General features: G+C 42.6%; 3 protein-coding genes across 6 annotated transcripts in view; 2 read left to right on the top strand and 1 right to left on the bottom strand.

Annotated features, from left to right (window-relative positions):
- Window positions 1-21,716, top strand: part of LOC106577124 (attractin-like protein 1) — a 350,240-nt gene extending 328,524 nt beyond the window's left edge. For all 3 annotated transcript variants that reach the window (XM_014154877.3, XM_014154875.3, XM_014154874.3), the window contains 2 exons: window positions 11,712-11,826; window positions 19,852-21,716. In XM_014154877.3, coding sequence (XP_014010352.1) covers window positions 11,712-11,826; window positions 19,852-19,976 — 240 coding nt within the window. In that variant the 3' untranslated portion in view covers window positions 19,977-21,716. The remainder of the gene's footprint in view (window positions 1-11,711; window positions 11,827-19,851) is intronic.
- A 12,685-nt stretch (window positions 21,717-34,401) lies between these two features.
- Window positions 34,402-121,956, bottom strand: gfra1a (gdnf family receptor alpha 1a). Of its 2 annotated transcripts, XM_014154880.2 has the most exons (10): window positions 121,528-121,956; window positions 120,545-120,847; window positions 119,814-119,897; window positions 105,940-106,071; window positions 53,114-53,465; window positions 50,973-51,082; window positions 49,193-49,327; window positions 41,051-41,250; window positions 37,822-37,869; window positions 34,402-36,883 (listed from the first exon to the last, which is right to left on the bottom strand). In XM_014154880.2, the coding sequence occupies exons 1-10, from the start codon at window positions 121,565-121,567 to the stop codon at window positions 36,728-36,730; spliced, it is 1,560 nt and encodes a 519-aa protein (XP_014010355.1). In that variant the 5' UTR covers window positions 121,568-121,956; the 3' UTR covers window positions 34,402-36,727. The 2 variants fall into 2 exon arrangements, with proteins under 2 accessions (XP_014010355.1, XP_014010356.1); XM_014154881.2 differs by lacking the exon at window positions 105,940-106,071 and having other exon boundaries at window positions 121,528-121,952.
- Window positions 121,957-127,919: 5,963 nt separating this feature from the next.
- Window positions 127,920-136,220, top strand: ccdc172 (coiled-coil domain containing 172). Its single transcript, XM_014154883.3, has 9 exons — window positions 127,920-128,109; window positions 128,482-128,567; window positions 131,444-131,560; window positions 131,697-131,862; window positions 132,050-132,151; window positions 132,348-132,450; window positions 133,573-133,660; window positions 133,743-133,824; window positions 135,340-136,220. The coding sequence occupies exons 1-8, from the start codon at window positions 128,031-128,033 to the stop codon at window positions 133,785-133,787; spliced, it is 786 nt and encodes a 261-aa protein (XP_014010358.1). The 5' UTR covers window positions 127,920-128,030; the 3' UTR covers window positions 133,788-133,824; window positions 135,340-136,220.
- The last annotated feature ends 7,959 nt before the right edge of the window (window positions 136,221-144,179 follow it).

The raw sequence follows: 144,179 nt of genomic DNA, 5'->3' as shown, positions 1-144,179 counted from the left end.
GTTAATTCTTTCCAATGTGTCAAGTAATTATCTTTTTGTTTTCTCATGATTTGGTTGTGTTTAATTGTGTTGCTGTCCTGGGGCTCTGTGGGGTGTGTTTGTGAACAGAGCCCCTCGACCAGCTTGCTTAGGGGACTCTTCTCCATCTCTCTGTAGAGGATTGCTTTGTTATGGAAGGCTTGGGAATCGCTTCCTTTTAGGTGGTTGTAAAATTTAACGGCTCTTTTCTGGATTTTGATAATTCTGCTCTGCATGCATTATTTGGTGTTTTACGTTGTACACAGAGGTTCTTTTTGCAGAATTATGCATGCAGTTTCTCAGTTTGTTGTTTGTCCCATTTTTGTGAATTCTTGGTTGGTGAGCGGACTCCAGCGGACCTCACAACCATAATTGGCAATGGGTTCTATAACTGATTCAAGTATTTTTTGCCAGATCCTAATTGGTATGTTGAATTTTATGTTCCTTTTGATGGCATTGTCTCTCAGATCGTTCACAGCTTTGTGGAAGTTACCTGTGGCGCTGATGTTTAGGCCAAGGTATGTATAGTTTTTTGTGTGCTCTAGGGCAACGGTGTCTAGAGGGAATTTGTATTTGGGGTCCTGGCGACTGGACCTTTTTTTGAACACCATTATTTTGGTCTCTCTCTAAACCACACATCTTAATGCCCTGACCACTTGTCTGTCTGTCTGTCTGTCTCTGTCTGTCTGTCTGTCTGTCTGTCTGTCTGTCTGTCTGTCTGTCTGTCTGTCTGTCTGTCTGTCTGTCTGTCTGTCTGTCTATTTTCCACCCCTCTTTTTCTGTTTCCGTCTCTATCTGTGTATGTTGTTATACCATGGCCCTGTTTTCACCTCCTGTCTATTACCAACTACGAGCATTGTGTTTCGCTCAGTGGACACCCTCTTCCATCACTTTGACCACTTAGAGACCTGGGCCCGTATCCATAAAGCATCTCAGAGTAGGAGTGCTGATCTATGATCAGGTCAAAACCTGTCCATATAATAGTATTCATTATGATCTAAAAGGCAAAACTGATCCTAGATCAGCACTCTTTGTGGATGCGGGTCCTGATATCCTCTTTGTATGTCAGTTTGTAAGAGCCTCTGAGTGGCTCTGGCACTTTGTCTACATCTGGTGTCGCCCTTGAATGCTAACGCTACCTGCAGATTGATGTTTACCGGAGGCCTTGCAGACAGAGTTTAGCGCCCTCTCTGAGTTGAAGGACCTCTGGAACTGATTAGTCAAACAGAATAGATGTGTGTGTGTGTGTGTGTGTGTGTGTGTGAGAGAGAGATTTATACTGCATTCTCTGGGGGTTTTCGAAGGAAAAAGTTAGAAATGTCCCTGTGAATTTTCTCAAACCCGTGTTTCTTGTCTGAGTTGAACAATCCAACAGCAATCTATGACCTCTTCAACACTTCATTATAAGAAAACCACCGAAGCAGAGAGGAATAGTAAAACAGGAGTACAGCAGAAAAGGTAAACCTCCATTCAGCCTGCCCAGCAAACTTCTTAGGCATCTATTCCTCCCACTTTTAAGTCCCTGGGAATTGACCACTTTTCTCTTGGAAGGGACAGGCGGTACTCAAACAGAGCTTTATCTACACTGAACAAAAATATAAATGCAGCATGTAAAGTGTTTCATGAGCTGAATAAAAGCTTATTTCTCTCAAATGTTGTGCACAAATTTGTGTACATTCCTGTTAGTGAGCATTTCTCCTTTGCCAAGATAATCCATCCACCTGACAGGTGTGGCATATCAAGAAGCCGCTCTATAATATGCAGTTTTGTCACACAACACAATGCCACAGATGTCTCAAGTTTCGAGGGAGCCTGCAATTGGCATGCTGACTGTAAGAATGTCCACCAGATCAGTTGGCAGATAATTTAATGTTAATTTCTTTACCATAAGCCACAATGTTGTTTTGGAGAATTTGTCAGTACGTCCAACGTTGTGAACAGAGTCCCCATGGTGGCGGTTGGGTTATGGTATGAACAGGCATAAGCTACGGACAACGAACACAAATGCATTTTATCAATGCCAATTTGAATGCACAGAGATACCGTGACAAGGCCCATTATCGTGCCATTCATCCGCCGCCATCCCCTCATGTTTCAGCATGATATTGCACAGCCCAATGTTGCAAGGATATGTACACAATTCCTGGAAGCTGAGAATGTCCTAGTTCTTCAATGGCCTGTATACTCACCAGACATGTAACCCGTTGAGCATGTTTGGGATGCTCTGGATCGACTTGTACAACAGCGTGTTCCAGTTCCTGCCAATATCCAGAAACTTTGCACCGCCATTGAAGAGGAGTGGGAAAACATTACACAGGACACATTCAACAGCCTGATCAACTCTATGCGAAGGAGATGTGTCGAGCTGCATGAGGCAAATGGTGGTCAATATCTGTGACCAACAGATGCATATCTGTATTCCCAGTCATGTGAAATCTATAGATGAGGGCCTAATGAATTTATTTCAATTGACTGATTTCCTTATATGAACTGTAACTCTTTAAATAAAATCTTTGAAATTGTTGCATGTTGCGTTTATACTTTTGTTCAGTATAGTTCAGGGCTGTTCCATGTCAGTCCTGGAGGGCCAAACCCCTTCTGGTTTTCATCCTCTCATTCTAATCAGGGACTGATTCAGACCTGGGACACCAGGTGAGTGCAATTAACTACCAGGTAGAAACCAAAACCAAAAGTGTTTTGGCCCTCCAGGACAGACATTGAACAGCCTTGATCTAGTTAGTGTTAGCCGGGAGACGAGAGGAATAGGAAAAGATCGGATCCTGTACGTGGATGGGCCAGCCATTTACAAGCTACCTCCTGGAATATCTTTCTCTCTTTTTCACTCACTCACTCACTCACTCACTCACTCACTCACTCACTCACTCACTCACTCACTCACTCACTCACTCACTCACCCTCTTCTTCTTTGTCTCCATGTGGAGTGAAAGGGAGGAGGATGAGCTAGAGAATTTCACCTAGAAAAACCCCTTACCTCCTCAGGGAAGACAGAAACATACGTAATGGGCATATTTGGGAAAATGGCTCCAAGAGGTTTGCCACTTCTACAGTGTCAAGTGCCTTTATACACTACCAGCACTACTAAGTGCCGTTATACACTAGCAGCACTACTAAGTGCCTTTATACACTAGCAGCACTACTAAGTGCCGTTATACACTAGCAGCACTACTAAGTGCCGTTATACACTAGCAGCACTACTAAGTGCCGTTATACACTAGCAGCAGTACTAAGTGCCTTTATACACTAGCAGCACTACTAAGTGCCGTTATACACTAGCAGCACTACTAAGTGCCGTTATACACTAGCAGCACTACTAAGTGCCGTTATACACTAGCAGCAGTACTAAGTGCCTTTATACACTAGCAGCACTACTAAGTGCCTTTATACACTAGCAGCACTACTAAGTGCCTTTATTCACTAGCAGCACTACTAAGTGCCTTTATACACTAGCAGCACTACTAAGTGCCTTTATACACTAGCAGCACTACTAAGTGCCTTTATACACTAGCAGCACTACTAAGTGCCGTTATACACTAGCAGCACTACTAAGTGCCGTTATACACTAGCAGCACTACTAAGTGCCTTTATACACTAGCAGCACTACTAAGTGCCGTTATACACTAGCAGCAGTACTAAGTGCCTTTATACACTAGCAGCACTACTAAGTGCCTTTATACACTAGCAGCACTACTAAGTGCCTTTATACACTAGCAGCACTACTAAGTGCCTTTATACACTAGCAGCACTACTAAGTGCCTTTATACACTAGCAGCACTACTAAGTGCCGTTATACACTAGCAGCACTACTAAGTGCCGTTATACACTAGCAGCACTACTAAGTGCCGTTATACACTAGCAGCACTACTAAGTGCCGTTATACACTAGCAGCACTACTAAGTGCCGTTATACACTAGCAGCAGTACTAAGTGCCGTTATACACTAGCAGCAGTACTAAGTGCCGTTATACACTAGCAGCAGTACTAAGTGCCGTTATACACTAGCAGCAGTACTAAGTGCCGTTATACACTAGCAGCAGTACTAAGTGCCGTTATACACTAGCAGCAGTACTAAGTGCCGTTATACACTAGCAGCAGTACTAAGTGCCGTTATACACTAGCAGCAGTACTAAGTGCCGTTATACACTAGCAGCAGTACTAAGTGCCGTTATACACTAGCAGCAGTACTAAGTGCCGTTATACACTAGCAGCAGTACTAAGTGCCGTTATACACTAGCAGCAGTACTAAGTGCCGTTATACACTAGCAGCACTACTAAGTGCCGTTATACACTAGCAGCACTACTAAGTGCCGTTATACACTAGCAGCAGTACTAAGTGCCGTTATACACTAGCAGCAGTACTAAGTGCCGTTATACACTAGCAGCACTACTAAGTGCCGTTATACACTAGCAGCACTACTAAGTGCCGTTATACACTAGCAGCAGTACTAAGTGCCGTTATACACTAGCAGCACTACTAAGTGCCGTTATACACTAGCAGCACTACTAAGTGCCGTTATACACTAGCAGCACTACTAAGTGCCGTTATACACTAGCAGCACTACTAAGTGCCGTTATACACTAGCAGCACTACTAAGTGCCGTTATACACTAGCAGCACTACTAAGTGCCGTTATACACTAGCAGCACTACTAAGTGCCGTTATACACTAGCAGCACTACTAAGTGCCGTTATACACTAGCAGCACTACTAAGTGCCGTTATACACTAGCAGCACTACTAAGTGCCGTTATACACTAGCAGCACTACTAAGTGCCGTTATACACTAGCAGCAGTACTAAGTGCCGTTATACACTAGCAGCAGTACTAAGTGCCGTTATACACTAGCAGCAGTACTAAGTGCCGTTATACACTAGCAGCAGTACTAAGTGCCGTTATACACTAGCAGCACTACTAAGTGCCGTTATACACTAGCAGCACTACTAAGTGCCGTTATACACTAGCAGCAGTACTAAGTGCCGTTATACACTAGCAGCAGTACTAAGTGCCGTTATACACTATTCTGTTTGGAGGTCCTTTAGAATGTCAAAGCTGAAGACTGCAGTGTTAGTCCACCCTCAGGCTTTTTCCAGTGGACAATGCCACAACTTCAGATCAACGAATGGAGCTGAATGTCTCTCAAATTCTCCTCAGGTCAGGAAAAATAGTTCAAGTCCTCTCCTGTTAGTTCATGCTCGTAAAACTGTTTCTACTATACAGCTCAGCAATCTCCCTCAAGTTTTTTCTCCTCTCTAATCTCTCTCCTGCTCTACTCCCTTGTGCTTTCTACTTTAGCTGATTCATTTAGGAGCGGTGCCAAGGGGCCCTACTCTCCAGGATAACTTTATCACTTACTCATACTCTTTAATGCTACTCGTCTTGAAGGTGTCATTTTAATAAAATACCTATTCATGTGGATTGAAATTAAGTGGACAAATATGTGTGGCCGTGCGGCTGCGGGGAGATGTACGTCCCTCTGGAGCTATCCTCCAGGATGATAAATCGGTCTTAATGATCCCTTTTAAACAGATGATTGTTTCAGCCTTCAGAGACACAGCCAGGGTAGGGTTTCTCTGTCCTGCTGCTCTTCCTGCTCCCAGCAACAGACTGGGCACAGGAAGGAAGCCCTGTTAGAGACGGCAGTACATTCTGAACTACACTCAAGAAAAATCTGTGCCTAGTTACTTATCACTGTTTTAAGTAACTTTCTTAAATTATGCAATGATTACAATCTTTTCATGTCTTTTGGGGAGGGGGCGTGAGTATTTGTGTGTCTTTGATGTAATTACATGCTGGCTCATGGATTTGGCCGGTCAGTGCTTGGGGAAATGAGGAGCGTCAGGTCCATTAGCCAGTCGTTTCCTGAAGGAAATGTCTCAGCTGAGCAAACGTGTGTGTTCAGCATTTAGGATCAAAGGTCCATGTTACACACCAGGTCACACACACACACGAGCTGTCTCCATGGAGACAAGGTGCTTTAAGTCATGCTACATGAATCTGTCCATTTCCTTAACTCAAAAGATTATCATGAATGCAAAGTAAAAACGACATTGGGAATAGTTGAAAATAGATACTATTCTGTACTTTTGGCAAAGCTATGTTAGTAACACTGACATGTGGATGGATTGTGAGATGTATTTTCTTCAGTAGAAGTGACATTCAAATGAGCTGCTTGTTCGAAACCCCTAAGACAGCTGGAATTGCGAGGTTCTGCCAGGTTCCTCAAGCATCTGTTTCTCTCTGACGCTCCAAATGGAAACACATCATGGCCACTAATTGTTGTCTCTCAGCTCTCTTAATTGATAGCATTGTGCTAGCAGCCATCACGCTCTAATAAGAACCTCCTGGATGTTGCGCTTTGTTCTACTAGAGTTGGCTCTTTATGGGGAACCCATTTCCTCTTTCAGAGAGCTGGGGAATGTATAATTTCCTGACGCCCCCAAACACAAACATGGGAGCCCTACCCTGTAATTATGCTCTATGCTTCAGCAGTTAAACTTATTATCGGGAGGGGTGGTGGGGCTCCGATAGTGTGGTGTTGGTGGGCTTTTTGTGTGTGTGTGCGTGTGTGTGTGTGTGTTGTAATTGGCATTTTGATAAAGGTTCATTGTTTTGATGGGTCACCTTAATTAAAGACCACTTGGGTGGTAGGACATCTCACACATTGTACTCCCACCATCTTTAGAGGCTTGGTGTTAGCAATGCTTTCCTTCCTTCATCCCCCTTCCAGCACTCTTTAAGTGCCTCTCTTTCTCCCTTTCTCTCCCTTTCTCTCTCTCTCTCTCTCTCTCTCTCTCTCTCTCGCTCTCGCTCTCTCTCGCTCTCTCTCTCTCGCTCGGTCTTGCTCTCTCTCTCTCTCTCTCTCTCTCTCTCTCTCTCTCTCTCTCGCTCTCTCTCTTCATCTTGTTCTCTCTTTCTCTCTTTCTTTCTCTCTCTCTCTTCGTCTTGTTCTCTCTTTCTCCCTTTCTTTCTCTCTCTCTCTCTCTCTCTCTCTCTCTCTCTCTCTCGTTCTCTTTCTTGTTCTCTCTTTCTCCCGTTCTCTTTCTTTCTCTCTCTCTCGGTCTTGCTCTCTCTCTCTCTCTCGGTCTTGCTCTCTCTCTCACTCTCGGTCTTGCTCTCTCTTGCTCTCTCTCTCTCTCTTGGTCTTGCTCTCTCTTTCTCCCTCTCGCTCTCTCTCGCGGTCTTGTTCTCTCTTTCTCCCTTTCTCTTTCTATCTCTTTCTCTCTCTCTCTCTCTCTCTCGCTCTCGCTCTCTCTCGCTCTCTCTCTCTCGCTCGGTCTTGCTCTCTCTCTCTCTCTCTCTCTCTCTCTCTCTCTTCATCTTGTTCTCTCTTTCTCTCTTTCTTTCTCTCTCTCTCTTCGTCTTGTTCTCTCTTTCTCCCTTTCTTTCTCTCTCTCTCTCTCTCTCTCTCTCTCTCTCTCTCTCTCTCTCTCTCGTTCTCTTTCTTGTTCTCTCTTTCTCCCGTTCTCTTTCTTTCTCTCTCTCTCGGTCTTGCTCTCTCTCTCTCTCTCGGTCTTGCTCTCTCTCTCACTCTCGGTCTTGCTCTCTCTTGCTCTCTCTCTCTCTCTTGGTCTTGCTCTCTCTTTCTCCCTCTCGCTCTCTCTCGCGGTCTTGTTCTCTCTTTCTCCCTTTCTCTTTCTATCTCTTTCTCTCTCTCTCTCTCTCTCTCGCTCTCGCTCTCTCTCGCTCTCTCTCTCTCGCTCGGTCTTGCTCTCTCTCTCTCTCTCTCTCTCTCTCTCTCTTCATCTTGTTCTCTCTTTCTCTCTTTCTTTCTCTCTCTCTCTTCGTCTTGTTCTCTCTTTCTCCCTTTCTTTCTCTCTCTCTCTCTCTCTCTCTCTCTCTCTCTCTCTCTCGTTCTCTTTCTTGTTCTCTCTTTCTCCCGTTCTCTTTCTTTCTCTCTCTCTCGGTCTTGCTCTCTCTCTCTCTCTCGGTCTTGCTCTCTCTCTCACTCTCGGTCTTGCTCTCTCTTGCTCTCTCTCTCTCTCTTGGTCTTGCTCTCTCTTTCTCCCTCTCGCTCTCTCTCGCGGTCTTGTTCTCTCTTTCTCCCTTTCTCTTTCTATCTCTTTCTCTCTCTCTCTCTCTCTCGGTCTCTCTCTCGGTCTCTCTCTCGGTCTTGCTCTCTCTTTCTCCCTCTCGCTCTCTCTCGCGGTCTTGTTCTCTCTTTCTCCCTTTCTCTTTCTATCTCTTTCTCTCTCTCTCTCTCTCTCTCGGTCTCTCTCTCGGTCTCTCTCTCGGTCTCTCTCTCGGTCTTGCTCTTTCTTTCAATTCAATTCAATTTGCTTTATTGGCATGACGTAACAATGTACATATTGCCAAAGCTTACTTTGGATCTTTACAATATGAAAATAATGAGAATCAAAATTGCCAACGGGACAACAGTAACAGCAATAACCAAGGGTCAAAATAACCATACATTTAACAAAAACAATAAGCATACAGTAGAGGACATGTGCAGGTTATTTGGTCTGTCAGACACTGTCCCTCAACTTATGGCAGGCAGCAATGTAGTGGGCTGCCAACACACAGCTCTCTGTGTCCTCCCCCAACAGGACGGGTAGCCTATCCTCATCAGAGAGGTCTTTGAAACGTTGAATAAGGGTTTCAAATTTTGGGAAATTACACTCTCTAATTGTTTTATATTTTTTACATTTTGTCAGGAAATGCAGCTCCGTCTCAGGTTCTGCTGTGGTGCAGTGGTTGCACAGCCTTTCCTCTACAGGGAGCCAGGTTTTCCTGTGTCTACCCTTCTCAATAGCAAGGCTGTGCTGTGTCTACCCTTCTCAATAGCAAGGCTGTGCTCACTGAGCCTGTACTATGTCAAGGTTTTGATCAGTAACCATGGTCAAATAGTTAGCCACGGTGTACTGTCCATTTAGGGCCAGATAGCACTGCATTTTGCTTTGTGCTTGTGCTTGTGTTTCCCAATAAGCAATGTAGTTTTGTTTTGACTGTGTTGTAATTTGGTTTATTCTGATTGATTGGATGTTCTGGGCCTGAGGCTTCAGTGTGTTAGTAGAACAGGTTTGTGAACTCAGCCCCAGGACCAGCTGGATGAGGGGACTCTTTTCTTTGCTCAGCTCTTGGCATTGCAGGGCTTGGTAATGATATGAGAGGGGGGCACTGGTCCCTTTCGGTCTTGGTCTTGGTCTTGCTCTCGCTCTCTTGCGCTCTCTCTCGCTCTCGCTCTCTCGCTCTCTTGCTCTCGCTCTCTTTCTCCCTTTCTCTCCATTCCCCTTTCATTTCTTTCATCTATTTTGTGAAGAAAGCCTCCTATGCATTTCATTTAAAGGCCCTGTAGAAGCGTCTCCATGTCTACTGTGATCAAGGAGCATTCATGAGACCAAAATATGGGAGCAGGGAGAGGTAAGAATGCCAGAAAATAAGAGCTGTACTGCAGGATAGTAGATCTCAGGTAGAGCACTCAACATTGCCACCATTTCTTTAGGCAGAACGAGGTGAGTTCTCTGGAGTGAGAGAGAGTGGCAAGCCACGCTGCTGCCCTGTACAGGCTACTCTCAGGGAGCTCAACCCATGGCACTTCAGAGTGCTATAGAGAGGACAGGCACCCTGACTAAACCCTAGCACCCCTCTATCCACTTTAATCTCACCGTGTTGACATACCTTTGGTGCGTTCCGACTGAAACACAAGGTCTTGTCTAGGTGTAATTGGTAGTGCAGGGTGTAAGGGTGCTGGTACTGTAACCCAGCCTATGTAAGAGGAGGCTGCTCTGCTATTGTCTGCCGACAGGACATTGATCTGGATGACCAGAGGTCAAGACTTCGTCCCTGTTGCTGGTAAACAACCACATCTGTCTCCTCTCATCTCAGGTCCTCCCCAGACCAGACACCGGGAGTAAACACGGTCCAACCCTGACCCCTGTGGTCACCCGACACCTCCCTCTCTGGTGTGGTACCGGGGTCAAACCTGCTGCTCGATATTGTAGTTCAGTAGAGCTCCGTCTGACAGCAGCTGCAGCCAGCACCACAGAGACCCTATAACAAGGAAATCTCAGGTGCATATAGACTTTGTTTGAATAGAGTTGCTGCCCTCAAGGTCAACTGTAGACTGTGGTGTCCTAGCACCACCTCTTCATCTCTCCCATCGACTCCTCTTCATCTCTCCCATCGACTCCTCTTCATCTCTCCCATCGACTCCTCTTCAGCACCATTGTTTCCTCTCTTGTTCTCCTGTAAGCCCCGTGCTGTGCTTCTGTTCTGTGTTTGAGAGCTGTGCGTAGCAGCAAGGCACCGTGGAGGATGATCAAGAGACCACATCATCTCATCACTCTGTTTAATCATCTCACAGCAGGGATCAATGCACCTTAAAGCTGAAAGAACGTGTGTGTGTGTTATGCTTGTGTGTGTTTTTGTTGTTTGTACATCCCATTACATACTACTGGAAATGTATATTGTGCCTTTGACAGTATCTATGCGAGGTCAGTGATGATTAAGTTGTCCTTTGAGAGTGGGGAAAAAAGAACACGTGCTGCAGTATGCAAGTGTGGTATTGCAATGATCACAGCTGGGATGTTAAGTATGCCAGTGTGGTATAGCAATGATCACAGCTGGGATGTTAAGTATGCCAGTGTGGTATAGCAATGATCCCAGCCGGGATGTTAAGTATGCCAGTGTGGTATAGCAATGATCCCAGCCGGGATGTTAAGTATGCAATCACACAGCTGGCGGCAGCAATCACACAGCTTTGGACTATACCGTTTATTTACACACAGCTTTGGACTATACAGTTTATTTACACACAGCTTTGGCTATACAGTTTATTTACACACAGCTTTGGACTATACAGTTTATTTACACACAGCTTTGGAATATACAGTTTATTTACACACAGCTTTGGCTATACAGTTTATTTACACACAGCTTTGGCTATACAGTTTATTTACATACAGGTTGCCTCCTTGGTAGGGACATGTTTGAGACCCTCTCCTAGGAGAAGCTGAGGCTGGTATCTTGAGCCACGCCCTAAGCTACTTGGTAGTCAGGAGGCGTGAGCTGTGAGGAGAGTATGGCTTAATGGAAAGAAATGAGTGGTCCTCTCTAGCCACACCCCCCAGGGTCTGTCCCTCAACAAGCCTAAGTGAAATGGATGTGGTGGCTAGGAGGAAAATACCTCCCCTGCACCTAGCGTCCCCTCCAACCATCCATCTCCGTTACTCGGGCTTCAGGTTGAGCTCTAGGGCTTGTCTGTCAGCCCACTCCCCCATGTGTGAGGCCCTCATCTGGGGGAGGTGGGAGCAGGGTGGGAGCGGGTCCTCCATCCACTGGACATCCAGCCTAACTGAAATCGATGCCCAGTCAGTGACTCACCAGTGCCTGGATATGGGCTGCCTACAGACCTATCTTAGTAGCTGGTGAATGCTGCTGTCCATTCCCTTGCTGGATCCATGCTCTGGTCTAACATTTTGCATATTGTCTGTGTGTGTATTTTAGGGGTCACAAAATCTATGTTTCATCTTTCAAAAAATGACTTTGAATTAATTACAAGGCAACAGCAAAACATAACAAGCTAAGTTTTAGCGGAACACAAGCGGGGTAATGTTCTCATAGAAACAGTGGGACCGTGTGGTGTGTGGAAATCTCACGCACCACTTTGTCATGGGATTTGGGAGTGTTTATTGATTGACATGACTGACATGCTCCTTCCTTCCTCTCTCTCTGTGCAGGGTGTGCCCAAGCCTATAGCAGTGGAGCCATGTTGGGGGAGCAGGGCCGGCGTACTGACCGTCCTCATGTGTCTGCCCAGAGTCCCTTCAGGAATACCTCCACCTGGCCAGTCTGGTAAGCACCCGTCTCCTTTCCACTCACTGTCTGGCCTCTAGACCAGCCCTTCTCCCAGATCTACCACATGCTTCCGGTACCTCTATTTCCCTCTACCATTCCACATATACACTGAGTAGACCAAACATAAGGAACATCTTCCGAATATTGAGTTGCACCCCCTTTTGCCCTCAGAACAGCCTCAATTTGTCGGGGCATGGATTCTACAAGGTGTCGAAAGCGTTCCACAGGGATGCTTGCCCATGTTCACTCCAATGCTTTCCACAGTTGTGTATAGTTGGCTGGATGTCCTTTTTTCAGGTGGTGGACCATTCTTGATACACACGGGAAACTGTTGAGCGTGAAAAACCCAGCAGCGTTACAGTTCTTGACACAAACGGGTGCGCCTGGCACCTACTACCATACAAAGGCACCTAAATCTTTTGTCTTGCCCATTCACCCTCTGAATGGCACACATACACAATCCATGTCTCAATTATCTCAAGGCTTAAAAATCCTTTAACCTGTCTCCTCCCCTTCATCTACACTGATATAAGTGGATTTAACAAGTGCCATCAATAAGGGATCATATCTTTCACCTGGATTCACCTGGTCAGTCTATGTCATGGAAAGAGCAGGTGTTCCCAATGTTTTGTCCACTCAGTGTAGAACATAAGAGAAAAAGTTTCATTTAGAAAATACTTCCTTCTACTATCTCTCTGTCTTTATCTCTGTCTCTCTGTCTCCCTGCCTTCTTGCTTCAACCCTCTCTTCTCACCTCCACCTTGCCCAGACAGCTGCTGACTGAAGCATGACAGCATAGGGAGGTGAAGACTCTCCTCTCCTCCCCCAACCTCCCTTACCTTTCCTCTTTCTCTGTTAGATCTCAGCCCCACCTCCCCTACAACCCAATCTCTGCCAGACTGTCTTTCTCTCCTTCAGGCAGTTACATTTGGAAACCTGTACCATCTGTGTTTGACGGACACAGATCTACCAGCTATTCGGGGCTTTGATTTGAGAGAGAGAAGGAAACTTGTTAGACCGGGAGGAATTAGAAGGCTGTTCCCTCCAATAGGTTTTCCAGCAGAGCCCAGATGACCTCCTGTTTCTCCTAAGAGGATACGTGATATTTCAGAGGTGCTAAATATGCCGCTGTGCTGTGGATAGATGAATAGGGAGATGACCATTTGAATGGCACACAGTGTCACAGAGATGAGCTAGGGACTGCTTTAGAATGCATCACTGACAGCACCCAGCTAAATATGTCTTTCCCTCTGTCACTCTTTCCCCTTCACACAAGCACACATTATCACTCACTCACTGACTCACTCACTCACTCACTCACTCTATCACTCACTCTATCACTCACTCTATAACTCACTAACTCACTCACTCTATAACTCACTAACTCACTCACTCTATCACTCACTCACTCACTCACTCACTCTATAACTCACTCACTCACTCACACTATAACTCACCCACTCACTCTCTCTCTCTCGCTCACTCTATCACTCACTCTATAACTCACTCACTCACTCTATCACTCACTCTCTCACACACTCTATCACTCACTCAGTCTATCACTCCCTCACTCACTCTATCACTCACTCACTCTATCACTCACTTACTCACTCTATCATTCTGTCACTCATTCAATCTATCACTCATTCACTCACTATATCTCTCACTCAGTCACTCACTATATCTCTCACTCACTCACTCACTCTATCACTCACTCACACTATAACTCACTCACTCAGTCACACTATAACTCACTCACTCAGTCTATCACTCACTCTCTCACACACTCTATCACTCACTCTATCACTCACTCACTCTATCACTCACTCACACTAACTCACTCACTCACTCACTCATTCTCTCACTCTCACTCACTCTATCACTCACTCTATCACTCTATCACTCACTCACTCTATAACTCACTCACTCTATAACTCACTCACTCACTCACTCACTCTACTCACTCACTCACTCACACTATCACTCACTCAGTATCACTCTCTCACTCACTCTATCACTCACTCACTCACTTACTCACTCTATCACTCACTCTATCATTCTGTCACTCATTCAATCTATCACTCACTATATCTCTCACTCAGTCACTCACTATATCACTCACTCACTCACTCTATCACTCACTCACACTATAACTCACTCACTCAGTCACACTATAACTCACTCACTCAGTCACACTATAACTCTCTCACTCACTCACACTATAACTCACTCACTCACTCACACTATAACTCACTCACTCACACTATAACTCACTCACTCACTCAAACTATAACTCACTCACTCTCACTCACTCCTCACTCACTCACTCACTCACTCACTCACTCACTCACTCACTCACTCACTCACTCACTCACTCACTCACTCACTCACTCACACTATCACTCACTCTATCATTCTATCACTCATTCACTCACTATATCTCTCACTCACTCACTATCTCTCACTCACTCTTCCTCTCTCTCTGCCTCTCGCTTTCTCTGTTTCTCAGTTTCTCTCTTTCTCACTTATTGTATTCCTCTCCTTTTTCTCTCCTGTTTCCCCTGAAGCCCAGGTCTTTCTGAGAGAGTGCTGTCAGCTCATCATGCAGGTATAATAAACTAGCTGAAATACGAGCAGGTGTTAAAGTGACTGCAGCAGGAAGCCTGTAAAAGACGGTAGAAGTTAAGCACTTTGCAAGGCAGCAGGTTCTCATGCTGGGAAAAGCTGCTTATATTACATTTAGAGGAGCCTTAAAAGCCACCAGTACTGGGAAAATAGTAGCAGCTTATAAGTTCAGCCAGTAAGTGCAGGCTACGGTACTGGCTACTGCTGTTGGGTAAATGCATACTGTATAGTCAGTCCCTTGAGGATTCCAGAGTTTTTTTGTGATAGTTGCAGCCAAAGATGCTTGATTTTGATTTTGCTGCGGTAATTCTGACATTTTGCATGTCAATTTGCGATTTTTATCAAATTTTTCAAGAAATGTGGGATGAGTGAAAAGTTTGTTGACGTGGGGCTTGATTGAACCATTTCATACAGTCAAAGTGCGGTGATTGATTAACTTTGCTAGCCCTCTTTTTGTAGTGCAGTGGTCGGACAGTTTTATGCGGTAATATTGGGGTGATTAAGTATTTGATATGCATATCACACATGGAACTATAGTAATGGAAGTGTCACTGCAGTAAGTCCTTGAAGGAGTGCTGTGAAACCAGGAAGAGGGAGGGGATTGGAATGCCTCAGGGGCTTTATGGGACACTCGGGGTGGAAACTGGAAATGGCTATTTAGCTGGTCCCATCTGATGTGTGCAGACTGGTCAGGGATAGATGCCTACACCAGTTAGTATGTGAGAGCATGTGTGTGTGCCTGTGTGTTTGTGCATAGGTGTGTTTTTCAGTTTGTGTTTGAATGTGTCAGTGTGTCATGTGCCCAGGAACCATCACTCTCCTCTGAATATTCCAAAATACTAGACACATTTAAAAGTGCAAATATAGTAAAATGTTAACCCAGTCACATCATGACTTCAAACGACTAACGACATAGCCCCGGTCTGGTTAATGTGGAGAGGATTATTCTGTGATGTCAGAATTGTCACACTGTGTTACCACTTAGAAACATGTATGGTATGTATGATGATGCTGGACAATACAGTTTTGTGTAGATTAGTTTTTCCCTGAGTACTACGCTTTCATGTGTGTGTCGCTGGAAGTTCTGGGAGGTATGTGAGAAAAGGGTCAGAGAAGATCAGAGAGATCGCTAGGAGTGCAAACGCACACGAACAGAGAGAAAGAGAATGGGTAGATAAAGTCCTCTCTGAATGAAACAGACTATTTCACCCTCCTTCCCTTGCTTTATTTTCTCTCTTCTCGCTCTCTTTCTCGCTCTCTCTTTCTCGCTCTCTTTTCCTCGCTCTCTCTCGCGCGCGCTCTTTCTCTCTTTCTTTCTTTCGCTTGCTCTTCCTCGCTCTCTCTCTCTCTCTCTCTCTCTCTCTCTCTCTCTCTCTCTCTCTCTCTCTCTCTCTCTCTCTCTCTCTCTCGCTCTCTCTCTGGAGAGGCCCTTCTAGGATCAGAGCTGTTCCACCATTGATCTGAGTGTGTGTGGAAGTGAAGTCACTTTGGGCGCACTCAGCCCGTTCCCAGCGCTCTCTGTGGACTCACTTCAAGAGGAATGTTTCATGAGCACAAGTTATTTTTACCTCTCTTTGTTTTTTCGTCTGCTCTCGTCGTTCCTTCCCCTAGTAGCGTCACCATTATCTGACCCCCTTCCTAGAAGCGGGGAAGAGGAATGTATACAATTGTTTGTGTAGTGAAAGGCATCCCCTGCATGCAGTCCTTGTTTTAATATTTAAAAGCGGCAGTTTCAAACTGAGTCTCCTCTCTCCATATGTGGTGGTTCAGAACTGATTTTGGGAAGTGTGTGGATGCTGGGGTTTTTGTGCTGGGTAGAGCAGCCCTATCTGGTCCAGTGCTCTAAAACATTGTTCTGTAGTGCTGCTAACAGCAGAGCCGAGGCTCCCAGGATAGCACAGGTGGATAAAGGGTTCATCTTCATAGGAAAAGGCACATACCGACGATATCCATACAAAACACCAGGGAGGGAATGTCACCTTTCAACTGTAGTTTCTCCATCTGCTATAAGTAGTATATGTTTTTGTTGTATAGGTTGTTATCTGGTATAGACAATCTGCCTGCATGTACACAAACATACCCACAAACACCCTCCTCTCCACAGGCCTGTCTCTAAGTCCACTTCTCTAAGCCCTTGTCGAGGAGACCAGGAACACCTCCAACACACACACACTCCCTTGCGCACACACACACACCTTTCTTATTCTGCCTAAGTCAGTGTAGGGGTGGCTCTATCCAGGCCTATTAATTCATTCAGACTAATAGTTGAGTGGGGAGTTATTGTAGGAATGTGCTAACTCTGATTCCAACCTACTGGGACTAGCTGCTTAGTGAGGAATGTAGGGAAGTTGGTTTCAACATAAAGAAATGTCTGAGGAAGGGTGTGTACTTTTAAAAGTCAGGCTTCTCACACAGATTTACAGCTGGAGCTGGATTGGCACATGGATTAAATATCCGACAGACAGACATGCTCCAATTTGCTGAAGGGACAGAGACTGACAGATAGACAGATGGATGGACATCTGTCTATCAGCCATCTACCTCTGTTTCCCTGCTACCTCTCATCCTTCCATCATGTCTACCTCTGTTTCCCTGCTACCTCTCATCCTTCCATCATGTCTACCTCTGTTTCCCTGCTACCTCTCATCCTTCCATCATGTCTACCTCTGTTTCCCTGCTACCTCTCATCCTTCCATCATGTCTACCTCTGTTTCCCTGCTACCTCTCATCCTTCCATCATGTCTACCTCCTCCTCCATTGTTGTGGGCCCCTAATGGGTGCGAACTAGGTCAAGACAGGGAAGGAACCATCTGCCTGCCAGATACCAGCATGTTCTCAGGGGTTTAAACATAGTCTCCATACAAACACAGCAATCCCCTTCACATCAACGATAATCTGCCTATTCAGGATGAGAGGTGGACCAACCATGACAGAGAGAGTGGGAGAGATAGACAGAGAGAGAGAGAGCAGGATGGAGGTGTGAAGGAGATCTATTGAACAAGTGCAGTCTGAGGTAAGCGTCTGTGGTGGCGCCCTCATCACCCAGCGCCTAGCGATTTGCATTTAGCTGTGGTTCCTGTAGAGACATGTCTTCCAGTCCCAGGTAACCTGCTGGTTGATAAATCCCTTGGCGTTCCCCAAGCCAGCGGAGGAAAATGAAGAAAAAACACAATCAGGGCCCAGTTATCTCTCCTGTTCTGCTCCATCTCTCTATCTCTCTCTCCGCCGTGCTGCCACCAATGTTGCCCCCGTTCCCCATCACAGCTTCGTGGTCTGGTGGTCTGGGCTTTTCCTGAGCGCATTAAACTAACGTGCTGCTGAGTGTGTCGAGGAAAGATTAAGCACACAAAATAAAGATAGAAGTTAAACATTTTTCCTTAATCCCTTTTTTTTTTTTTTTTGGAACGATTTCACCATTATTGGGAATGTAAGGGAATGCTAGTGTATGGTGTTCTGTTTTCAGGCAGAGTGTCTATGAACATCCAGCCTCTGGGCTCTCTTTCTCTCCCTGGCCTACAGTGCAGGCTGAGTCCACTACAGTGTTGTTCTGAGGGTAGCAGAAGCATCACCTTGTCTCTGACCGTTCCCCCTGTGTGAGTGGAGAGCTGGTTGACAGCGATGTGGGAACCAGAGAGGATTGAGCCAGAGTGGACCCTCTATGTAAACCTTTCATTGACTTCCAGTCTAAGATAATATCTGTCCTGAAATGTTTGGTGATGGGGTTTTAAAGGACTATTAATAACTAGTTATTTAACATATGAAAAACAGTATGCATTAAATTCCGTTACTATAGGAACTGCCTTTGGGATGAAGCTAGCACATCTGGTCTACGTTGTCAACCACATTTTCCACATTGTCAGGTGAAGATATCAACCTAGGACAAGGTTTTCACAAGGGTTCTCACTCTCCTGTTTGATTTCATTTTCTGTGCATTTGGGGTCCCTTCCTGTTCGGAAGCACTTTGTACGTTAATGGTTCAGGAACCTCACCTGACAAAACAATCCCATTTATAGGTTTCATTAGTAGGGAGCGCCCTTCACCTCCACTCATCTGTATCCTGATTTGATTATGTTGTCCAATTAATTGAATTTGAGATGGATATCTCATGTCATCCAGAAACCATTGGCTTTAAATAGTACTCTGTCATGACCAAAAAGCTATTTTGTAGTTAGCGTTCATCTTCGGTTGAGTTGCCTCAACTGGCATCTAGAAAGACAACTTTTTCATGAAATGTTTTTAGTTTTTGATAAAAAATATTTTATTTTTATTTAAGTGTGTAAAGTTAGTCTTTCAAGGGTTACACATGGTGGTGGTTTCTATCCAAGAGTAGTGATGGCTTTGAATCTCGTGGTTTTCAAGGTCAGACATGCAGTGTTACATGTAGTGATTGCTATAGAAAAGTGTCAGGTAACTGTGTTGGAAGGATCTAGTTGGGATTTGGAGTGAAGGGGCTGACAGGTAATCTGGTCTGGGATGGTTCCACCGACCAGACACGTCAGACTGTAGACTAGAGTGTCGGCCCAGGCTCTTTTCTCTCCTCCACCCCCGTCTTCATCCCTCCATCCATCCCAGTTTAAGTCGTACATCTTGTTTTATAATCAATGCTGAAGGCCTGCCTTCTGTCCGTGGCAGCGGGCAGCAAAAGACGGTGGGAAAGGGCATTGAAGCGATTTTTGCGATGAAGGGCGCACTGTGGCTGGACCAGACACACACACACACACACACACACACACACACACACACACACACACACACACACACACACACACACACACACACACACACACACACACACACACACACACACACACACACACACACACACACACAATTGGTTTTCCCTCTGCAATAACCCAGGAATCACTGGTGTGTGAAATGCTTAAGCATGTTGTGTCCAAATTGGTGAGCTTTTCCTTGTTTTTCTGTTACGTTTTTTGGCTGCATACAAGAAGATTTAGTCCCTGTCCTAATGAGTATACTAGTCAAGCCTACCGCTGTACAGAGGGCAAGTCATGCTGAAAATCCATATGAATTACAGCATGCCAACAGAACGCAGGAACATCTGCTGTCATTGTGTTCTCTACTTTTCTGCCTTTTGGAGAAAATAGCTGACCAATCAGATTGTTGTATTGAGAGAAATAACAGCCCAGAGCAGCCCAGAGGGGTGTAGAGCTATGCTTCAGTGACCTGTAGGCCGTCATTGCATCCTGCTGAACTCTGATATGTGAGGGCTTGGACTAGAGTTGGGGAAGTGGTGCTAGGGAGTTGGGAATGGGTTTAAGCCGACGGGAGGCAGTGAGCTCATTACTGGTCACTGTGTTTTACCTGCCACGCTGCTGAGTCTGTTTACTTTGAAGCTCACCTTACTTTTTCTGTCTCCCTCCCTCCTCCCTGTAGGCATTGCCATCGCCAGTGCCCTGATCGACACCTCACAGCAGAAACCTGGAGACTTCAGAGACAAGTACCATGGCCTGAAGAACCGCAAACCGCACGCAGTAACGCATCAGGGGACCTGTGTTTGAACCGCCTGACCAAAAGGGGAGCCTGAATACACCTGAAAGGACCGCAAACGCCTCTGTTTTCTGACAAGTTGTTGCTCTCTTTTTACCCGTCTCTCAACAGCACGGCGTGCTGAAGTGAACCTGATGATAACGGAAGCCCTTTATTGTGACGTTGAGTGTCCGCTACGTGTGCCTCCTCACCTCCACACTCTGTAATGGAGTTTATCCAGAGTGACTTGTCTGCTCCCTGGTTGGGTCTCTGCCCAGCCCAGCTGGGGGGTTCTGCACATCCCATTGGCTCTCAGCCAGGAAGTTTGTAGTCTGCACTTCCTCCCTGTGGATACATCTCCTTAAGAGTTTAGGAGGAGCAGGTCGCCACTTGAGGTTTGACTGTCATGTGACGTGAGTCTGAAAGAACAATGCCAAGGGCCTCTTGCTGGTGAGATATGTGCTCATTTTGATACAAAGACATTAGAGAGAAAAAAAGCTCCCTCGTGTTTTCTGTTGTGTTTTCTTTTAATGTATGGTCTGCCCAATTTCAATCCATGCTAAATAAACAGAGCAGCCTATGGGTCTAGAATAACTTGACTTGACTATATGATGGCCTCACTCTGAGTTAGAATATCCTGTGCTGAAAGACGGTTCTGCACTGAGTTCCTCACAGTATGCACCAAGAGCCTTGACTTAGCCTACCAGCAGTAGAGTATGTCACGGGCCAATGAAGAAGTTGGATGCAAAGAACAGCAAAAAAAGAAAGAAAACTTGTATATCAGAAACGAAACCTGCCTGTGTTTATTATGTTAAGGTCATTGTCAAAGCGCAATGGCATAACATGTATTCTGGCATTCAAATGCATGTCCTTTCCATGTTTCATAGCTGTGATGTTTCAACATATTTCTCATTATCTGTCAACACATATCCTTTATACATATCAAGGTTTATTTAATTATAGATTTAGAATATAAAATACTATTTTAATTACTACTCATATTGTTTTATTTTGCCATCTTTTATTGTGAATGATTGTGTTTCTAATGAAATGATGAAGACAATACGATCATAAAAGGTACTTAGTTATAACGTTTTCTTGTACAGTATGTTAATAATAAAAAATAATAAAACAAATAATATTAATTTAACCTCATCCAGGACCATTAATTTGTTTTACACACTTACTCAGCTACAATCATGCAACTCGATTCAGCCTATAACATTCTCAGGCCCTGTTCCAAATTGCTACATTCATTTCCTTTCCTACTCTCTGGGATTACTTCAAGTAAGAGAGGAAGGAAGCATGAATTTTTTCTAAGTATTGGAAGATAACCTCAGTCAGGGTGTGGGTCCTGTGGGTCCTTCATCCCACAGTATCATATGAAGAAATCTTTTTTTGTTTCCATTTTTAGATTTCTTTTACTTATTTTTGGCATTTGGACAGTTTGACTGTTTTCTCTGTATCACTTTGAAGTTCATTGTGTTTACACTTTTATCCGAAGCATCCCATGTTCTGTCTCATTTTGTTCTGTCTTGTAAATCATTGTAAACGTAACCTAATAAATGGTTTACGCTTTTAAATGTACATAAGAAATGTATAAATGTGAGAAATCTGATGTTTTCCGTTTAGGTGAACACTACATGTAATGTATCTTACACCGATCTGTTGAAATGTGTATGAATGAAGAGCTGCTCACCTCATTATTTTCTTCATATGGGCATATTGTGTAAAGTTACAAATAAACATTTTGATGCTTCTTCATACTGTAATTTAGAAATCGCTCCTTCGTATTTTGTTGCCTCAAGTCTCAAGCTTTATTGATTTGATGCTCAGGATGTCAATGTGATTGATTTACAAGCATAGAGTCCATAAAGAAACTGACATCGGACACCTTGATAGAGCCACCTGAATGATGTCTTGGTTTGATCGCTCAGTTGAAGAACGTGTGTTGATTTTGAATGGTTCTTAAGACTGGTTATATTTCCTCAAACACTTACATTGAATGTCTAATGTTTGTGTGCTTGAATAGTCAGCGAATTGTGAAGACATTTCAATGGGCATGGGGACTGTAGATCTCAAAGATTTGAGGTAGTGTTTAAGGTAGCAGTGCACCACCCAATGAGATGCTGTCAATACATGCAGTCTTCTCCATTAGGGAGAGTTTAAAATGTACTGTGTGGCGGGGGCTTTAAAAATATTTACACTGTTCACACATAAGCCAGCTTTTGACATTTTTTTTAAATGTGGTTAAGGTTGGTATGTTGGTATGGCTTTGAGTTGCTGTGGTAGATTGTTCCACTCAACAGTATATAAAAATGTGTTATCAGATAGTCTTATATTTCAAGCAGTGAATATTAGAATCTCTGGCTATGGTATGCTGCTGATGGACATCTCTAACAAATGAACAATTGTAAGATAGGTAGGCTGCCGAGGCTGCCGAGTCCGTGATAATTCTGTGGACCAGACCAAGTTGAAATAATACTTTTATTTTGTTCCCCAGATAACCAGACACTATCTATATGGTTTTTACAATAGATTAAACATGTCACAGATAGGGTTGCAAAGGGTCGGAAACTTTCCGGTAAATTCCCGGAATCTTTCCCAAAATTTTCCATGGGAAGTTAAGCATCAAAATTAGCTTATAACAGTGCATCTTTTTGTGGGATACACATAAGGCAATTCTAGGTCTTGTGGCATATTTTGATGAAACTATCCCCAATTCAATTGAATTTCAACCCTCTGTATGTACAGTGCATTCTTCCATCACATGTACAGCTGATTCTCAAGATCTTGCACACTAATGAGATGCTATTGAGCCCACACCACTACACTGTCTGAGCCAAGGACTACATGCTTTCTGGTAAGTTTTGATTACAGTACTGGGTGGGGTAACTATATCTTATATGACATACATTATTTTTGGTTAAATGGTATTTAGTAGCCTACAGCAAAGTGTGTTTAAATCATTTCTAACTTGTTAACAATTTCTGCTAGTTAGTTTTTGCTACCATGTGGGTTTTAGCTTACTGAAGAGTGTTAATTCATCTGTTTCCATACGTTTCATTTTAAAACATTTATCTTACAAAGGAGTTGTTTAATCTAACTGCTTAACTATTTATCTGTACATGGAATTGTATTTGGTTTTTTTACTACATTTTTTCTAATCTTTAACAGGAAAATGCCACGGGCACTATTTGATGTGTGGAGACATTTCACTGCAGCTAATGTATAAGGAAAAGCTGTGTACATTTGCAAATACTGTGCCAAGCATATGTGAAGAATGCAACAAAGATGCAGAATCATCTGGCCAAGTGCATAAAGTTCCCTCAGAGCTCACAACAAGCAACCTCTGACAAAAGTCCCTCTACCTCTATTCGAGGTGAAAATGATGAATCAGACACCTTATCGATAGCAACAGCTCATGGTCCTCCTGGAATCACTCAATGGAGGAACGTAGTCAGAGAAATGCTGATGAATGTCTTGCTCGAGCTGTGTATGCAACTGATTCACCTCTGATGCTCACAGGCAATGTGTAATGGAAGAGATTTCTGAATGTTCTTTGCCCAGCATACACCCCTCCAACCAGACATGCTTTATCTACTCTTTTTCTGGATACAGAGTTCAAGTGAAGGTCAAGCAAATCATAGAGAAAGCAGACTGTATTGCAATCATTTCTGATGGGTGGTCGAATGTTCGTGGGCAAGGAATAATTAACTACATCATCTCCACCCCTCAACCAGTATTCTACAAGAGCACAGACACAAGGGACAACAGACACACTGGTCTCTACATTGCAGATGAGCTGAAGGCAGTCATCAATGATCTTTGACCACAGGAGGTATTTGCACTGGTGACAGACAATGCTGTGAAGATGAAGGCTGCTTGGTCTGTGGAGGAGTCCTACCCTTACATCACACCCATTGGCTGTGCTGCTTATGCATTGAATCTGCTCCTCAAGGACATCATGGCACTGAAAACAATGGATACACTCTACAAGAGAACCAAGGAAATGGTTAGGTGTGAAGATGTGAAGGGTCATCAAGTTATAGCAGCAATCTATCTCACCAAGCAAAGTGAGAAGAATAAGAGCACCACATTGAAGCTGCCCAGCAACACCCGTTGGGGTGGTGTTGTCATCATGTTTGACAGTCTCCTGAAGGGGATGGAGTCTCTCCAAGAAATGGCCATATCACAGTCTGCCGATATGGACAGCCCCATCAAGAGGATCCTCCTGGATGATGTATTTTGGGAGAGAGTGGTAGCAGCCTGAAACTACTGAAACCTATAGCAGTAGCCATTACACGGATTGAGGGAGACAATGCCATCCTGTCTGATGTTCAGACTCTGCTTGCAGATGTAAGAGAAGAAATCCATACTGCCCTGCCCACTTCACTGTTGCTCCAAGCAGAGGAAACTGCAGTTCTGAAATTCATAATAAAGCATGAAGACTTCTGCCTGAAGCCCATACACGCCACAGCGTACGTGTTGGACCCCAAGTATGCTGGCAAGAGCATCCTGTCTGGTGCAGAGATCAACAAGGCCTATGGTGTCATCACTACCGTGTCTCACCACCTTGGCCTGGATGAGGGCAAGGTTCTTGGCAGTCTGGCGAAGTACGCTTCCAAGCAAGGGCTTTGGGATGGAGATGCAATATGGCAGTCGTGCCGACATATGTCATCAGCCACCTGGTGGAAGGGACTTTGGGGATCTGAGGCTCTTTCCCCTGTTGCCTCCATCATCCTCCAAATCCCACCAACATCAACCACCTCAGAGCGCAACTGGTCCTTGTTTGGGAACACACACACCAATACACACAATAGGCTGACCAATACAAGGGTTGAAAAATTGGTGGCTATTCGTGCAAATTTCTGGCTTTTTGAGCCTGACAATGAGCCATCCTCAACAAGGTTGGAAAGTGACAGTGAAGATGAGGCCTCAGAGTCTGATGTTCAAGAGGTGGACATTGAGGATGTCCATGGAGAAGACATGGAGCCTGAGAGCAAGACAACCAAAACTTTAGTTTGTAGACTATCATTTTACAGATGTATGTTGAAAATGTTTTTGGGAGATGCGATGGATCATTGGGGATCATTCAATATTCCCTTTCTTTTGTTGTTCAGTGAAAACATCCCATGTGAAGAGTCAACTCATTTAATTAAAGGTCAATTCGTAAATATTTTTTTTATTTATATTGGAAGGATTTAATCATTTGCAATTATGTCTACTTATGATAAGGTAAAATGTTTGTCTCCATACGTTATGGTAAATGTATCTACATTTAAGTGGTATTAATATTAATTTGCATATATTTACGTTAATTCCCATACATTCCCATTAATTCCCACATATTCCCATTAATTCCAACAGAAAGTTTCCACCTCAGAATATTCCCCAAAATGTGCAACCCTAGTCACAGATAATGTTTTGAAAATGTTACAAACAAAATGGCAACTTGACCTATATCTGGGCCAACTGGCATGACAATGTAACGCGGGTCGTATAAAGGGGACCAAGGCGCAGTGTGTAGAGTGCTCATATTTACTTTTAATGAATATACTTTTTAACAAAACGACCGACAACAGTTCCATCAGGTGACATACACTAAACAGAAAACAACTACCCACAAAACCCAGGAAGAAAAACCCCTACTTAAATATGATCTCTAATCAGAGGCAATGAGGATCAGCTGCCTCCAATTAGAGATCAACCCAAACAATCCCAACATAGAAATAGAAAAACCAGAACTTAAACATAGAAATAGAAAACATAGAACAACCCAAAACACCCCCTGTCACGCCCTGACCTACTCTACTATAGAAAATGACATCTTACTAGGGTCAGGACGTGAGACAAGCACAAATGAAAAGTTTAAAGTGTACTGTAACAATGACAGTTCAGTGGCATCTGCTTAAAATGCTCGACCTCCAGGTGAGTATGAGGGGGGAGTTTAAGTAGAATTGTTACAAGCTTATTTTGGCTGGTCTGTAGCTTATTCTTTAGATGTTTGGGGCTGCTGGTGAACCATGATGTGCAGACATAATCAAAGTGAGACTGGACTAGCACACTTGCCAGCATCTGAAGGGTGTCTATAGCTAGGTTTCCTTCAGGGTGTCTATAGCTAGGTTTTCATCAGTGTGTCTATAGCTAGGTTTCCATCAGTGTGTCTATAGCTAGGTTTTCATCAGTGTGTCAATAGCTAGGTTTCCATCAAGGTGTCTATAGCTAGGTTTCCTTCAGGGTGTCTATATCTAGGTTTCCTTCAGGGTGTCTATAGCTAGGTTTCCATCAGGGTGTCTATAGCTAGGTTTCCTTCAGTGTGTCTATAGCTAGGTTTTCATCAGTGTGTCAATAGCTAGGTTTCCATCAAGGTGTCTATAGCTCGGTTTCCTTCAGGGTGTCTATAGCTAGGTTTCCTTCAGGGTGTCTATAGCTAGGTTTCCATCAGGGTGTCTATAGCTAGGTTTCCATCAGGGTGTCTATATCTAGGTTTCCATCAGGGTGTCTATAGCTACGTTTCCTTCAGGGTGTCTATAGCTAGGCTTCCTTCAGGGTGTCTATAGCTAGGTTTCCGTCAGGGTGTCTATAGCTCGGTTTCCTTCAGGGTGTCTATAGCTAGGTTTCCATCAGGGTGTCTATAGCTAGGTTTCCATCAGGGTGTGTATAGCTAGGTTTTCTTCAGGGTGTCTATAGCTAGGTTTCCTTCAGGGTGTCTATAGCTAGGTTTCCATCAGGGTGTCTATAGCTAGGTTTCCATCAGGGTGTCTATAGCTAGGTTTCCTTTAGGGTGTCTATAGCTACATTTCCTTTAGGGTGTCTATAGCTAAGTTTCCTTTAGGGTGTCTATAGCTACGTTTCCTTTAGGGTGTCTATAGCTACGTTTCCTTTAGGGTGTCTATAGCTACGTTTCCTTCAGGGTGTCTATAGCTCGGTTTCCTTCAGGGTGTCTATAGCTAGGTTTCCGTCATGGTGTCTATACCTCGGTTTCTGTCAGGGTGTCTATAGCTAGGTTTCCATCATTGTGTGTATATCTAGGTTTTCTTCAGGGTGTCTATATCTCGGTTTCCTTCAGGGTGTCTGTAGCTAGGTTTCCGTCAGGGTGTCTATAGCTCGGTTTCCTTCAGGGTGTCTATAGCTAGGTTTCCGTCAGGGTGTCTATAGCTAGGTTTCCTTCAGGGTGTCTATAGCTCGGTTTCCTTCAGGGTGTCTATATCTCGGTTTCCTTCAGGGTGTCTATAGCTCGGTTTCCTTCAGGGTGTCTATAGCTAGGTTTCCGTCAGGGTGTCTATAGCTAGGTTTCCATCAGGGTGTCTATAGCTAGGTTTCCTTCAGGGTGTCTATATCTCGGTTTCCTTCAGGGTGTCTATAGCTCGGTTTCCTTCAGGGTGTCTATAGCTAGGTTTCCGTCAGGGTGTCTATACCTAGGTTTCCTTCAGGGTGTCTATAGCTCGGTTTCCTTCAGGGTGTCTATAGCTAGGTGTCCATCCACCTGGTGATAGATTTTCATGCAAATATTCTAAAATTCGCATAAAAACAATATGCACAATTTCCCATCATAGTTGTGTTTCCATCAAATAGGCTTGTTGAGGATAAAAGTCTGCGCGTAAATACGTAGTGCAAATATACATAACTTTGGTGGAGAAACTCCCATGTACCGAATAAAAAATACAAGTTAAATGGCTTTCCATTGCATTTTCAACTCTAGGTCTACTGATGGTTTTGTCACAGGAAATGTTGCATAGGTATAGCTAATGTGTCCACACTGGTACTGGCACCTGTGCTCTAGCCAACAGCTCACAAATACAGTGCAGGTATAGCCAACTACATGATGATATTATTATGGACAAAAGTGCAATACTTTTTTTAATTTGTAATATGGCGACCAAGCATCTATCATCATGTCACCAGAATAAGACCCTCAATATTTATTGGAAAGTATTGTCAAGCTCATCACCTTGCACTTTCACCACCCTGTGAAGTTCATCATAACTTATTTTATAAGTACCCTAAAAAACTGCATGCTTTCCCGAGTCATAGTGGAAGAACCACACAACATATCATCGTGTGACTCCAAATTTACTTCGATATGATGGTTATTAAATAAATATTTGTAAAGGCGTTTCCACCACCATTTGTCGCGTGATTAATTTTACCGTCACAAAAAGATCCAACTTTTTCTAGCGTGTTTAGTTTTGTCGACATTTGGAATGTTTACTGACAAATTTTCTGTTTCCATCAGGTCTGTCATGACATTTTTTATCCAACTTTACTCCCATAAAAAGGTTGGATGGAAACTTGGTTAATGTCAAGCCATTTTGAGAATGCTGGAATTCTATTTTTTAACCCCCTTGTGGGCCGAATGTATGACACCCCTGCTTTAAATGGACCGTGACCGGTCGAACACTCACCTCATTGTGAAGACTCGGGGTCAACCGACCCACGTTCACATGATTGATCCCACACCCAGAACTCAATCTTTACATCATTACACCATTATGTTCCAATTGCGGTGGGTAATTTCCACTCTGTAAATGACTAAGCAGGGCCGGCCCTCTTACAAAGCACATGGTTGTCCCCTGGACCCCCATAGCCTCAGAAGAATGGTTCTGTGTTCTATCCCATACAAATCTAACCATTTTTACTTCATGCTCTTCACCATAACAAAAAGAGGCCTTCTCCTCACATCAGACCAAGAACAAAGAGAAAAGGAAAAAATTGAATATAATGACAGAAATTAGTATCTGATTAGATTGGGAAGAGTGATGGGAAAGTCTGGGTCTTTTGGTAACACTTTATTTGGATATTCCATCTGTAGATGCTCTACAGACTATCAGTAACATTTCAACTATCTACTAACCCTATCCCTAACCTTAACCCTAAACTTAACCCTTACCCTAACCCTTATTCTAACCCTAACCGTAACCTTAGCATGCAGTTGCTTATCAACAGGTAGTTTGTAGATAGTCTGACCATCTGATGAGCATCTATAGATGGACTATCCAAATAAAGTGTGACCAGACTGAGTAGTGTTACTGGTTCATGCCGTTGGACAGGGTTTCATCTGAATCAATTAGTAATACATTTTCCCATAAGAGCTACCATGCATGACAATAACATTGGTATTTGGTACTTTATTAATATCCCTATTAGCTGTTGCTAAAACAGCAGCTACTCTTCCTGGGGTCCACACAAAACATTGAACATGACCTAATACATAACATTAATAGACAAGAACAGCTCAAGGACAGAACTACATCAATGAATTTTTTTTTTTACATTGTTATGTGAACTGTGGAATACAAGTTCATTTGTGAGCAAGATTCATCCAGGTCAGTATATCTTTACAATATAATTTAAAGGGACATACAGTACGATTGTAAACTAGCCTCATAATTAGGGATGATAAAACAGTGGAATAATTACAGCCTTAACATTTATTAGTATTCATAAACCATTTGTCCACATGCCGTTAACTGCCCGTGGGGGTTTCAGTGAGATACAGCAACCCACACGTGACATTTTTTTTATAGTTGTGAATGAATGCCCGTGTAAGGTGACTTGAAGTGTTTGATGCTCCCATGACGTCTTTTCAGTTTTTAAAACCTATTAATGTCACGACTTCTTCCGAAGTCGATGCCTCTCCTTGTTCGGGCGGTGTTCAGCGTTCGACGTCGACGTTTTTTTAGCCATCGCCGATCCATTTTTCATTTTCCATTTGTTTTATCTTGTTTTCCCACACACCTGGTTTTCATTTCCCTCATTATGTGTTGTGTATTTAAACCTCTGTTCCCTCCATGTCTTTGTGTGGTATTGTTTATTGTAAGTGCATGTGCACATGTGTTTTACTGGTGCGTGTCGGGTTATTGTGCCCATATGTTGTATTTTCTTATGCCGTTGGTTTTACTATTAAACTGCTCCGGCTATTTACCAAGTTCTGCTCTCCTGCGTCTGACTTCCCTGCCACCAGTTACTCACCCCTTACAATTAAGTAGTTTCAGAATTTACTTGCAGACTTATTCAGAGTATGGGTGTGGTCTCCACTAATAATGGCAATCTTTATGATCAGTTTAGTGCAAAGATTGACATGAAAGGCTGAGAAACAAGGCTGGACGAAGGGGAGCAATATCTGACCAAATCTCTCTAAATTTCAGGGTTGTAATAGATGTTGTTGAAATAATATACAGTGCCTTCAGAAAGTATTAACACACCTTGACTTTTTCAAAATTTTGTTGAGTTACAGCCTGAATTAAATGGACTAAATTGAGATTTGTTGTGTCACTGGCCTACAGACAATACCCCATAAAATCAAAGTGGAATTATGTTTTTTGAAATGTTTACAAATTAATGTCACTAGCTGTGCCAATGTCATACGTATACACACACACGCATGCACGCACACACACGCTCACACACTCAGTGCATAGTTCTAGTGTATGCCTCTGGATACAGATGGACTGGCATAAATTGGGAGCTCATTAAACAGTATTTTACCACTGGTGTGATGGTGATCTTCACTGGGACAGCGTTGTTGTAAGTGATAGCTCTCTCCTGCTGCTGTGCTCTGGGAATGGTCAGGCCTGAGGCACAATGCAGACAGACAGTGTGGTCAGAATGAATGTTGAGGTTATTTCTGCTACTTGATATTATCTGTTGTCTTCATCTCAACTAAAATAGCGTACCATCATTTTTTCTTCCAATACTAACTCTGCCCAGGGACACAACTACTGTAATAACTACTGTAATAACTACTGTAATAGCTTCTTCCAATACTAACTCTACCCAGGGACACAACTACTATAATATCTACTGTAATAACTACTGTAATAGCTTCTTCCAATACTAACTCTGCCCAGGGACACAACTACTATAATAACTACTGTAATAACTACTGTAATATCTACTGTAATAGCTTCTTCCAATACTAACTCTGCCCAGGGACACAACTACTATAATAACTACTGTAATAACTACTGTAATATCTACTGTAATAGCTTCTTCCAATACTAACTCTGCCCAAGGACACAACTACTATAATAACTACTGTAATATCTACTGTAATAGCTTCTTCCAATACTAACTCTGCCCAGGGACACAACTACTATAATAACTACTGTAATAACTACTGTAATAGCTTCTTCCAATACTAACTCTACCCAGGGACACAACTACTGTAATAACTACTGTAATAGCTTCTTCCAATACTAACTCTGCTCAGGGACACATAACTACTGTAATAAATACTGTAATACCTTCTTCCAATACTAATTCTGCCCAGGGACACAACTACTGTAATAACTACTGTAATAGCATCTTCCAATACTAACTTTGCCAAGGGACACATATCTACTGTAATAACTACTGTAATTTCTTCTTCTAATACTAACTCTGCCCAGGGACACAACTACTGTAATAACTACAGTATTGTAAGAAGAAATTACAGTAGTTATTACAGTAGTTGTGACCCTGGGCAGAGTTAGTATTGAAAGAAGAAATTACAAACTCTGCCCAGGGTCACAACTACTGTAATAACTACTGTACTTTCTTCTTCCAATATTAACTCTGCCCAGGGACACAACTACTGTAATAACTACTGTACTTTCTTCTTACAATACTGTAGTTATTACAGTAGTTGTGTCCCTGGGCAGAGTTAGTATTAGAAGAAGAAATTACAAACTCTGCCCAGGGTCACAACTACTGTAATAACTACTGTACTTTCTTCTTCCAATATTAACTCTGCCCAGGGTCACAACTACTGTAATAACTACTGTACTTTCTTCTTCCAATATTAACTCTGCCCAGGGACACAACTACTGTAATAACTACTGTAATTTCTTCTTCCAATATTAACTCTGCCCAGGGACACAACTACTGTAATAACTACTGTACTTTCTTCTTCCAATATTAACTCTGCCCAGGGACACAACTACTGTAATAACTACTGTAATTTCTTCTTCCAATACTAACTCTGCCCTGGGACACAACTACTGTAATAACTACTGTAATTTCTTCTTCCAATACTAACTCTGCCCTGGGACACAACTACTGTAATAACTACTGTAATTTCTTCTTCCAATACTAACTCTGCCCTGGGACACAACTACTGTAATAACTACTGTAATTTCTTCTTCCAATACTAACTCTGCCCTGGGACACAACTACTGTAATTTCTTCTTCCAATATTAACTCTGCCCAGGGACACATAACTACTTTAATAGCTTGCTAGCTGCTTGTTACTGTACATTTCTGGACATGAACATACATCTGAAGATGATGCTTAACACATGTTGAACCCCTTCTATTTCACCGACTAAATATGATACCAGCACTTTTTTAGATTAGACACGTCCTGTGCAAGGCCAGCTTTATACAAAATGAGTTTCAATAGGACTTCCTTATAAAGCCAGCTCATCTAGTTCACCAATCTCCTCATTAGACCAGTCTCTTACAATACTATTTTGTTAGACCATTTTATCCTTGTTAATTGCCTGAAAGATGTCTTCAGGTACTTCTGCTCATAGTCCAGTGTTTTCTTGAAGTGCAGTTAAAGGTCATCTCCATAGCCAAGGTTCCTTTAGGTCAGCACTATATTGAAACCTCCTCAAGGTCTAGGCCAATAGATTAGGTAACACTTCTTAGTAAGCACATCTCCAATGTGAAATGCAGTTTGACTCTCGTTATCAAACATCTAATTCCCCACATTTACGAGAACTAATGCTCAATATCTTTGTTTTCCTGTTCCCTTTTTTGCCAGAGGGATTTTCATTTCAAGGTTGTATATTGCATTTGTTTGACATTTATACCTTTTATCTTTTTGTCTGAAAAGGCATTATCCACCTTTAGCCATTTGTAACTATTTTTCGCTTTTATATGATTGGAAATATTGTGCATGTGCGTTCGAGGGGGCAAGTTACATAACATTGGTATTATTTGGAAAACATTCCATTCAACTGATACATATTCGTCTCGGAAACCCAGGACTAAAATCTTGACTAGTTGTGTTAGATGCTTGATCAATGTTACGTGTGTCTGTCCACGAGAGATTACCCATGTCTGTCTACAGTATGTACAATATGTAATATGTATTGTTATGATATAACTGTCTGGGCAGCAGGTAGCCTAGCGTGTAAGAGCGTTGGGCCAGTAACTGAAAGGGCGCTGGTTCGAATCCCTTAGCTGACTAGGTGGTCACTCTGGATAACAGTGTCTGATAAATGACTATGGCAAATGTGGACCGGATTAATATAAAAGATACATATCAATCCAAGTTCAATAACTTAATGGTAGGCCTGATACTCGCTACAAAAGCAGCATGAACATCTTCAGTGCTCATTTTCAACATCACTTAGACCCATTTCAATGTATGTTTATCTCAGCTGCTGCTGCTGCGTTCTGTCAATGTCTGTATCACATGTTCTAACATATTATCCCATATTCATTATTTCTGTCCATCTTGAGATGAAGAAAATACCTGCAAGAAACACAGACGTACATGAAGTACCAGGTGACAGATGGTACACTGTTGAAACAACCACAGCAGAGACATTTTAGCCCTGTTTATACCTGCCGCTTACATGCGTCCTGATATTGTCCTGATCTTGCCATATCACTGTACACTTATAAGATCTGATCAAAATCAGTTCACAATGCGATTTTTAATGGTCTACACCTGTCTAAAAATGTGGGCACAATTGGAATGAGGAGAAGAACAGGAAAAATGACGCATGTTAGAACCAGGTATAAACGGGGCTTTTATGTTGATTTCTGAAAATAAAACTGAACAACTTGATGTAATAATTGTGAGGCTTTCTCTAATCTGAGGGATTAGAAAGGTCAACCCCGTTGGCTGTCTTTCTACCCATTCCAACTAAAAAAACCCCTCCTGCGTCCAGGGAAAGGCCATAACTGCAGCCATTGGATACTATTTTCTTGCTCCCTGTGGAAAAGTGCATGCATGACATTTACCCTCCTTTCTGTCACGTTTTCTGTGTTTGTGCATCTGAGTTTATCTGTTTTTGCATTCCATGTTTTGTTCCTAGAATATTTCAGGTGTGATTACCTTGAATTTGACCAGATGTGTTCTGAGAATAATCTAGGCCCAGGGAACAGTCAAACATTTTCAGAACTTTTTTGTGTTTAAGTCATGACGCGAAGATAATTTTTCATTTGACGTTGTCGGACATTTTTCCTGGGAACATTGGAGCTGTTTAGTTGACATGGTACTGCCGAGGCTGATGTCCTCCTCTCAGCATGTCATAGATAAACTGTTGTGTGTCAACACGGCCAATCTTTTCAGCACAGCTCCAGATTCCACCACTCACACAGTTCATCCACAGGTACCAGACAATGGCTACACATGTGTCTAATTAAGCAGACTCTCTCTGTCTCTCTCAGCCAGCAAAACAGAGTTATAACAGGCCACAAAACAACCCCTAAGCAACAGAAAAAACAACCTCACTGTTGGATGAGTCAACATTTTAATTATCATTTAATTTAGATTGTACATTTTCACAAGCTAAGAAGTATTGTGGATAGCTGAGGGATTCTTTGTTTTCAATCTGTATAAACATTGCAATTAGTTTCTTCTAGTTAAACAACCAATGTGATGTAAATGAATACAAATACTCTAGGGTATTTTATTTCTTCACCTGCCTCTTAGTGGGCTTGTTATCCTCCCTCACCCACAAATTCCAACACATTCATCCTCTGTCACTGTGAAATATCAGCAATCTGACTGCAGATACCAATGCGTTAAACCACCCAGCTGCCTCAGACCTCATAGATAAAATGTTAGTCTTTATCCTTTATTGCGTTCCTATCACCCATGTGATATTTTGTACTTTAACCTCTGTGTACGGTCCTATATGCTCCTTACTTGTGCGGGATGTCAAAGTATAATAAATAAAGGCCCAAATAGTAAAAGATAGAAAGAATAAGAGGTTATATACCAAAAAACAAGATCATATTCAGGCAACAGCATAAATGAAACTATGGTAGAATGTGTTGGCTCAGGAAATATAACAGGAGAGCTAGATCAATATCATTTACAATAGTTCCGTCATATGTACTGGGGAAAATATGTCGTTTGCTGTAAAACAAAAATGCTATTCTCTAATGTGATGTATTTTATGGGGAATCTGAATCTGATCTAAATTGCTCACAATGCTCCTGAGCAGGATAGAAATAGACCTTTCTTATCCAATTACTGTTTCAATCAAGTACACACACATCTAATTTTAATGCCTAGTAAATAACATGTAATATATATTATGTTTTGAAAAGCCACAGGAACCCAAGCAGCATGTCATAAATGCTTTAAAATGTCCAGTGGCTAAAGTAATTTGCCGCACATGCCACATGTATGTGTGAAGTGACTGTGTGCTGGGTAGTCCACATGAGGAAATCATTACTTCAAATGTATCTAAAAATGGACTGACATTTTCAACTTGCACATTATATCTGAGAAGTTACATATGGTTATGATACAAGGTTGATACTTTCTCAGCGATTCTCAGGAGACATACAAAATGCTACAATTTACGTACAAGAGTCACATGTTCTGCGTCAGCTTGACTCAGATGCCAGTCATATAAGATTTACAAGTCCTTGTTCCAATAAGATTGACAGTTTTATTGTGAAGGCAACATGACAATAGATTGAGAGCAAATTGATGCTAGTGTGTTGAATGGTTGTGTGTAATTAAAGTGTACACAACAAAGCGTTAATTATGAGAATCCATCTGTCACGTGACCTGTTACAACTCTTAACGCCGTCATCTGTACGGCTGTTGTCAACAGCTCCAGAGCGCTTTACGACGCTTACAGAGCAGTTAGAGTATAAACTCATTCAGGTAGGAATGGTCTGTCTACCAGAGAAAAACCCTACACCCATTCCCCCCTTTCATCCAGTATAGAGAAAATATGTCAAACTGCTTTGATAGACCAAAATAATGTTTGATTCCATAATGTACATTCGCCATATCACCCAAATAGCTCATTGCACATGTTAGGGAGAAACTAACCTTGACATGTGGATGTGAGTGTGTACTGCATGTGTCTTTGCGTGTGTGCTTTTTGCATGCGCTACAATGTCAAAGTGAGCTCTTGAAATTAGTGTTTTGTTGCAGAGGGCCGAGTTAGTGACAAAATGGTGGCGTCCCAACAGAATAATGAGTTCTGTAGACCATTCTAGATGAAAGGTTCCATGGTGGTCTAGCCATCTACTGTCTGTGCTCTGGGCCTTTGTAACTCCATCCCCATCTCCATCTCCAAATGATACCATATCAAAACACACACGCACACCACAGATGAGATATATTGACACCTAAAAAGCTGCCTACCTCATTTAAACCACTGCCATCAAAGTGATGGGGATTTTTTGCTTCTTCAAAGACCTCAGTCTTAACACACAAAGTCCCTTGGATAAAAGCGCCTGCCTAATGACCGTACTATTATTAATACAGTAAATCCCATTGTACCAGGAACTGACAAAAAGCCACCCGCCAAAGTGTATTGGAATGTAGCAATGCATCCTATATTCTCATGATCGCCCAGTGACCGACACAGAAGCTTTTACCTTTGTAAAACAGAAACGGGAGAAACACAGCAAAACTGAGTTACATTGAGATCACTTAGGCACACTGCTTCAACGTAAGCCTCTTCAAACTAGAGTTTAAAAATAATCAGAGAGAAGGGAAATAAAAATACAACAGGTATACTGGGAACAGAGAATATCATTTCGTCTTTATACAAATTTAGTCTGTCCATGTTTTTGAAAGGTAGCATGGCTACAAGACTGCGGCGGGGTAGAGCGCCGCCAGGGTGCAGTGTAGCAGCGCAACCAGTAGGGGCAGCAGTGAGTAGAGGTGTGTATTAGATGATGGCAGCCCGGCTGAATTCCTGGCGATGGAGTTGGAGGTACCGGAGTCGTCGATCTGTGGGTCCTGTGGAGGGAGGGAGGGACAGAGAATGTCAGAGGAGCGATAGAGCAAGTTAAATTAGGCCTGATCAAATGCTTTTTCTGGGGGGACATTTGTGCCATCACTTTGCTTGCTTTTGTCCAACTGTCAAATTGAAGCAATCTGACAAATCCCGGCTGCATCTGTAACACCTGCATTTAAATTGTCCACATTCATGCTCTCTTGGTGCTACACTCGCAAAACACTATAATAAAGAAAAATAAACAATTAGAGAAAGCTGATGTAATCCAAATCAAATAAGGATGTCTTAATAATACCACAAAAGTGTGTGATTAAATTGGCCCATTAGATTAGAAAAAAGGTTGTTTTGAGAACTAAAATGTCAGTTGGCTCTATCATATCCATGTGTTGCTTTGGAGATGAGATTAAAAAAAAGAAGGTATTTGACGCACTAATGAAACGTTGAGCTGAAAAGGGGCCATCTCTTCTCAGGCTGTTTGAACCTGCCGCTGCCTCCTTAAATGTCACTCTACGGAATAATGCTGCTTTATTATGTACAATGACATTTACTGAACTTTAAAAGGCACTAGATAAGCAATGCTCACGTCAGCGTAGAGGACTACAAAGACCATGAGCACATGTGCAAGAGGGGTCGCCTTGACTTCTGTCTGTAGGCCTGTGACCTTTGGCATGAGATCAGGGTCTGAGTAGTAATTACCATAGTCTTTCCTCGTAATTGAAAATCGACACTACTGTTCATACGTGTAATTGTACATAGATCAATGATGAGCTAGGACCCACACAGATTTGTCTGGTTAGGTCATGTGTTCAGGAAAAACTCCTGGCCTTAGTCATAATCAACTGTTAGTTGATAGTTCCGGCTTAAACTTAGTATAATCTTTTTTTTCCTCAAACAAGAGTAATCAGGATAATCAAACTATGTACATATGCTGTACACTTACCACGCAAAGCACACCATCGACTGAAACGTTGGACTTCAGTTTCTGAGCCTGTAAAACCAACAGAGATGGAGAGATATGGTCAAAACCACCCTACTGTGTGTGTTCATGTGTGTGCTGAGTGTGTGCCATTTGAATTTGTTGCAGTGCTCAAACATCAGTGATTTGTTGCTTTGGAAGGCTCTCTGCTGAAGTACATGTCACCGTTGATCCTTCTACAGCATTTAGATCCAGTTTGTTACAGATGACTTGAAAGCGATGGGACTTCCTGTATTTCCCAGACTAGACTGTATGAGGATATGTCTCCAGTCACAGTAAACTGAGATTTTCCTCTTCTTAACCTTTTTTATTTATAATTTGCCCTGAATAAGAGCAAGGCTGCTGTAGGTAATTTCATATCCTGAGACAGAGGCTTATCCAGTTTCATCTGGTATTTACAGGGTCTCAAGTGGACAAAGACCTTGAAGGAAAACTGCTGTTGTCAACAGTAAAACAGAAGTGAGGATCTACATGAGTCACCTGTGTTCAGTGCCCTATGTGAGCCAGTCACTCGCATGCTTTACAATAGGCTACTTGTAGTTTTACATTTAGTTAGAGCTAGACAAAACGGTTTGTGTGTGTGAGTCTGAAGTATTACAAACTTGCCTTGCCACTAAGTGTAAAATTGTGTTTCTGTGGAATAATATCCGTCATTCATACTCTGTTTGGAGGACTGTACTTCGTGAACACATTACGACCAACCAAACATCAAAGCAACACAGAATTGCAAGTATAATGCCTAGCCCACCAACATATGACTGGGACATTCAGTTAGACTGATAGCTAGTCCTGATCAATGTGATGTGGGAGTGTAGAAGACAGTGTGAGGGTGTGTGGATTTGGCTGTAGTGGGAGCTGGATGGGACACAGCAGAGGGAAATGACAGATGTTTGTCATTGCTCACTGAACGGAACCCAGAGCTGTCCCACAATTCATTTCTCTCCCGTTGGCCTAAACCATCCATCAGCTTGACTGGGCATGCAGTTATTGTTTCAGATACACCACCATGCATCATCTACGGGACTTCATGTGGAACGGAGGAGAATCAGACCTGCATCCTTACATGTATGTGTAAGGTGTTGAATACTAATAACCTGTAACCAGATTACCAAGTAAAAAACCTTCTAATACAATCAGTATACAACCTGACCAAGATCTTACAAAAGACGTCATTACATCCAATTTCACCCACTGGGGATGTTGATGCAGAAATGCTGACTGAATTCATATGTTTTACTCATTAACTATTCAAAAGTAAAACTGAATCACTTCTGGGGACCACATTGAATGATCGGTTTTGCTGGTCTTAACTTTCAGGCCCAGGTTGGGGAGCGCTACAGGCCCTGCTGGGCTCAGCAGCAACAGAACAGACTCTCCTTCCTTTTGTTTCAGGTTCTTAGATACGCTAGGAGCCACCTGACTTTAATCTCCGACGTGGGACAAAAGGCATTCCTGCCTGCGCCACTTTCAATACACACAAAGAGAGGCAAAGAGAGGCAAAACCCTCTCACAAGACAAAAAGGACCCTTTCTAATTCAGTTTGAAGCTTATGGTAAAAGAAAAAAAAATCCTGGCAGTTTGAGGAATACACAGTGAAGCTAAATTAGATTTTAGAAAATTAACAAAAGGAAGCAGAAAAAAGCACATCTTTCAAGCTGCTCACAGAGATCCTCACACGGGGAGAAGATGTCTTTTGGCTAGTAGTCTAGTGGGGCCCTAAGTCACTGGACGAGTGCTCAAGCTGTCTGGCAGTACCAGCACAGAGGGTTTCTAATCGATGATGAGAGGAGAGAGGAGTGAATGTTCTTACAGGCCCGTCCCCTGTGTGATTAGAAAGAGCTTGTCTGCCTCCGACAGCCGTCCCTGCTCAACACATGCTCCAGAGCAAACAGGGCTAACTGTGTGTGTGTGTGTGTGTGTGTGTGTGTGTGTGTGTGTGTGTGTGTGTGTGTGTGTGTGTGTGTGTGTGTGTGTGTGTGTGTGTGTGTGTGTGTGTACTGTATGTATTTGTGTGTGTGTTGTGTGTGTTTGGAACTCCTTGCGAAGTGAGAGCTTTCCTCTGGTTAGAGAGTGTGTGTATCTATAGCCCAATAAACATTTTAGTGGCTGAGTTTGCTTTGTGGAAGCCTTTTGTATTTTGAACAGAAAGACTAAATTCCCACTGATCGAGTTACAATCTTAGATGTTCATCTTAACCTCAGCTCATGTAAATCATCACTGAATGCCCCATCAACCATTATGAGCTCTGATACAACATCAGTGTCTGTAACATTGACAGATCCATCTCCAGCAGGTTGTCTAAGCCAGGAGTCACCCTGACAACATCACAGAGATAACCCACTCCACCCCTGGACCTGAACACTATTTATCCCCCGTCCAGATCAATTGGGGTAATCTATTCTAATTTGTCCTATTAGCATATGAATGCCCTTTCAAATGGCGCTGGCGGAGCATCCAGGGACGCAGCCAGGGACGGAGGACCTCATCAGGCGGGGGGTCGGCTGGCTGGCAGTCAGGCAGGCAGTCATCTGTGTTAATGGGAGATGGGTGGCAGCCGGTGACATTCAGATCAGTGTGGGTGACCACGCGTCACCTTGTCACTTGGTGACACCACCAAGCCTTTATTCCTGAGGTGAATGAAGCCTACATGCCGGCAATGTGGGATTCTCTAGGGCACTAGAGTGTGTGTATGCTGTGTCAAATAGAATCAAATCGAATGTTATTTATCACATGCTTCATAAAACAACAGGTGTAGGAGTGAAATGCTTGTGTGATGGAGTATATAATATATATATATATATATATATATAATATACTATACTGTATATATGTAGTGTGTATGCTGTTTGTGTGAGTGTTTGAATTGCAGTGTGTAGCAGGACGTGCTGACTGACTCACTGAAGGACAGTGTTCTGTCTATGAGAAGGACTGATTCCACTCAGTGTGTACACCACTAATAGACTAACACTTCCATCTGTGTGCCTCAGACTCCTATACTGCAGAGCAACTGTTAGTCCTTTCCAGTTAATTCAGGCTCTGCTGAAATGAGGCAGTATCAGTTCTCAAATCAAATCAATAATGCTTAAATTAAACCAGCGCCTAGCTAAAATAGTTCCCTCAGAATAGATGCTTGGCTGTTGGCCTCCAGGACAGGAGGTCCATGCGGTATGAAATCAGCTGTTGGAACCCTCACCTGCAAGCTGCCACAGAAGTGGTAGAGGGACTCGTCCCCTGCCTTGAGGTGATTGGTGTTTGTGGCGACATCCAGTGAGTTGGGGGACCGGTCCTTAGCCTTCTGGGAAGGAGTGGTGGTGGAGGTGGTGGTCTGCACCGGTGGTATGGGCTGCCACACTCCCACATCTGTCCCGTTCCCAAATGCCTGGATGGCATTGCCTACAGAAAGACCAAACACTGTGTTAGACATCAATGTTGTAGAGAGAGGGAGAGAGAGAGAGAAAGTCCATATGTGGACTTGTTTGTAAGAGACTACATCTGTCCAAAATCTAAAGCGTTTCATAAAGCCATTACTGGAGTAAAACACTATCCATTTAGGCTATCTTTCCCAAACACTATGGAATAGGTGGGAGACAATTTAATTCTATGGAAATACAGCGGGGGAAAAACTAATGTCTAAACTACAACCCTAGTGAGTGTGCTTAAGTTCGGCTGATGGATATGAATATATTAGCTAAGGCCATAATAATAATAATAACAAAGTGATGATGTGGCCTTTTACCCAACACATTAGAGTGCATACAATGTTCCTGGTCTATCTTTGAAGTGAAGCAGACAGGCAGATGTGAAGCTAGATGGATCAGTGTTATGCACCGCTCACAGAATAATTCAACTATTTCTTCCCTGGGTCATTGAATCCATTTAAACTGTGAGCCAACACTTTGGAAAAGAACGGACATGCTTTTTATTATTATTTTTTACTTGTCAGCTCATTTAGCCTTGAATCGTCTAAGGCTGTATAGGGCCACACCTCTTAAATGCTGGCTGTGAGTGAATCAATGAAAGCTGGTTTCATTATCTTGCGGTGAAGAAAGCGGGTGTGCCACTGAGCCTATCCTAGTGCACTAATACTTTGTGCTAGCACAGCGGAGGCCCGATGAGTGTACTGAATTTGTTGATAAGGTCTTTTATGGAGCTTTGTTCTCAACAAAGGCTAATTAGAGACACCGCATTAGACGGTGTCGTCTGTCACGGCTGATGAGGTGCTTTTCTAGTTCGGAAGGGTGCTTTTTTAGTTTCAAATTTAGGCACAATGCTTGTGCTGTGATAATGTACATGAGTTTAGCTCCTATTTAGCTCTAGCTCAGTGTCAGGGCTTTCAATGGAGTTTGAGGAATCAGCAGCACTTGAGAAATTCTAACATGTATAACCTGCCAGTCAAGCCCCTGAGAATACATACTGTAATTCATTCCTAATAGGATGAGTGTATTCCTACAGGCATCGACTACACTCTTAGGAATAAAAGGTGCTATCTAGAACCTAAAAGGGTTATTTGGCTGTTCCCATAGGAGAACCCTTTAAAGAGACCTTTTTGGTTCCACGTAGAACCCTTTTGTTTCTAGTTATAACCTTTTGGGGTTTCATGTAGAACCCTTTCCACAGATGTTTCTACATGGAACCCAAAAGGGTTCTACCTGGAACTGAAAATGTTTCTCCCTCGAACCAAAAATGGTTCTCCTATGGGGACAACCGAAGAACCCTATTGGAACCCTTTTACTAAGAGTGTGAGTGTACAAACTGGACCCTGTGTCTTATTCTTGCTGACAGACGAGAGTGGGGTTTAACACTGGGCCTTTACTCTGCAAACACTGAGCAATGTTAGAATCCAGACACCCAGGAAGGCCAGGCAGGCTGTTCCAGCTGCACAAGAATGCAGTGTTTGTCTTACCAAGAGGAGAGATAAATCCCATGTTTAAACACAGGGAATATCACACTGTGTGCAAACAGCCTTGAATCTGCCACTTAATCGTTTCTGTTTCCCTTCATCAAGTGCAAACGGCACATGATATCATATCACTTAGTGACATTTACATCAACCAAAACACTGACCGCATGACCGTCTGTTGAACCAAACAAATAGGCCCATTTTGCAATGGCTGTATTCATTAATCTAGCAAGGCAATATTTTGAATAATGTAGAAGTGTGTCGTGTCCACCCCTCTCGACCCTTTTCGCCAACGTAAAAAAAGTTAAGGCGTTCGTAAAATCACTCTAGTTATCTACTCCGATTTTAGAGAACTCTTGTCCGTGTGCCAGAGCGCAGAATAACTGATGAATTTACGAACGCTCAACACCCGTTGAATATGGCCGTGTCAGTAAACGTCGGCCAAAAAGCGTAATTAAATTGTTGCCAGCTGCAGTTAGTCATTAGCGCTCATGAAAACAGCCTTACCAGCTCTGCTAGGGCGAGTAAAATGGTCAAAGTGAGGTGTTCTCTCATTTATGTCTGGAAGTAGCTAGCAAGCTAGTCAACGTTAGCTTGGGTGCTTAACTGCCGTTGTGAGGTCAGAACGCTCAGCCAACGCTCTGAATTTACGAACGGACAATCTAACGCTCTGAATTTACGAACGGACAATTTGACAACGCTCTGAATTTACGAACGTCCAGAGCACACTCGGAGCGCCCTCCAGATTGAATTTACGAGCGACTCGACCTAGAAAGCTAATTTTCTAAGGGCCTCCCCTTTATTTTATTTATTTATTTCACCTTTATTTAACCAGGTATGCAAGTTGAGAACAAGTTCTCATTTACAATTGCGACCTGGCCAAGATAAAGCAAAGCAGTTCGACACATACAACAACACAGAGTTACACATGGAGTAAAACAAACATACAGTCAATAATACAGTAGAAAAATAAGTCAATATACAATGTGAGCAAATGAGGTGAGATAAGGGAGGTAAAGGCAAAAAAGGCCATGGTGGCAAAGTAAATACAATATAGCAAGTAAAACACTGGAATGGTAGATTTGTAGTGGAAGAAAGTGCAAAGTAGAAATAGAAATAATGGGGTGCAAAGGAGCAAAATAAATACAGTAGGGGAAGAGGTAGTTGTTTGGGCTAAATTATAGGTGGGCTATGTACAGGTGCAGTGATCTGTGAGCTGCTCTGACAGCTGGTGCTTAAAGCTAGTGAGGGAGATAAGTTTTTCCAGTTTCAGAGATTTTTGTAGTTCGTTCCGGTCATTGGCAGCAGAGAACTGGAAGGAGAGATGGCCAAAGGAGGAATTGGCTTTGGGGGTGACCAGAGAGATATACTTGCTGGAGCGCGTGCTGCTATGGTGACCAGTGAGCTGAGATAAGGGGGAACTTTACCTAGCAGGGTCTTGTAGATGACCTGGAGCCAGTGGGTTTGGCGACGAGTATGAAGCGAGGGCCAGCCAACGAGAGCGTACAGGTTGCAGTGGTGGGTAGTATATGGGGCTTTGGTGACAAAACGGATGGCACTGTGATAGACTGCATCAAGTTTATTGAGTAGGGTATTGGAGGCTATTTTGTAAATGACATCGCTGAAGTCGAGGATCGGTAGGATGGTCAGTTTTACGAGGGTATGTTTGGCAGCATGAGTGAAGGATGCTTTTTTGCGAAATAGGAAGCCAATTCTAGATTTAACTTTGGATTGGAGATGTTTGATGTGAGTCTGGAAGGAGAGCTTACAGTCTAACCAGACACCTAGGTATTTGTAGTTGTCCACATATTCTAAGTCAGAACCGTCCAGAGTAGTGATGCTGGACGGGCGGGCAGGTGCGGGCAGTGATCGGTTGAAAAGCATGCATTTAGTTTTACTTGTATTTAAGAGCAGTTGGAGGCCACGGAAGGAGAGTTGTATGGCATTGAAGCTCGTCTGGAGGGTTGTTAACACAGTGTCCAAAGAAGGGCCAGAAGTATACAGAATGGTGTCGTCTGCGTAGAGGTGGATCAGAGACTCACCAGCAGCAAGAGCGACATCATTGATGTATACAGAGAAAGAGTCGGCCCAAGAATTGAACCCTGTGGCACCCCCATAGAGACTGCCAGAGGTCCGGACAACAGGCCATCCGATTTGACACATTGAACTCTATCAGAGAAGTAGTTGGTGAACCAGGCGAGGCAATCATTTGAGAAACCAAGGCGTGACAAGGAGCTGACCAATTGGATCGTAATGACGTAGCAGACCACTGGACACATTTATTCAACAGATAATTTGTTTTATTTTTTAACCTTTATTTAACTAGGCAAGTCAGTTAAGAACACATTCTTACAATGATGGCCAACACAGGCCAAACCCGGACACTTGTGTTCCGTCCATATTGTTATTTATTTATTTATTAAATATTTTTTTAACCTTTATTTAACTAGTCAAGTCAGTTAAGAACAAATTCTTATTTACAATGACGGCCTACCGGTGAACAGTGGGTTAACTGCCTTGTTCAGGGGCAGAACACAGATTTTTTAGCTCAGGGATTCAATCCAGCAACCTTTCGGGTTACTGGGCCAACACTCTAACCACTAGGCTACCTGCCGTCTAGGTGTCCTAGAACTGTCTAGTTTCTTGTGTTCTGACTTATAAAACAGTAGGAAATTAATAAAATAAGTAATGTAAACAAACTATCAGTAATTACCAGTAAATCTATTGCCCGAAATTGGGCACTGTAGTCTTTATTTAACAATTTACATTGACATTATTGCAGTAGTCAGAGTTTTGGTGTTTGTTTTGCGTAGTCATACAGAACAAAGATACAATCGATCAGTACAGGGATTGGATATACTATTGAAGGACATAGTTAAAAGCGAGTCTCCTCCGATAAGAGGGTTTTTATAGGAGAGAGCTAACACTAATCTCTGATCTTTTGAACTAGGAGTGAGTGCTTAGACGTGGCATAAAGGAGCCTTGCCAATGTGCCCGCTGGAGTTCCACTCAGGCTGTTGGTCAGAAGAATAGGACCATTACTGATCTCCTAGGTGATTTCTCAGGAGCACAGAGGGTGGATGCCCCCTGGGCACTTATGGATTGCTGATAATGCTGCCGGTTACTCAGTGTGACCGCTCTGTTGGGATATTCTTTCTCACAATGCCACTGCTACCGGCAAATGAACCACCAACCACTCTATATGTACCATCGAGCAGAAGTAACTCTCTACTTCTCTTTTCTCACTTCCTACTTTTTTGGTCACGTAACAACCCTGTAATGCCTTTTGTCATGGCTGAATAAAGCTGTATGACAAACACTGAACCACCATCACTGTACTGGATTGAAGAATGGTGCAAGAGAACAACAGTACTTTACTCTGCTGACCTAGAGGCAAATGCAGGAGAGCATCCTTAACCGGGAACAATGTATGCTTAGCATTAAATGAAGAAAATCAGCAGCTACGCTTTGTCTTCTAATGCCTTCCACAATAGCTTTCCGCAAGCGGACAGAGCCCTCCTGCTGGCCCCCTGGTTAAAGAGCCAGAGCAAGGCCCTGTCACAGTTTTGGAACCACACCAGCACTGACGGTTGTGTGGGAGCATATCTGTCACTGTGTGTTAATGCTGACAAATGTTCCCTCTGAGCTGCGCAGGTAGCCCCGAGACTGCCACGTGTAAAAATCTTCCCAGTGTGAAATAGTTCCCAATCATTCTGATCGTATTCTGATTGTGACGTCATGCTTTAAAATTTCTCCCAGCGTGAAAATATTCCCAGTTCAATAATTGCACACGTAACTCTTTATGTGGATGGATGCGCTCGTGCAGATGTTTCTCACACACCCTCCCTCGATCTTGAAAAATTGTTCTGTGGGCACACACATTTGCTTCACACATCTGCCAATTAATGGTGGCCAGCAGTATTGACTCTGGCTTTTTGAGCCATAAGGTCGGCATATAAATACCCGGACTCGCGGTCAAAGTGCTGAGGGTTGATGTGAGGAGAGAGTTTTTGCGATTGCAAAGACTTGGGCGCTACGTTTTTGATTGAGAGTGCGTATATTTGTTAGTTAGTTAGCTAGCTATGCAAACAAGTTAAAAATGCACACCTCTGAGAACAAGCCATCTCGACCAGTTTACAGCTAATGTTGCTAGTTACTGTAGCTAGATAAATCAAGAGCGAGGTGGTGTGAGAGAAACATCTGCCATCCACACAGACGCGCGTTCAATTATTGACTGGAATCATTTTCACGATGTTTTACAACATGACGTCACAATCACAACATAATCAGAACAATTTTTATTAGTCTCAGAGAGAGAGAGAGAGAGGGGATTTAGCCATGCCTTGGTATCTCTGAGGGGATCAGAGGCTGGGCTCCCCGCTTGTGCCATCAAACCCCTGAAACTCTTCCCGCCTGCTGTTCAACCTTTCCAAGTTCTCCAACATCACCCCGCTCCTCCACACTCTACCGGCTCCCAGTTGAAGCTCACATCCATTTCATGATCCTGGTGCTTGTCTACGGAGCAGAAAGGGGAACTGCACCTCCCTACCTTTAGTCTATGCTCAACACTTGCACTCAGGGCTGGATTACTGAACAGGCACGCAGGGGTTGGGGGTGCACCCCCAGATAGCATATGAACACGTCAGTTGGGATCTCCCTGGAGGTCAGAAGCCCTGGCAAAATGTGTAGAATAGCATGAGATTAGCTACAAAACTGAAAATGGTTCTGTCTGCCACTAGGCAAAATGTGTAGAATTGTAGGAAATTTGCTTAAAATCACCAAATTTTTCTTTCACCCTCATGGCAAATGTGTAGAATTGCAGGATGTGATCTGTTTTCTTACTAGCACTGACTTTGCTGATAGCTGCTTTATTGATGAAAAGTTGTACTTACTATGACTGTGATACGTGGTTGTCTTACCTAGCTACCTTAAGATGAATGCACTAACTGTAAGTCCCTCTGTATAAGAACGTCTGCTAAATGACTAAAATATTAATGTAAAATGGAATAGAGGGAGAGTTGGACACAGTTTAACCCGGACAAGCTTCACAGGCTCTTCCTGGATGTCTAGAGGAGCACAGAGACGTGTAGAGACAAGCAGCACTCCTATTAAGGACAGTACTCGGTCTGGGAATCATGTGAGATTTTCTTGCCAGGAGAACAAATATTCAGGGAAGGTGCTCTTCAGACAGACAGCTCTCCCAAAAAATCCTGAGTTTGGGTAGGGACAAAATAATCCCCTCAGAAACATGACATAGGCAGACTGTGTTTACTGGCAGACACAATGCGGACACAGATGTCTAGGCTAACGTCATGGCGAAATGTTTACGTCAGGAAAAGAACGGATATGACGCTGGACGGATGTCCACACTCCTCCCTTTCCTCTCTGCCATACTGACGTTAGTCTAATTGCAGACGTGTATGCTGGACCATTGGTACATTGTGGGAGGCAACCCGTCTTTCTAGAGACACTATCTCAATGGCTTTCTTTCTCAAAGCTAAAACCCAAATCCTTCTCAATAGCAGTAGGTCAAATAGACTTCAATGACACTGAAATTCCCCTAAAGAAATTGCTCTGTTGTGATAGTGCTGTGTCGTGCACATTGTCACATTGGGAACAAAATGTTATATATAACACTATCTCTATAATACAGTGAAAACAAACTTCCCCATAGGGTCGGTGAGAGCGTGACTATAGTGGATCCTACTGGCTTTGAAAAGGGCTGAGAGACAATGCCATACCAATAACACAGCAGAGGAAGTTGAGCTGTGATTGCACAAAGACAGGCACTACAGCCATGGATCTGCTATCTCCAGAGGCCTGGCACCTTGTGATAGTGAAGGAGCTGTATTTATTAAAGAAGGAATTGCTGTGGCGGAGGAGTAGATGGAGAGAGAGAGAGAGAGAGGGAGGGGGGGTGGTTAATTAAAGCTGTCTGATATGTGAGAGGAGGTCCACCAAGTTAGAAGACAATGCCCAGGGCCCAGTTAAAAAAAAGGTGATATATCTGGATTTTGCCTATCGGATAGGATTAAATGCATAGAAAAAGAATGAATAGAATGGACAAATCATTGGCTTGAATGGGGAATACCATTCTATTCATTCTATTTCTATGCATATAATCATATCTGATAGGCGAAATCCGGATAAATCACTTTTGAAAAAATGGGCCCTGGCTATTGCTGATCTGGGAGAGCTACTCCGTGGAACTATTCACTCACACAAGAACATATATTATTAATGTGCGCACGCACGCACGCCAAAAAGCTCACAGGAGATATGGAGCATCACTTGGGAGAGAGGGAGGATGAAGGAAGGGACAATGAGAGAGGGATGAATAATTGGCAGGAGACCCGCAATGAAAGAGTGGAGGAGACAGGAAAATGGTATGAGAATGAAGATGAGAGGACAGGAGATGCGCGGTCAGTCACTCACGGAGGCAGCTGTTGTCTGTGAAGAACTCTGTGAATTTGTCACATTCCTCCTTGCCATTGCCACTGCTGCTGCAGTCACAGTAGGGGACAACACTGATCTTAGGAGAGCGCAGGTAGTTGGGCGTCATCACGGTACCTGTTGGGAGGGGGAAGAAATACAATAAATTACCCAATGCAGCTGTTTTTATATCAATATCAAATCATTTCCGGGTAACAATTAAGTACCTTACTGTAATAGATTTCCATTAAATTGGGCAAAAATAGTAAGAATTTAGCTAGGACTGTCTGGAAGTGGTCTGAGTGGGGAGGGGAAAACTGAAAACTAGCTGTTATTGGCAGTGAGGTTTGGAACTCTCTTTGTAAAGCTGAAACTCCCGCCCATGCAAAACTGCTGATTAAAAGGGCCTGTGTTAGTTTAAACAATGTTAGTTTAATCAGCTGTTGTACAATATTATACAAATCACAGTAAAAACTGACTTTTGTCTGTACTGAGCCTTTAAAGAAAGTTTTTTTGTTCCATTTTGTTTGCTATAGACATGGTATCCTCTGTGGCAGAGCCACGACCTGGTATTCTTGGCTGGTCATTGGCTGGTTATGAGGTATGGTGAAAGAGGATCTGCCTCCCACTGCATCTAACCATCATGTAATGGTGAATCCCTATCATACTGCAACTGTTAGCAAAAACTTTCTTCCAGCTCTATTTTCATTCAATTCTCTCATCAACACGTAACACTGAAAACATAATGTTTCAAAAGTATTTTCAAAAGTGATAATATGAAGTATTTCCAAATGCAGTGGGAAGAATTAGGTTTCTCCAGCTTTGTAGTAAACTAAATCGCTACAGTCAGTGATTTCTTGCTCCCTTAACGCATTGTTCCCCTACTGGCGTCCGTCCAAACAAGCCCTTCTTGTTTTGCGGCAAAATGAATTGGCATTTTGTTGGTTGCTGTGTGGACTATCTGTAACAGCTGTGCTAGTCAGGAAAATGTGATGGATTGAGCTAGAATGGTTCCCTTAGCACACAGAAGCAGAGAGAAGGGGAAGATAAAGGAGACAAATCTTCTCCCACATTTCCCCTCTCTCTTTATCTCTTTCATACCACAGGAGGCTGCTGAGGGGAGGACAGCTCATAACAATGTCTGGAGCGGAGTAAATGGAATGACATCAAACACATAGAAACCATGTGTTTGATGTATTTGACACCATTCCACTTATTCTGCTCCATTCATTACCACAAGCCCGTTCTCCCCAATTAAGGTGCCACCAACCTCCTGTCTTTCATACGCTCATTCTTTCGCTCTACTGCGTTGTCTGCAAGTATGAGTCTTGGTTTCCTTGGTTTCCTCTGGAACAATGAGCTAATTTCATGAAATGATGTGGAGGGGCAGGATGAAGTGGTGTGACGTTGGGTTGTGCTGCGCTACACTCTTAGAAAATAAACACTTTGAACCTTTTTGGTTCCAGGTAGAACCCTTTTGAGTTTCATGTAGGACCCTTTCCAAAGAGAGTTCTACATGGAACCCAAAAGGGTTCTAAGTGGAACCAAAATGGGTTCTCCCTAGAACCAAAAAGGCTTATCCTATGGGGACAGCGGAATGTCCCCTTTGGAGAGAGGATAGGAGGGGGGTGAAGGGACTCTCTGTGACACATGACTATAACAACAGGAAGGAGTGCCATTCAGGGGACAGTATGAGGATTCAGTGAGAAAATGAAAGACCATAGTGAGACCCATCAATGTGTGTGAGGAAAGGTTGACTAATAGAAACAAGGGAGAGACTCACCGATGAGGCCAGAGTAGGACAGCAGGCAGTCAGCGTAGTTCTCCTTAAGACACCCAGAGAGGGAGCGTGGCTCAGACTGACAGTTCGCAAAGAAATCAGCCAGACGGGACCTGAAAGACAACAGTGAAACCTCTGAACTATCTCATCTCCCTTATAAGACTAACTGTGACTGTCAAATAGACAAAGCAAAAGCAATGGTACTGATTGGTACGGTTTATAAACACACGCACACACACAGTACTCATCAATCTGTTCCTGGGCTAGTTGGAGGAGAAGGAGAGCTGTTGATTCCACTCTGTGATACTGTCGTGGAAATATTGAATCAAATATTTCTCAGATACCGGAGCTTGTGTATTCAAATAGACTTTATTACAAAAAGTAGCAAAGCCGAGCAATTCCATGGAAGAACTGACTCTCCATTCTTAGTACTTGGCTTTTATACAGTCTTACCCTTACATAAGATCGTCACTCCACTTTATGAATCTTGTTGTCTTGCTTAGTTTCCATTCTCTTATTGGCTCAGACACTAGGGCATAGATTCTATTGGTGGCGTGACATGCACACTCCTACTGCAGGTCTAATGGTGCCTATAACTGATTAGCTAATGTTCCTGTCTAAAGGTCTTCACAGGTTCAGGCCGATGTTGTCTATGTATGATTAACGCATGTGCATGTCCAGTAGCCTTCACAAGATCAGCAATGGCCCAGACCAGTCATGTCTTGTTGGTCTACCTTGCCTCATCCACACGGATTCTGCTTATGTTCTGTTTTTTACATGTCTAGTATTTAAACTTATAGCGATTCTTCTTTCTACTTCAAAGAGAACAGTATAGGTACTGAAAATCACCAGATGACTGGAAATTCCACTCTCATAAGGTGATGGAGCAGCCAGCAGGTACACCTGGTCTTATAATCCCTCCCACAAACAGAGAGGAGCTCTGGATACCAAGCTCATGATACAGCTGGAAAACCTACTACCACCTAGTGTTACACATTTGTTGAGAAGGGGAAGAGAGTGGGAGCAAGAACATTTAGCTAAATGAAGAGACATAAAATGGGAGAAAGAGGGAGACAGGAGGGAGATAGAAATAGAGGGAGAGAAAGAGAAGAGAGAGCGCGTGAGAGAGAGAGCACGAGAGCGAGAGAGTGAGACGAGAGCGATAGTGAGCGATTGAGAGAAAGCAAGCACGAAAGAGAGAGAGCGATCGAGAGAAAGAGAGAGCGAGCGAGAGGGAGAGCAAGAGAGAGAGAGCGAGACAGAGAGAGAGAGAGCGAGAGTTCGACAGAGCAAGAGCAAGAGAGACCGAGAGTGAGACAGAGCGAGAGCAAGAGAGAGAGCGAGACAGCGAGAGAGAGAGCGAGAGCCTGATAGAGAGAGAGAATGCACAGCCCTGAGGCTGGAATCCAAATGGACCCAATTTATTTGCACTAATGCCTCCATTTGATCCCAGACAGAGTGCTGTGGTTCTAGAGGCGATGTCAGACGTCACTCATTGAGTCCAGTCCGTTCCGCTGCATTTCAATATGGCCTCTATTACTGCCAATGAAACAGATGCCACTTACCCCAAACACATCCACTCCGCCGCCCAGTAATTCTAGCCAGAATACTGCTACATGACAGCTAAATGAAACACTTAACTCAGAAAAGACGAGCATTCAGAAAGAAAAGCGGAGTGTTTCACTGCTTAACTTGAATACTCTCAGTTATTGTAGGTAGATTTAGTGTTTGCTTTATGCATTAGTGAATAGTGATGGTTTATTTCCCATGCAATCTCCCAAGATAGACTCCAGTTATCTTAATAGGTTTGTTTATGGTCTTTTTCACAGGGCCAGGTATGTTTCTCAACACCTCTGAAGGCATGATAGCACCCTCCATGCTGTTTATTTAGACACCCCTCCATTTTGGTGCCGAACTAGAATGTGTAATCTGTCTCCAGCACCTCTTTACATTACAGAGGATGCTATCGGGAAGGGTTTGAGAAAATGAACTGTTGTTGACTGAAATGTAGTTATCCATACATTGACAATGGTTGGTATGTGGTGTGAGTTTGACATGTGAGACTGTGTGATTGTTAGCCATCTTATATGTTTGATGCCTGTGTACAATCTTGTGTACTGTGACAATTGTTTATCCTGGTGTACCTGCAGATGTAGTTGGTCTTGCAGGAGGTCTGCAGGGAGAGACAGTTGGGCTTCTCCCTGTCCTCATAGGAGCAGACTGGTACAATGGTTTGGCGCCGGCGCTCAGAGCAGGCCGACTGATCGCCGGCTGGACAGGAACAGAACAGCATCCCGTAGCTGTGCTTGGGCGGGACCTTGTCGAAGAACTGCCGCAGGGCCTTGTGGCACTTACGCTTGTTGCAAACCTCCGCAGTGGAGACGCGGCTGGTGCAGGGACTGATGTAGGCCGAGCGGTACTTCTTACACGTGTCGTTCAGGTTGCAGGCCTTGGCCGCGTTCAGACAGTTGTTCTCCCTCGTCACCGCGGGCTCGCCTGTCATAAAAAGAACAACAGGGTTAGTTAATTTTCCATCATCTCTGGATTGGTAAACTCTTTTTATAAAACTGTCTATAATATGACTATAATATGAACAGGAGTGCTAGAGAGAGTTAAACATCACGTGACTAAACTTATACTGGAGTGGATGGAAAAATAAGCGATGTACAGTAAATAATATATTAATAATAATAATAATAATTAATCATTTAGGAACCTTGCCAACTGTATATTAATCTCTTCCTGGCCGCTGCTGATTGATAGCAAGGAGCCCATTTACTGCTACCCTGTTTCTAGCCCTAAATCAAACAGTGCCCCTCCTCTCCGCAGCCTTTAAAGTAAAACAAATATGCAGCTCTCCCGAACTTCAGAGCCATCAAAGCATCCGGCACCACGGCCTGCTCATCTGTCAGGTCTCGCTAATTGCCAGCTTTCTTACAGACGCCACGTTAATTACCGTTTCGAGATACTTTTTTGGGAAAATGGAGCAATAACAGCATTTTTCTTTAATGAGCGCCAATTAAAAATAGGAGCGGTTGGTTGGTAGAATCCGGCTTGGGATGAGCGGTGCGTGTCGTGCTCCGAAAATAGTGTTAATAAGATTCAACACGTCTCTTGATGAGGACAGTGGATGGTCCAGTGGTTTCTCCATGGTAACAGAGGTGGTGTTATACCAAACTAAGAGGCAGCCTTTACACTCTTCTCCTAGGGGTTGTCACAACTCTGCTCTACAGGGGTGTCACACTCGTGTCATCAAGGACCACAGTGTCTGCTAGTTTTCAGGCTTGTATGTGCTTGCCACCAGCAGCAACACCCATAAACCAAGAGGGAGTAAGACTCTCGGACACTTTCATTTCCTTTGATAACCTTAGCTCCAGGAAAGAGAGAAAACTGGTAGATACTAAAGCCTGTGAAGACTAGAGTAGAATATCCCTGCCACACACCCGCTCCTCAGTCAAGACACTAACACACTGCTGTAGACATGAAGTGTCTTCTCTAAAGGTCGTAGATGTGCAGTCAGGGTAGCGGGCCGGTCCCTGCGGCCAATCCCAGATGACTGGCCGGGTTGGTCTGCCAGCCGGGGCTCACGGTGACCTTTCACTGAAATCTGAAAGTTCTCCTTCACTCTGTCTGTCTGTGCTGCTCTCTTCTACTCTGCTCAATGACCAGACACATTAACTCTTTCTGGAAATAAGTACTCTACAGTTGCCTGGGAGCTGCCTCTCCTGTTGGCCCTGAAGTCTGTCTGTCAGTCAGTGGCCATAACAGCTCACCCCAGTCAGCCAGAAACCATCCAAATGAGGACAGCCCTGACCAGACCTTCACCCCCTCCTGTGTCCCCAAAAGGGCATTTCCCCTCAGGGCCCAATGGCAAAAACCAGAGCTCTGGGACAAGAGATCTGTATCTGTATCAGCAGGCTCAATGTTATCTGTGTGAGCATGTGAGTATCTATACTGTATTAGTATGTGTGGACGTGTGTGTGTGTGTGTGTCGCATTTGTGGTGCGGTGTGTGTCTGCGTATGTGGGTGTCATGTGCCATGCAGCTGTCCAGTCACCCAGCCGTCTGTCTCCTCCCTCCCACAGAGGTAGAATGCAGTGTGTCGAGATCCTCTCCTCATCCCTCCCTGCGGCTCCTCCAGTGTCAGAGAACACATCTGCTGAACCCCGAGTGTCTTGCTGGCAGATGGCACTGTCTCTCAAGCAAACACGCACACTCAATACGCAGACCCTAAAAATCCTCACACCCTAAAAATCCTCACACCCTAAAAAGCCCTCCTGCACATGCTCTCCTTCCCTCCCTCCCGTTGTCTCTCCCCACCCCTCCCCTCCACCCTTCACAGGCCCACACATGGCTGGGGCCATCTGGTCTCTTCATAGGGAGCTGGAGCACCCCAGCAGCTCTTGTTTCCGATACAGCCTCAAATTGATTATCATGTCGCCTGTTACCTCCAACCCCCTCCCTAATTTCAATTACGACGGGACTTTAGGTCGAGTAATGACCTCTGCCTCCTCCTCCGATCCACAGGACACGAAAACAAGGCAGAATATTTGGGGGATGATCCCTCTGGAGAGATTGTTATGGATAATGGACTTGCCAAAATATCTTTGTTATCTTTAATTGTCTCTTTATGATCGTTATCCTATCTGTGTATTTCCACAGAGTTACTGGTGTAACTCTCTGACACCAACAAGTTAAATACAGTGTGACATTTCCAATCATATTCTGATTAAAATCTCTCTTTTTTTTCTCTCACCTTCGATCCACATCTGCATTGAAAAGAGAGGACTGACTAAATGGTAAGCAGTAGGTGGGGTTAATCACAAATCCACAAGGAGCCTTACTCTACATTCTTAGAAAAAAAGGTGCTATCTAGAACCTTAAAGGGTTCTTCGGCTGTCCCCATAGGAGAACCCTTTGAATATAACTTTCCACAGAGGGTTCTACATGGAACCCCAAATTGTTCTACCTGGAACCAAAAAGGGCTCTCCTATGGGGACAGCCGAAGAACCCTTTTGGATCCTGTTTTTCTACGTGTAGCTTGCCAGGTTTGGCAGACTGTGAGTCCCATCCCTCTAACACCTTTATGGAGGGACTTGATTAAACCAAGGCTTCAACCTACGTACAGTAAACTGTAATTACACCTTCCATATGGATAGTATACCTTTTCACCTGTACAGCCTTGACCTCCCTCCATATAACCTGCATCTCAGTGGGCGTGCCAGCCCTGATGCGGTTGACTGGCAATGTAACCTGAGGGTAAATAATCGGCTGATCGATAGATAATGATGTGTCTGAACAGAAGGGAGCCATTAAAAAACAAATTCCCACACAAATCCTCTATGCGTCCCCATCTGCTAGCTTTGGGGAACAGTTTGCTGTAGAGACACAGGGGCTCAAGGTGAATTAATATCAGTCACAGATAGTGCTGAATCACTCAAGCGTAGAGGGCATGCAGAAAGTTATCAAATCAAATCAAAGTTTATTGGTTGCTTACACAGTTTTGCAGATGTTATCACATGTGCAGCAAAATGCTTGTGTTTCTAGCTCCGACAGTGCAGGAATACTTAGCAATACAAAACAATACACAAATAATCCAAAAAGAAAGAAATTAAGAAATATCAGAATGTGCAATGTCTGAGTCAGTCCCGAATATATACAGTATATACACTGGGTGTACAAAACATTAAGAACACCTTCCTAATATTGAGTTGCACCCCTGCCCTGTTGCCCTCAGAACAGCCTTAATTCATCGGGGCATGGACTCTTTGGGTGTTCTTGAACCATTCTTGAAACACACAGCAAACTGTTGAGCGTGAAAAACCCAGCAGCGTTGCAGTTCTTGACACACTCAAACCGGTGCGCCTGGCACCTACTACCATACTCCCGTTCAAAGACACATTTTTTGTCTTGCCCATTCACCCTCTGAATGGAACACATACACAATCCATGTCTCAATTGTCTCAAGGATTAAAAATCCTTCTTTAACCTGTCTCCTCCCCTTCATCTACACTGATTGAAGTGACATCAATAAGGGATCATAGCTTTAACCTGGATTAAACAGGTCAGTTTACATCATAGAAAGAGCATAATGTTTTGTATACTCAGTGTACAGTGCATTCGTAAATTATTCAGACCACTTTACTTTTTCCACATTTTGTTGCATTACAGCCTTATTTGAAAATATATAGTTTTTTTCCCCCTAATAAATCTTCACACAATACAAATCAAGTCACATTGTATTAGTCACATGGGCCAAATACAACAGTGAAATGCTTACCTACGAGACCCTAACCAACAATGTAGTTAAAAAAAATACGGATAAGAATAAGAAATTAAAGTAACAAGTAATTAAAGAGCAGCAATAAAATAACAATAGCGAGACTATATACAGAGGGCTACCGGTACAGAGTCAATGTACTGGGGCACCGGTTATTTGAGGTAATATGTACATGTAGGTAGAGTTATTAAGTGACTATGCATAGATGATAACAACAGAGAGTAGCAGCGGTGTAAAAGAGTGGGAGGGCAATGCAAATAGTCTGGGTAGCCATTTGATTAGATGTTCAGGAGTCTTATGGCTTAGGGGGAGAAGCTGTTTAGAAGCCTCTTGGACCTAGACTTGGCACTCCCGTACCGCTTGCCGTGCGGTAGCAGAGAGAACAGTCTATGACTAGGGTGGCTGGAGTCTTTGACAATTTTTAGTGCCTTCCTCTGACACCGCCTGGTATAGAGGTCTTGGATGGCAGGAAGCTTGGCCCCAGTGATACACTGGGCCATTCACACTACCCTCTGTAGTGCCTTGCGGTCGGAGGCCGAGCAGTTGCCGTACCAGGCAGTGATGCAACCAGTCAGGATGCTCTCGATGGTGCAGCTGTAGAACCTTTTGAGGATCTGAGGACCCATGCCAAATATTTTCAGTCTCCTGAGGGGGAATAGGTTTTGTCGTGCCCTCTCCACGACTGTCTTGGTGTGCTTGGACCATGTTAGTTTGTTAGTGATGTGGACATCAAGGAACTTGAAGCTCTCAACCTGTTCCACTACAGCCCCGTCGATGAGAATCGGGGCTTGCTCGGTCCTCTTTTTCCTGTAGTCCACAATCATCTCCTTTGTCTTGATCACGTTGAGGGAGAGGTTGTTGTCCTGGCACCAACCGGCCAGGTCTCTGACCTCCTCCTTATAGGCTGTCTCGTCATTGTCGGTGACCAGGCCATACCCCATAATGACAAAGCAAGGTTTTTAGACGTTTTTGCAAATGTTTACTGTATATATATAAAAAATGCAATATCACATTTACATAAGTATTCAGACCCTTTACTCAGTACTTTGTTAAAGCATCTTTGGCAGCGATTACAGCTTTGAGTCTTCTTGGGTATGATGCTACAAGCTTGGCACACCTGTTTTTGGGGAGTTTCTCCCATTCGTCTCTGGAGATCCTCTCAAGCTCTGTCAGGTTGGATGGGGAGCGTTACTGCACAGCTATTTTCAGGTCTCTCCATTCAGTAGATGTAGATGTTCGATCGGGTTCAAGTCAAATCAAATCCAATTGTATTGGTCACATACACATATTTAGCAGATGTTATTACGGGTGTAGTGAAATGCTTGTGTTCCTAGCTCCAACAGTGCAGTAGTATCTAACAATTCACAACAATACACATATCTGAAGATAAAATAATGGAATAAAGAAATATATAAATATTAGGACGAGCAATGTCGGAGTGGCATTGACTAAAATACAGTAGAATAGAATACAGTATATACATATGAGATTAGTAAAGCAGTAGGTAAACATTATTAAAGTGACTCGGGTTCCAATATTAAAGTGGCCAGTGATTCCATGTCAATGTATATAAAGCAGCAGCCTCTAAGGTGCAGGGTTGAGTAGCTGGGTGGTAGCTGGCTAGTGATGGCTATTTAACAGTCTGATGGCTTTGAGATAGAAGCTGTTTTTCAGTCTCTCGGTCCCAGCTTTGATGCACCTGTACTGACCTCGCCTTCTGGATGATAGTGGGGTGAACAGGCCGTGGCTCGGGTGGTTGATGTCCTTGATTATCTTTTTGGCCTTCCATTAGCGAGAAATATACTTGGAATCGGTGCCCGCCTCCTGAGTCGGACTAGAAGTCCAATCCGAATACCTCTTCTCCGCCGGTGGCGTCATGGAGCAGCCTCTGGGATAAGTTCAATTGCTCTGGGGGGTACGAATAAATAATAACATTCGGGAAAGTTGTATTCCTGGTCGTAATGCTGGTGAGTTACCGCCGCTCTGATATCCAAAGGTTATTTCCGGCTGTATGTAATAACACAAAAAACGTTCAGGGCTAATAATGTAACAAATAATAAGTTGCTTAGGAGCTAGAAGCAGAGCTGCCATGTCTGTCGGCGCCATCTTGAGTAGTGGGCTCTGGCTGGGCCACTCAAGGACATTCAGAGACTTGTCCTGAAGCCACTCCTGCGTTATCTTAGCTGTGTGCATAGGGTCGTTGTCCTGTTGGAAGGTGAACCTGTTGGAAGGTGAAACCCAGTCTGAGGTCCTGAGCGCTCTGGAGCAGATTTTCATCAAGGATCTTTCTGTACTTTGCTCTGTTCATCTTTCCCTCGATCCTGACTAGTCTCCCAGTCCATGCCGCTGAAAAACCTCCCACAGCATGATGCTGCCACCACCATGCTTCACTGTAGGGTTTCCAGATTTCCTCCAGAAGTTACGGTTGACATTCAGGCCAAAGAGTTCAATCTTGGTTTCTACAGACCAGAGAATCTTCTTTCTCAATGTCTGAGAGTCCTTTGGGTAGCTTTTGGCAAATTCTAAATGGGCTGTCATGCGTCTTTTACTGAGGAGTGGCATCCGTCTGATCACTCTATCATAAAGGCCTGATTGGTGGAGTGCTGCAGAGATGGTTGGGGTTCTGGAGGGTTCTCCCATCTCCACAGAGGAACTCTGGAGCTCTGTTAGAGTGCCCATCGGGTTCTTGGTCACCTCCCTGACCAAGGCCCTTCTCCCCCAATTGCTCAGGTTGGCCGGGTGGCCAGCTCTAGGAAGAGTCTTGGTGGTTCCAAACTTCTTCCATTTAAGAATGATGGAGGCTACTGTGTTCTTTGGGACCTTCAATGCTGCAGAATTTTTTTGGGTACCCTTCCCCAGATCTGTACCTTGACACAATCCTGTCTCGGAGCTCTACGGACAATTCCTTTGACCTCCCGGCTTGGTTTTTGCTCTGACATGCATTGTCAACTGAAGGACCTTATATAGACAGGTGTGCGCCTTACCAAATCATGTCCAATCAATTGAATTGACCACAAGTGGACTCAAATCCAGTTGTAGAAACATCTCAAGGATGATCAATGGAAACAGGATGCAACTGAGCTCATTTTCGAGTCTCATAGCAAAGGGTCTGAATACTTACATAATTAAGGTATTTCTGTTTTTGTTTTCCAAACAACATTTTTTGCTTAGTCATTATGGGGTATTGTGTGTAGATTGATGAGGGAAAAAAGTATTTAATCCATTTCAGTATAAGGCTGTAAAGTAACAAAATGTGGAAAAAGGGAAGGGGTCTGAATACTTTCTGAATGCACTGTATATGGACAGTACGGACAGTACATGAATATAATAGAAATGGTGTGTACAGCAGTAGTTATATAGGATTATCCTTGACTAGAATACAGTATATACATATGAAGTGGGTAAAATAGTATGTCAACATTGTTAAGTGACCAGTGTTCAATGACTATGTACGTAGGGCAGCAGTCTCTAAGATGCAGGCTACACACTGATGAGATGGTATTATTGGATGCAAGAAGTAAAGAGAGTTTTTCAGGTGCTTGATCGAGAATCAACTGAGTGGTTCTAGTCAATTGTGGGCAGGCAGTGAATGATGAAGGAGGATGTTGTTGAGCTAGGGAATCATATGATGGGATGTATTGAGTGTCCATAGCAAGGAGTCAACTGAGATTGTAGGGATTAATGTCAGGGTCATTCATTAGTCATTGTGATGAGTATTGACATTGCCGTAGTAACCTAGTGTCATGGGGCTGAGTCGGTGATGAAGGGTCTCAATGGAGTTTCCTAAAGATCTGATGAATTATAAGGGATTTTGGTAATCTATGAACATGTGAACATCTTGGCCATGTTCTGTTATAATCTCCACCCGGCACAGCCAGAAGAGGACTGGCCACCCCTCATAGCCTGGTTCCTCTCTAGGTTTCTTCCTAGGTGCCAGCCTTTCTAGGGAGTTTTTCCTAGCCACCGTGCTTCTACACCTGCATTGCTTGCTGTTTGGGGTTTTAGGCTGGGTTTCTGTACAGCACTTTGTGACATCAGCTGATGTAAGAAGGGCTTTATAAATACATTTGATTGATTGTTTGGTTTTGCTGTATGAAAGACAGTATGATGTCTGTGGCATCGCTGTGATGGATTTTAATGGGTTGTACACTGCTGTGATAATTTGCGGTGAGTCATGTGCATACTGGTAGTCACTAAAATAGTGTGAAGATGTGTGATGAACTTATAAATGGGTGTGAGGAGACGTCAGCTATGATGATTTGTGATCGGTTTCATCAATGTTGCGGTTCATGGCGCAGTATTCAATGCAGTGGTAATTATAAAGCGTCTACTCAGTCTCTTCTTGATTATCATTGCCTTGAGTTACTCTACTCGCCACTTTAATGGTCTCCAACTGAAAGTGCCTGACAAGCAGAAATGAATGAGAGGAGGAGTGGGACGGAAGAGAGGAAGCCCCCAGATTTACTCATCAATTTCTTTCCTTCTTCTGCGACGCTTATTAAATTCCCTGTTTCTCCTGACTGTGTCCCAGTGCAATAAACCCACATGGCAAGGCAGCAAATATAACTTACAACCCCTGTAATGGATCCCTGCAGTCTCTGTCTGTCTCTCTGTCTCTCTGTCTCTCTGTCTCTCTGTCTCTCTGTCTCTCTGTCTCTCTGTCTCTCTGTCTCTCTGTCTGTCTGTCTGTCTGTCTGTCTGTCTGTCTGTCTGTCTGTCTGTCTGTCTGTCTGTCTGTCTGTCTGTCTGTCTGTCTGTCTGTCTGTCTGTCTCTCTCTCTCTCTCTCTCTCTCTCTCTCTCTCTCTCTCTCTCTCTCTCTCACTCACTCACTCTCTCTCTATACACAGTATATACTGTATAAACGAGTATTAACTGTCATTAAAACTCGTTTTCAACCACTCCACAAAGTTCTTGTTAACAAACTATAGTTTTGGCAAGTCGGTTAGGACATCTACTTTGTGGATGACACAAGTAATTTTTCCAACAATTGTTTACAGATAGATTATTTCACTTGTAATTCACTGTATCACAATTCCAGTGGGTCAGAAGTTTACACACACTAAGTTGACTGTGCCTTTAAACAGCTTGGAAAATTACAGAAAATTATGTCATGGCATTAGACGCTTCTGATAGGCTAATTGACATCATTTGAGTCAATTGGAGGTGTACCTGTGGATGTATTTGAAGGCCTACCTTCAAACTCAGTGCCTCTGCTTGACATCATGGGAAAATCAAAGGAATCAGCCAAGACCTCAGAAAATAAATTGTAGACCTCCACAAGTCTGGTTCATCCTTGGGAGCAATTTCCAAACGCATGAAGGTACCACGTTCAACTGTACAAACAATAGTACGCAAGTATAAACACCATGGGACCATGCAGCCGTCATACCGCTCAGGAAGGAGACGCGTTATGTCTCCTAGAGATGAACGTACTTTGGTGCGAAAAGTGCAAATCAATCCCAGAACAACAGCAAAGGAACTTGTGAAGATGCTGGAGGAAACAGGTAAAAAAGTATCTATATCCACTGTTAAACGAGTCCTATATCAACATAACCTGAAAGGCTGCTCAGCAAGGAAGAAGCCACTGCTCCAAAGCCGTTCTTTTTGGAGAAATGGCCTCTGGTCTGATGAAACAAAAATATAACTGTTTGGCCATAATGACCATCGTTATGTTTGGAGGAAAAAGGGGGAGGCTTGCAAGTTGAAGAACACCATCCCAACCGTGAAACACGGTGGTGGTAGCATCATGCTGTGGGGGTGCTTTGCTGCAAGAGGGACTGGTGCTCTTCACAAAATAGATGGCATCATGAGGGTGGAAAATTATGTGGATATATTGAAGCAACATCTCAAGACATCAGTCAGGAAGTTAAAGCTTGGTCGCAAATGGGTCTTCCAAATGGACAATGACCACGAGCATACTTCCAAAGTTGTGGCAAAATGGCTTAAGGACAACAAAATCAAGGTATCGGAGTGGTCATCACAAAGCCCCAGAGGGCACTCGAGTCAGACTCGAGTCACAAATATGGTGACTTGCAACTCGACTTTGACTTTAACACCAATGACTCGTGACTTAACTTGGACTTGAGCCTTTTGACTCGAACTGACTTTATACCCTCCCCAAGCCCAAACAATAAAAATGATGCTATTTAAAAAAGTGTGCAGCGCATCAACTCTTCATTTAACGGATTACAGTTTAAATCGGACAGCAGCCAATCAATGACATACATTAGCCTAAAGTAACCACACACAGAGAGTGTGTGTGTGTGTGTGTGTGTGTGTGTGTGTGTGTGTGTGTGTGTGTGTGTGTGTGTGTGTGTGTGTGTGTGTGTGTGTGTGTGTGTGTGTGTGTGTGTGTGTGTGTGTGTGTGTGGAAGGTTGGGCAGTTGTGTACAAGCCTACATTGCCCGATTGCGCCCCATAGCGATCCTCGATAGTCGATCGCAATGGGGGGGAGTCTTTCTCATGGCTACCCATGTATTTCCATGGAAATATAAAGTTTATTTGGAAAGTAATAAATATATACATTTTTAAAAGCATTCATGATTTGCGTAAATGTAATATACTAACTATTACTCTTGTTAAAAATATGAAATTGTATTACATTTGGTGAAGAGCACATTATGACTTGTTTAGGACTCGAAACTCAAAGTTTAGAACTTGAGACTTGACTTGAGACTTGACTCGGACTTGCCTGTCTTGACTTGGGACTTGACTGGGACTTGAGTGCTGAGACTTACTGGTGACTTGTAAAACAATGACTTGGTCCCACCTCTGCAAAGCCCTGACCTCAATTCTATAGAAAATCTGTGGGCAGAACTGAAAAAGCGTGTGCGAGCAAGGAGGCCTACAAACCTGACTCAGTTACACCAGCTCTGTCAGGAGGAATGGGTCAAAATTCATCCAACTTATTGTGGGAAGCTTGTGGAAGGCTACCTGAAACGTTTGACCCAAGTTAAACCATTTAAAGGCAATGCTACCAAATACTAATTGAGTGTATATAAACTTCTGACCCACTGGGAATGTGATGAAAGAAATAAAAACTGAAAATCATTCTCTCTACTATTATTCTGACATTTCACATAAAATAAAGTGGTGAACCGAACTGACCTAAGACAGGACATTTTTACTAGGATTAAATGTCAGGAATTGTGAAAAACGGAGTTTAAATGTATTTGGCTAAGGTGTATGTAAAGTTCCGACTTCAACTGTATATATATTTTCTCTCTCTTTCTCTCTCTTTATTTCTCACTCTTTCTGTCTCTCACTCTCTCTTTTTCTCTCTCACTCTCTTTTTCTCTCTCACTCTCTTTTTCTCTCTTTATCTATTTCTCTATCTCTCTCTCTCGCTCTCTCTCTCTCTCTCCCCATATATATATATATATATATATATATTTAGATATATATATACTGTTCAACCTCTCTTTCGTGTCGTCTGAGATTCCCAAAGATTGGAAAGCAGCTGCAGTCATCCCCCTCTTCAAAGGGGGGGACACTCTTGACCCAAACTGCTACAGACCTATATCCATCCTACCCTGCCTTTCTAAAGTCTTCGAAAGCCAAGTCAACAAACAGATTACCGACCATTTCGAATCCCACCGCCTACCTTCTCCGCTATGCAATCTGGTTTCAGAGCTGGTCATGGGTGCACTTCAGCCACGTTCAAGGTCCTAAACGATATCTTAACCACCATCGATAAGAAACAATACTGTGCTGCCGTATTCATTGACCTGGTCAAGGCTTTCGACTCTGTCAATCACCACATCCTCATCGGCAGGCTAAATAGCCTTGGTTTCTCAAATGATTGCATCGCCTGGTTCACCAACTACTTCTCCGATAGAGTTCAGTGTGTCAAATCGGAGGGCCTGTTGTGTGGGCTTCTGGCAGTCTCTATGGGGGTGCCACAGGGTTCAATTCTTGGGCCGACTCTTTTCTCTGTATACATCAATGATGTCGCTCTTGCTGCTGGTGAGTCTCTGATCCACCTCTACGCAGACGGCACCATTCTGTATACTTCTGGCCCTTCTTTGGACACTGTGTTAACTACCCTCCAGATGAGCTTCAATGCCAGAGCTTCAATGCTCAAGACTGGTCATTCAACTGAGACTGCTCTTCTCTGTGTCACGGAGGCTCTCCGCACTGCTAAAGCTAACTCTCTCTCCTCTGCTCTCATCCTTCTAGACCTATCTGCTGCCTTGGATACTGTGAACCATCAGATCCTCCTCTCCACCCTCTCCGAGTTGGGCATCTCCGGCGCGGCTCACTCTTGGATTGCGTCCTACCTGACAGGTCGCTCCTACCAGGTGGCGTGGCGAGAATCCGTCTCCGCACCACGTGCTCTCACCACTGGTGTCACCCAGTGCTCAGTTCTAGGCCCTCTCCTATTCTCGCTATACACCAAGTCACTTGACTCTGTCATATCCTCACATGGTCTCTCCTATCATTGCTACGCAGACGACACACAATTAATCTTCTCCTTTCCCCCTTCTGATAACCAGGTCGCGAATAACATCTCTGCATGTCTGGCAGACATATCAGTGTGGATGACGGATCACCACCTCAAGCTGAACCTCGGCAAGACGGAGCTGCTCTTCCTCCCGGGGAAGGACTGCCCATTCCATGATCTCGCCATCACGGTTGACAACTCCATTGTGTCCTCCTCCCAGAGTGCTAACAGCCTTGGCGTGACCCTGGACAACACCCTGTTGTTCTCCGCTAACATCAAGGCGGTGACCCGATCCTGTAGGTTCATGCTCCACAACATTCGCAGAGTACGACCCTGCCTCACACAGGAAGCGGCGCAGGTCCTAATCCAGGCACTTGTCATCTTCCGTCTGGATTACTGCAACTCGCTGTTGGCGGGGCTCCCTGCCTGTGCCATTAAACCCCTACAACTCATCCAGAACGCCGCAGCCCGTCTGGTGTTCAACCTTCCCAAGTTCTCTCACGTCACCCCACGCCTCCGCACACTCCACTGGCTTCCAGTTGAAGCTCGCATCTGGTACAAGACCATGGTGCTTGCCTACGGAGCTGTGAGGGGAACGGCACCTCCGTACCTTCAGGCTCTGATCAGTCCCTACACCCAAAGAAGGGCACTGCGTTCATCCACCTCTGGCCTGCTCGCCTCCCTACCTCTGCGGAAGCACAGTTCCCGCTCAGCCCAGTCAAAACTGTTCGCTGCTCTGGCACCCCAATGGTGGAACAAGCTCCCTCACGACGCCAGGACAGCGGAGTCAATCACCACCTTCTGGAGACACCTGAAACCCCACCTCTTTAAGGAATAACTGGGATAGGTCAAAGTAATCCTTTCTAACCCTCCCCCCCCACCAACCCCCCCCAAAAAATATATAGATGTACTATTGTAAAGTGGTTGTTCCAATGGATATCATAAGGTGAATGCATCAATTTGTAAGTCTCTCTGGATAAGAGCGTCTGCTAAATGACGTAAATGTGAATGTAAAACTAAATGCATGCTCTTCAACCGATCGCTGCCTGCACCTGCCCGCCCGTCCAGCATCACTACACTGGACGGTTCTGACTTAGAATATGTGGACAACTACAAAATACCTAGGTGTCTGGTTAGACTGTAAACTCTCCTTCCAGACTCACATCAATTATCTCCAATCCAAAGTTAAATCCAGAATTGGCTTCCGATTTTGCAACAAAGCATCTTTCACTCATGCTGCCAAATATATCCTCGCAAAACTGACCATCCTACCGATCCTCGACTTCGGCGATGTCATTTACAAAATAGCCTCCAATTCCCTACTCGATAAATTGCCATCCGTTTAGTCACCGAAGCCCCATATACTACCCACCACTGCGACCTGTACGCTCTCGTTGGCTGGCCCTCGCTTCATACTCGTCGCCAAACCCACTGGCTCCAGGTCATCTACAAGACCCTTCTAGGTAAAGTTCCCCCTTATTTCAGCTCGCTGGTCACCATAGCAGCACCCACCTGTAGCACGTGCTCCAGCAGGTATATCTCTCTGGTCACCCCCAATGCCAATTCCTCCTTCGGCCGCCTCTCCTTCCAGTTCTCTGCTGCCAATGACCGGAACGAACTACAAAAATCTCCAAAACTGGAAACACTTATCTCCCTCACTAGCTTTAAGCACCAGCTGTCAGAGCAGCTCACAGATTACTGCACCTGTATATAGCTCATCTATAATTTAGCCCAAACAACTACCTCTTCCCCTACTGTATTTATTTATTTATTTTGCTCCTTTGCACCCCATTATTTCTATTTCTACTTTGCACTTTCTTCCACTGCAAATCTACCATTCCAGTGTTTTACTTGCTATATTGTATTTACTTTGCCACCATGGCCTTTTTTGCCTTTACCTCCCTTATCTCACCTCATTTGCTCACTTTGTATATAGATTTATTTTTCTATTATATTATTGACTGTATGTTTGTTTTACTCCATGTGTAACTCTGTGTTGTTGTATGTGTCAAACTGCTTGCTTTATCTTGGCCAGGTCGCAATTGTAAATGAGAACTTGTTCTCAACTTGCCTACCTGGTTAAATAAAGGTGAAATAAAAATAAATAAATAAATAAAATATATCTCTTTCCGCTCTCTCTTTTTCTCTCTCTCTCTCTTTCTCTTTATATCTCTCTTTCTCTCTCTATATATATCATTGTCTCTCTCTCTCTCCCTTTCTCTCGCTCTCACACTCTTGCCCGCTCTCTCTCTCTACCCTCTCTTCCCCCTTTCACTCAGTCTCTTGCCACTCTCTTTCCCCTCTCTCTTGCTCCTTCCCTCTTTCTCTCCACCATCCTTCTTTTAAGTTGGACCTTTCCTTTCCCTCGTACTCTCTGTGTTCCCTGGTCCCCTGTGGGAGTGGGGGTCCTCGTTGCGAGGACAGACACTGTTCCTCTCGGATATTGCATTACACAGTAATTCATTTCTACTGTGGCTTGTTTCATGACCAACCAGGCTGTGTGGAGATCAGGTGGTAAGGAGAACCTCCTCTGGGAGTGAGCCACAAGGAAACAGCAGGCTAAGAGGGGCCTTTAATAATGTCTACAAATACTACTGCCCTTTCCCCTTTCTCCCCACAGTCTTCCAGCACGCCAGCCCACACAGCCCCACAGCCTTCCAGCACGCCAGTCAACACAGCCCCACAGCCTTCCAGCACGCCAGCCCACACAGCCCCACAGCCTTCCAGCCTTCCAGCCCACACAGCCCCACAGCCTTCCAGCCTTCCAGCCCACACAGCCCCACAGCCTTCCAGCCTTCCAGCCCACACAGCCCCACATCCTTCCAGCACGCCAGCCCTCAGAGCCCCATTGCCCACTCCTTATGAGAAACCATCTGCACAGAGATAGATGAGGATATATCAACAAATAAATCCAGCTTATTTCTCACCGCATACAAGCCACTACTACACAAACACAAACTGTAGGTCTGCAGGTGGCAGGTAGCCTAGTGGTTAGAGCATTGGACTAGTAACCGAAAGGTTGCAAGATCAAATCCCTGAGCTGACAATGTAAAAACCTGTTGTTCTGCCACTGAACAAGGCAGTTAACCCACTGTTCCTAGGCTGTCATTGAAAATAAGAATTTGTTCTTAACTGACTTGCCTAATTAAATAAAGGTAAAATACATTTTTAAAAAGGCTGTGAATGTACTGTATTCAACACCATATCAAAGTGCCAATGAACTTGTTACAATGCATTAAGACCAGGGGATATTTTGGATGATAATTAGCCCTACTGGTGCCCTTTCAGACCATGAATTGTGGGTGCTTATCTGTACGAAAGTGTAAGAGGACTTTGAGAATAGATCTGTCTGAATCTTATGATTTTCTTGAGGCTTCTAGTATGGCTATAATCTTGGTCCAGCGTTGGTCCAGCGTTGTCCGGGTTTGGCTGGTGTATAGTCTGTCATTATAAATAAGAATTTGTTCTTAACTGGCTTGCCTAGTTAAATGAAATAAATAAAAATCATTCCTTGAAATGTGTTCCTATATTTTTTAATCATGTGAAAATACAGTAATTTTGACATTGTCCTAGGAAAGTTAGTTGCAATATATTTTTCGGGCAGTGTGAGATGAAAGACGTGGAGCACTTCTGTTGTGATATGGTCTGACGGTACTGAAATCATTCTCAGTACCACCTTTCATAATGGATAAAGGAATGGCAGTGTGTAGCTACTGTAATGTAAGGACAATAGGATAGCCTGTCCCGTCATGTTTGGATCATACGCCCATAAGGATTATTGTAGCTCAGAGTTGACAGCCATGTGAAATGGCTCAGTTTAGGCCTTAGTTTGATACAGTCACATGGCAGCGCCTCGTCTGCATTGGCCAATCGTCACATTGAGCCCCCATTACTGTTGGAAGGGGACTCGAGGTCACATCGCCCACTACAGAACAGTTCAAACTTGCTTAAAACACAGATCAGCTGAGATTTACATGGTGTTGAATAAATTGCATGTTGTAATGTGACACAACAATTATGTGTTATAGTACTTCTTGGGTTGGCAGTTCCTGTATTTTTAGTCAACACAGACTATATGTCAAAGTTGAACTAATGCAAGAACAGCTTATTCAAATGATATTCAAATGCCTTTTAAACTTTTCATGTATAAAGAATAATAGGATATGAATTGGAGATAAGCTCAACATAAATACTTATTCAAAAGAATCATGTAGCCATGTTGGGGACACAATCTACATGGATGGATGATCAATAAATAAAATGTTAAATCTACATTACCTTTGGACCCTTGTTGTCTCTGGCTGAGTTTATTGATCTAGATTGTTGGATTGTTGGGCTCGATATACAGTAACTTTTCATTGGAAAATAACAATCCAGCTCTCTCACCATGCATTCATTTGTTGCTTTGTGATGACCACATCCATCACATTTGTTTGACAGAGTCCAAATATCGGATGAAAGACAGCCCAAAGGTTCTCCTCTGGGACAGCGTCCTAAAACGAGTGACATTTGGAGACTTTTAGCTGCACAACAAACCAACTTTCCCAACTGTCACCACTATAATTGGCTATGGTGATGCAGCATCAGGCTGGAGCTGTATTCACAAAGCATTGTGGACTGGAGCCTGTGATTGATGATATTTATTTTCTAAACTGTGTCTTCAATACTTTGTGCATATGACCCAGTTCTTTGGGTGATACGTTTTTAATTTAACATCCAGCGTGCCAAAGTCTGCCCTGAAGATGGATTAGTCCCTACTCTCAGACTCCTGGCAGGTGGAGCTGAATAATGTGGATGGGGGAAAAAACTGTTAGGTTTGGCAGGCATATGGAGAGAGCAGATAGAAGGTTTCTAGAAGTATCCATATAAGGAGAACTGAGTGCTACACTGACTCCATCAAGACTGCTGACAAAGGAGGATAAGAGAGCGGGATGAGGAAGAACAAAGAGAGGGAGAAAGAAAGGGAGAGAGAAAGTGAGCGGGAGGGAAAAAAGGAGTGTGTATGAGAGAGAAGCAGAAAGCTAAGCAGACATGATGGCAGCGCAGGGCATCAGGATGAGGCTGTTTGAGGATATTAACCATGTAAGGCTACTGAGAGAGCAGAGAGTGGCTCCCACCGACAGAACAGATATGAGGATAGGAGAGCTAATTGCAGGAGATATTTGATCCCCCGTGAATATGTGCCGCCGTACACTCGGCAGCGAGTCTCAGAGCACAGATCAGATCAGAATACAAAGGCCCAACATTTTGTCTTCCCTCTGAAACCTCACCGCTAATTCATTTCACAGCGCAGACTTTTGGAATCCATCTCTCTGCACAAAACTATTTTTCTTAAAAAACAAACAAACAAAGACATGAAACAGGAAGTCAGGGACACATCATGTTGTTCCCACAATACTCCTCTCTGTGAATGTGAAAGGTACATAAACGAACCATGAGGTCATTACTAAATGAGATTACTTAATGACTTCACAGGCAACCAGCCTGGCCCAGGGCCATATTGAGACAGAATTACTTCCCCTGTCATTATTTAGAAACACGAGAAAAGTCATCGTATGTTGAGGCAAAGCTCAATCACATTGTCTGACTGCTTTAAAAAGCAGGGTTAAGAAATCCATACATTTACTAAGGTTATTGTGATCACTCAGAAAACAAAATCTGTAGCATTTTGAGCATTTTGTGTCCTTAAGCTTCCGTTGCCATGCACTAGAAGAGCTGGACTTATTGTGTAGCTTCCTTTTAAAAGGCTGGGGTTTGAGTAATTCAGGGTGTGTGTTGCTTTCTATCCATTAGGGGAAGGAAGGTGGGAAAGTAACAACGGGTTGATAGAAGGAGAAAAGCAGCTCTGAGGGACCACTCTACAGTGAAAATACATGTACTGTAGTTATTGGCTTCTGATTCTTAATGGCTAGACTGACAATATTTCCATATGTGAACTACTACCTCGTTCCAAAGTAATGTTCACCCTAAGGTTATGAGTTCCCTCCAACTTTTTACCAGTGAGGTAACATCCATTCAACCGTCTCAAAATTATAAGGGAGGAAAACTGAACAGAAATGTCATCAAGCTCCGTACATGTTAAATGAAAAGTATATAAAAAAATGATCTTTAAACTACGTAATCTGTGACTCCGTCTCCAAGGTAACTCAAATCGATGTCATATATAGAGACAGCAACAATATACGAGTTTAGAAGCAGTCTCTTCAGGGATTGGTGGTGCTTTCCGGTTAAGCCATGACCAGGTGAGTGGTGGTTTATGGGGATTCATACAGGCTATTACAGCAGAGGTTACAAAGGACGGGGGACGTTTTATCTACAAACACATAAAGAACAGACATCCCATATTTCTGACATCCCAGGAATATAAGTACTACTGTTGAGTAGGAGCTGAGAGATGATAATACCAATCACCTCAACTATTCATATCTGCTTGTCTCAAGAGAGTTGAACCATAAAGAGATATAATGGCCAATCACATATACAGATGTAGGATCTTAATTTGATCACCCTGTTGCAGGAGAACTTTCCTGCACTGCAGTATTTGAGCTTTAAAAAGGCTTCTGAAGTTCGTCATTTCCACTTTGAAGTTTCAGACTTGATATTCCCTTACAATTTTTTTTATCAACCCCTACAAAAATGTCCATTAATTATAACCCACATAATAATTATCATTTCCTGTTACTGCAACATTATTTTCCTGCTGTAGCAAATTCACTCAAATTAAGATCCTACATCTTGTATGGTCATTTTGAGAGATCAGACCACACAGAGCTTCGCTAGTAGGTAATCACATCAAAAGTCCCCACTGGAAGGTGAATCGATTCCATTTTCTTCAGTGAATAAATAACATTGAACAACATTACATTAAGGTTACATAGCACTAGCTGCTTATAATGAAGCCAGTAGGGCCTCCCGAGTGGCGCAGTGGTCTAAAGCCGTGCCACTAGAGTTCCTGGTTCGAGTACAGGCTCTGTTGCAGACCCATGGGGCACCGCACAATTGGCCCAGCGTCGTCCAATCGCGCACTAGCGACACTAGCAATTCCTGTGGCAGGCTGGGCGCAATGCACGCTGACATAGTCACCAGATGTGTGGCTGGCTTCCGGCTTAAGCAGGCATTGTGTCAAAAAGCAGTGCAGCGTGGTTGGGTTGTGTTTCGGAGGACACACAGTTCTTGAACTTCACCTCTCCCAAGTCTGTACGGGAGTTGCAGCAATGGGACAAGACTGTAAACTACATGTTGGATACCATGAAAAAGGGGTAAAAAAAAAATATGAATGCAGCCAGTAAAACCTACCAATGACCCAAGCCCACCTCTTTGGTCTCTGTGAGATGTGTAAATGATTCAAACATCCAAAACACTCCACAATACCGCCACTATAATGACAACAGTCAAGTGTCCAGCAAAATAATAATCTCTCTAATTTTCAGATTAAATACGCACTGTGAGACTTGTCTGTTCATCAGAGTTTAGTCTCAGAGTGTGGAACTTTGGCCCCAAGCTTTGTGGGCTTCTGGGAAGTGCTTCATTTTAACTGGATCCTGCTGGAACAGGATCTGGTACCTCTCAGTTTTGGACTGTTTCGTTACGGAACCCATTTGCCAGGATCCGATACCTCTTGTGGCATGAATAATATTTTCACCGATTACAATGTAAAAATTTGAATAAAAGTAATCAGAGTTAGTTGACTCTGTAATTCTCCTGGCTGCTACCTAAAAAACGTTATGTGAAAACGTGCCTGATATTATAATAACTGATTAGTGTTGGGCCGGGCTGGATTTATGGTTTGCCCAACACTGTAGCCTATATAGACCAACGCGTGGCCATTGATGTGGAGAGATAGACGCTCGCCTGTATCTCTCACAGAACTAGAAGGAGATTAACTTTCTATGATCTCTCTCCCCCCCTCTGCTCTGATAGACATGACCCTGTAACTGTCATCTTTCCAACATTGCACTTCATCATTTATTTCCTTATAGAATTATAGCCGAGCGAAGGGTTCTGGAGGTGCCGCAGCACCCCTGATAAATTGAAAAATATTTGCCAAATTACTGCTGTCTGTTCAGAAATAAATTAAATCATTCTGAATACTACACCAGGAGTAGGCCTATAATTTAGCCACAGAGGATCAATAGCATATTTAACAAAAATAGTCTAGCTGTGGATTGTGTGTAGCCCAATCACAAGGCATGCCTACAGTCGAGAACGCGCGGCAAATCTGTCAGTGAACAGCATGCAGCCAAAACAGGCCTTTTGCAATATTTCAAATCAAATCACAGGAAAACACAGTTTGGAAAGCAAATGGATCCTGCTGAAAAAAGACTAATCTCTCTGTAAGCTACCAAGTTATCAACTTCCAAATAGGCTTATTGACTGAACAGCATTGTTTTACAAATGAAAACAGGAGAGAGATAAGCTTCTGGCATGAGTGGTGAGTGAGCTGCGCATCACTGGGTGAGTCAGTGAAACTGGAGCTTTTTTAGGACTATAATTCCCTCCTCATACTGTACAATATGTGTGTCTCCACACACCTAGGCCTAGGTTATCGATGGATTCAAGACAAGGTCATTTTTATTGATCAGATTTTGAGTTTGTCAGTGTCAAAGTAGCCACTCATTTTGATAATTATTGATGTATTAAAAAAGATTCTGCTCAAGTCTCCAGTCATCTAAAATTATGTAGAATTGCATGAAATTACTTTTTAAAGGCCACATTTTACCCGGACCCTAGGCTACAAGAAATGTTCCCCATGTGTGCAACTTCTGCAAGTGCTTCAACTCTACCCTACTGCTCTATGTAAAAGCGGGGATAATACATGCATTGCTTTAATATAAAGGTGATTTTCTTTTCATGCATTCCCGTACCTCAGAGCCCCCCAGATCACCCCTCTCTCGGGCTCTCTTTTCGTTCTGCCACCTCCCAATTTACAAATTAAGCACTGCCTTTGGGATGAGCCGTGCCACAGCCCAATAATGTAAGTTACCATGATATAACTGCAGCAGTGGCCACCTCATCAACGCTGGAGCTCTCCAAGGACGCTATCCTTCAGAGGAGGAGAGGGGGAGGAAGGGATGAGGGGTGAACTACTAGAGCTCAGTAGAGATGAATAGTCTGCTATCCTCCATGGAAAAGTGTCATGTCAGGAAAGAAAGAAGGAAAAAGAGAGGAAGGGATGAGGGGTTATGTACGAGGGAGCAGCAAATAGTGAAACGGAACAACAGCCTTGGACTACGAGGGTTGAGATCCTTAGACTACGGGGGTTAAGATCCTTAGACTACGAGGGTTGAGATCCTTAGACTACGGGGGTTAAGATCCTTGGACTACGAGGGTTGAGATCCTTAGACTACGAGGGTTGAGATCCTTAGACTACGGGGTGGCCGCGGGGTTGAGATCCTTAGACTACGAGGGTTGAGATCCTTAGACTACGGGGGTTAAGATCCTTAGACTACGGGGGTTGAGATCCTTAAACTACGAGGGTTGAGATCCTTAGACTACGAGGGTTGAGATCCTTAGACTACGAGGGTTGAGATCCTTAGACTACGAGGGTTGAGATCCTTAGACTACGGGGGTTGAGATCCTTAGACTACGAGGGTTGAGATCCTTAGACTACGAGGGTTGAGATCCTTAGACTACAGGGGTTGAGATCCTTAGACTACGAGGGTTGAGATCCTTAGACTACGGGGGTTGAGATCCTTAGACTACGAGGGTTGAGATCCTTAGACTACGAGGGTTGAGATCCTTAGACTACGGGGGTTGAGATCCTTAGACTACGAGGGTTGAGATCCTTAGACTACGGGGGTTGAGATCCTTGGATTTTCACAACTGTGAAAATTGTGCAGTTGTAAGATTTAGGGCAAAAGTGAAGCCTCTGATTTGACCTGCAGGAAGTATCATATCTTGTTTGCGAGTTCGCTGAAGGGAACATGTTATTGTTATTGTACAAAGGAGTCCAACAAAACAAACTCAGGAAGAATTCACCCTTTTACTCGAACCTCAATTTCTGGCGTTCACACGGTCATTCTGAAATGTAACATGATTCTTGGAAGTTTGGTTATGTGAGACTAAAGTGGTGAAGGGTGGGTTTATTTGAAGGACCTTGTTATGCTTGATTGCTCCTATTGACAGCTCATCTTAGCCTTGTGTGTTCAAAAGACAAGAGAACAAGAGAAACAACACAAGATTAAAGGCAAGAGAATAGTCTATTTTTTGAGTTCATCAATGCAGTTCTGTGTTTAAGGCAGAGAGAAGCCTAGAGAGTCCACAGAGCATCTCCACACAGCAGAGGGGCTTTGATATGTACTTAGAGCTAAGTGACTGGGCCTAGTGATGTATATTTAAACACCCATATGCTATTTAATAAAACTGTCTCAAAGTTTAAAGAATCTATCCTCCTTTAATCTGCAACAACCACCCAAGCCACTGCCTGTTCACCCCCTACCATCCAGAAGGCGAGGTCAGTACAGGTGCATCAAAGCTGGGGCCGAGACACTGAAAAACAGCTTCTATCTCAAGGCCATCAGACTGTTAAACAGCCATCACTAACACAGAAAGGCTGCTGCCTACATACAGACTTAAAATCATTGGCCACTCTAACAAATGGATCACTAGTCACTTTAATAATGCCACTTTAATAATGACGTTTACATATCTTGTATATACATCCGAGATGTATATACTGTATTTTATACCATCTATTGCATCTCGTCTATGCCGGTCGGTCATGGTCCATCCATATGCTTATATGTACATATTCTTATTCCATCCCTTTACTTAGATTTGTGTGAATTAGGTAAAAAAATCATCATAATAATATCAAAAATGGTAATTCTTTTTTGTTATCTAATGTTTCTTCTCAGTAATTCTGGTGGTTTTTATGCTCAAAATTACAACATTTGCTAAAACTGCATCAAAACCACAGGAAAGGCATCAGAGTATGCCTTCCTCCCCAATGTACTCATCCACTCAAATCGTTGATGTGCACGGATGTTCCTGACTGCAGTGACTGTTAATGGACAGGGTCAGCATAGGCCTCGCTGCCCTGCCTAACCAAGTTTGGGAAACCCTGGCCTAACTGACATTTGTTGCATTGAGTGGATTTCATATTTTGCGCATGTCTATCGCCTAAACATGTTGTGTGGGTATTACCTGGGGTAGCTGTGCTCATTTGGGCGTCTACATATCGTGGTACTCGCATACCTGGAACTGAACAACGCAAACACACACACACACACACACACACACACACACACACACACACACACACACACACACACACACACCACACACACACACCCCCCCCCCCCCCCCCCCCCCCCCCCGACAGCACACACCACCCCCGTGACGTGTGGTGAGGTCGGTGGCTGGGTAAGCACTGGCTATTATCAAAGCCAGATTTATAAATATACCACGTTTACCATACAACAGATAACTCCTACAACCAGCGTGACACAGGCTATTAACCAAAATTGACAAATAACTTTCACCAAATGTAAAAATGACACACTGCTCAGCTCAGCTCAGCCTTAAACCGATGTGGCATCCACAGTTACAACCAATAGGTGGCACTAAAATACCAATATATAGACACATTTCATTGGAATAGTTTGCAACGCAAACTTCATAGCCTTTCACAATGGATGTTCAATTCCTTCAATGCGCGGCGGCCGCAAAAATCATTACACACACATATATAATAAAAAAGGTTCTAACGAAATGTACCGATCAACAATCGAAATGACCAAAAAAATCTTAGCAAAACGAAATTAAAATGCATTCAAAGAGATGTTGTCCATTCTCATGATTGAACAGAAGCCTAGCCTGCAAATTGCAAAGGAAAATGCATTTAGGCCTACCTTTACTTGTAAATTAAGTCTATTCGTCTAGTAAACCTCTCAGTGACAGCGTTGTAGAACTCACAGCAGAACCCCATGTCCATTATTTTATTCTGCATGCACAGAGCAGACACATTACCAATGCCTCCTTGGTTCCATTTTCACACTGACACAAAAAGTAATTCCCATTCCTTACATCCACAAAACAAAAGTAACTGTCCAAGATGTGCAAAAGTCAAGGTAAAAAGTATTAATTGGTAATGACGTTTCAGACAAGTGGACAGTCCAGAACTCACTGTTCGCCTTCCCGACAGCTTGAAGTGAGGGAGATGGTGGTTGCCTATCATGTCACGTCTTAGTCTTGTAGAGCTCCTGTATGCTGCCTCTGTCTGGTCTTAACATGCAGGATGTGAATGCAACAAAGCAACCTAAAACAATCCTAACACCTGGCCAATATCTTCACTCACTCAAGCGGCTACAACAGAGGCCACATTGAACATTTGTATTCATGTAGCACACTTTAAAGAGTCGATTCCCACACCCCAGAGTGATCACTGATTTCTAAGCAGTGCTGGAGATTATTAAACACGATTGAACATGTCAGCCACTCTATTTTCTAAGCCGTTTGTTGAAATGACCAGCGCAGTATAAGGGTTAAACTGTCTAAACTCTCGCTTTCTGAAGAGCCTAGCTATGAGGTCTGGGGATATCAGTGCGTTTTAGGGGCCGTAGTCCCATTACAAGGACAATAATAATTGATTCACTACCTCTTTTCTGGTTGATTGTGGGGGAAATCACGCTCCGTACTGGCTCTCTCTTATTGATTTGGAATGCGCTGTCATTGAGTGAGGTGGGAGCTAGAGCGGCCGTAAAGGCCGGTGTGTGTGTGTGTATGTGTGTGTGCATGTGTGCAATACTTGTGCACATGTGTGTGTGAGTGTGTCCACACACTCATGTCTGCAGGCCTCTCCAACAGTAATATCAACACAGCAGCATTTCTCTAAGTGTCTAGATTGAGAGTTGCTGAGCTTTCTCTACAGCCACTAACCTCATATCTGACACACAGGAAACTACCCTTTCTAGTAAAGTACTGTTCCGATAACAAAGTTGTTGTGCTGTTTTATGGTGCCTCTGTGGTTTTACACTCACCCAATGCTGTTAAACTATGACTCCATTTCCATCGCAGTGGTGGAAGGTCAAGATGTCGCAGGTCAAGTTTGAGATCAATCAGACAATGGAATCGTTCCAGAGTATATGCTACGAATAAGCTCAAAAGCAAGACAGAGGGGAATTACAGGCCTTGGCACAGAGCAACCTGAATTTTAAATGGTGGTATTACAAAGCACATTATAAAACCTAAGACAGCTTCTATCTAAGCTCTCTTAGAGCCCCACTTTTAAAGGCCAAACAGTAAACTTACAAACTATAAACACCCTCTTCAACATGTTTATTTCACACAGAGTTTGAGCTTCTCTCAGCCACAGTATGGTGACGTATGGTGAGGGAGAGGGTCCTTTGATCAGTGTTCCTGCAGTGACCATTATGTGAGCTGGCGTGATCCCCTCTGGGTTGGAGGAGGAACCCCCCTGCTGTGACTGAAGGCCGGAACCATCCCAGGTCTCTTACTCTCAGTTATGTTCAAACCACTCCTGTCTGTCACCACCCTCTGCCTTTTGAACACAACATCAAACAGACAGGGGCCTCGCTTGACTTGGTCCACTTTGCATTGTGTGTTGTTCAGGCATGGTGAGGTACATGAGCGGAGAGACTCACTTGGCAGCGTAAAGTCTCACCTGATCTTTAAAATAGGCTAAGAACGGTTGTATACAACCGACACCTCTGGGAAAACCAAACCACAGAAGACAAGAAACACAACCAACAAAAAACACATCTACTTCAGTCAGAATCCCCAGTTCTTGAATCCATCCGCCACTTGAGATCAGATAAGTAGGGTACTGTTAGTCATATGTGACTAATATATAATGCATTAGCAGGCTTATTGTTATGAACACTGATGAAGTAGTGGCTGATGTTACACAGACTTCACCGTGAAGGTATACCAGGTTTGTTTTATATAGATCCTTATCTGTTTGAAATGGGAACGTACACACAGAGCATCCCAGTCAGTAAAAAGCTTAGGTCCATCCATCACACTCCATAACAGAGCTCCATCCCTGACACTCTGTTTAAATAACACCGTCCTGTCTCCCGACGGAACCTGGGGATTGGCTATGACGGAGCTGCTCAGGAAATTACCCCATCCTGTGACCCTGGCGTGATCCCTGTGACCACAGGGAAAGGTGAGAGAGTACCGGTGGGGACTGTCACTGAGACACTGTCCAGATCTTCCACATTCCTCACCTTGAGGGAAGGAAGGTGTTCTCATCCCAACCTACTGCTGTTAAGACGAAGAATAAGAGCTCCATGCATGGGCGCACATGGGAACCACAGTAGGGCCCAAAGGCTTACTGGTCATGTCATGTGGTCAAGGACAACTCAGGATCTGAGTCCAGAACCACATACTGCTGTGTTTGTTACACAATTTAGTCGGCAACATTCTCATCACTGTTATTAAGTATACCATATTAGTGGAGATTGCTGGCCATCTCACCTCAAATGAATGTTGACTGATAAGAAATATGCTTCCGTTTGTGGCTGATATTTTCACTTCTCCAGTACTGAGAAGCACTTAAATAATAATTGGCCCATGGACATTTATAAAACTGTCGCTTTTCATGTTTTCCAGACACTAACTTCCTCATACAACCTCCGGCTGTGAAACATAATATATAGTCTTGCATCTGACCTGTTAGATGTTTCTTTTTTTTATTGCTCTGCAGATTTGAGTTTTCCTGGAGAGACAGACAGACATAGAGAAAGCTGTGATGTAGAGTGGAAGTCCAGCTCTGCAGGCTTCCCATGCTAGGCAAGTGCCAGCTGGGCTATTGATGTATGTGAGCAGCAAAGGAGGCTGCTGAGGGGAGGATGGCTCAAAATAATGGCTGGAATGGAGAGAATGAGATGAAATCAAACACATGGAAACCACATGTTTGATGAGTTCTATACCATTCCATTTATTCTGTTCCAGCCATTATTATGAGCCCGTCTTCCCCAATTAAGGTGCCACCAGCCGTCTGTGGTTAGCATCTGTGTGGAGTTGTTGTGTGGATGGGATGAATGGGTCCCTCTCTTTCCAGAAACACTTACAGGTGAGCACTGGGGGAAATGGACTCACATGACCAGGCCATTCATCAGCACTGGCAGGTGGGCAAGAGCGGGTAGGGGGAGAGAGTGAACAGACACAGGAGGGGAAAGAAAATATATTCACATCTGTGCACACACAAACACCCATGCACCCATGCGAAAGCGAACACACACATGACATTTTTTACTAAATAAATGTACACTCATACGCACATTAGAATTGCATCGGTTTGCTATGTGTGTGTGGAAATTACACTGGAGAGTGGACATTTCAGAAAAGCGGAATATGATGTAAATGAATGCATTCCAGGTGACTACCTCATGAAGCTGGTTGAGAGAATGCCAAGAGTGTGCAAAGGTATCATCAAAGCAAAGGGTGGCTACTTTGAAATGCATTTTGATTTGTTTAACACTGTACTAAATGATTCCATATGTGTTATTACATAGTTTTGATGTCTTCGCTATTATTCTACAATGAAGAAAATAGTAAAAATAAAGAAAAACCCTTGAATGATTAGGTGTGTCCAAACTTTTGACTGGTACTGTATATTAAGTCGTATATTAAGACGTATATTAAGTCGTATATTAAGACGTATATTAAGTCGTATATTAAGTCGTATATTAAGACGTATATTAAGACGTATATTAAGTCGTATATTAAGACGTATATTAAGTCGTATATTAAGTCGTATATTAAGACGTATATTAAGAAGTATATTAAGATGTATATTAAGACGTATATTAAGTCGTATATTAAGACGTATATTAAGACGTATATTAAGTTGTAAATTAAGTTATATATTAAGAAGTATATTAAGTTGTGTATTAAGATGTAGAGTTGAAGTTGGAAGTTTACATACACCTTAGCCAAATACATTTAAACTCAGTTCTTCACAATTCCTAACATTTAATCCTAGTAAAACTTCCCTGTCTTAGGTCAGTTAGATCACCACTTTATTTTAAGAATGTGAAATGTCAGAATAATAGTTGAGAGAATGATTTATTTCCGCTTTTATTTTTTTCATCACATTCCCAGTGGGTCAGAAGTTTCCATACACTCATTTAGTATTTGGTAGCATTGCCTTTAAATTGTTTAACTTGGGCAAACGTTTCAGGTAGCCTTCCACAAGCTTCCCACAATAAGTTGGGTGAATTTTGGCCCATTCTTCCTGACAGAGCTGGTGTAACTGAGTCAGGTTTGTAGGCCTCCTTGCTCGCACATGCTTTTTCAGTTCTGCCCACAAGTGTTCTATAGGATTGAGGTCAGGGCTTTGTGATGGCCACTCCAATACCTTGACTTTGTTGTCCTTAAGCCATTTTGCCACAACTTTGGAAGTATGCTTGGGGTCATTGTCCATTTGGAAGACCCATTTGCGACCAAGCTTTAACTTCCTAACTGATGTCTTGAGATGTTGCTTCAATATATCCACATCATTTTCCATCCTCATGACGCCATCTATTTTGTGAAGTGCACCAGTCCCTCCTGCAGCAAAGCACCCCCACTAAACGATGCTGCCACCCCCGTGCTTCACGGTTGGGATGGTATTCTTCGGCTTGCAAGCCTCCCCCTTTTTCCTCCAAACATAAAGATGGTCATAAAGAGGACATTTCTCCAAAAAGAACAATCTTTGTCCCCATGTGCAGTTGCAAACCGTAGTCTGGCTTTTTTATGGCGGTTTTGGAGCAGTGGCTTCTTCCTTGCTGAGCGGCCTTTCAGGTTATGTCGATATAGGACTCGTTTTACTGTGGATATAGATACTTTTGTACCTGTTTCCTCCAGCATCTTCACAAGTTCCTTTGCTGTTGTTCTGGGATTGATTTGCACTTTTTGCACCAAAGTACGTTCATCTCTAGGAGACATAACGCATCTCCTTCCTGAGCGGTATGATGGCTGCGTGGTCCCATGGTGTTTATATTTGCATATTATTGTTTGTACAGATGAACGTGGTACCTTCATGCATTTGGAAATTGCTCCCAAGGATGAACCAGACTTGTGGAGGTCTACAATTTATTTTCTGAGGTCTTGGCTGATTTCTTTTGATTTTCCCATGATGTTAGGCAAAGAGGCACTGAGTTTGAAGGTAGGCCTTGAAATACATCCACAGGTACACCTCCAATTTACTCAAATGATGTCAATTAGCCTATCAGAAGCTTCTAAAGCCATGACATCATTTTCTGGAATTTTCCAAGCTGTTTAAAGTCACAGTCAACGAATGTATGTAAACTTCTGACCCACTGGAATTGTGATAACGTGAATTATAAGTGAAATAATCTGTCTTTAAACAATCGTTGGAAAAATGACTTATGTCATGCACAAAGTAGATGTCCTAACCGACATGCCGAAACTATAGTTTGTTAACAAGAAATTTGTGGAGTGGTTGAAAAATGATGATTCCAACTTAAGTGTATGTAAACCTCCGACTTATATTGTATATTAAGACGTGTATTAAGTCGTATATTAAGACATATATTAAGACGTATATTAAGTTGTACAGTATATTAAGACATATATTAAGACATGGTATATTAAGTGAAATTTCATGTCTTTTTCCATCATGGCTCATTGTGTATCATACCCTTCATATTTTAGCTTGTCTCAACATCATTATTATAAAATTACTTTATTTCAATTGAAAAAGACAATGATGGAACAGTGGGTGAATTCATTCACTTTTAAGTGTTGCCAACACATTCTTTTTCGATGGGCATAAATATTAAAAGCCCTTGTGAATTGATTAAATTCAAAACAACCACATACTGCAATTTGAGCACACAATGGAATTCATTCATTGGCCTCAAAAATTATTAAACAGCTGAATCTCTTCCCTAACTTGATGTAAAATGTTCTTTCAATTATTCATCAGCTGTCTATTAACCTGGGGCTTTTCTAAAAGAATGACATGTATTATTCACTGATGTTGACATTATAGTGGCGGAACATATTTACTATAAAATAACCGGAGTATAAATTGTTGTCTCAGCTATGATGTGCTGTGTGTGTGTGTGTACCTCTGTTCACAGTGCTGTGACGGTATGTACAGTATCAGTCAAAAGTTTGGACTCACCTACTCATTCAAGGGTTTTTCTTTATTTTTACTATTTTCTACATTGTAGAATAATACTGAAGACATAAAAACGATGAAATAACACATATGGAATCAATGGCGTAACCAAACAAGTGTTAAACAAATTAAAATATATTTTATATCTGAGATTCTTCAAAGTAGCCACCCTTTGCATCGATGACAGCTTTGCACACGCTTGGCATTCTCTCAACCAACTTCACCTGGAATGCTTTTCCAACTGTCTTGAAAGAGATCACAGATATGCTGAGCACTTGTTGGCTGCTTTTCCTTCACTCTGCGGTCCAACTCTGCTCCCGAGTGGCGCAGCGGTCTAAGGCACTGCATCTCAGTGCAATAGGCATCACTACTGTCCCAGGTTGGATTCCAGGATGTATCACATCGGGCCATGATTGGGAGTCCCATAGGGCGACTCACAATTGGCCCAGCGTCTCAATTGGGTTGAGGTCGGGTGATTGTGGAGGCCAAGTCATCTGATGCAGCACTCCATCCCCCTCCTTTTTGTTCAAATAGCCCTTACACAGCATGGAGGTGTGTAAGGTCATCGTCCTGCTGAAAAACAAATGATAGTCCCACTAAGCGAAAACCAGATGGGATGGCGTATCGCTGCATAAAGCTGTGTCACCAGCAAAGCACCCCCACACCATCACACCTCCTCCTCCATGCTTCACTGTGGGAACCACACATGCGGAGATCATCCATTCGCCTACTCTGCGTCTCACAAAGACACGGCAGTTGGAACCAAAAAACTCAAATTTGGACCAAAGGACAGATTTCCACTGGTCTAATGTCCATTGCTCATGTTTCTTGGCCCAAGCAAGTCTCTTCTTCTTATTGGTGTTCTTTAGTAGTGGTTTCTTTGCAGCAATTTCACCACGAGGGCCTGATTCACGTAGTCTCCTCTGAACAGTTGATGTTGAGATGTGTCTGTTACTTGAACTCGGTGAAGCATTTATTTGGGCTGCAATCTGTGGTGCAGTTAACTCTAATGAACTTATACTCTGCAGCAGAGGTAACTCTGGGTGTTCCTTTCCTGTGGCAGTCCTCATGAGAGCCAGTTTCATCATAGCGCTTGATGGTTTTTGTGACTGCACTTGAAGAAACTTTTAAAGTTCTTGAAATGTTCCATATTGACTGACATTCATGTCTTAAAGTCATGATGGGCTGTCATATCTCTTTGCTTATTTGAGCTGTTCTTGACATAATTTGGACTTGGTCTTTTACCAAATAGGGCTATCTTCTGTATCCCACCCCTACCTTGTCACAACACAACTAAATGGCTCAAACGCATTAAGAAGGAAAGAAATTCCACAAATTAACTTTTAAGAAGGCACACCTGTTAATTGAAATGAATTCCAGGTGACTACCTCATGAAGCTGGTTGAGAGAATACCAAGAGTGTGCAAACTGTCATCAAGGCAAAGGGTGGCTAATTTGAAGAATCTCAAATATAAAATATATTTTCATTTGTTAAACACTTTTTGGTTACTACATGATTCCATATGTGTTATTTAATAGTTTTGATGTCTTCACTATTATTCTATAATGTAGAAAATAGTAAAAATAAAGAAAAACCCTTGAATGAGTAGGTGTGTCCAAACTTTTTTCTGGTACTGTACAGTATGTTTGTCTTCTCTCTCTCTCTCTTTCTCTCTCTCTCTCTCACACACACACACACACACACACACACACACACCACACACACACACACACACACACACACACACACACACACACACACACACACACACACACACACACACACACACACACACACACACACACACTTTGAGTGTGCTCATGTCCTGCTCTGTAGACCATGGAGAATTCCAGGAAGTGATGCTACTTTTAATCAGCCTTTTCATCTGAACTGACATCATCTCCCTCTGGCCAAGTGTGGGTTGTGGGCTCGATTCCCACAGGGGGCCAGAACAAAAATGTATGCCCTCACTACTATAAGTTGCTCTGGATAAAAGCACCTGCTAAATGGCTTAAACTGTAAATGTGATCTCTGTTTCCAAAAAAATACTTTTGATGGTGTTAGAGCAAACTTATCCTAATATTCATTTGTAATCTGCAATAGTTGCTACACTACATATTAGGCCCTTTCTTAATTCGGTGGAATCTGTTTTGGTCTAAGAAAATAACTCTCTTAAGCTATGAACACTTTTACTTTTACATACCACATCTTCTTTTACATCCAGCAACCTAAACAGGAACACAACTGAAGCAACAGCCGTCATCACTACGACCCTGAACTAGCGCATGTCTTAAAAAGAACGTTCAGTTCACATTGATCTGTCCTTTGTATTTTATATCATCCATGCTTTCACGTAGTATCTCTCACATGCAATTGGATGTGTTTACCATGTGTTTCTCCGCAGGTGAAAGTGATTAGGGCATTTCACATGCTATTGGATGACTAACGCGTTAGGCTTGTTCTGACCTTGAGAATCCAGTCCTCTTTGCTACACTATTGTGATGGCTCCAGGTGGATACAGTCTGTTCCTAATGGAAATATTCCTGTTTAATTTCCCACTCCTCTCTCTCTCTCTCTGCCTTCCTGAGTTGATATGTTAAATATGTTGGCCCTAAGGATATTTGATTTCACTCGGTGCCGTTTTATCTGACTGCGTGGCTAATTGGGGAATCTGCTCATGTACTGATTATTTGTGTGTGTGTATGTGTGTGTGTGTTTGTGAGACAATGGATCCGCATTTGTGTGTATACCTGCCTGTATGTGGTAAAAATGGCAGTGTGAAAAAGCATACTAGTGTATCCTATGCGATTCTGGGAAGCAGAGATGTAGTGCGTACCCAACAATTGCGGGGCTATATACAGGGATACCGGTACAGAGTCAATGTGTCAATGTGCAGGGGCACCGGTGTCGAGGTAATTTAGGTAATTATGTACATGCAGGTAGGGTTGTTGAAAGTGGCTATGCAAAGATAATAGAAAGGGGGGGGGGGGGGTGCAAATAGTCTGGGTATCCATTTGATTAGGTGTTCAGGAGTCTTATGGCTTGGGGGTGGAAGCTGTTTAGAAGCCTCTTGGACCTAGACATGGCGCTCCGGTACCGCTTGCCGTGCGGTAGCAGAGAGAACAGTCTATGACTAGGGGGGCTGGAGTCTTTGACAATGTTTAGGGCCTTCCTCTGACACTGCCTGGTATAGAGGTCCTGGATGGCAGGAAGCTTGACCCCAGTGATGTACCGGGCCATACGCACTACCCTCTGTAGTGCCTTGCGGTCGGAGGCCGAGCAGTTGCCGTACCAGGCAGTGATGCAACCCGTCAGGATGCTCTTAATGGTGCAGCTGTAAAACCTTTTGAGGATCTGAGGACCCATGCCAAATCGTTTCAGTCTCCTGAGGGGGAATAGGTTTTGTCGTGCCCTTTTCACGACTGTCTTGGTGTGCTTGGACCATGTAGGTTTGTTGGTGATGTGGACGCCAAGAAACTTGAAGCTATCAACCTGCTCCACTACAGCCCCGTCGATGAGAATGGGGGCGTGCTCGGTCCTCCTTTTCCTGTTGTACACAATCATCTCCTTAGACTTGATCAAGTTGAGGGAGAGGTTGTTGTTCTGGCACCACACGGTCAGGTCTCTGACCTCCTCCCTATAGGCTGTCTCATCGTTATCGGTGATCAGGCCTACCACTGTTGTGTTGTCAGCAAACTTAATGATGGTGTTGGAGATGGTGTTGGAGTGCCTGCCATGCAGTCATGAGTGAACAGGGAGTACAGAAGGGGGCTGAGCACACACACCTGGGGGGTCCTCGTGTTGAGGATCAGCATGGCGGATGTGTTTTTACCTACCCTTACCACCTGGGGGCGGCCCGTCAGGAAGTCTAGGATCCAGTTGCAGAGGGAGATGTTTAGTCCCAGGGTCCTTAGCTTAGTGATGAGCTTGGAGGGCACTATGGTGTTGAATGCTAGGCTGTAGTCAATGAATAGCATTCTCACATAGGTGTTCCTTTTGTCCAGGAGTGAAAGGGCAGTGTGGAGTGCAATGGAGATTGCACCATCTGTCGATCTGTTGGTGTGGTATGTAAATTGGAGTGGGTCTAGGGTTTCTGGGATGATGGTGTTGATGTGAGCCATGACCAGCCTTTCAAAGCATTTCATGGCTACAGACGTGAGTGCAACGGGTCGGTAGTTTTTTACGCAGGTTACCTTAGTCTTCTTGGGCACAGGGACTGTGGTGGTCTGCTTGAAACATGTTGGTATTACAGACTCAGATAGGGAGAGGTTGAAAATGTCAGTGAAGACACTTGCCAGTTGGTCAGCGCATGTTCGGCGTACACGTCCTGGTAATCCGTCTGGCCGTACTTGTGTGAGTGTGTATCAGTGTTGGGTTCAATTCAATTTGAAGGCAGTTCAGGAAGTGATTAGATTTTTTTTTTAAATGTAACTTTTGAAATAAATAGCTTCTACTTTGCAGTTTATTGAGAAATAATTGAAAATAAATGCCCCCTTTTTTTTTTATTGACTGCCTTCGATTAGAATTGAGCCCAACCCTGGTGTGTATAAGTCTGTGTGTACACATAAATAATATTGCCATTAGTTCTCTCCACTCGGCTTATAACAGCTTTACAGGACACATTTTAAATTCATAGCGCTTAGTGCTACGATGCCTCTTAATCCAAGCGAAATCAATGTTTAATAACCTATGAACATTTACATGTTCTGTTTTACCATCGCCAGCGGCCTAGTCGTGCACCCTTGGGGCCTAGGCTTTCAATTCGCCTCATTAGCAGTAATAAAACAATCTCAACCAATATAAAAGATTAGTGGGAAGGAATCAAATGAGGTGAATAGTCTGTTCAACTGGGGTCACAGGAGGCATGATCTAAGAGTGATGAAAACCAGTTGAAAAAATACTGCACTGCCCAGCAAAATCATCATATAACCTAGCGGTCAAAGACAGATGTCATTGCCAACCTCCTAGGTAATCTGACACCGGTTACATGTCATTTCACAGTATGTGTCTCCATTTATGTAAGTACATATGTGTGTGTGAAAAGTCATTGCCTGTTCAAGTGTGTATCAATCTAGGATTTGTCTAGTCATACAGTCCATGCATACGCTCATGTTCAAGTGTACATGTGCCTGCTAACGCCTGTGGCCATGTCACTTAATCATTGGTGTGGCAGCACTACTCAGCCCCGTGCTAGATGGATGGGGCTGTCTGGGCTAAGCCCCCATAGTGAATAGTAAAGGTTTGACCTGCTGTGGTGTAAACACTGCTGGATGAATGCTGGGGCTTAGAGGCACCGGGATGAATGCTTCCAGGTCTTAGGAGCCTTCATCTTCCTGCTACGGACACGCCAGCGCCAGGACCAAAAGCCCTCCTTCTTCAGCTCTTATAAATGCTTATACGTTATTATTGCCAGTGGGATAATCCCTACCAGATATTAAATCCATCTGGTTCCCCTACTGGCTGATCTCTACCAGATATTAAATCCATCTGGTTCCCCTGCTGGCTGATCTCTACCAGATATTAAATCCATCTGGTTCCCCTGCTGGCTGATCTCTACCAGATATTAAATCAATCTGGTTCCCCTACTGGCTGATCTCTACCAGATATTAAATCCATCTGGTTCCCCTGCTGGCTGATCTCTACCAGATATTAAATCCATCTGGTTCCCCTACTGGCTGATCTCTACCAGATATTAAATCCATCTGGTTCCCCTGCTGGCTGATCTCTAACAGATATTAAAAACATCAGGTTCCTCTACTGGCTGATCTCTACCAGATATTAAATCAATCTGGTTCCTCTACTGGCTGATCTCTACCAGATATTAAATCCATCTGGTTCACCTGCTGGCTGATCTCTACCAGATATTAAATCCATTTGGTTCCCCTACTGGCTGATCTCTAACAGATATTAAAACATCAGGTTCCTCTACTGGCTGATCTCTACCAGATATTAAAAACATCAGGTTCCTCTACTGGCTGATCTCTACCAGATATTAAATCCATCTGGTTCCTCTACTGGCTGATCTCTACCAGATATTAAATCAATCTGGTTCCCCTACTGGCTGATCTCTACCAGATATAAAATCCATCTGGTTCCCCTACTGGCTGATCTCTAACAGATATTAAAACATCAGGTTCCTCTACTGGCTGATCTCTACCAGATATGAAAAACATCACGTTCCTCTACTGGCTGATCTCTACCAGATATTAAAAACATCAGGTTCCTCTACTGGCTGATCTCTACCAGATATTAAATCCATCAGGTTCCTCTACTGGCTGATCTCTACCAGATATAAAATCAATCTGGTTCCCCTGCTGGCTGATCTCTACCAGATATTAAATCAATCTGGTTCCCCTACTGGCTGATCTCTACCAGATATAAAATCCATCTGGTTCCCCTACTGAAAAAAAATAACCTTCCTTTCCAGGGCATTTTCTTAATAACATACATAACTTCCCCCTGGCAAAAGCACTTCTCTATGGCCTTGACAACTTAGATAGCACTCTGAAAAATCAATGCCTGCATCTGGCCCGGTGTGTAAAATATGGGTATGAGGGAGAAATGTGTCTGTGGGAGAGAGAGCGAGAGAGGAAGAGATGGGGGGGACAAATCTGAGCGATATTCCCTGCCAAATCCAACTGCTCCACATGGCGTATACAGTACATAACCGAAACCCTCCCCAAACAAACAGTTAAGTTAACATACTGAACTATTTCCGTGCTGAAAAACCAGAGGAGCAAAAACAAGAGGTCTTGTGTTCATGACTCAGATCATTAACAGACCAAAAATGGCACAGACAATAAACATATACCTCTTCTGATAACGCTGGTAAAATACAGACCCACCCCTAAGCTAAACTTTCACTGACTGGCTTCTCATCCACTACTGTGGACAAAAACCAAGAGGTCCTAAAAGTAAGACTTGGTGTATATTTACCCCTCAAAAATATATGGGGGATTGGAAATGATGCAGACAATTACATTGATGAAAGCTACAATCTATCCTCAATATTAAACCTGATCTAACCCCTAAAAAAAAGACTCGGTGTGGCTGTCAGACTCAAACATTTCCCCACTCATCATTTCTCCTCTCAACCAGAATAAAAACAGCTATGACTATCAATACCTGTATCACCATGGCAATTGTCTTTCAGACATAAAGGGAAGAAAAACACACCATAAGAGTATATGCAAATTCTGTCACGGTCTTACAGTAGTCTTTATGAATGATTGATGACCCAGCCCGCAATCTGGGAGTATTGTAGGGATAATGTTTTAATACATAGGCACTATCTGGCTTTAGGTCATGGTTTGCTATTAATCATTCTCCCACCTATCACTTATCACAAGGTTATAGGCACGCTGACCACTTCCTGAAACAACTTGTTCCAAATTATAACGAATGCTTACGTGACATAAATATGCTTTATGGAATCTGCTTGACAGAGGGGAGAAGGAATGAAATTTAAGAGGAGGCCCATGGTACTGTATTTCTGCCTATGGTGGGTAATGCAAACCTATGGTCACACCAAATACACAGAATTGACTGACAAAAGTGAACGTATCGTGTTGTTTAGGAAATATATATTTTGTCTACAGTAACTATTGAAATGAAAACTAAAAGTTATGTCAGATTAAATTACGTATTTACATAAATAAATACAGTTTAAAGATAACCTTGTTTGCTGTTTTACCTGGGGCTGGAGAGAGTAGTGTGAGGGAGAAAACTGGACTCATCTGATGTTAAAGTAAAGTCCTGCTATAGGACGGCTTGCTTCCAAAAGACATTTCCCCCAGAGGTTGTACGCTTCACCACTTCGTTCCACCTCCCTCATACATGCAAATGAAATGCTAATTAAATAGAAAGCTTTGCTGCATTACAGCAACAAGTAAGCGTTTTCCAGATGTGCATGTTTTCCTGTCCTCAAAGTGAGTTAGTGAGTCATATTCATCTCAACTACCTTGAAGTGTTTTTTAATGACAGAATAGTACAGACAGACTCACATCAAATAGTCCATCGTGAGCTTGCCATAACAGTGTCTGCCTTAATGGCTATAGGAGCTCAAACTTTGTCCCATTCTGACTGACAAGCGGATGTTAGTAACCTTAAAAGAGGCATTGGGGATTGTGTGTGTGTTTGTGTGTGTGAGATAGAGAAAGAGAAGGGGGAGAGAGAGAGAGAAAGAAAGATAGAAGAAGAGAGAGAGAGAGAGAGAGAGAGAGAGAGAGAGAGAGAGAGAGAGAGAGAGAGAGAGAGAGAGAGAGAGAGAGAGAGAGAGAGCTAAATCTGTCCAAAATCTAAAGATTTTCATAAAGCCATTACTGGAGTAAAACACTATCCATTTCCCCTAAAGGGTATCATTAGGCTATCTTTCCCAAACACTATGGAATAGGTGGGAGAGAACAATGTAATTATATGGAAATACACCGGCGGAAAAACTAATTTCTTAACTACAACCCTAGCGAGTGTGAGAGAGAGGGGGGAAAGAGAGAGAGAGACAGAGAAAGATAGACGGAAAGAGAAGGAGACAGAGGGAAAGATAGAGGGAAATAGAGGGACAGTGTTTCACACAACAGTGAAAAGATGCATCTCTATTCCTCTAACTCGTCAGTCTAAACAGATTACTCCACATGCAACAAACAAATAACTGACACACAGCCTGAAACCCTGGTTAACTTCATTTTGGATGGACTCTCAATTTCAATCTCTACATTAGTGGACAAATAGTCAGCATTTACTCCCACTGATTCACAGTGTGATAGTCTTTAAATAAACCCTTTACATAACTTGCATTGTATTTTAATGTCTATATCATTAACACTTTTGACATCACATCAATTCTCCCCAAAGTGAATCGAATTGGTTGTTTTCTCCCCAGGACCAATCAAAACGGTCATTATGGAGAGAAGGCTCTCTCGTGCAGGTGGAGTACCTATGCATTTACTCCCTTTATTTGGCTTCTGCAGCAGTGTGAGGCCTGTCGACCTTTCGGCAGCCGGCTTGGCTGGGCGCCGTGCTGCGTCCGCTCTACACTGTGCTGCTGGAGGATTATATACTCAGCCTGTCAGTTCCGCCAGGCTAGCGTTGCTGTGGTTCGGTCGCAAGCTTAGTTTCATTGTTGCTGCTTGCTGTAGTGCAGACATCTCAGGGCTGTTCACAGCACTTTGCCTCCTTCCTCACTCTAGTTCATGCTGTATTTAAACAGCCTACTGCTTCTCTTCTCTTTTTCCTACCAAATAGAGGTTGGCTACAAACTACAGCCAGGGGTGGGCAAACTACAGCCAGGGGTGGGAAAACTACAGCCAGGGGTGGGAAAACTACAGCCAGGGGTGGGCAAACTACAGCCAGGGGTGGGGAAACTACAGCCAGGGGTGCGCAAACTACAGCCAGAGGTGGGCAAACTACAGCCAGGGGTGGGGAAACTACAGCCAGGGGTGCGCAAACTACAGCCAGGGGTGGGCAAACTACAGCCAGGGGTGGGCAAACTACAGCCAGGGGTGGGCAAACTACAGCCAGGGGTGGGGAAACTACAGCCAGGGGTGAGCAAACTACAGCCAGAGGTGGACAAACTACAGCCAGGGGTGGGCAAACTACAGCCAGGGGTGGGCAAACTACAGCCAGGGGTGGGGAAACTACAGCCAGGGGTGGGCAAACTACAGCCAGGAGTGGGGAAACTACAACCAGAGATAGGCAAACTACAGCCAGCCGACTAAATGCGTCCCATGAGGGATTACAATTATTTGTATGTATCACTTAGTACTTTAGCAGTAAAATGTTGTTATGTATACTGTAATAGATACTGTAATATGGCAACTGCTCGGCATCTGACCGTAAGGCGCTACAGAGGGTAGTGCGTACGGCCCAGTACATCACTGGGGCCAAGCTTCCTGACATTGTCAAAGACTCAAGTCATCCAAGTCATACATGTAGACTGTTCTCTTTGCTACCGCAAGGCAAGCGGTACCGGTGCGCCAATTCTTGGGCCAAAAGCTCCTTAACAGCTTCTACCCCCAAGCCATAAGAATGCTGAACAATTCATCAAATGGCCACCTGGACTATTTACATTGACCCCCCCCCCCCCCCTCTTTGTTTTTTATACTGCTGCTACTCTCTGTTTATTATCTATGCATAGCCACTTTACAAATGACCTCAAATAACCTGTAGCCCCGCACATTGACTCGGTACCGGTATCCCCTGTATATAGCCTCGTTATTGTTATGTAAATATCTTCTGTTACCTTTTCTTTTTTTACTTTAGTAATATTTCGTAAATATTTTCTTAACTCTATTTCTTGAACTGCATTGTTGGATAAGGGCTTGTAAGTAAGCATTTCACGGTAAGGTCTACACCTGTTGTATTCGGCACGTGACAAGGACAATTTTATTTTATTTAATTTAATTACCTTACATCTCAGGCAAGTCTGTGAAATGACTGCAGTCAGTTACACTTTGAAGTAAAATGAAAAGGCAATTGGTGCGTGCGTGCGTGCGTGTGAGTGTGTGCGTGAGTGTATATTTTATGGTGTATAACTTTTGAACACACAGGGTTTCTAGTATAACACACAGGGTTTGTACACCAGGCGATTTCATGGGGCAAATTGAAGCAGTCATGTTGGTGTGTGTAGGTCTGTACTGGGTGCCGTCTACCACCAGGTGGTTCCTCAGACTGATGACCAACCTCATCCAGCAGGATTGTCTGAGAGCTGAGAGCAGGAACAGGCTCTGGTTTCCCTCCAGTGAAACTCTACCCGTCGCCATGTCTCTCTCTCATTCCCGCTGACATATTCACACAACAGACCCTGCTGTTGCTCTTCACGCCGGACTTTTCCAATTAACCTATTTGCCCCTAAGCGCTGTCACATGAGATGCTATTGGATGTTTTATGTAGCCAACTCAATTGGTCAAAGGGCAAACCGCTAAATGAAATGTGGCTTTTGAGTGATTTATTGCTCAGATTGAAAGTTGAGTGCTTGGTAGAGAAGCAGGGGAGAAAATGGAAAAAGCCTGTTGAGTCAATCAAATTGAATTGTATTTGCAAACAAATCCCAGTTGTTGCCCTTGCCCTATTTACACTTATTGAAATGAAGTCCAAATAACATGCTGGGTGACAAAATAATCCCTCCCTATTGCCTTCGCCGTGTTGTTGGTTGGACGTGTACGAGGTAGTCTGGGACAGTGTGCTTCTGCAGGAGTGAAAATACCCATCTCCTCTGCGGTAAAAACATTCAGATCACATGTAGTGGAGGTATGGACTGTGTCGTGCGCTTCATCATTGGAGGCCCGGGGCTTGATTTGTGGCACAACTCTGAGAGATTGAGTTGGAGAAAAAAACCTGAGGAAGGGAGATGCCATTCCACGCTAGTGGTGCTGGTCGACTCCCACTAGTGTTGATCCTGCATATCATGGCTGGCAGGGACAACCTTTTAACTCCTGATGATATGAAATTCATATATTCATATATACACTACCGTTCAAAAGTTTGGGGTCACTTAGAAATGTCCTTGTTTTTCATGAAAACATACATGAAATGAGTTGCAAAATGAAAAGGAAATATAGTCAATGATTTTTAATTGAAATAATAATTGAGTCCTTCAAACTTTGCTTCGTCAAAGAATACTCCATTTGCAGCAATTACAGACTTGCAGACCTTTGGCATTCTAGTCGTCAATTTGTTGAGGTAATCTGAAGAGATTTCACCCCATGCTTCCTGAAGCACCTCCCACAAGTTGGATTGGCTTGATGGGCACTTCTTACGTACCATACGGTCAAGCTGCTCCCACAACAGCTCAATAGGATTGAGATCCGGTGACTGTCCTGGCCACTCCATTATAGACAGAATACCAGCTGACTACTTCTTCCCTAAATAGTTCTTTCATAGTTTGGAGCTGTGCCATTGTCCTGTTGTGGGAGGAAATTGGCTCCAATTAAGCGCCGTCCACAGGGTATGGCATGGCGTTGCAAAATGGAGTGATAGCCTTCCTTCTTCAAGATCCCTTTTACCCTGTACACATCTCCCACTTTACCACCACCAAAGCACCCCCAGACCATCCCATTGCCTCCACCATGCTTGACAGATGGCGTCAAGCACTCCTCCAGCATCTTTTAATTTTTTCTGTGTCTCACAATGTTCTTCTTTGTGATCCGAACACCTCAAACTTACTGTAGATTTGTCTGTCGATAACACTTTTTTCCAATCTTACTCTGTCCAGTGTCTGTGTTCTTTTGCCTATCTTAATCTTTCTTTTTATTGGCCAGTCTGAGATATGGCTTTTTATTTGCAATTCTGCCTAGACGGCCAGCATCCCGGAGTCGCCTCTTCATTGTTGACGTTGAGACTGGTGTTTTGTGGGTACTATTTAATGAAGCTGCCAGTTGAGGACTTGTGAGGCGTCTGTTTAGACACTCTAATGTACTTGTCCTCTTGCTCAGTTGTGCACCAGGGCCTCCCACTCCTCTTTCTATTCTGGTTAGAGACAGTTTGCGCTGTCCTGTGAAGGGAGTAGTTCACAGCGTTGTACGAGATCTTCAGTTTCTTGGCAATTTCTCGCATGGAATAGCCTTCATTTCTCAGAACAAGAATAGACTGATGAGTGATAAACTTGGATTAGCTAACACAACATGCCATTGGAACCCAGGAGTGATGGTTGCTGATAATGGGCCTCTGTACGCCTATGTAGATATTCCATTAAAATCTGCCATTTCCAGCTGCAATAGTCATTTACAACATTAACAATGTCTACACTGTATTTCTGATCAATTTAATGTTATTTTAATGGACAAAAAATGAGCTTTTCTTTCAAAAACAAGGACATTTCTAAGTGACCCTAAACTTTTGAACGGTAGTGTATACTGTATATCTATTTTTAAATGTATTTAACTTTTATTTAACTAGGCAAGTCAGTTAAGAACAAATTCTCATTTACAATGACGGCGTACCCCGGCCAAACCCGGACGACGGTGGGCCAATTGTGCACCGCCCTATGGGACTCCCAATCACGGCTGGTTGTGATACAGCCTGGAATCGAACCAGGGTGTCTGTAGTGACGCCTCTAGCACTGAGATGCAGTGCCTTAGACCACCGAGCCACTCGGGAGAAAAATATATAGGGAGATTATTTCAGTTATGGAATAACTATTTAGGTCATGGCATAATATTATGGATATTCTTACACAACAGGATATTTTAATAAATTAGCTAATCTGATATGCATCAGCTGTTGATGTGATTTTCTCCATACAAAAAGACTAAAAATCTCAAAGTGAGTGTGACTGACTTTAGAAAGATATCACCCACGTTTTCACTTGTAACAAAATGTGATTGCTTGGTACCAAAGTCCTAAGCACATTTTACATTTCAGACTTCCTCAGTTAGACCTAGCAGCAGTACTTTGCATGTAAATCTAAAAGTTAAGCATGCAGCCCATACATATTTTCCAAAGCTCCAGAGCGAATCCCACTCCACCTTGCCAGACTGTATTTCCTGCTATACAGGACACTTCAAAATGAGTCACTCCCCTGTAAGAATGAATAACAAACGCGAAAGTAGGCTGACGGCCACTTCTCTCCATTCTCATTCATCTGCTGTCTCAACAGGTCACTCCGCAATATGGTGCTTGAAAGCTAATAGATTCGCTTGAGACACAAATATCACCGTGGTGTCTTGCCAAACTGCAGCCATCGGGGGACGCGGCTAAAAGCCAATGCACCAGCCTCGCCACGCAATCACTGCCCACTGGAAGACATTTGGGGATTATTGCTTTGCCCATCATTCAGTCAGCAGAAAGGCACAGTGATGCAGCGATGGGCGGCCATGGCTGGCAGTCTATTGAGGGTGTGAGTGCACCCGCCCTATCAATGATTTTTAATGGAATACCTCCACAGGCAAGCGGGGAGGAGCCATCCGGGGCAGACCACGGCTCAGGAATAAGGCTCTCTTCCATAATGTCTGGGAAAGCCTCATACTGTACACAAGTGCATGCAAGTACACACACACACACACACACACACACACACACACACACACACACACACACACACACACACACACACACACACACACACACACACACACACACACACACACACACACACACACACACACACACACACACACACACACATCCTTCTTCTCTCCCTGACCTCCTCCCTCTAACTGGGTGAATCAGAGTGTGTGAATAATGTATGAAGTACAAGCTGTAAATCCTGGCCAGCCACAACCCTGCCAGATGACGATTTAAACTTTACCTTGATGCGTTCAAATATATTGAAAACACAGTCTGCATACCGAACTGCTTTCTGTTGGTAGGCCTACCATCATATTGCTCTATAGAGAGACCACTGGTTGTAGACATGGGTGTTCCATGATCAAACTACTTTTGGAGTCAGACTGATGCATTATGACATATGGTGTTATGCTGATTCATGTTGGACATAAAGTACATATCTTCTATGAATATCAACATGTTTCCAGTCAAAAGCTGCTGTTTTCCCTCAACTTCACCATGTCCTTACAATAGTAGTTATGTGAAAAACCACTATATACACCTCACTTGCCTTTCCCCTCAGGACTGTTGGTTGCCATGCCAGCCAAAATTCTCTTAATGCTCTATATCTGGAAGATTATTACAAGTTCTTCAAGAATGCTCTTTTTTTCTTTCTTTTTAAAAAAAAGTCACCGGTTGAGAGGCAGAAATCATGCATGTGTGGCTGGTTTTGTGCCACCAAGTCCTCTAGGCATTTCTGGGAGGCTCGGTGACCTGTTCAGCTCTTCATCTTGTGTTTACGTACCGATCACATATGGCCGGAAACGAAATAAACAGTACATGAATGAGTGGAGAGCAGAGCAGAAGGCCTAACAGCAAACAAATCCACCGGTATAAACTGCTTGGAATATTCACACAGGACCTAAGTCTCTCACCGGAGCTAGCTTTATATTATGCTAATGAGGTGAATTTAATTTCCCTGACAAAGTACAACATGTACACTCCAAAAATACAAATATTAACATCGTCGAAGAACTATAATTACACTCAGTCTGGAGTCTATGTGAGAGATTTTCTTTAAAGTAAATTCTTTATTGAGAATTGTCTAAAACAAAGGAAAGGTATTGTCATGGTTGTCGTATGGATTGGACCAAAACGCAGCGGGAATATGTATACTCATCTTCTTTTTATTTGAAGAAGGAGAAACAACTAAACACATATACAAAAAAAAATACAAAAAATAAAAAAATAAATAAAAAAGAACAACCCAAAACAGTCCTGTCAGGTGCAACAAACAGAAAACAAGGAACAACTACCCACAAATCCCATAGACAAACACCCCTCTTAAATAGGACCTTCAATTAGAAGCAACTAGGAGCAGCTGCTTCCAATTGAAAGTCAACCCAACAAACACCACATAGAAATAGACATACTAGAACTAACATAGAAATAGACTAACAAGAACATAACCCAACACCTCCCGAAACACTCTAAACAAACACCCCTCTTAAAACAGAACATAGCCCAACAAACCCCGAAATACTAAACAAACACACCCCTGCCATGTCCTGACCAAACTACAATAACAAATAACCCCTTATACTGGTCAGGACGTGACAGGTATGGCATTTAGAATAGTGTTGAAAGAGACACTGGTCTGATTTTCCAGGCATTTCCCTTGATGATCTGTATATGAGGATTACAAAATCATATAAAAGTACGCAACTTTGATTTATCATCCATTATGATAAAACAGAGATGTCCATTTAATTAATATGGTTAAAACAGCAACAACCTCATCAGAATATGGTACAATACTTCCACACAAAAAGTACACTTACCCACCAGGATGTGATGCTATTAAATGACTAATTACTTAAAACAATAAATCTGCTTTAATAATGTGATTAATATTTCCAAAAAGTCTTTACGGGAAGCCCACAGCTTCATTCCTATTAACTTTAACAATGACTAACAACATTCAGGGGGATTTGAGTTTTAATTCATCTGAACGTTCCTCCCTGAGGGCCCTGGTTCTCACAAACTTGGCAGTGGTATTAACTGTAAGCCGCTGAGAGGTGGAGAGAACTCAACACACTCCCTGCTGAATCCAACACCTATCAAAACAAAATGATAAGGCTGTAGCACATTTAGCAGGGCCACTGGACCTTCAATACCCTGGCAGACCGGTAGAATCCCTGGTTATATTAGCACTGGCTATGTTTGTGTGACATGTTTTGCCTCTTAATCCCATTAAGTCAGATAAAACAACACTTCTGTTTTCTCTCCCACAATGTCTCGGTATAAGACGGCAAACACTGGCGTGAAAGTAACTGTTTTTATTGGAGAGCGCTTGTCACTCTTGTAGGACATGTAGGGAAAACGGTCCTCTGTATCCTTCATTTATAGCGTGGTGAGGTTACTGAATTATCCATTCATTGTGAGTAGGTGGGCCATGATACAACCAACTTCATTGCATGACACTGAATAAGGTGTTTAGTTTTAGATTTAGGTTTGTTTGTGGGAGAGTGACTGTTAGCAGGTATGAAAAACAAAGGATACCTTGTGAAAAAAAATAAATATATATACATATATTATTACTATTATTGTTTCATTATGATATTTTTTAGGGTCAACAATTACTTGTATCATATTACTAAATAAAGTATATTTCCGTTTATTATCCTGTTTAGTTTTTTTAATCTGTTTAGTTTTTTTGTTATTTATTGAATTTTTATTTTTTGGGGGGGGATAATGTATATTTCCTCTGTTGTGATTTTGTTGTGATCTAAAAGCATTTTAAGCGCACAAAATTCTTACCCACACACAATGCCCTCCCCCACAGTCCTTACATTGTGATGCATTTGTTACAGGTTTGCCTTCATGAGTGTTTTTAAATTGTATGTATTCCAATTGCTCAGTGTGAGAATGAACCAGGGTTTTGCCACCTCATACAGTGAGTTATGACCCCCAGATCCCCCTGAACATTCACTGAAGTGATGACCACCCCTTCAGCAACACAGTGGGTGTTTGGTGTGTGTGTGTGTGTGTGTGTGTGTGTGTGTGTGTGTGTGTGTGTGTGTGTGTGTGTGTGTGTGTGTCCTGTGATGTAGTGGTAAAAATAATCGAACGCTCCCTATATTTCTCATGCTTTTTCTGCTATAGTTGGGGAACGATTGTGCAAAATAAAAAAAGTGCGTAGACGGTTTTTATATGAATTTACCCTCCACTACACCACTGACCTTACCCACAAACAGCCACTAAAACAACCATATCAAATATTTACACTCTTTTTAATATTATGAGAATGTAAAATGGTCCATGGTGGTAAAGCACGACTCTCCCCATAATCTTTCTCTCTGCTCCCCAGGGCTTGAGCTTAGAGCACATCTGCTCTAAAATATATTTCCCAAGGATGCTGCAACTCTGGTACGCCTGACTTAGGTACCACCTAAACAACTATTTCTCTTAGGGCTGGATGATATCGACTAAAGTCTACATACTGTAAAGTTTTGGTCATAATCCTATTGATATTTGTTACAAAACCCTATTATGAAAAATAATAGAATAATTTCCTCCCACAGCCATCTTCAAATCAACTACAAACAAATGCAAAAGCACAATATCACAACATAACCCATGTAATATAATACTGATTCTCATCAACATAACCCATGTAATGTAATACTGGTTCTCATCGACATAACCCATGTAATATAATATTGGTTCTCATCAACATAACCCATGTAATATAATACTGATTCTCATCAACATAACCCATGTAATGTAATACTGGTTCTCATCGACATAACCCATGTAATATAATACTGGTTCTCATCAACATAACCCATGTAATATAATACTGGTTCTCATCAACATAACCCATGTAATGTAATACTGATTCTCATCAACATAACCCATGTAATGTAATACTGGTTCTCATCGACATAACCCATGTAATATAATACTGATTCTCATCGACATAACCCATGTAATATAATACTGATTCTCATCGACATAACCCACATGATATAATACTGGTTGTCATCAACATAACCCATGTAATATAATACTGGTCTCATCAACATAACCCATGTAATATAATGCTGGTTCTCATCAATATAACCCACGTAATATAATACTGGTTCTCATCAACATAACCCATGTAATATAATACTGATTCTCATCGACATAACCCATGTAATATAATACTGATTCTCATCAACATAACCCATGTAATGTAATACTGGTTCTCATCAACATAACCCATGTAATATAATACTGGTTCTCATCAACATAACCGATTTAATGTAATACTGGTTCTCATCAACATAACCCATGCAATATAATACTGGTTCTCATCAACATAACCCATGTAATGTAATACTGGTTCTCATCGACATAACCCATGTAATATAATACTGGTTCTCATCAACATAACCCATGTAATATAATACTGGTTCTCATCAACATATCCCATGTAATATAATACTGGTTCTCATCAACATAACCCATGTAATATAATACTGGTTCTCATCAACATATCCCATGTAATATAATACTGGTTCTCATCAACATAACCCATGTAATGTAATACTGGTTCTCATCGACATAACCCATGTAATATAATACTGATTCTCATCAACATAACCCATGCAATATAATACTGGTTCTCATCAACATAACCCATGTAATATAATACTGGTTCTCATCAACATAACCCATGTAATATAATACTGGTTCTCATCAATATAACCTACGTAATATAATACTGGTTCTCATCGACATAACCCATGTAATATAATACTGGTTCTCATCATCATAACCCACGTGATATAATACTGGTTCTCATCAATATAACCCACATAATATAATACTGGTTCTCATCAACATAACCCATGTAATATAATGCTGGTTCTCATCAATATAACCCACGTAATATAATACTGGTTCTCATCAACATAACCCATTTAATATAATACTGGTTTTCATCAACATAACCCACATGATATAATACTGGTTGTCATCAACATAACCCATGTAATATAATACTGGTTCTCATCAACATATCCCATGTAATATAATACTGGTTCTCATCAACATAATCCATGTAATATAATACTGGTTGTCATCAACATAACCCATGTAATATAATACTGGTTCTCATCAACATAACCCATGTAATATAATATTGGTTCTCATCAACATAACCCACATGATATAATACTGGTTCTCATCAACATAACCCATGTAATATAATACTGGTTCTCATCCACATAACCCATGTAATATAATACTGGTTGTCATCAACATAACCCACGTAATATAATACTGGTTCTCATCAACATAACCCATGTAATATAATACTGGTTGTCATCAACATAACCCACGTAATATAATACTGGTTCTCATCGACATAACCCATGTAATATAATACTGGTTCTCATCGACATAACCCATGTAATATAATACAGGTTCTCATCAACATAACCCATGAATTATAAGTCTGGTTCTCATCAACATAACCCATGCAATATAATACTGGTTCTCATCGACATAACCCATGTAATATAATACTGGTTCTCATCAACATAACCCATGCAATATAATACTGGTTCTCATCAACATAACCCATGCAATATAATACTGGTTCTCATCAACATAACCCACGTAATATAATACTGGTTCTCATCAACATAACCCACGTAATATTATACTGTTTCTCATCAACATAACCCATGCAATATAAAACTGGTTCTCATCAACATAACCCATGTAATATAATATTGGTTCTCATCAACATAACCCACATGATATAATACTGGTTTTCATCAACATAACCCATGTAATATAATACTGGTTCTCATCGACATAACCCATGTAATATAATACTGTTTCTCATCGACATAACCCATGTAATATAATACTGGTTCTCATCAACATAACCCATGTAATATAAGTCTGGTTCTCATCAACATAACCCATGCAATATAATACTGGTTCTCATCAACATAACCCACTTAATATAATACTGGTTCTCATCAACATAACCCACGTAATATAATACTGGTTCTCATCAACACAACCCATGCAAAATAATACTGGTTCTCATCAACATAACCCACGTAATATAATACTGGTTCTCATCAACACAACCCATGTAATATGATACTGGTTCTCATCAACATAACCCATGTAATATAAGTCTGGTTCTCATCAATATAACCCATGCAATATAATACTGGTTCTCATCAACATAACCCATGTAATATAATACTGGTTCTCATCAACATAACCCATGTAATATAATACTGGTTCTCATCAACATAACCCATGTAATATAATATTGGTTCTCATCAACATAACCCACATGATATAATACTGGTTCTCATCAACATAACCCATGTAATATAATACTGGTTCTCATCCACATAACCCATGTAATATAATACTGGTTGTCATCAACATAACCCACGTAATATAATACTGGTTCTCATCAACATAACCCATGTAATATAATACTGGTTGTCATCAACATAACCCACGTAATATAATACTGGTTCTCATCGACATAACCCATGTAATATAATACTGGTTCTCATCGACATAACCCATGTAATATAATACTGGTTCTCATCAACATAACCCATGAATTATAAGTCTGGTTCTCATCAACATAACCCATGCAATATAATACTGGTTCTCATCGACATAACCCATGTAATATAATACTGGTTCTCATCAACATAACCCATGCAATATAATACTGGTTGTCATCAACATAACCCATGCAATATAATACTGGTTCTCATCAACATAACCCACGTAATATAATACTGGTTCTCATCAACATAACCCATGTAATATAATACTGGTTCTCATCGACATAACCCATGTAATATAATACTGTTTCTCATCGACATAACTCATGTAATATAATACTGGTTCTCATCAACATAACCCATGTAATATAAGTCTGGTTCTCATCAACATAACCCATGCAATATAATACTGGTTCTCATCAACATAACCCACTTAATATAATACTGGTTCTCATCAACATAACCCACGTAATATAATACTGGTTCTCATCAACACAACCCATGCAAAATAATACTGGTTCTCATCAACATAACCCACGTAATATAATACTGGTTCTCATCAACACAACCCATGTAATATAATACTGGTTCTCATCAACATAACCCATGTAATATAAGTCTGGTTCTCATCAATATAACCCATGCAATATAATACTGGTTCTCATCAACATAACCCACGTAATATAATACTGGTTCTCGTCAACATAACCCACGTAATATAATACTGGTTCTCATCAACATAACCCATGCAAAATAATACTGGTTCTCATCAACATAACCCATGTAATATAATACTGGTTCTCATCGACATAACCCATTTAATATAATACTGGTTCTCATCAACATAACCCATCTAATATAATACTGGTTCTCATCAACATAACCCATGTAATATAATATTGGTTCTCATCAACATAACCCATGTAATATAATACTGGTTATCATCAACATAACCCACGTAATATAATACTGGTTGTCATCAACATAACCCATGTAATATAATGCTGGTTCTCATCAACATAACCCACGTAATATAATACTGGTTGTCATCAACATAACCCATGTAATATAATGCTGGTTCTCATCAACATAACCCATGTAATATAATACTGGTTCTCATTAGCATAACCCATGCAATATAATACTGGTTCTCATCAACAGAACCCATGTAATATAATACTGGTTGTTATCAACATAACCCACGTAATATAATACTGGTTCTCATCAACATAACCAATGTAATATAATACTCGTTCTCATCAACATAACCCATGTAATATAATACTGGTTCTCATCAACATAACCCATGTAATATAATACTGGTTCTCATTAGCATAACCCATGTAATATAATACTGGTTCTCATCAACTCCTGAAAAACCTTATTAACCCCCACCCACCCATCTTTATTTCTTTCTCCGTCTCTCTCTCTCTCTCTCTCTCTCTCTCTCCCTCTCTCACTCTCTCTCTCTCTCTCACACTTGCACACAAACACACACGCACACACCCGTGCACACACCTTTACACACACACTTCCTGCCATGCATACAAGTCTTGAGGTTAATTACCCAGAATTGCCCAATTGGGATGAGCTCTCCTGTTTCTACTGGGGTCTTCCACTGCTCGGCCCCTGACTTGGGGCCCCTTCCCTGTGGGCACTGTGACAGTGCCGCTCCTGGGGTCGCCGATGACCCCTTCCTCTGCAAGAAATGTGCTTCATTCAGGACCACAGGGTGAACAGAGCTCACAGTACAGTGGACCAGGGGACATGCCACACTCAGAGGGTAAAGGGGACATGTCAGAGGCAGGAGAGTCACCAGGCGGGGAAGGGAAAGGTGTTAAAGAGGAATACAGCTTGCTGAGGTCTTGTTAGCAGAAGGTTTGGTATCATACAAAGGAGAATAGGGGAGGTCTTGTTAGTGGAAGGTTTGGGACAGTACAAAGGAGAAGAGGGGAGGTCTTGTTAGTGTAAGGTTTGGGACAGTACAAAGGAGAAGAGGGGAGGTCTTGTCAGTGGAAGGTTTGGGACAGTACAAAGGAGAAGAGGGGAGGTCTTGTTAGTGGAAGGTTTGAGACAGTACAAAAGAGAAGAGGGGAGGTCTTGTGATGGGCAGCATTTTGCTGAGGGAGTATAGTTCTTAGAGACAGCTGGTTGACAACCAGTTTCTGGTTAAGCTGGTAGCACCGAAGACAAGGAAATGGGGGATAGATTTGGTGTGCTTTGGTGTGCTTATCAATGCACAAGCACGATAAAATAAGTCATACAAAGGTTTTACTGTGGGTGAAGTTTCAAATGCATCCTGTCATTACTAAGTGTGTAATGTGATAGGTATTTTAATGTAAACAAAAATGTACACACAAATATTTGGTAAGTAAACTGTACATTCAATTGATGGATTTACACAAACTATACCCAAATGGAACATCTGAAGATGTTTGTATATTAATGGCACACAGCACAGATGCAAATCTAGTATCAATGCCCTCATTTAACATGCTTGAGATCAAGAATGTCGCAAAGCCAAAAACAGCTGGACACTGGAGATATGTATCTTTTCATGGTCGTCTGTTTTCCAGGAAGTTTACAGAGTGAAAATGTGATTAAAAGTGTTGGGGGGGGGGGGTTGTTCTCTCGAGACAAGAGCTGCAGCACATTGTCTTGTACAATCAGAGGACTACTAGCATTTCCAGCCATGATTAGAAGAGTCATAGACACACAAAAACAGACCATTACCTCCTTCTTGGCTGGAAAGCAAAACAGCTGCAGCCTTAAAAAAGGATCAACATCTAGATTCTCTCACTTCATTTGAGGGCTTAGGACTGTCGCTTCACCCAAGGCTAACATCTCTGAGTCTGGCAGTATGTATGCTCTTGCATAATGATCAATTGAATCCCAACCAATGCAACACTAACTGTATTGTATCAAAAAAATAAATAAATGGGGGGGTGTATGACGCAAGTGACAATTTGATCAAACGTGGTTACTCACAACATTTATCCGACTTTAGACTGACACCTCACTGTTTGCAGTATAGGTAATTATGCAAATGTGAATGCATCTGGGCAGAAAAGCATTAGAGGTAGCTGGCACATGTGATGCCCCTGGTGAATCGAGCTGTCAGGAGCATCAATTAACTATGATGAATCACTCTCCCACTTTATATCCAATCAGAAAACTCTCAGGACTCCATTCTGGTCACCTTTAACTCAATTATTTTTTGGCCGCATAGAGCTAGACGCAGGGACAAGGCTGGAACCCGATGATGCTGTTGGCATTATTCTGCCATTAGGATGCAGCTGTGAGAGTAATGTCTGGAACGGTATGCGCATTTAGCAGCTAAAGACCCCACGACCTGTGGCTAAATCCTCCGTGTGACTTGGAGGGACAGCTATAGACTTTTGGATGAAAGTCAGACGGACAGACACCAACAGACATCCTGGAAGCTATGTAAAGCTTTGGTATAAAAAACATATTTAAAACCTTCTTCGGGATCTAATCTTGAAACACCCTTGCCTTTCGTGAACTAACACTCGCACTTGACTTTTTCCGACTAGCACTGGCTTATTACTATAACTGAGACATGGTTGTCTCACCTAGCTATCTTAAGATGAATTCACTAACTGTAAGTCGCACTGGATAAGAGCCTCTGCTAAATGAAAAATGAAATATATATATATATATATATATATATAATCAATCTCTACATCAGGGTTGCCCAACTGGTTTCATTTGGAAAGTTTTCTGAGCAAAAAAATCTAAAATAAGCTTTTTTTTAAATGTTTTTTCTTTTCATTGTTGGACATAAAAGACTGTAAAAACACATGGAAATCAGCTCCAAATGATTTTAGTATAAGAAATCTGTTCCCAAGTATTCCCATACATAATAGAGAGACACGTAATCATGAACAAATGTAAGCAAGGTTTGAATTGATTATGTTGTAGTCAAACATTATAATCTGGAGGCGGAAGAAATGCACACCTGTTTAGGCGAGGTGCTGGCTAGCGGAGTAGAACACTTGAAAAAGAAAAGGAGAATCAATAGCCAGCCACTCTAGGAGCTCAGATGCAACAATTTAATAACCTGATAACCAATGTTTCGACAGTCAAACATATCTGTTTGGGCTTCTTGCGGTCAATTTGCAGTCTACAAATTATTAGTAATTTTGTTTCCGCCTGCCGACCAGCCACTCATCAAAAAATTGACCCGCGGCTGAATCAAGTGGATGATCCCTGTTCTACATTTTCTAATATGGCCGATAAGAATGGAGGAGTCAAGACAACACAATGGCGGCAGGTAGCCTAGTGGTTAGAGTGTTGGACTAGCAATCGAAAGGTTGCAAGATTGAATCCCCGAGTTGACAAGGTAAAAATCTGTCATTCTGTCCCTGAACAAGGCAGTTAACCCACTGTTCCTAGGCTGTCATTGTAAATAAGAATTTGTTCTTAACTGACTTGCCTAGTTAAAAAAAATAAACTTCTTCAGAACGATGTGCATTGTGCACCCTGCAACAGAGGGATTATATTTTTATCCAGTCCAACGGAAGAGCTAGGGTGAAAAGACAAATCAATAGTTTCTTGTACGCACAGCCTCAAGTTTCTATTTTAACATGGCTGGCTATTGATTCGCTTTCAGATGTGATGTCTCCCTTCGACAGCAAACACTCTAGGAGGATTTGGAAGTCTTTAGTGAAACAGAATAACCTTGTAAAGTTGGAAGGAGGGAGTAAGGGAACGTTAACATAGAACCGCTATCTCAGTCAATGCTCACTAAGGAGGCTGAGGCCACAACTCTGACAGATAGAGCACCGCTGTACCCAGACTTCAGAGGCCTGTGATTGACACATCTTGACACAAACAACCAGACAGCGGCAAAGGGAGCTGCTTTATCAAAGTAGCCATTTTAATGACATTTGTTTGTCAGCTTGCACAGGGAAAATCGATATGGAAACGCTGCAGATGGTTTTCAAACACGTCTCCTTTTCAATTCTCTTTATCTCACACAAACATTTTAAGTTGGGGAAAGTACAGAGAGTCAAACACCAAAGCAATACCATTGAGAAGGGTTTTGGTTGGTTGTTGGAAACCAGAGTTGAAACTGTCAAAATACTTCTACCAACGCACTATTAAATGCAGAGCTACTCCCAGGTCCAACCATACTATCAATAGCAGAGCTACTCCCGGGTCCAACCACACCATTAAGAGCAGAGCTACTCCTGGGTCCAACCACACCATCAAGAGCAGAGGTACTCCCGGGTCCAACCACACCATCAAGAGCAGAGGTACTCCCGGGTCCAACCACATCATTAAGAGCAGAGGTACTTCCGGGTCCAAGCACACCATTAAGAGCAGAGGTACTCCCGGGTCCAACCACACCATTAAGAGCAGAGTTACTCTCGGGTCCAACCACACCATTAAGAGCAGAGGTACTCCCGGGTCCAACCACACCATTAAGAGCAGAGGTACTCCCGGGTCCAACCACACCATTAAGAGCAGACCTACTCCCAGGTCCAACCATACTATCAAGAGCAGAGCTACTCCCGGGTCCAACCATACTATCAAGAGCAGAGCTACTCCCGGGTCCAACCACACCATTAAGAGTAGAGCTACTCCCGGGTCCAACCACACCATTAAGAGCAGAGCTACTCCCGGGTCCAACCATACCATCAAGAGCAGAGCTACTCCCAGGTTCAACCATACTATCAAGAGCAGAGCTACTCCCGGGTCCAACCACACCATTAAGAGCAGAGCTACTCCTGGGTCCAACCACACCATCAAGAGCAGAGGTACTCCCGGGTCCAACCACACCATCAAGAGCAGAGGTACTCCCGGGTCCAACCACACCATTAAGAGCAGAGGTACTCCCGGGTCCAACCACACCATTAAGAGCAGAGCTACTCCCGGGTCCAATCACACCATTTAAAAAATATATATATATATAATAATTTAACTAGGCAAGTCAGTTAACAACAAATTCTTATTTACAATGATGGCCTACACCGGCCAAACCCAGACGGCGCTGGGCCAATTGTGCACCGCCCTATGGGACTCCCAATCACAGCCGGTTGTGATACAGCCTGGATTCAAACCAGTGTGTCTGAGATGCAGTGCCTTAGACCGCTGCGCCACTCGGGAGCCCCATTAAGAGCAGAGGTATTCCCGGGTCCAACCAACATATGCTATTCTCTTTCCCATTCCTCCCACTTGGCACAGACATCAATTAAACGTCTATTCCAAGTTGGTTCTAATTAATTTATTGAAATGATTTGGAAACAAAGTTGATTTAACCAGTGTGTGCCCAGTGGGCTCTCCCTCCTCTCACTCTATAAGAACCCCTAGCAGCAGTCTGCTCTCATACACCGCTGGGATCTGAGTTCATTATTAGAGTGGCATTCCAACAGTAGTGAGCTGTGTTGACAGGCTCTCAGCATCGTGTCAGTACGGGGATTTAAGGTGTTGTGTGGTCTGTCTGCAAGGTTGGGACTAATACTGATGTTTTCACACATACACAGCTCAAGGTCGAGGACTTCAGAGAGAGAGAGAGAGAGAGAGCATAGGATTGGCTCCAGTTTGACAGAATGAGACAAAATATTGCTTCTGAGCAGCGAATGACACTTGTAGTATTTTCCTTAGCACAGTTTCTAACGATTTATGCTGAAGGAAAATAAAACATGGAAAGAGGGAAAGTAGGAGAAGAAGGACAAGGAAATTAGGAGACAATGTCAGAATCGGCTTTTATCCCAAATACAGCCACCTTAAATTAAAATAATTGAAATGCCAAGTTGTGTGTTTATGTGCTGAGCTCATAATCATCATCCTGATACAACATCAGCTCAGACCACAAAACTTAACAGGAAAAGGTCATCTACAGGTCTCAGAAAATAATGGAGTGATATAGAAACTCATCTTCATTCATAATAGTACTTCACAGATTTGTTGATGTCCTTATCCTTTTTTCACCGCTACCTCATCATTTAGGCAATTTCAGTCCAGCCAGCCTCGCCTGCACAGCAGACTCACTATTCCATTTTGTGCCACATTTTTCCCCCTGTTTCATTTTTCTCATTGGCGCACTGAACATTAAATGACAATAGTCTGACATTTAAAGGGGCTTTATCTACAAACAGAGTGATTGTACCATAGCTATATCTCCATGGCGATAAGCCAGACCATTTAATAACATATTTTAGTTTCCTTCAGTTTAAAGCTACAGTACACTTCCACGAGTCAACCTCCAATGAGTTTACACTTTCACGAGTCAAACTCCAATGTTATGCCACGCATACAGCAAACAAACCTTTAGTTATTCTAGTTCTCAAGATCGAGGAAAAGAAAAGTATGCACATTGGTCAGTATGAAAGGCTCCAGACCAGTGAGTGTTCCTGAATACGTTCATATGTAACTCTGCTGTGTATTCATCCATTAACTCCACTGCTTGCCTCTTGGGCAGGGGCAAATGGCCTGGGAATAATGGAAGTCCACTTGAATCTGTGAGAAATTGGTTCTTACTGCCTTCTCTATGGATCAGTGCATCACAAGATGGCAAACTGGTGGGCGGAAAAGGAACCATTTCATTGAATGCTCTTCCTCTATTCCTTGTTTGCGTTTTCGCTCATGCATACACACATACACCCATACAAACATGCCAACATACACAAAATTGTGTACAAAACAAGTTCAATGGTCTGGTACTTCATCCATGAGCATTCCACCTCTCTGTGTGAGTAAACCATTTCCCTTGATTGAAATGACCTACCTTGTCTGTCTTATGACAGCAGTTGTAGCTTTCGTGACCCTTTACCCAGGAACCACTCCAAACTAAGTATGTTTCACCGATACCCTAACCTGGCGCACAGACAACAGCATGGCACTTCTTGCTAATAAGAAGCAATGAGCTCTGCAGACACCGGAAGCCCAGAAGCATTTAATGATCCATTTAATCAAGTAGAAACACAGACATCAATACAGGTAGTTCTCCCTGAGAAAGACTTAGGGTTTCTGTAAGGAAATGGAGGGGAAAGAAACAAGCTGCACCACTTGTATTAGAAGAAGAAGAAGAAGAAGAAGAAGAAGAAGAAGAAACACATAATTCAGCTACAGCCTCAAAGCATGATGTGGTCACTGATGTGATAAATGAGTGTTGCATCAAAAAAGGCCCAATTCGCTATCTGCTGATTTTATTCATTTGTGTTTCGAGATGTTATTAAAGTATTTTTTGTCAATGTGACTGAAATGGAAAATGGAAATCAAATAAAAAATGTGATTGTGTTCTGTTCTTCAGATGAAGTTTCTCATGTGGCAACTTCCACCACATTAACCTCTTGAATGTAAAGTCCCCATATTTGGGGACCTTATTAGATGTTTTTTATTCAATTCCGTCTGATATGAGAACGGTAGCCCCTATCTGCAAAAGCAGGGTGTCTGTGGAAATCGGAGTATCTTGGCTATTGATCTGTGCCTTAAAATCCTTGGTGTGACCTACAACAATATATGGGGAAACAAATGTATAAGGACAGGCCGAGCCGATGACCTAATTTCAAGATGGCTGCTAGCTACATTCTGGTTAGCGTTGTGAAGCATAAATGAAATAAACACGGAATACATTGATACACACCGAAAGCTGGGACGCCACAGATCATGAGAATGTCTTATTTGTCTGCCTGTGACCTACCGTCATTGATCACCAGCCCAGAGAGTCAAAATATTTATTTTACACAACGTTAACACCAAACAGGAAACATCTTACAAGGTAAACTTTGATTTGGTCTGTGTTTGAGCTAAAGCTACATGGCCAGTATGAAATGAATCCTTAGCTCGGTAGGAGCAAATCTAGCCTATTGCCAATGTTATCTGATGATGTATGACTTAATGGCAACATTGAATGTCTACCGAGTGACTATATCGTTGCCCATTAAAAATATGATGTTGCCTGCTTACGCAGGGTATTGGCTACTATGGCACCTTGACAGTCTTGTAGCCAATGAGATAAGCTTTCCAGGGATATGTAGTTGACCTGGGTGGGACAAAGCAAGACCTATAACCTTTTATGCGTAATGCGAACTATTGCTACCTGGCTCAGAGACGAGATGCACCAAGCATGCTACATTACATTGTAAATAGATTTAATAGCTTTCATTTCATAGCTTCAGCATAAAATATGGATTCTCATGGGGGAAAAAAGGTCAAAACTAACAATATCGAACAGGAAGCTTAAAAGAAGACAGCTATGAATAAGTATACCGACATAGAAGCTTTGAATAAAATACTGGTCAGACTCGGATCAGGGGAGCGATTTGGACAACGAGGATTTTGATTTAGTTTACATAGGCCTATGTAACAAGTAATTTTAATGTTATATAATTCCAAAGTAGTTATTGTCTATCTTTCATATTAGTTCACTGTTTGCTGTTCTAAGTTTCATCCTTGTAACTTTGGAGAGGCCACTAAACTCTCATGGCCATTGTTAATTTGTGGTTCTGTTTGCATTGTGTGTGTGCTTGACACCTTCTATGTGAGTCACTGTACAGATAAAGTTTAGGCTTGGTGTTTTTACTTTACATTAATGTTGTTTGTAAATTTAGTCAACTGTAATTCTGTGTGTCTCAACAATATATCCCTTTATTTTATTCACTACAGAGTGGAGGATGCAGAGGTTTTGGATAATGACGTTTGGGGGCCACCCCTCCCCAGCAAGCGCCCCCGCCGGTCAAGGTCTTCACCCCCCACTGCTATGTCAATCACCCCATCTGATGGTTCGATATCCACTTTTCATAGACATCTTGAAAAATAAAATTGGGGCTTGTGGCATCATTCCTCCTAACAGAATTGGTTTCCCCAAGATCAAGTTAAACGACAGGTTAATGACAGCGGAGAGGGGGACCGTACGTTTGATCAGGACTAACAAGCTGCTTTTTGTAAAATGGAAGGACATTAGGGAAGTAACCATGCTCACCACACAGCATAAGGCATTCAATAACGACCATGTCTCAAGGAGGGTGAAAAAGGAAGAATGTCCCAGTTTCTGTGAAGGACTACAATGCCAGCATGTGGGGTGTCGACCTATCCGATGCTCAGATAGGCTACTACCAGGTCCTCCACAAGACCAGGAAGTGGTGTAAGACTTTTTTTTACCACTTTGTGGACATTGCTACAGTAAATACTTTCATTCTCCACAAGCAGATGGCCAAAGCAAAAGGTCAAACCCCTCTCTCCCAGTTGGCCTTCCGAGAGCAGCTGGTGTTGGAAATGGCTGAATTGGGGGCCCAAAGCAACCTCACAACCCTCACAAGACCCCCCCCCACTCAAGGTGAGCGCCACTATCCAACACACATTCCAAAAGACAAAAGGAAGAACTGCAAGCATTGCACAAAACACGGGGAAAAAGGGGGAAATGCCAGATCTTCTGTCCAAAATGCCAGTTCGCTTTTTGTTTCCTGGCAGAGAGGGACTGCTTCAAAGACTATCACGATATGCGCAAGCTACGGTGAAAGTGAAATCTAATCATCTACACCTGGGATGTAAAACAAACACATGCCATTTGTAAATAGTTCAGCTTTTTTCGATTTTTGCACCTTTTTTTAGTGAATGACACATGTGTAACCAAGTTGGTGTTTGATAAGACATTTTTATATATTTTTTATGTATACCCGTTGCTTTTACACTGTTTTTGTAAAAAGTCAATTTGTATGTGCGATCAATACAGTGGATATGCCTAAGCTAAACGTTCAGGTACTTTGGAGAGGTTGAAAAAATGTTTGAGTGAGGTTGAAATGGTAGAAATTGTGTTTTTATAATGAACAAATAGCATTTAGGGGTTGCAAATATGTAAAAGTACTGGAATGATCTAATTTACAGACATAAGCCACATTGGAGAGGTTCAGGGACACTTCGAAACGTCCCGTGACCACACCTGACACCACTTACTAAAACATCTGCTCATTTCTAGTTGTTAGGTCTATCAATCCCATTTTTTTCTGATATTGTTGAAATATTGCAGAAGCCATCTGATTTGTTTCCAGCTCTGGGCATCAATCATTCACTTATAGCTTGTCAATGACAGATGACTTTTAACATAAAAAAACAAAGAAAAGGTTATTTTGTGTGTGCTTGTGTATCCTGAACTATGTAACTTCTATCTATCTTCTGATCATTTCCTCATAATCTCCCAGATGTTTTCTTTCCAAATATACAGAGTCATGTAATTACACATGAATAACAGTTACTTTAGGGTATGTCTATTTAGGTTGAAATCTACATTTTTCTATTACATTTAGGAGGTTTTAAGACTGACTTACTAGGAACAGACGTCATTTCAATGTTTAGTTTTGATTTACATTTGGTTGAGTTGTCAATTTATGTGAATTCAACATTAAATAAAAAATATATCACCATGTCATTGGATTAAGTTTAAAAATTGGGTGGAAAAAAAGATTCCCTTACGTTGATGACTTTTGGCAAATCCAATCAGTTTTCCACATTAATTCAGTCATCACATTGAATTTTTTGCTTGAAATGACGTGAAAACAACGTTGGTTCAACCAGTTTTTGCCCAGTGGGAAGTGACACACCCTGACTCAACATAAGGCTAAAAGCATTCTATCTGCCTGGAGAAAATATTTGAAAATAATGTAATTAACTTAGAACTGGATGTACTCTGAGTGTATAAAACATGTTAAGTTTTGCCCTCAGAACAGCCTCAATTCATCGGGGCATGGACTCTACAAGGTGTCGAAAGCGTTCCACAGGGATGCTGGCCCATGTTGACTCCAATGCTTCCCACAGTTGTGTCAAGTTGGCTGGATGTCCTTTAGGTGGTGGACCATTCTTGATACACATGGGAAACTGTTGAGTGTGAAAAATCCAGTAGCGTTGCAGTTCTTGACACACTCAAACCGGTGCACCTGGCACCTACTAAAATACTCCGTTCAAAAGCTCTTAAATCTTTTGTCTTGCCCATTCACCCTCTGAATAGCACGTGTACACAACCTGTCTCCTCCCCTTCATATACCCTGATTGAAGTGGATTTAACAAGTGAAATCAATATGGGATCACAGCTTTTACCTGGATTCACCTGGTCAGTCTATGTCATGTTTTGAACACTCATTGTGTGTGTGTCTGTGTGTGTGTGTGTGTGTGTGTGTGTGTGTGTGTGTGTGTGTGTGTGTGTGTGTGGTGTGTGTGTGTGTGTACTTGTGTGCAGTACGAGTCTTTGGCCCTGTCCCAGACATTATGGAATAGAGCCTTATTCCTGAGCTATTGACTGCCCTGGATGGCTCCTGCCTGCTTACCTGTGGAGCTCTTCCATTAAAATTCGTTGTTAGGGTATGTGTGGCTGTCAGTACGCACATGCCCGCGCTGTGCGCAAGCATGTGTGTGTATGTATGCGCAAGTGTGTGTGTGTCCATGCAATCACGCTCTGGGCTTTCCACATCCTCCTCACACATTTGAGCTGCTGTTCTAATACTACTCTATTCTATTCTCATGTGACTTAATAAAGGACAGCCAGCGTGCTTTAAGGCAGCTGTGTACCCTACAGTATAAGCTTCACTGATATTGTTCCAGCTTTATGTCTGGTTCAGTCCATCAGAGGCCTACAGTACCCAGAGTGGAGGTGGGAATGGGGACAGTGGGGCCTGGGGGTCAGTGTGTAGGAAAGATCAGGAATAAACCTCACTATAATCAGGAGGGTTCTGAGGAGAATGACCAGAGTGTCACTGGAGATGATGAGGCTGAGGGCCAAAGCAGGGACCTATTACAGATTAATTACATCTCACAATGCCTCCCTTTGTTCCCCACTATGAATCAGTCAGCTGATCTATGGGTCCTCTCAGCCTTACGGAGACAGCCATTTTATAGGGCTGCCTGGAAGTAGGGCCTGTGGGAGGCACTGTGTTGACCTAAACCTCCCTGACACCCGTCCTGTCACCCCTCTCACCCATAGGGTGTCCCTCTCACCCTGCCTGGCCCATAAATCCCCCATGATAAGCAAGTACGGATGATCTGTGGGACACGTAGCTAAGAGAGAAATGTGCAACCGTCAATCAACATAAAGAGCTTTTCAAAGTGGAATAAGGAGCACCTTCAGATGCTGAGCGCTTTCCTATAAATCTTTCTGTTCTGGTAGCTCAGAGGGGAAAATGATCTGGGGCTGTTATTTGCCTTGATATGAACTATGCTCCTAAGAAGCTAGAAATGTAGCTTTGATGTTTGGTCTGTATTCTGACAGGCATCTATAATGACTAATGTGTAATTTCCACTTTTCTGAAATTAGAGTATTTGTCCTAGAAACGTTATTTGGGTCTTTGCCCAAGGACACATCATGTTGCTGCAGTTTATGTCTCTCTATCGCCATTGATGACTTTACAAAATTGCCCCGTGATTTTGTCTGTTCAGCGATCAATACACAAAAAATAATTAACTAAAGGAACAACCATAATTGTCTATGCTTCCAGGTTATATACACTACATGGCCAATAGTGGATTTGGCTATTTTAGGCACACCCGTTGCTGACAGGTGTATAAAATCGAGCACACAGTCATGCAATCTCCATAGACAAACATTGGCAGTAGAACAGCCCGTACTGAGGAGCTCAGTGACTTTCAATGTGGCACTGTCATAGGATGGCACCTTTGCAACAAGTCAGTTAGTCAAATTTCTGCCCTGCTTGAGCTGCCTTGGTCAACCGTAAGTGATGTTATTGTGAAGTGGAAACGTCTAGGAGCAACAATAGCTCAGCCACGAAGTGGTAGGCCACACAAGCTCACAGAACCGGACCACCAAGTTCACTACCGAGTTCCAAACTGCCTCTGGAAGTAACGCCAGCACAAGAACTGTGCATCGGGAGCTTACTGAAATGGGTTTCCATGGCCGAGCAGCCCACACAAGTCTAAGTTCACCATGCGCAATGCCAAGCTTTGGCTGGAATGGTGTAAATCTTGCCGCCATTGGACTCTGGAGCAGTGGAAACACGTTCTCTGGAGTGATGAATCCCACTACACCATCTGGCAGTCTGACGGACGACTCTGGGTTTGACGGATGCCAGGAGAACGCTACCTGCCCGAATGCACAGTGCAAATTGTACAGTTTCGTGGAGGAGGAATAATGGTCTGGGGCTGTTTTCATGGTTCGGACTAGGCCCCTTAGTTCCAGTGAAGGGAAATCTTAACGCTACAGTATACAATGACATTCTAGACGACTCTGTGCTTCAAACTTTGTGGCAACAGTTGGGGAAGGCCCTTTCCTGCTCCAGCATGACAATGCCCCCTGTGCACAAAGCGAGGTCCATACTGAAATGGTTTGTCAAAATCGACGTGAAAGAACTTGACTGGCCTGCACAGAGCCCGGACCTCAACCTCATCGAAAACCTTTTGGATGAATTGGAACGCAGACTGCGAGCCAGGCCTAATTGCCCAACATCAGTGCCGACTTCACTAATGCTCTTGTTGCTGAATGGAAGCAAGTCCCCGCAGAAATGTTCCAAGTAACATCTAGCGGAAAGCCTTTCCAGAAGAGTGGAGGCTGTTATAGAAGTAAAGGGGAGACCAACTCCATATTAATATCCATGATTTTGGAATCACAAGCAGGTGTCCACATACCTTTGGCGATATAGTGTAATTGATAAATGTAGGCCTACTATATTATTTACAAAAGTATGTCCACAAGTGACATAATAACAGGAGATTCCTTTTGCAGGAGAGAACAATACTTTTGCTCAGTGTTACAGTCTTGGCCATTTAAATTAGGACAGGAAATGAATGAAAAGATTAGCTCCCCTTCATATTCACAATCCGATTGCAAATCTAAATAGAGCCAAATATCTGTGTTACATTTCTATGTGCTTATTAAACTCATCTTAATCTCTCTTATTCTCCATCACCAGCCACACAACACCGGATCTCACCGGATCTCACAACAAAGACCAAGGTAAAGTCAAAGGCCGCTATAGCACCTGTACGATCGTGAACAAGGGAAAATATTGCCATCTAGAGGCGGCTCATAATTGAACATAAACTCACTCCACCAATGCGTGTAACGGTGTCCTATGTGATACACCCCCCCCCCCCCCCCCCCCCCCGCATTCATGATCGATTTGATTTGACCATCACAATTCGATGTACAATTTAAACACAGCTCAATAAACTATGCTGCAACCTGACGCATTTTTACATTTTTACAACTCCACACCACCACACTCCGTTGTTGAGCTCTCAGTGAACACTCAGAACTATAGCTCCCGGTGCAAATTCACTAACAATGGGCATGCATTTCATTGGGGCGAAAGAGGGAAAGTGTGAGGACTGTAAAAAAAATTGAAACACAATTTCACTGAGAACATGCACAGCCAGTATTTCATATGTATACTTTCACAAAGAAGCCAAGTGTCCGTTCGTGAACTTTTAAATAAGTTGCACCATAGTAAACTCTTAATAAATCCATGCCCTTACCTGAAATAATGGGGGCCAGTCGGAATATGTCAGACAGCCGACTATTCATGGTCTCATAAGGAGAGTCCTCAAGGAAATCGTTCCCTGAAAGGAATATTGAAATACAATGTGATTTTTAACATACTCTTGCAGTGTTAATAGGCATGTAAATGTTGCAGACAACCAGCTAGACAGACACATACATACACACATACATAAAGATATATAGATTTCATTTAAAGAGCATGCACATGTGTTATTGTTTTCAGTATATGTTTTGTAAGCTACCATGGCTTGTCATTTCTTCACATGCACATACACATGAGATGGGTATCTAGGTCAGTCAATTTCCATGACGCCCTACTACTCGTTAGGCTACGGTTGATTAGGCATATTGGCCAGCAACTGACAACCCCTACTGCCCCACTGGCATTAGGCAGTACAATTTTTGTGTACGATCTACTGCAAGATGACGAGTGCCAAAGTGCTCGATTCATTCTAAGAGATTTTTTTAAGGACATTACCCCACTCCTTTCCCATTACGCACGGGCAGGAAAGTTACGCACCCAATAATGTGGTGTTTTCTCCGTGAAACGGTATTGCCTTAGCAGTTTACATGGTCCGTTAATACATTACTCATACAGCAGGTCTGGGAAATGTTTTTTTTTTAACCATTGATTAACATCAGATTGACTTCTGACAATGTGTGATTGCTGTGTTGTAGTCAACTGCAATGATACCAAAGTGCATACCCTGCAAAGTCTGGTAGATTCCCCAATAGATGCGAAGGCAGTTCTTCTCTTTCTTCATACCCCTTTTACATCTGCAGTTATACAGGGGGCTCTGCTTGAGCGCATCCATGGCGCTCCGACATTCGTCCTGCGCCTCCAGTCCGGCTACCATGCTAAAGTTTCTCTCCTTCCCCCCAGCAACGCACTGTCTCATTGTCCGATACTTGGTGCTGCATCCTTGCTCCTTCATACACTGCTCACTCGCCTTGACACAGTCGAGGCGGTTGGGACCAGAAAGGACATTCTCCTGGGCATACAATACATCTGTTTGGGGAGAATAAATAATGATCATAATAATAATGTTTCTGTCGTTTAAATGTTAAATATTGTAGGCTATACGGGATTTAGTCACAATAAATATTCAGAGATTAATCCAAGTGAAAGCCGCTTTAGAGATTAACATACTGTATTAACGCTGTACTGAGCGTATTTTAGTGCGTAACTCCGTGACAATAACAACAACACACACATCTCATATAGGTTACTCGTCACTGACATAGTGATCAATGCATCGCATACCCTATACATTGGTGAAATATTAAAAAAAATCAGCTGAGGACAAGTAAAGTTATTGAATATGAAACGGGTACGACATGTTATGCTTTTGCTTTCGCAATGTAGGCTATAGTAGTGTATATAGGCTATACATGAGAGACGGATAATGAATTGCCACTGTATTTAGTTGTGTCTATTACAGAATTAGAACTCAGTTCACTTCGATTAGGCTACATGAGCTCGTAATTGATTTTTCGATAGTCAGTGGGCATGGCCCGCATTATGGTGGCCCATCTCTCTCTACAACGATCACTATAGGTTTCCTATGTACTCATCTCAGCTGCCCTCTGATTGCTTATTATTGTCCATTTAAAAATGTATATACTAGGCATGTATAGCATATATTAATCATAGTCATAAGTAATAGGCCTTGAGAAACTAAAACTTACCTAAAAGAGGCAGCACGACATAAAGTGTGGTGAAAATCATTGCGTTTTGTATCCGTGTGATGCCTTGTTACAATGGAATTTATAGAACATATAGAAAAAAACTTTGTGATTTTATTCCCAAGGTATTTCCACTCTATTCAAATCCATTGAAAATATCGGGTGGATGAGGTCCGACTACAGAACACATCCAGCTGACTTCATGCGTAAAACATTCCGACCCAAAAGTACTCCAATTTTTGCGACAGACAACCGATACCATCAACCACAGAATGGTTTCCTTTCCGTTTAAAAACCAAATAAAAGACGTGGATAACAGATCACAAGGAGACAAAACGAACCGGTGAGTGCTCTCGGAACTCCAGCTCGTAGGATGTCCGCGTGTGTCTTAGCGCGCGAGGATGCTGTAGCCCACTGCTCAATAGTGCAGTAACCCCAATCCAGCAGCAGCGGCAAGGCAGTGGAACTTCTGCGTTTCAACGTGGATTTCGGTGATGACAAGTAGATCAATTCAAACTTTCAGACACATTTTATTTCTGGAATACAGTGTCGATGTGAGGCTAAATAAATACGCAATATCTTATTTGTGAAAACATAGGGTATGACACTATTTGCAAACGTTTTGATTGTTGATTCTGCATTACATTTTTATCAAAATATTATAGTGTCTTGATTCATTCCCTAGGACAAGGCTACACCATTATAATTTACAATATTATATTATTCATGGGGTCACAGAGAGTTCATGTGTAGGCTACAACATGTAGAGGTTAAAAACGTGTTATGTGACTATCCCCAATACCCTAGACAAAACCAAAGCTGCTATGGCGGTTCAAAACCGCACACTCACATTGTAGCGAGAGACAACCCATGCGCACAGATATTATGCTATAGCCTACAAGTACACTATCGATCTGTGTTGACGTGCAACGCTATCCCACCAATTCGACGGAAACCTGTCAATGTTCCCTTTTTCACATTGAAAAATCTATTCAGATCGTCGCGTATTAATGCTGACTTAGTGTTTGTTATGCTCAGGATGCGCTCTCGCCACCTATTTGGAGCGTGGAATGAAAAAGGTGACGGAGCCTAAATTGTCTATCTGATGTGTGCTGCTGACTGCAGTGCAAACCATACAGTACCATACAGTACCAGAGCTGAGTGTAGAGCCATCAGTGCGCTCCTTCTATCCACTCTTGACATCGACTATAAAACGTGAACATGGGTGAATATCGCCATCTGTTGGTTTAAAAAAGCCGAAACATGCATCTTATTATAGGCTAAATAATGCAATCACTATAGCCTAGACGTGGCTAATGTAATATGAAACTATCTGAATTAATTTGGAGGCTATACAAATCATAAAAATGTTGTGGTTTATGATAATGAACATTTTATCATATTTCATTAGGCCTATTAGGTTCATTTTACATACTTTTCTATATTAGGACTACACTTTTAACTTTGACCATAGAATAACACAGATACACATCCTATTAAGTGAGATATAATATATACCCTATTGATTCGTTTTCAGTCCTTCACTAGGCTAAATACAGAAGCAATGTTAAATGAATTTTCTATGGTTAGACCCAATTGACTGTTGACCGAAACAATCAACAATGAATGAATGTTCCCCTCCACTCCACCATATCAGCTGGACTGAATCCTTTAATACACAAATGGGAAGCTGAGAGAGCAGGGCTTTTTACATTTTTACAGATAGTGTGAAAGAGAAGACTAAGGTTGTGTTCCCCTGCTCAGACGTTGCTGACGCATGCCAGATCTTACAACACCTGGATAGGTATTTTACGTGATACCACATATTATAGCAATCTGGTGCCCAGCTGCACAGTCAATGACGTGGCATGCAACCATTGGTTGATGCATGTGTAACCGATGTGAAATGGCTAGTTAGTTAGCGGTAGTGCGCGCTAATAGCGTTTCAATCGGTGACGTCACTCGCTCCGAGACCTGAAGTGGTTGTTCCCCTTGCGTTGCAAGGGCCGCGGCTTTTGTGGCGCGATGGGTAACGATGCTTCGTGGGTGTCAATTGTTGATGTTTGCAAGGGTCCCTGGTTCGAGCCCAGGTTGGGGTGAAGAGAGGGACGGAACCTACACTGTTACACGTCTAAACAGGGGAACGCGAGCTATACGTCAGACACTGAAAAGGAAGCGAGACATCTCACCCCCTAATTATTTATGGTACAATTGAAGTCAATGAACTAAGCAGACCAGACCCAGCTGCTATCACATTGGTGTCTATGGGCTACCCCGTTAAGCAAACCGAAACGGACAATTTTTCCAACAATAAACGGCCTGAGTGAACTATCATGATTTATCCACCATCTTTCGAATATATAGGCCTACAAAGCAGTGGAGGCTGCTGTGGGGAGGATGGCTCATAATAACGTCTGGAATGGAGCAAATGGAATGGTATCAAACCATGTGTTTGCTGTATTTGATACCGTTCCACTAATTCCGCTCCAGCCATTACCACGAGCCCTTCCTCCCCAATTAATATGCCAACAAAAGGGATCCAAAAAAACTGGAAAGGATGTGGAATAAATTGTCTTTGCAAACACTTTTACTGTGAACTACAGCTTTTAACCATAAAGCTGCACTTAATAAGGCATCACAACAAGCATGTCGTTTAACATAATGGCTGCCGGACAGGGAGGCGACGATCAGCAGTCAATGGGCGCATTCCCTCTGCCCAGGTGTTGTTGACACCTGCCAGATTTTACAATGCCTGGATAGGTATTTTACGTATCAGCTAACCACATCATATGTTATAGCAATCTGTCAGTCGATGATACAGTCAATGACATTGCACGCAACCATTGGTTAATGCATTCAACGTTTGAGCAGGGGAACACGACCAACTGAAAGTCTGAAAAAAACGACATACCTGTTGACAGCCCTCCTGGATTGGGTCATACCAACACACTACTTTAGAGAGGTAACATTAGGCACATCAACCTCTCAGCCTACATCTGTGAAATAACATTAATAAATGAATCACCACAGAACAAAATGGCCTTATAAACTCAAATGACACAAAGGCTATATATTTATGTAATCTCAAAATAACAAATAGGGAGAAACTAAACCCATGACGCAAAATTGGCTCCTCCAAACTGGGCATGAATTGGCACCAATCAGGTGCGTCGTCTACTCCTAGGAACAGGAAATGCGTGTCGGCCGCGCGGCAAACAATGAAGCCTATGAATGAGCTGGTGAGTAACATTTCTGAATTAAGTAGGCCTAATAAAAGACGTTTAAGGACTGCATAATGCATAACTATTAACGGACCATGTAATCTGCTGAATAAAATTTCATAAACCAAATGCTTGTCTGAGAGTAGGCTTAGATGATGATTTAACAAACACAGAAGCAAGCTAAGTGTGCATAGGCCTATCTTCTTGTAAACTCAGCAAAAAAAGAAACGTCCTCTCACTGTCAACTGTGTTTATTTTCAGCAAACTTAACATGTGTAAAAATTTGTATGAACATAACAAGATTCAACAACTGAAACATAAACTGAATAAGTTCCACAGACATGCGACTAACAGAAATGGAATAATGTGTCCCTGAACAAAGGGGGGGTCAAAATCAAAAGTAACAGTCAGTATCTGGTGTGGCCACCAGCTGCATTAAGTACTGCAGTGCATCTCCTCCTCATGGACTGCACCAGATTGGCCAGTTCTTGCTGTGAGATGTTACCCCACTCTTCCACCAAGGCACCTGCAAGTTCCCGGACATTTCTTGGGGGGAATGGCCCTAGCACTCACCCTCCGATCCAACAGGTCCCAGACGTGCTCAATGGGATTGAGATCTGGGCTCTTCGCTGGCCATGGCAGAACACTGACATTCCTGTCTTGCAAGAAATCACGTACAGAATGAGCAGTATGGCTGGTGGTATTGTCATGCTGGAGGGTCATGTCAGGATGAGCCTGCAGGAAGGGTACCACATGAGGGAGGAGGATGTTTTCCCTGTAACGCACAGCGTTGAGATTGCCTGCAATGACAACAAGCTCAGTCCGATGAGGCTGTGACACACCGCCCCAGACCATGACAGACCCTCCACCTCCAAATCGATCCCGCTCTAGAGTAACGCTCATTCCTTCGATGATAAACACAAATCTGACCATCACCCCTGGTGAGACAAAACCGCGACTCGTCAGTGAAGAGCACTTTTTGCCAGTTCTGTCGGGTCCAGCGACGGTGGGTTTGTGCCCATAGGCGATGTTGTTGCCGATGATGTCTGGTGAGGACCTGCCTTACAACAGGCCTACAAGCCCTCAGTCCAGCCTGTCTCAGCCTATTGCGGACAGTCTGAGCACTGATGGAGGGATTGTGCGTTCCTGGTGTAACTCGGGCAGTTGTTGTTGCCATCCTGTACTTGTCCCGCAGGTGTGATGTTCGGATGTACCGATCCTGTGCAGGTGTTGTTACACATGGTCTGCCACTGCGAGGACGATCAGCTGTCCGTCCTGTCTCCCTGTAGCGCTGTCTTAGGCGTCTCACAGTACGGACATTGCAATTTATTGCCCTGGCCACATCTGCAGTCCTCATACCTCCTTGCAGCATGCCTAAGGCACGTTCACGCAGATGAGCAGGGACCCTGGGCATCTTTCTTTTGGTGTTTTTCTGAGTCACTAGAAAGGCCTCTTTAGTATCCTACATTTTCATAACTGTGACCTTAATTGCCCACCGTCTGTAAGTAGTGTCTTAACGACCGTTCCACAGGTGCATGTGTAACAGTGTAGGTTCCGTCCCTCTCTTCGCCCCAACCTGGGCTCGAACCAGGGACCCTTGCACACATCAACAACTGACACCCCACGAAGCATCGTTACCCATCGCGCCACAAAAGCCGCGGCTCTTGCAACGCAAGGGGCAACCCTACTTCAAGTCTCAGAGCGGGTGACGTCACCGATTGAAACGCTATTAGCGCGCACCACCGCTAACTAACTAGCAATTTCACATCGGTTACACATGTTCATTAATTACATTTACATTTACGTAATTTAGCAGACGCTCTTATCCAGAGCGCCTTACAAATTGTTTGGGAAACAGTGTTTAAACCCGTTTACAATGAAGATCTGTGAAGTTATTTGGATTTTTACAAATTAAATTTGAAAGACAGGGTCCTGAAAACGAGACGTTTCTTTTTTTACTGAGTTTATTAGGTAGCCCAGAAAATTATGTAAAAACATCCTGTTGTTTTTATAGTAACTATAGTAAAAAAAATATAATAATAATATTCAAAATAAACTTGGTTTAAAAGTACATTACAGTAAAGTTTACAGTAGGGTACTGTTAAACCAAATTTTTCTTTGGAACATAATCTACATTTTTACAGTGACTTACAGGTGCCAAGTGCAGGTGCCACTCACTGCCAGTAAGTTACCGTAAAAACAACAGGATTTTTAAAAACATATTTTTCTGGTCTTTTTTACAGTGTAGGGTAATTATACTGGACAATAGCAACATAAATTCAGTGAATGTATAAGGGGAACATAAATAGACCTAGTCCTAATTTGCAAAACTGCATAGGCTCGGCACAAAAGTAAATTAAATGTACAATTAATTAGCTTTTTCAAAGGGAGCTTTCAAATTATAGTTTTGTTCCAGATAAAATAAAATATGTATCCTCCTTGACCAAATTACAAGCATGTTGAGAGAGGGAAAAATATAGTGTTAGTTAATTGTCTGGAAAACCTATATAATTTGATAACTTTGCTATTTTAATCTCAAAGGGAAGGTTGCCAACCGCATGGTGAGCAACATCAATCTGGAATTTATGAAAAGCCTCAATCAATATTTACTATTAATTTAGCAAATGAATGTCAGAATGATATAGTCCTGGTCATTTAAGGAAGCAGGCATTCACACTTTAATGTGCTTCATGCCACTGGCTCAAACTATTCTTTCTAGCAGTGCTCAGGAGAAAATTGGGTAGAGTAAAGAATTAGCCTCTATAGGCCTATGTGACAAATCTTGAAGGAGCAAATGGCACTGAATTAAAGCTATTGATTGCTGACTGTGCTTACAAACGTCAAACAATACTGTGGATGGCAGAACTAATAGTTAATTGAAGCAGAACGGTATAGAATGAAAGCGATCTTGAGAGAATGGCTGCACTGGAACATTTCTCAGTATGTTTAGGCCTACAGAATGTATTCATTGTGGTAGGCTACAATGAAAAGCCCCCTAGGCTACCCCCAGGTTGAACATATTTCTGTGGGTTTAAGAAACACATCCGTTTGGGTGAGGACCATTTTAAATGTTACACGATATTAGTAGGTTTTCTGGTAAAAGTAAACCAACCTCTCATGCCTACAAATAGGCTTGCGCACTCTAGAATAGGCCTACATGCGCGCTATAGAACACGTGCACATTTGTTGGCGGGAATTCGACTGAAATCTCAACACACTTGTATGTTTTACTGCGGTCCTGGCGTCATATTTAATAGCTAGATAGCATATTTATCCGATAAAGACATGAGTTTGGATACTCTGTTTCAACAAATTCTACTAACTGAACAGCAAATATCGGAGAAAACGCGACAATCTCAAGAGGGTGAGCTGCCAAGCATAATTTCCTTTCTAATATCAAGATAACTCTTATTGACACAATGTTAGCTAAAGTACACTACTTTTCAATTGACTTTTGCCGGAATTTGGGGAAAGAATGTGACTGGTTGTGTTTGTCATTTTTTTTATTTAACTAGGCAAGTCAGTTAAGAACAATGTCTTATTTTCAATGACGGCCTAGGAACAGTGGGTTAACTGCTTTGTTCAGGGGCAGAACGACAGGTTTTTACCTTGTCAGCTCGGGGATACGGTCTTGCAACCTTTTGGTTACTAGTCAAATGCTCTAACCACTAGGCTACCTGCCGCCCCACAAGTCATGAAGGTCACTGTTGTATTTCCTTTTTCAATGTTCTTTCAGTCAAGGCTGCTATTGCAAGATGTCAAGACAGGGTCAAGTCATTGACAGAAAAATCAGAATGTCTCTCCAAGGAACTTGATGAAAGGGTGAATCTGCTGTTATCATTACCTATGTGTGTGAGAGAAAACCTCAAAGCATGGTCTGACACAATATTGTTGAAGTGACGGACTCTTCATTGAACAGTGAATGTAGGCTACAGAGTTGTACAGTGAATGTACAGTCAAATAGCTACATTAATTAGGCCCGAGAGAGTGTTTTGACAGATTAAGTGCAGTATATTGATACATATTGAGACACATTAAAGAGGTGATTAATTGTATGATTAAAACCCTTAATCTATTAGAGGCCTCATCAGAGACTGTGGATCAATTGCAAGTGGCGCTACAAAATCAATTCCTAGTTTCCGCAGGATTACATTAGCATTATAGCAAGCAACGTTTTAACATGCTTGAAATGAATTATGTGTGTAAGATAGATTCATTCAATTTTCATAATATTGTTGAGCACTTCCTGTACATGTCAAAAAGGAACATAACAAGATTGCCAATTAGAGGGGTCAAATCAAAAGAGTCATTCATTGAGATGAGATGCAATAACCTCTGAACTATAGGCTGCTGCTGAATATCATATATACATTCAGGCAATATGTTCCATCTATTTTGCTGATATTTAAGATTATCCTAAATTGAGCCACTGTAGGTTAATAGCATACATATACATGTTTGACTAGATATCATTCTGCTTAATCATGGCAACTAATGCAATGATACAGTACATTTCAGACTGCATAGTGTGATCTTTCACTGCAAGTTTGTTTCTGTGAGATACACTTCCACTGGAAATCATGTTCTATTGTGGAGATAGCTAAAACTATTTGCAGGACTATTTTAAGGTATGATAAAGTGTTTTAAGCACACTATCTTTATGAAACAGCTCAAACTTTGTGTTTGTTGTTCCATAGTCTATGACACTTGGCTTGCTCAATCATTAATTTGTTTTCAGCCAGACAGTTTACTTTCAAGCTCTCTTTAACTGTTCCCTTCATTATATTTAGGACACCTAAAGGTTACTGTTTTATTTTTAACTTTGTAACTTTAACACTCATAGTAACCAATTGTCCTGAATGCCATGCATTTTAGACAGTAATTTTCAATGCTTTCCACTAGCACAATTAACCTTCACAATTGCTTATATCATTTGAAGCCGGGTAGTATGTAATTACCTTAATGGTACCATTTGCCTTTTTTTGGTCTGAATGGCTTATACAAAATATATACACTGCTCAAAAAAATAAAGGGAACACTAAAATAACACATCCTAGATCTGAATGAATTAAATAATCTTATTAAATACTTTTTTCTTTACATAGTTGAATGTGCTGACAACAAAATCACACAAAAATAATCAATGGAAATCCAATTTATCAACCCATGGAGGTCTGGATTTGGAGTCACACTCAAAATTAAAGTGGAAAACCACACTACAGGCTGATCCAACTTTGATGTAATGTCCTTAAAACAAGTCAAAATGAGGATCAGTAGTGTGTGTGTGGCCTCCACGTGCCTGTATGACCTCCCTACAACGCCTGGGCATGCTCCTGATGAGGTGGCGGATGGTCTCCTGAGGGATCTCCTCCCAGACCTGGACTAAAGCATCCGCCAACTCCTGGACAGTCTGTGGTGCAACGTGGCGTTGGTGGATGGAGCGAGACATGATGTCCCAGATGTGCTCAATTGGATTCAGGTCTGGGGAACGGGCGGGCCAGTCCATAGCATCAATGCCTTCCTCTTGCAGGAACTGCTGACACACTCCAGCCACACGAGGTCTAGCATTGTCTTGCATTAGGAGGAACCCAGGGCCAACCGCACCAGCATATGGTCTCACAAGGGGTCTGAGGATCTCATCTCGGTACCTAATGGCAGTCAGGCTACCTCTGGCAAGCACATGGAGGGCTGTGCGGCCCCCCAAAGAAATGCCACCCCACACCATGACTGACCCACCGCCAAACCGGTCATGCTGGAGGATGTTGCAGGCAGCAGAACGTTCTCCACGGCGTCTCCAGACTCTGTCACGTCTGTCACATGTGCTCAGTGTGAACCTGCTTTCATCTGTGAAGAGCACAGGGCGCCAGTGGCGAATTTGCCAATCTTGGTGTTCTCTGGCAAATGCCAAACGTCCTACACGGTGTTGGGCTGTAAGCACAACCCCCACCTGTGGATGTCGGGCCCTCATACCACCCTCATGTAGTCTGTTTCTGACCATTTGAGCAGACACATGCACATTTGTGCCTGCTGGAGGTCATTTTGCAGGGCTCTGGCAGTGCTCCTCCTGCTCCTCCTTGCACAAAGGCGGAGGTAGCGGTCCTGCTGCTGGGTTGTTGCCCTCCTACGGCCTCCTCCACGTCCCCTGATGTACTGGCCTGTCTCCTGGTAGCGCCTCCATGCTCTGGACACTACGCTGACAGACACAGCAAACCTTCTTGCCACAGCTCGCATTGATGTGCCATCCTGGATGAGCTGCACTACCTGAGCCACTTGTGTGGGTTGTAGACTCCGTCTCATGCTACCACTAGAGTGAAAGCACCGCCAGCATTCAAAGTGACCAAAACATCAGCCAGGAAGCATAGGAGCTGAGAAGTGGTCTGTGGTCCCCACCTGCAGAACCACTCCTTTATTGGGGGTGTCTTGCTAATTGCCTATAATTTCCACCTGTTGTCTATTCCATTTGCACAACAGCATGTGAAATTTATTGTCAATCAGTGTTGCTTCCTAAGTGGAGAGTTTGATTTCACAGAAGTGTGATTGACTTGGAGTTACATTGTGTTGTTTAAGTGTTCCCTTTATTTTTTTTGAGCAGTGTATTAACTGTTCAATCAAGTATCAAACTTCATGGAATGGGACAGGCTAACGAAAGTATAGTTTTTGTTTTGTTTTATGGAACTGCTAAAACTGTGTCCTTCCAGGCTCAGCATCTATCAGAGACAAAGCTGCAGTATGACCTAATAAAAAAGCGTCAAGTACAAGTTGAAAAGCAGGCAGGGGAGCTTCTGAGACAGCAGAGGGATCTCAGGAAACACTTGGTGAGTGATTTCTGTCAAGGGCATTCAAGCACACTCAAACGTTAAAGAAATACAACATGACAGTACATTGTTATTCAGTAGATCTAGGCTACATTAACCTATTTACCTTTTTTTTGCTGTGCTCATATGTTTGAAGGAGAAAATAAAGAAGTCGTCGAAGGAGGAACAGGAGAAATTCATGAAAGAAATCATGACTTTCAACAGCGACTTTAGCCTTTTGAATAACAGGGAGACTGTTTTTGAGAGCCAAACCCAATCTGAGATATGTAACTTGGAGCAGGAGGTTATCTCTTTAAACAAAGGTAGAGAAGTCACTGTTTATATTAACATGTGAAGTAGGGTAATTTTATATTCATTGGGTATTGCTAGTTTATTAATGGATAATATATTTACATTATATAACCTGATGCTACACTAACCATGCCCTGTTCTGACCAACCCTGAGGCTTTATGGTGACCCCTTGTACTGCTTTTTCCCTCCTGTCTCAGAGATGGAGTCCATGGGGCGGAAGAATACTCGGATGAACTCTATGCAAGAAGAAAAGAGAGGTCTCCATTTGGAGCTACAAGGACTGGAACATATTATGAGAGGTACAGATTTGATCTAGCTCTGTTGTCAGGTAGACCACCAGGAATGCTCACCACCAGATAAAACAAACAATCCTAAAGACAGCGTACAGTAAAACGTGCAGATTGGAACTGAATCCATCCCCTAGTATAATTTTCTTTAGGGAAACACCGACTGCTATGTGGAGGTAATGTTTACATTAAGCGTTGTTCATTTCAGACCTGGAGAGCCAGCTGAATGAGGCTAAATCAATGACCGAGTCCTTAAGTGCAGAGAGTCTGATGGTCACCCAGAAGCCCCTCACAGACAGCACTTGCTTAAGGTAATCAACTGCGCATCCAAACTGTCCAGCTGTACTGTGGGTTGACAAGCAATGTACTCCTTAATCACTGTGGATGCCAGTGCCTTGCTTGGAGCCTCACTGACTAGTTAAATTTCGTGGATAGCGTTTGCGTGAGGAGAGTGGTCCGTTATGGCTAGATCAAGGCTTATCCTGGGGTGTGTATAGAGTCAGAAGTTAGAGCAGAAATGTGCTCGGAAGCATATATAATAAATACGTGAGGACTGAGTTTTACAGACATAACAAGGATCATATAGTCAATTCTGACAGTACAGCAAGGCTCTGGGTATTTGGTGCGTGGGTCACAAATCATTGCATTTATTCTTCCTGTCTCATCCTGCTAATGATCCTGCTTGAAATGCGCTGAAAGGACCTGCACCCATCCTGCCTTCCTTGTACTCTTCAGATCAGGATGCTTAAATAAAGCAACATTACCCCAATCTCTTTAATTAAGGCTTTGATCTGTTGCCTGTATTATCTGGTCAAAAAAGAACATCCTACGATTCTCATGTTAGGAACTTAATAAAAAGGATGGATCGATACAGAATCTGGCCCAGGGAGGAAGTGTTTGCCTCCTCCGGCTCTTAAATCATACGTGGTGGAAGCATGTTCTGTCCCTCTGTCCCCACAAATCTCCTTCATTACTGACGGCCTGATTAGTCCACAGGATGTGCTGAGGGTGGGGCTTTTGGGGAAGCTGAGGCCCACTTACTGTTATGATAATTCCTCTTGAGTGTGTTCATTAATCACGCTTTTTACTCAGCTATTGATTGTTTGAAATTGAATGCATGTCAATTTAATGAGTGCTGTCTTTTTAAAAGTGTAAGTGTGCAAACCATACAATTTTAATGTCATAGACTTAGCCAGTGGTAACTTGTGGAATAGATGCTGGCTGGAATGCGGTTTTAACCAATCAGCATTCAGGATTAGAACCACCCATTGTATAATATCTCTAGATCCAATTTGCTGGTAGGGTAAACTTTTGGTTGTACTATTGGTCCAACTCTTAAATTGATGTTAGATAATTGTTTTATGTTACATTTAACGTGGGTGTGTAATGAGAGACTAGCTTTTCAGACACTTAACATTTCAAATGTGTCCTAGACTTAAAAAGGAGCTGGAGATGCACAAAGAAGGAGAGCTGGAACTGCTGAGAGAAGCCCTTAGCTCTGAAATCCTGTTCCTGCAATCGGTAATCACTCTGAGCTATTCAAATCTATGAGCCTCAAATGAAGTCAATAGCTCTTATTGTAACATGACATTTTTTATTGCAGAAACTGTCTCAGAAGACTCCCCAATACTCAAGGAAATTCACATAGTGTCCAAATGTGTTTCTGGTAGAGGAAAATTCCAGAGGTATGTTAGAGGTTAGGAGAGAGATTGATTATACCAGCAGTCTTAAAAACATTGTGTATTTTACTAAGTACTTATTTTGTGTTACTTTACTGTCAGCTCATTGAAGGTCTTGGCTTTACCCACCGAACATGGTAGGATTTTAGCCATAGAACCAGGGTGTTGAGACGGGAGGATATTCTTAGTGTGATCAAGAGAACAAGAGCAAATCCCATGCATTTGTTTAAAACGTATATTACAGTTTTTTACAATCGCTTACACACTAAAAGTGGTACTTGAGGCACACTCAGTGAAACCATTACCTCATGTACCTAATCTTCAGACCAAGTCTGCAAAACTGCAAGCACATTATCTGCTTTACACTCAGTTTGCAATTGTAAAACACACTTTTTGCAAAAAACTAAACACAGTTCTCTACATTAGACACATCATTCAAAACTAACAGGTCTTGCGTTTCATTTGGAAAACACTGCCATTCCAAATGCCACACTCATTTACCGATTACCTACACCCAGTGCTCACGTGTGAAAACACTTATAGCTAATTTCTTTACTTAGAAATCAGAGCTTGAGCACTATAAATAGGCTTCAGGTTGGCTTTCTTGGTTTGGACAACAATGGAGGCCAATTTTGGAGAGAGAGTTAGAGGAAGAGGAGTGAGAGTAAGAGGGGGACGAGGACGAGGAGGAAAAGGACAAGCCCTTTGTTTATCTTCTACTGTATTTGTTTTGTCTGTTACTGTTCATCCCGAAATCAGGATGAAAATACATTGTTTTGAGAAAGAAATACATTTTATTTCCCCCCCCCCCTTGCATTTCTGTTTATAGTAAATATATAGTGAATATGCATATATACTGTATATATTTGTGCACATATATGTCGTGTGAGTGCTATGACAAACTGCCGTGGACTCCACTGCACACTGAATATGCAAAAGACACAAGATAGTAGTGTTACATTTGTCACATCCGTGTATAGTTGGCGTGTATAAGAGCTAATCATTTGCTGGTTTGTGTGTAGAGTTTAATTGCAAAACCAATTTTGAGAAGAGTTAAAATAATTTTGAATGAAGTGTTTGGTTTTGCAAGAGATGTGTGACGTGTTGCATGTTGTGTGTTTGTTTTGGGGTTTTGTGTGTAGAGTCGAGAGAAAAGGAGCCATAGTTTCAGAAATCATGTGTAAGCAATTGTCAAAAACTGTAATTCTTTACCACTGAAAACTGCCCTCTTGTGGAAATGATTGAAGTTGCAGTATCACATTGTACAGCAAAATCTGACTGATCCAGGCTGACAATTAAATATGTGTATATGGACTATGAAAAGAATAGGAAAGAAATAACATAGCAGTTAGAATCAGAGAACAGAAATAATGAAAACATATCCAGAACTCCACTGTAAAGTGGACTTTTCTGGTTGTTTTTTCATGAGGATACAAATGAATCAGATGATGGTGTCAGCCTAAGGTGTGGTGTACATGTATACGTTTTGATGTGATGCTGGTCAATGGTCTCTGTTTCCAGGTACAGAAGCAGTGTTCAACCTCAAAGCCGCCAGTTCAGAGGAATTAATTACTAATGTCAGTGATATTTCTTGAAATGTCTTATTTTGAATTTATTGAAAATATAGTATGAGGTATTTTTACACCACCTACAAAATTCCAATGTGATCCCTGGCTATACATTTTATTAAAGGGTCATTAATGTCCATAAAGAGAGAAGACAATTAAAACTGTAAGTGTTTGCAGAGATTGCTGTTTGTATTCTTTGCTGCCCTCTAGAGGCCATTTTACACCACATGATGGCCAACCAGACCAGGATGTTCTTGTTCATGTAGTACTCTAGTACCAGCACAATGACTCATTAAAATAATTGACGATTATGGGATCCGGCATGTATCTTCTCCAGATCATTTTCATGTTATCCCTGGATTTGATTGACCGTCAGTTGATTGACTTATGATGTAATAGTTAATGAGTTCAAATCCCGTTTGAGTCTTTGTTCTGTTGACTTCAGAGCATGACCTGGATTAATTCAAATCAGGCCATTTGACTAAGTGGTTTGCAGCTTCTGTACTGGCAGTATTCTGCTAACATAATCCTCACATCACCTGGGATTTGAAAATACTTATTTTATATCCTTTGAGATTGTAGTAGTCTGACCATTTAACAACTGCATTTTTTTATTTGAATTTGAAGCACATCAGATAAGAAATATGCAACCTGCATGAAAAATGTTTGGTGTCTAAAGTAGAAGTGAATATGTATGCAACGAATCCACCCACTGACACTTAAACCTGAGGTGCTGGTTATTAGAGAAATATTGACACACAAAGTAATGTTGCTACAGAAACATGTATTAGAAACACAAGTCAGAAAAATAAAGTGGTGATGACAAAATAAAAATAAGTGCATTTGACATCAAACAATTAATCTCCTCATTTCATTAACATTTCTTCCATACTTCAGTTCTGCTGAGCACAATGATATCAAGCTTCTTCGTTATTCTCCTCATTAATGTTGAGTGTTAGCAGCTAGTGATAGTGCAACGATTATCGTAGCAGAGGAAAATGAATCTTATCTCTGGCAAATTGAACGACTAACTGAAGCTTTCCCCTCTAGTCTCACTCTTCTCTGTATGGTTATCCACAGACGAGACAGGCGTATTCTGGCTCTCTGTCAATGCCTTTTTGCTCTTCAGCTCATTGATGAACTGCTGAATGAGCTTAGCCTCAAAATCATTGCAATTCTTGGTCGTCAGGCAGTCCTGGTCCGTTGGAAGGTAAGGATTCTGCATAGAGAAAGGGACACGCGTTCTTAGGAGTTTTCAAAAGCATTGACTTTGAAACATCATCCTTATTTCAATATGACTTAAAGGTCCAATGCAGCCATTTTTATCTCGATATCAAATCATTTCTGGGTGACAGTTAAGTACCTTACTTTGATTGTTTGAAAACAAAAAAAGCTTCTTAGCAAAGGGCAATTTCTCAAGCAAGAATTTTGCTAGGATTGGGAGGGGAAAACTGAAAATTAGCTGTTATTGGCAGAGTGGTTTGGAATTTTCTTATTGGGCTATTAACAAATTTACTGCATGGTGATGTCACCAGACATGCCAAAAGTATTTTCAAAAAGCTCTTACAGTAAAATATCATACACTGCTCAAAAAAATAAAGGGAACACTTAAACAACACAATGTAACTCCAAGTCAATCACACTTCTGTGAAATCAAACTCTCCACTTAGGAAGCAACACTGATTGACAATAAATTTCACATGCTGTTGTGCAAATGGAATAGACAACAGGTGGAAATTATAGGCAATTAGCAAGACACCCCCAATAAAGGAGTGGTTCTGCCGGTGGTAACCACAGACCACTTCTCAGTTCCTATGCTTCCTGGCTGATGTTTTGGTCACTTTTGAATGCCGGTGGTGCTTTCACTCTAGTGGTAGCATGAGACGGAGTCTACAACCCACACAAGTGGCTCAGGTAGTGCAGCTCATCCAGGATGTCACATCAATGCGAGCTGTGGCAAGAAGGTTTGCTGTGTCTGTCAGCGTAGTGTCCAGAGCATGGAGGCGCTACCAGGAGACAGGCCAGTACATCAGGAGACGTGGAGGAGGCCGTAGGAGGGCAACAACTCAGCAGCAGGACCGCTACCTCCGCCTTTGTGCAAGGAGGAGCAGGAGAAGCACTGCCAGAGCCCTGCAAAATGACCTCCAGCAGGCCACAAATGTGCATGTGTCTGCTCAAACGGTCAGAAACAGACTCCATGAGGGTGGTATGAGGGCCCGACGTCCACAGGTGGGGGTTGTGCTTACAGCCCAACACCGTGCAGGACGTTTGGGATTTGCCAGAGAACACCAAGATTGGCAAATTCGCCACTGGCGCCCTGTGCTCTTCACGGATGAAATCAGGTTCACACTGAGCACATGGGACAGACGTGACAGAGTCTGGAGACGCCGTGGAGAACGTTCTGCTGCCTGCAACATCCTCCAGCATGACCGGTTTGGCGGTGGGTCAGTCATGGTGTGGGGTGGCATTTCTTTGGGGGGCCGCACAGCCCTCCATGTGCTCGCCAGAGGTAGCCTGACTGCCATTAGGTACCGAGATGAGATCCTCAGACCCCTTGTGAGACCATATGCTGGTGCGGTTGGCCCTGGGTTCCTCCTAATGCAAGACAATGCTAGACCTCATGTGGCTGGAGTGTGTCAGCAGTTCCTGCAAGAGGAAGGCATTGATGCTATGGACTGGCCCGCCCGTTCCCCAGACCGGAATCCAATTGAGCACATCTGGGACATCATGTCTCGCTCCATCCACCAACGCCACGTTGCACCACAGACTGTCCAGGAGTTGGCGGATGCTTTAGTCCAGGTCTGGGAGGAGATCCCTCAGGAGACCATCCGCCACCTCATCAGGAGCATGCCCAGGCGTTGTAGGGAGGTTATACAGGCACGTGGAGGCCACACACACTACTGAGCCTCATTTTGACTTGTTTTAAGGACATTACATCAAAGTTGGATCAGCCTGTAGTGTGGTTTTCCACTTTAATTTTGAGTGTGACACCAAATCCAGACCTCCATGGGTTGATAATTTGGATTTCCATTGATTATTTTTGTGTGATTTTGTTGTCAGCACATTCATCTATGTAAAGAAAAAAGTATTTAATAAGATTATTTAATTCATTCAGATCTAGGATGTGTTGTTTAAGTGTTCCCTTTATTTTTTTGAGCAGTATATATTTTTTATAATAATGTTCCAACCTCATAGTGTGGACATGTATATAAAACAGGAAAATCACGTTTTTGACTGCCCTGTGCCTTTTAAGACCTTACAACATAATTAGAGGATGTTTTAGTGTTACATATTCCACCTGTACAAGCGGTGCACCATGGCATTTCTATGGAGTTAAAGAGAACCTTTACAGAAGCTTTACAGAGGGGACTTGCTGTTGCAAACGGCCAGCTTGTTCCCTCCAATGTAATGGGTTGTCCATTTGTGTCTGGTGTCTGTACTGCACTCCTCATACAGACAACTTCTCCTCAAGAACACAAAATCATAGCCATGTGTAATGAATTAGGCAAATAATGATTTAAGAACCAAACATTTATATTTTAATTTCTTATTCCTTCAATTTCTTTCCTGTAGAATTTTTTTTTTTGAAACTGTTTGTGTTTTATGTAAAGGCATAGCCTATTGTAGAATACTGAATATTTGTGCCACCAAACAGAGTGAGTATGAGAGGTTTTTAGCTCATAGGCATGTGATGTTACAGGAAAGAGTACCTCATTGCTCATGGGTTTACATTAACACTTCCTCCTTTACTTTGGGCTACTGCAGCTGGACACTGCTTGGGCTCAACCTCCTTGCAAACTATATGAGGAAAACATACACAGTAACACAATAACTACTAAGGCAATACCTTTAGAAAGACACAAAGTAAAGCCAATGTAATTATGGGTTGCGCAAAATGAGGCCATTCGCTCTGCCATAGCTTATTCGCAGCCAATAAAGTCTTTATCAGCAACATCATTATTATTGCACACAGATCTGTGTTTTGCTCGGGACTCTTATCTGTTTTTTGAATGTTTCTGTAGAATGTCTGTCAGTGCTCGCAGCGAGTTCAGCACAACAGCAGTCTAGTTATTGCTCCACTGGCTAGTAACGTTTTCAACACATTGTGCTTTTTAGATATGGTGGAAAGATATGTCATGTGGAGAGAGATGTCAGATGGAAAGAGATGTCATTCATCTGTTTGAAATCCAAGTATAAAAACATGTCAACATCAAGCTAGATTTACCCGGAGCAATTGATCAACATTGCAACATTGGTAAAAGTGGACCATGCTGCTCAAGTTTCCTTGATTGTATATATTTAATAGAATTTTACACACAATTCAATGAATGATGAAGGTTTCCATACCTGAAGCTGAGAAGAGAGCTGTTTGGATGAGGAGCAGCTGTTGCTCCCAACATCTCCCTCCTGAGAAACAGTGTATGAGAAGGCAGCTGGCAGACCATTCAGTATTACACAACCATGTCAAGCTAGTCTCTGCCATAGTTGTTCTGCTGATGGGAGAATGAGTACCATGATGTGACAGGTTGATACTCAGTATGTAAGCCTACTGTGTTTCAGTACGTTGTTACCATAAACTCAAACGCGTATAATGAATATGAAGGCTCACTTCAGTTTCTACTCCCATCATGGCTTGCCTTCTTACCTGTCAGTGAGCAAAAGCAAAATAGGACTCCTCTTGTTGTAGTTTTTGCCATGTTGTTAATGTTGTGTTTCTTTCCTCAGCCTGAGTTGTAACCACTGTTGGTGTATTAAATGACTGACTAGACTTTGGGGAGGGTACAGAGTTGATGTAGCAGCTGACCAAAAGTTGCCTTGTTCTGAAATTTTGTAACAACCAGTAAGCTATATTCTTTGAGTCAGAATTTATTCATTTTTGTTAATACTGGAACAATTTCTCACAGAGATGACATTATGTTGGTTTTGGATTATGTTTTTGGCAGAATTATATTGACTGTACATGAGTTATATTCACTTTACACTGTATGTTAAAGTGAATTCCTTAACTGAGCTCATGGGGGCACTGTTACTGCATGTATTTTAAAACATTGTCAACCGATCACTTTACATTTGTCAATGCTGGAAGTTCTCATTAAAATGTTTAAATGTATGATAATGCTTCATTCTTTTTAGAAGAGACCACGTGTACATTTTACTTGAAAATACTATTAAGCTGTTCATTTCTGTGTTACAGTATATCAAGTAAACATGATTAAACTGTTTCACTGTATTTACCAATAAGAACAAGCAACTTAGATCTTTGCTTAATTACAGGTTAATTATGCTGTTAATATTGTTCCTCAGGGATGAGTGAATTGTTGTTAGGGTATATTCATGTTGTTTGCAATATCAGGTGGACTTTTTTCATATGTACTGGAATAGAGGGAGTTACAGTTTACATTGTTTGTTACGTCTCTCGTTGGTGGTAGGAAGAGTAGACCAAGGTGCAGCGTGGTAAGCGTACATCTTTACTTTTATTAGATGAACACCGGCAAAACAAAGAAAATACAAAAAGGAACGTAAAGTGCTGCAGGCTAAACAGCAATTATGCAAAAACAAGATCCCACAATCACAGGTGGGAAAAAGGGCTGCCTAAGTATGATCACCAATCAGAGACAACGATAGACAGCTGCCTCTGATTGGGAATCTGGAATGCCCACCCAAATCACACCCTGACCTAACCAAATAGAGAAAAAAGGCTCTCTATGGTCAGGGCGTGACATTGTTCACATTGCTCAATACAAGCACTACAATTATTTAGTGGTTTATTGTTGTAATACTGACAGTGGGTGGATTATAATGCGTAGCATAATGTACTCGTAACATGTATTGAGTGCTTGTGGCTTGTCCCATGAACATGTTGACCACAATGAAAAGGGAGTTGACGTTGAGACAGCATAATAATCTTGTGACAAAGGTGTACATACACATCTATGAAAAACAAGACACAGTGATTCTATTTAGAACTTGGGACAACAATGTTGCAGCTTCACCCTCTAGTCAATTAGTTATTTTGTTTCAGTTGAGTAAATGTTGCCTTGCTTTTGCTGGCAATGATGCATAGACCTCGGCATGTTACTGTAAGATATCAAAGACCCATTTGTGTCCCTGCCTGCACATGGCCAAAGGGATTGGTTGAGTCCAAAAGCATGACTGGCTAAATAATTAATTATGGGTGGCATTCATTATGTATGGAGATGATCAGAGAAACATGAATTATTTAGAGTTTTGGAAAATAAATTGAGCTCATTAAGACAGAAAAGGGTTTTTCTTTGATTTGAGAAAAAAAAAAGAAATTATTCAAATTCAACATACAAGCTGTCATCTTTGTCACACAAACTATCATCTTTTGACATAGTTGACTATTTGACAATATATTTTACTGGCAATGCAATGCATTAATCTTTGTTTCATGGCATACTTTTGTTGTCTTGTAAATTGCAATCAGGATAGTGTGTTCCACATTTATGATAACAAATGCAAAAATAAACTGTAAATCACTGCAGACAGTGACTGTAGCACACATATAATTAGAATTCAAATTATATGGTCAGCCCTTTCTATGAATAGAGGCAGGCTGGATAGACATAAAAAAAGGGTTATTGTCATAAACATCTGATCATCCATTGCACACACTGCTATGCCCCTATGACCGGTGTCAGTGCTGTGATGAATGGTTGGCGATAACAGGGTTGAACCTTTTCCAAATACCAATGACATTCTACCTGGATTCTACGCCTCCTTCATATTTATTGTATTAAATTACCGAAGTGTGAGAAAATGCAGCTCAGTTGTCAAATCATTCACAAGGATGAATTCCTGTTTCCGAGACTGAGCTAATTGACATTCAAGCTGCTGACACCTATGGTTGAGATTATGTGTTGTCTGGACTAGTGCCTCGAGGGAAAGTTCAAACGCGGCAAGTGGTAACACATTATTCGATAATAATGAATATTCATTTTAATCGTTCTTCCGTTTTATTTTAAGATTGATTTCTTCCACACAGTCAAAAGTCACAGTGCACTTTTTCATCCCCAAAATATACAGTACATAAATATCTATAGTCTATCATGTCTACAAAATTGATTACCCTTTAATAAAAGCCTCTCTGTTCATGACTGGAATTAAGGAAGAAGAGAAAATTGCCTGACCATGCTTTTGAGGCAGTTTTCTCAGAGCTTTTTAAAGGCAACTTGTAAGTAGGCTGTACTCATCTGTTTTTCTGTTTTGTTTCCACAAATTGACTCATCACAGAATCCACTTAAGATGAAGGGGAAATAACACATTGAAAAAGAAGAGACTTGACTTCAGCTTTTTTCTCAGCAAACACTCAGCACATACAGTTAGTCACCAGTATGCAGAAGATTAGTAATCACTTCAGAAACATGCACTTTACAAACGTACAAGCACTCCAAATCCTACATATTACAGTCCTGGAAGCAAAGAAAGAAAGACAAGATAAAAGGAAATATCTCAATTTTTCAGTGTGAACACTGGCAGGCACTGGTAGGCACAGCTATCCATCGAGACCAGACTGACAGGGGCCTTCTGCCATAGCTGTTCACATTGAACACGCATCCATTGTCTTCATGTCAAGTACTTACTGTAGAGAGTTGACTTTACGTAGCATATGTCATTGCCAATGGCGGAAATGTTAGAGGAGTTCATTGTTTTCCACAGCAGAAATGTAATGGCATAGTATAGCTACTACTGCTGCCATAATTCAAGGTTTGTACAGACATTTCATTGGACAGTATGTCTTCATGTTTGTTTGTGCATGAGATAATGTTAGTGAAGTCAACTGTGGCAGAACCTTGTCTCGTTCATGGAATATGTGTCCAGATCAGTAGTTTGTGGATCGATCCACAAACTACTGGATTGATCCACAAACTACACATCTACCGGCTCATGATATTGGGTCTTCTATCATCTCAGTGCAATATGAGCGTTTCATTGGCTAATAGCCATGAGAATGTTTATGCTAATGGGGGACTAAAAGCCTTTTCAGATTAATGTGGAAAAGTATCTTATATAGCCTACACCCTACCCTCCCTGCAGTGTGGCTGGAGGGTAGCACTAGTCCTAAAGTTGGCTTTAGAAATATTTATTTTAGTTGAATGGGAAACCTACAAAGTTAATGCCAATGTTAGCTTTGCAGTTAAAGTTTATGTTGAATGATTAATTACCCTGAAGAAGGCACAGTGATGCCAAAACGTTGGTGATTTACCCAATAAATGACTACTATCAGACCTCAGGACTCCACCCACACGAGTTGCTGGCTCCAGGTGGTGGGGATGGCCGAGACGAGGTACCGAAGAGTCGTCTCCAGGTCCTGATTGGCACGCTTTGACTGGCCGTTGGATTGGGGATGAAACCCGTTGGACAGACTGGCCGACGACCAAATGAGTGTGCAGAACGCCTTCCAGAACACGGGACGAGAACTGAGGACCACGTTCAGAAACCATGTCCACCGGAAGTCCATGGATCTGGAAAAGGTAGCTTGGGGAAGGGAATGAAATGGGCAGCTTGGAAAACCTGTCCACCACCGTGAGGATAGTGGTGTTGCCAGTAACGAAGACCAGTAATGAAGCCCAGGGATATATGTGACCAGGGACAGTGAGGGACAGGAAGAGTTTGAAGGAGGCCAGCTGGAGCTTGCTGAGGAGACTTGTTCTGAGCACAGGCAATGCAGGCGGTGACAAATGCAGAGATGTCCGGAACCATGGTGGGCCACCAAAAGTGTTGTTGCACAAAGTCCAGGGTCCAACGGGAGCCAGGGTGGCAGGCAAGCCT

Source organism: Salmo salar, chromosome 18 (genome assembly GCF_965601325.2).
Source record: "Salmo salar chromosome 18, fSalSal1, whole genome shotgun sequence".
Classification (NCBI taxonomy): Eukaryota; Metazoa; Chordata; class Actinopteri; order Salmoniformes; family Salmonidae; genus Salmo; species Salmo salar.
This window is presented reverse-complemented; position numbering and strand designations above follow the sequence as displayed.

Coding starts and splice junctions, on each gene's coding strand:
- gfra1a (XM_014154880.2), bottom strand. CDS start 121,567: ATGATTTTCACCACACTTTATGTCGTGCTGCCTCTTTTAG. Junction 51,083..53,113: donor AAGACCAACTACATCTGCAG/GTACACCAGGAT, acceptor GTTGTCTTTCAG/GTCCCGTCTGGCTGATTTCT. Junction 37,870..41,050: donor ACTTCTGTGGCAGCTTGCAG/GTGAGGGTTCCA, acceptor TTGGTTTTACAG/GCTCAGAAACTGAAGTCCAA.
- ccdc172 (XM_014154883.3), top strand. CDS start 128,031: ATGAGTTTGGATACTCTGTTTCAACAAATTCTACTAACTGAACAGCAA. Junction 131,863..132,049: donor GGTTATCTCTTTAAACAAAG/GTAGAGAAGTCA, acceptor CTCCTGTCTCAG/AGATGGAGTCCATGGGGCGG. Junction 133,661..133,742: donor AAATCCTGTTCCTGCAATCG/GTAATCACTCTG, acceptor TTTTTATTGCAG/AAACTGTCTCAGAAGACTCC.